The 137000-nt window shown below is 42.4% G+C and overlaps 5 protein-coding genes and 1 long non-coding RNA gene across 7 annotated transcripts; 3 read left to right on the top strand and 3 right to left on the bottom strand.

Annotated features, from left to right (window-relative positions):
* Positions 1 to 32467: 32467 nt before the first annotated feature.
* On the bottom strand, positions 32468 to 49703 carry stk35 (serine/threonine kinase 35). The gene is made up of 3 exons (XM_034591469.1): positions 48894 to 49703; positions 45986 to 46803; positions 32468 to 34570 (listed from the first exon to the last, which is right to left on the bottom strand). Exons 1-2 carry the CDS (start codon positions 49438 to 49440, stop codon positions 46055 to 46057), a joined length of 1296 nt encoding a protein of 431 aa, XP_034447360.1. The 5' UTR covers positions 49441 to 49703; the 3' UTR covers positions 32468 to 34570; positions 45986 to 46054.
* Positions 49704 to 87661: 37958 nt separating this feature from the next.
* pdyn (prodynorphin) lies at positions 87662 to 89740 on the top strand. The gene is made up of 3 exons (XM_034591512.1): positions 87662 to 87811; positions 88156 to 88321; positions 89022 to 89740. The coding sequence occupies exons 2-3, from the start codon at positions 88169 to 88171 to the stop codon at positions 89565 to 89567; spliced, it is 699 nt and encodes a 232-aa protein (XP_034447403.1). The 5' UTR covers positions 87662 to 87811; positions 88156 to 88168; the 3' UTR covers positions 89568 to 89740.
* A 1111-nt stretch (positions 89741 to 90851) lies between these two features.
* gmeb2 (glucocorticoid modulatory element binding protein 2) lies at positions 90852 to 98034 on the bottom strand. 2 transcript variants are annotated; one of them, XM_034591439.1, is made up of 10 exons: positions 97729 to 98034; positions 96460 to 96613; positions 96233 to 96318; positions 95265 to 95389; positions 95054 to 95157; positions 93870 to 94027; positions 93301 to 93369; positions 93068 to 93205; positions 91980 to 92102; positions 90852 to 91829 (listed from the first exon to the last, which is right to left on the bottom strand). In XM_034591439.1, the coding sequence occupies exons 2-10, from the start codon at positions 96597 to 96599 to the stop codon at positions 91204 to 91206; spliced, it is 1569 nt and encodes a 522-aa protein (XP_034447330.1). In that variant the 5' UTR covers positions 96600 to 96613; positions 97729 to 98034; the 3' UTR covers positions 90852 to 91203. The 2 variants fall into 2 exon arrangements, with proteins under 2 accessions (XP_034447330.1, XP_034447329.1); XM_034591438.1 differs by having other exon boundaries at positions 96460 to 96617; positions 97726 to 97998.
* Positions 98035 to 98809: 775 nt separating this feature from the next.
* Positions 98810 to 113756, top strand: tpk2 (thiamin pyrophosphokinase 2). The gene is made up of 8 exons (XM_034591498.1): positions 98810 to 98980; positions 99067 to 99308; positions 100253 to 100316; positions 100402 to 100532; positions 100797 to 100915; positions 101975 to 102107; positions 113310 to 113406; positions 113540 to 113756. Exons 1-8 carry the CDS (start codon positions 98911 to 98913, stop codon positions 113584 to 113586), a joined length of 903 nt encoding a protein of 300 aa, XP_034447389.1. The 5' UTR covers positions 98810 to 98910; the 3' UTR covers positions 113587 to 113756.
* A 5971-nt stretch (positions 113757 to 119727) lies between these two features.
* LOC117765171 (rho-related GTP-binding protein RhoA-C) lies at positions 119728 to 126134 on the bottom strand. The gene is made up of 5 exons (XM_034591517.1): positions 126039 to 126134; positions 123872 to 124027; positions 123200 to 123320; positions 122987 to 123117; positions 119728 to 121490 (listed from the first exon to the last, which is right to left on the bottom strand). Exons 2-5 carry the CDS (start codon positions 124025 to 124027, stop codon positions 121317 to 121319), a joined length of 582 nt encoding a protein of 193 aa, XP_034447408.1. The 5' UTR covers positions 126039 to 126134; the 3' UTR covers positions 119728 to 121316.
* On the top strand, positions 125813 to 135642 carry LOC117765198. Its single transcript, XR_004614527.1, has 3 exons — positions 125813 to 125824; positions 132402 to 132408; positions 135407 to 135642. It is a non-coding gene; the product is annotated as an uncharacterized LOC117765198 (long non-coding RNA).
* Positions 135643 to 137000: the final 1358 nt, after the last annotated feature.

Genomic DNA, 137000 nt, shown 5'->3' with positions numbered 1-137000 from the left:
CTGACAAACCAGCAAAAAACTGTAAATCAACAGAATATTAAAGAAAGAAACAAAATAAATGGCTCTGCTCCCTGATCCGTATCCACACCAAAATGTTATGGCTTCATAATCCCGCTAAATAACAGACAGTACAAGTTATGGCTATGACTATGGATTTATGTGACAGAATGATGACCATCACTACAGTCTTCACCTTGAATGATGCCCTTTGACCAAGTCATGTGACTGACCTGAGGAGGCTTGGCTCACCATCTGGGTGAACATGCCTCTTCCTCTTGCCTAGAATGCCTCAGCCCGTTCTGAGGGACAAGAGATGGTTATGGTCGTTGCTCGGTCTCATAGATCCATAGTTATAACCTTAACTCACGATCTGTTTCGACCTCACTCAGATCGTTACCACAGTCTTCACCTTGGATGATGTATACCATCAGGGTCACGAGGAACAGAGGGGGGGTCGCGAGATGCCGTCCAAAAAACAAATACAATTTTAAAATAATTGAAAATGGAATATTTAACCCGTTATTGTATAAATATATACATAAATATGAGTTGAAATGAGAATAAAACCATGCAATAACAACATTTCTATCAGTTCTTTCCTTTTTCTTTGTTGACCCATGAGGTTATTACGACACGGATTAGCGGAATGAGTGAGAGGTACAAGGCCAAAAGAAAGTCCTTACTAAACAAACAGACAATCCCAGCCAAGGGCATCATATGAGGTGGCATATTTAATTGCACAGGCAAAAAAGCCACACACAATCGGCGAAACATTAATTAAACCCGCTGCTGGAATGATCTGGAATCAGTGCCGCTGTCTAACGGGACTATTGCCCGGCGCATCACCGACATGGCCCAGGACATAAAGTGCCAGCTGCTGGATAGAGTTAAGAAAGGGAAATATGCTTTACAGTTAGATGAATCCAAAGATGTATTAAACTCTGCCCAGCTGCTTGTTTTCATCAGATACAGTTTTGACGGAAAACGTAATGCTGTTTTGCTCCGCGCTGGAGTGGACGTGCACAGGTGAGGACATTTTTACAAAACTAAAAGAAGAGGGACTATCTTCAGAAAGCTGTATTGGTGTGTGTCGGGACAGGGCCGGAGCGATGCTGGGGAAAGAAAGGACTGAAAGCGAGAGTCTTACAAGTGGCGCCGCACGTAAATTTCACACTCTGTATTATTCACAGAGAATCTCTTGCAAGCAAAACACTTGAACCAAAGCTTAAACATATTCTTGACATTGCGATAAAAATGGTCAACTACATAAAAACACGTCCACTCAATATCAGACTTGCTCTTGCGGGGAGATGTGCTGAGCCGCCTGTATGAGCTGCGGGACGAGGTGCGCATATTTCGCTGACCACCTCACTGACCCTGACTGGTTAACAAGGCTGGCGTACTTGTGCGAAAAGACTTTCTCAGCCCTAACATACATAAAGAATAAATACAGAGCGCAGCTAAACGTGGAGAATGATCTCAGAGTCGCCGTCTCCAAAATAAAGCCGAGAATGGACTTGCTCTGCTCCATGCATATTGCCCACCTATCTCATTAGTGAGTTTAAGAAATGAAAGTAATGTTTAGGCTAAAATAAATAACCCTAAAGTTTTTTGCACATGGCAGCAATAAGGTGTCTGCTGCTCGTTATGCATACAAACGCGCACAGACATCACCTGCGCACTTTTTTATACTTACAGCATGTGCTCACTCAGCCCTGCTGTTTATACAGGGCGTTTCCCTGTATTCTGGTTATATTCTATTTCTTAAATTGCTATAAAATAATATCATGGCTGTAAGGCTGCTGTTCTTTTGTGTTGTATTAATGCCCGTGTTTGCATAGGCCTAATAGTGCGTGTGCGTGGCTGTGCGCAACATTATATACCACATCCAGGGTAGGTGGGGGTCGCCAGTCTCTGGCACCGTTATTTTGGGGGTCGCGGACTGAAAAGTTTGGGAACCCCTGGCTTAGAGAACAGCGGAGCTCAGAGGTGCCGGCTATGCCATGTTGACCCTGTAGAACATGTGCATTGAGGACTCCACAAATCTCTGCAATACATATCCCTTTATAGCAGCCCAGGAGGTGGCCATACTTGTAGTATTTTGTATCGAAAGACCACCAGGGACAGGAAGGTTCTGCCAATCATAGGCATGGGAAATGGTGTCTTCCTCCCAGTGTGACACTGCTTTAGACACAACAAGGCCAGGCTTGTTAACACACAAACAACTGAGTTTGAGCTTCTCATGTGTCAAGTAAGCCCTTATCACCCTCACAGGTGTATGATGTCCACAACAGAGGCCGACCCTATTGAAATGAGCTGATTTCAATCACCTGTCTAAGGGTTTACTACCTCAGGAAGGAATTGAGGACTCGGCTACAGTAACCGTCACCTCAATCTTCCACCTCAAGCCCCTCAAGCACCATTCACTGACAGACAAAGCACTGACCATTTTGGCACAACACATTGCCAAGAGACATAATGTTTTATGGAAGAAACCTGAGGTCTGCCCGCTTAATAGGTTCATAAAGGGCTTGAGTCAGTGATCACAATAGCAAGGGTCCCCATGAAGGAGCTCTCAGTCTGCTCCCTAGGTGCAGTCGGTATGAGCCATTAAAGAAGTGTGATACCAAGGGTTGTCTCCCAACTGACACTCCTGCTGCCACCTCATAAAAGCAGGAGGGGGTCAACTGGTCTTAATAATGCTGGATGGTCTATCTGAGTCCAGGAGTGACAGGTGGAGGCGTGAAACCATGTTAATAGAACAAGTGGCTTGGTCTAGTTGCTGATTGCGACACTAGTCAGACAACACACTCCCTTGACGGTCGTAGGTAACTCTAGTGGAGGGAGCATTTGCACTATGCATGGTCTGCATTACAGCTTCTCCAACAGATGAGTGGGGGGCTGTGCTGTGGCCATGCCCACAGCCTGGCACGTGCACACGTAGACATCAAGGGCGGCTTGAGCCTTGGCCCTTTTTCTTCCTCTTTTTCTGAGGTGCTTTTTAAAAAAATGTATTAATATTATACTCCTGTTTGTGCACAGCTTCCCTGTCAAACAAATATATTGTTTGAATAAACAATCAAAATATCAGGTCGGGAGACCGCATAATCGAATCATGTTGTTCTTAGCGATGTCCAGTCGCTGAATAATTATAACACCGCTGCTTCAAGACAGACGCTCATTAAAGGTCCGGTCATCCTGTGTCAGAGTCTCTGTCGGAGCTTCCTCCTCACTCCACTGACCGATGCTCACTTTACAATTTAACAATAAACACCATCACTGATCACAAGTTATTAGGACACGTACCGGACTGACGTATACTTTGTGTTTTTTTGATACTCTAGAACAGAGGTTCCCAAACTTTTCCATGCAAAGGACCCCCATACAGCATAAGCCTCTGGCGGGGACCCCCAGTTGCAAACTTTTTTAAAATTACGTGTGCAATATGATGGCAAATATCCAAAATCAAACATACAGCTTCTTAATATATTTCCTTTATTTTTATTAATAACTAATAATCTGTCTTTTTTCTGTTACAAACATTCCTTGTCATTTCTGTACATGTGTATATTAACCGTTAACATATAAAGTATATATATATATATATATATTCTAGTTTTTCTATTTTGTTATTTATTCATTACATTCAGTGTCTCTCTTCCGTTATAAACAGTGCTTGTCATTTAAGTATGTTTATCTCTGTGTGTATACCTGGTCACTAGTGGGAGGGGTGGGCTAGGTGGCTCCTACACAGTTGATCTATCCAGGTTTTATGGCTGTCAGTGCCAGACGAATGTCATTCTCCACTTGCAGACATGCTCTGTGCTTTGTTTTCAATACCTTCAATGTAGAACAGCCAGACTCACAGAGGTCTGTGGTGGCAAATGGAAGAAGAGATTTCATACCTCCGAGTTTTAGATGCCAAGGTGGTATTAGGTGGTTGTGGCAGTTTTGCAGCTGAGTCATCTTCAGTCTGGTTGTCTGATGGTCTTTTATTTTTAAAAATGTGTAAATTTTTGCCTTTAGCAGGAGGTAGCTAGCTATTTTTCAGGCACACAGCAACTTTCTGATGCAGCGGCTGCTCGATTCTGATTGGCTTGAGCGGGTTGTGTTTTTTTTAATTAAAAGATTGGCATCCAAGGACACATATATTTCGATATGCAGTGATTAATAACATCTAAAAAACATATTTAATTTAATAATTAATAATTTTATTTTTATTGTCGCATTGTCCCCCCCTTTTCCCTTACAGTTTCCCCGCCCCCCTGGCGACCCCTGGCGACCCCTGGCGACCCCTGGCGACCCCCGGCGACCCCCCTGGGGGTCGGGACCCCCACTTTGGCGGCTGTGGCTGAGGGGTAGAGCGGTCGTCCTCCAACCTGAAGGTCGGCAGTTCGATCCCCAGTCTTCCCCATCTGCATGCCGAAGTGTCCTTGGGCAAGATGCTGAACCCCGAATTGCCCCTCATAGAACAACAAAGTGCTGCTAATAGATGCACTGTATGAATGTGTGTGTGAATGGGTGAATGTAAAACTGTACTGTAAAGAGCTTTGAGTGGTCATCAAGACTAGAAAAGCGCTATATAAATACAAAACCATTTACCATTTACCATTTACTTTGAAAAGCAGTGCTCTAGAGTTTATGAGACGCATGAGATGCTAGTGAAGATGCACTAGTGAGCACACAGTCATCACAGTCATGTCAGACAGGCAGCACCTCCCACCTCCTGTTCCAGTTGTCGTGGTTTTTCTTTGCTTGTGTGGAGCTGAGTGGTGATGAACAAGTTAAGCTACCAGTGCCTCCAGTTTACAGCTAATTAGCCTTAAGACAAAAACAAATATAGTTAACTTGTGTCTTGCTAGCAAACAGACAGAGGGTACAACAAACACCATCTAAATGTATATTTTGGGAAGTTTTCTTTCCATGACATTTTTTTGTATAAATAATTATGAAAAGAGCCCTTTTTCTCACTTGAGTCCCTGCCCCCCAAAATGTCTGTGCACGTCCCTGCCCACAGCTGTATAGTTGCTGGTTTGGGGTGCCAAATCTGACCTCCCACCTGGGAGAGGAGATCTGGGGCCACGGGTGGTTGTGGACTAGATAGAGGGGAACAGGAAACCAGTGCCTCCTCGGCCAGCTGAGAGTTATTAGCAGGCCCTTGTTATATGGCATTTCCGGGTAAAACAGGAAATGCAGAATAAACAAAGACAATCAACGTTACATCAACATGCTGATGTTTAGCAGGAGTTGTTTTCTATGCTATCTATAGACAGTACAGCTGAGGAGGATGGAAATGTCATTAGTTTTTTTGTTAGTTTTGCAGTTATTTAGTCCAAAGTATTTAATGAATATCACCCAAGTCCATCCTCTGAATATGTACTACATTTCACAGCAATCAATACAATTGTCAATGAGATATTTCAGTCTCGACCAAAGTGATGGAACCGTGCTGCCGTCCACCCTGCTAGCATGGCTAATCAGAAAAAAAAAGTATTTGTCTCATGCTGAAACATTGTAGTAACTGTTGTTGAGGCAAGACATATTTAAATTGATTGCAAGTCACAGTTTAATAGGCTGAATAAATTCCTATATGAGAATGAGGAAACAGATGTGGGAATAGGCATTTCTCTTTCACCCCTTTCAGACTTTATACAGATAATATGTTTATAATAAATCTTGGTGCCTGTCAGCTCATCATAAATTTAATTGATAGTCTCTAGTGCTGGTTCCTATCTGCAGAGCTGGGACAAGTACAATTCTCCACAGCTCAGTTTTTTTTTAAAACCCCATCTCTTTCTATCTTTTATTGATTCCAGGGAAATAATTTAGCTGCTCTTTGATATATAGCCACACAGCTTGATTGTTTTATTAGCTGGTGGTCATATGTGTTTGGATGGATTGCTGCTTTATGGATTTCAGCTTGTGGGAAGTCAGTGGGATTGTCCCCAGGTTAAAATAGGGTAAATTTCTAAATGCAGGTCAATAATATGTATATTGGGTAATCAAATCAATTTCACATTCAATGTTGTTGATTAAGTAATATGGGTAAAGTAATATGGGCTAATTGTTAAGATGTGCTGTAAATGTTCAAAAATAACTGATTCACAAACTATAGTAATTTCACCAAGTTTATATTGAAATAATATATAAATCAGTAAATTGATGATAGCATTTTCATTATTTATCAAAGGTTGACAACTTGTTTGGTTAAATGCAGATGTCGACCCCAAATGTCAGAGTCGGGACCAAAGGCACACAATGTGGTGACAGTGGATTTTAGTATTTGAGCACATGGCAGCAATAAGGTGTCTGCTGCTCGTTATGCATACAGACGCGCTCAGACAAACACAGACATCACCTGCGCACTTTTTTATACTTACAGTATATGCTTACACTTCTTCTGCTGTTACAGCCCCAACCTGCCTACTGCGCCTTCTGACATATTTTTATAGCACACAACAAATGCTGCACTTGCTGTGCCTGCATTTTGGAGACTCGCTTACTTTGGTTAATGCTAAAACTAGGAAATAAAAGAAGTTCAGATTCTCTTCTTCTTTTTCGTGTTTAATAGAAATCAATAGATTTGCTTGCACACAAACAATACATTCCACAGAAGCAGCTTTGTCACATGCTGCATTACTTTGATGTACTGTACTATGCAGCACCCAATATGAATTTATCTTCCATAATTTTCTGTCTATGATGAAAAGTTAACTAGTAAAAAAAACACAAATTGCATTAATATATCTTTATTTTTCTGTGCATTAAAGAATCAGCTTTCCCCATTGTTGCAGTTTTCAACATTTACTTTGTTTTCCCTTATTAAGTCCTGAGATTATAATTCACCAGTGTCTCATGGTGATACTACAAATGCAAACTAATTAGGGCTCCACATCCAGATCATTAAAATAAAAAAATCCCTGCCAACAACTGGAAAACATTCCCAGTGGTACTGCAGGAAAAACTATTTCCTTTTACACTAATGATCCTGATGATAATAATGTTTGCTGGAGGTAAAAACCTTGCATACTGGAGCTGCAGAGGATGAAGCACCAAAACTGCAGATTGTTGTCGAAGAGTTGGAAATGTGTGGTCATCTCCTAACTGTAATCTTGGGCGGGCAGGCAGGCAGACAGAGACAGATTACCTTATTGATCCCCAGAGGAAAGTTAAATAAATCATTAAATAAAATTAAAAAATCACCAACCATACATCTTAATGGTTGTCGTCCTCTTCTTCCTAAAGGTACCCTATAGCCTACTCTATACTGTATAAACGTTGTAACAGAAATGGTAAAAAGACTGACTGCAACCGTACAGATTGTTCTATAGGTCTCATTTACTCTGGGTACACTAGGGACATGACTCCTTTACATTTTGAAATGGACAAGTCTGTCAGCGTCACAAACTAAAAGCATTATTTGTTAAATGGAATGTAAAAAATCTTGACATAATGACACTAATGACACTAATGAAATCCTTGCTCCAGTTTGCTCATGTTGTTGTCTCTTAGGTGTGTAAAAGGGCGACTGCAGTGTGGCTGCTCGTCAAACTGAGTTAGTATGGTAAGGTGAGATTCTTTGTGTTACCCTGAAGTCTTAGATTACATATCCAACACCTCATTCCTTATGAATGATGATTCATTTGCTTCTCTCTGATGTTTTGATAAACAGGTAGTGGAGGTAGCAGTTCATCCTGCTGCCTCCACAGATCAGCCTCCTTTACAAACTGTGTAGTGTGACTCATTCACCCTCACTAATCCAAATTATAATTGGCATCTTCAATGAGAACATCAGTTGATAGATAAAAGCCTCAATCACTGGCTTCAATCACCTAAATAAGTCTGCTCTCAATCCCAATATGATCCATGAACCATCTTCTTTTGTTCTTGGAGCTGAGCTTCCATTTCACTTCCAGAATGCTTTGTACTGGTCTGTTCTCGTTAGGTCATTTAAATGTCCCGAGCTGATAAGACGAGGCTGTGCGCACAGCGAGGGGAGCGAATCAGCAGCTCAGTGCTCCCATGCACTGACAAGGACAGAGGACGCACACTTAAGTTAATTAGTAAAGGTGCCTTCATCTGTGAGATGTGACAAACTCATTACCAACAAAGACTTGGCTGCTCCGAAAATTGCACAGACACTCAAACACACAAACACACAAACACACAAACACACACACACACACACAGGAAATGTGGTATAGCCTTTGGTGTTGATCGTCATCCTTGCAAGTCCACGGTGTCAAGATCTGACACGCTGCAACAAACATGTCAGGAGGGCTGTTTCTCTGAAATGAATCTGAATAACACTGGCTGTTACTATGGTTGTTAGAGTTGAAAACACACTGGTAGCACAGCGACTGTGTTGGAGTTGGTCCTGTCATGGTTCTTCTGTTAAACCAGTTTAATGAGAGTTAGACTTGAGATTGTATACAGCTGCACAGAGTTAGACAACTTACCCAACCCTGCATGGCAAATGCTGGCTATCAACTGCTTCTATGTACTTTCAGTAAATTAAAAAGACATTGTGAAATAAATAAACATATGAATACTGTGTTGAATATATAAATGGCTTTCATTGAATATCACTTTTATTTATTTTTTCTTGCTTGCTTTCAAACTTACCGCTAGCATTTTAAGTCTCACTATCACCAACAGACAAACAGCTGTGAGAATAAATTCATATAATTTCCACCTAAAGTTCTGTCTCATCGTATGTTCTGTATTGTTACATCTCATATTGTAATTTAGGTTAGGTATAGGAAACCATACCTAACCATCAGTTTACTTACATATTTAAGAAGAGAAGAAAATTAGAGGGATGACTGTATAATAGTTTTATTATATTATAGAAATACACTAAATGTAAAAGTTTGCTTTTAATTTATAATGACTTTTTAAATTCATGTTACCACCTTTTATTTCATAATGACAGTTTTCATGACGGTGGTGCCAGCTGCAGCCTCATTATGATCATACCCTACTTCTTAAGTTACCAAGCTCCACGACTGCTACCTGATTTCAGCAGTTTGCCAGAGCAACAGCAATCATAAGGTAAATGCAGTGACTTTAACAGATAGGGGAGCTGTGATTTAGATGTTTACAACACAAGTGACAACAACACATATGAGCAGTATTGAGGTAAACGACTTACACAAGGCGAAAATAGGGAATAAAGGTAGTTTTGATAAGATGATGATATCAGGTGTTTAATTGAAAGCATCTCACATCATGATTGAAAGCACTTTGAGAACTTAAGATGAAATATTTTTCTTCCCAGTACAAGGCAGATGAAGCGTCATCACCAGATGCTGTTGTTGTCCCTGCTATCCCCACTCTCCTCAGGAGCATGGACTATTGAGTCTACATTTGTTATCAAGACTCAAGTTCTACTTCTTCTAGAATCCAGAGAAAATCAGTTCAACTTAAAATAATCAGGCATCACGCTCAAAACAAAATTGTTTCCAAGAATATGTTGTGAAACCAAGCTCCCAGTCTGGGCCTGTTGCTGGCTAACAACCTGCCTCTGACTTGCACCTCAGCAAAGCTGTGTGGTGTGTGGTGCATCGATCTGTTATGCCTTAATCCTGGAGCAGAAATGCTGCATCCTCCCATGATATCACACATTTTACTGGCTGACAAAGTTGTGTTGAGTGAATCATGTAACATCCCATGAGACAAGATCTGGTTGGATCCTGTTGTCACTGTCCATGAGCACAATGAGTCACAATATGAACACTGTAGAAGGAGATGGAATAACACATGATTACATCGCCTCAAGATGAGCTACAACCTACATTTTATATGAAATACCTGAGATTAAACCTTAACTTTATTGAACAGTAAAACAAATGACAGTTAATCCAATCAGAACAGTCTAATGTCATAAACATATGTCAGAGTAATTTCTCTTTATCCCTTGGCTCAAGGATGAAGCATATCCAGCAGTGGGAGCTGTCAGAGCCCTGCAGAGATTAGCCACATCCTAAATCAAACAGGCTCATCGTCTCTCCAGTTGAATCTAAAGCATTATTTTTATTTGCTGTGGAGATAAAGACCAATACATCAAGGATTAGAACAGGAAGACTCACCCTGTCCAATTTATGCAGGCCTATAAACTACACTTGACAATCCGACATCCTGCTCTGAACTACATTCATTTATCCATAAAGGTCTATTTGCACAATACTCTTATACAGAGCTCTTGTCCTGTTTGTTTTGTTCACCTGTGTGAGTCATAAACTATTACTAGTGACTCTGATGTTATTATGTATATGAACCATTATATAGATCAAATGGAAAAAAGGGATTTTATTGTTTTAGCTGTAAGAATATATAGATTATTAGTACTATATATAGATGTATAGAGGAGTTACCACTTAATAAGTCAGTACAGTGCACCACTGCACACACATGTGTTGTGTGTTGTTGCATTATGTTACCACTTAGTGGATGGAATCACAGCACCTGCTTCTGTTCTGCTGTTGATCTGATCATATAAAGCTAATATACAAATCAATGGATCATGTTTACTGTAGGAAGTGTTGCTTGAGGTGAAGTATTATCACTGACAGTAGTTACAGTGCTGATGAACATAATGAAGCTTTAAGCAGCTTTAGAAACGTGGTAGAAACCAGAACAGAGCTAAAAGAGGGTAAATACTAGACTTATAAAAATGAGCAGCAGTTTGCTAACATAAAGCACCCGGAACATTTTTAAAGGAACAAATAGGCTCCTATACGGTCGATAATTTATAAGTGATGTGGTGTTTGGTGAATTTTTATTGTTGCGTATTCTACAAATGGAGTTTTGACCTGCAGGGCCATCGTACTGCAGTCTTAAACCCAGAAAGATTAGACAAAACAGACTGCTGATGTCGGCTATGAACGACCGACAGTAAAGACATGCTGTTCCACTCCAGACCAGCAGGCAGTGGTAATGCCACAGCAAAGATGACGCCATAAAAAACGATGGTCGGGCAGCATTTGTGCGAACAGCGCAAAGACAGCAAATGTGGAAATCGTGCTGCAGTTGATTGTGATTTACAGCACTAAAATGGGATAATTGTATCAATTCTGTGTTGACACAGCTATCGTCAAGCATCTGAGGAATGTGAGTCAGTTCACTTCTGTTGAATTGTCGACCACTTGTCAAACGTGGCTTCCATATTTTTAGGAAGACATTTTTCTGTTTGCATGTTCATATTGAAGGCTCTGCATGTGAATCACATTGCCAAGCTCCCTCAGCCATTGATGCTCTGTGAATTGTATAAGACGGTGTGTAACGTTTATGGAGCTGTTGTATATCTTAATAAGAATTGCGTTGTGTCATCAGTGATTGCAGTGCCTCTCTTCTGCCCAAGCAGAATGAATAATAAAACATAAAATAAACATAACTTTAGGAGCCCGACGAGATGTGACAGAAGTTTCTTTCAAAGGTTCCTGTAGGGAAAGTTGAGACAAATGCAGTTTATTAGATTCTTATCATTGTTATTTTGACCTCTCGCTGCATCGGGCTACAAGTGGCTGAAACAAAAAATTTGCAAGTGTATGAAACAACTAAAACAACATGGCACTTTTTAAAAACTGTATTTGTATCCAGGACAGGGGGCTGGCTATAGGGTTGGGGTTAGCGTAAGCACTGCAGTCATGAGACTTGCTTCCCACACTCTGGGAAGTGTATGTTGATATTTTTACAAGTTAATGATATTTTAATGATATTATATTTTGATAGTATTTCTGTTATCAACTAATAATTTATGTGGTCTTAAATATCCTTCATTCGAAACTTATTTTTTCATCACAAAGCAATGCAAAGTGACTCAAACAGACCACAGTAAAAAAAAAAGGAATAAATTATATTTCATTAACATAAAAACACTTCAGTATTTTTGTCATGGAAATATTTAATAACCTGCCTGACTGACTCCTTCTTCGTCCATTTGTTGCTGGAGTTCATCTTAATCACATATTGATCCATGTTCCTGATGAGTGTACAGTAAGCAGTGTGATGATCATTGGCCACCAGGGGACAGTCTTTGACTGTGATGACAGAAGGTTTTGTTTCATTAAACTCGTGTGCATCTAACTGATGAAACATGAAACCCCTGAAAATGGATATAAATTAACAAAATAAATAAAATAAAAATGCTCTATACTTTACTACACTTTATATTCCTTACTATTAAAAGAAAACTTGCACAGTACTGCCCATGTATATACACTCTTAAAAAAGGTTCTAGGTAGAACCAAAAGTGGTTCTCCGCTGCGATGCCACAGGGGAACCTTGGAAAGGAGAAACAGTGGGGGAAGGGAAAACACAGAGCACAAAAAGAGGTGGAAAACCTGGTCCTAACACAAACACTAAATATAGTAAATAGTATCAGTGATACTATCAGTTATTGGGTTAAATGAATCATACACTTAGCCTTAAACATGGAGAAAGCAACTAATTCAGTATTCTTTATTATTTGTTGAATTGTGTGTCGGTTATGGCCTTCACTTTAACAGCCTCAAGAATGGTAGCTAGTGGGTAATGTTAGCTAACACAGCTAACACTAACGTAGCTAATGTTAACGCGGCTAACGCTAACTAGCAAGCTAATGCATAGTTCGCTCTTTAATCAAACGATGTGAGACAAAAAAACATTACTATCAGGTAAAACTGTGATTCTGTGTGAAATTTAATCACAGTTAACTAAGACACAGATATATGATTTCACCACATTGTTTGACTGAATTTACCATGACTGTAGATCTCCAGCTCCACACCAGAGGGCAGGAAACAGACAAAATGGCGACGTTACATTCTTCTTCTCTCCAAAAGAGTGATTTAACATGAAAAGTTTCTTCAAAGCACCAAAAGTGGAGTTAGGTGTGTTTTGAGTAACTCTTCTCTTGAATTCAGTTCCACAAAGAACCATAAACAGCAAGAAAAGGCTCTTTAGCGAGAAAAGGTTCCCCAGATCACTCAAAAGTTCTCCAGAGCACTTGTGAAGAACAAGTTTTTCTTAGAGTGCATATAGTATTTCATTTCTTGTATTAAAGACATACCGCAAATGTTTTTGCATGCAAAGTTAATGTGTGTGGGTACATTCATCAATGACATTTTAGTTCAAAATTCTCTGGACCAGACACCAAATATGTCCCCACAACATTCAAGTTGGAGGTTTTCTACACTTCACAATTACAATTCACCTGCGTTTCCTGAGGGGTTATTAAAGTAATTCAGTGTCCTTGCCCTAAATTACATGTGGGTGAAACAGTTTGTTCTCTCAGGACTCTTTGAACACAATAGTAGCAGCAGCAGAGTCGCTGTTACTCCCTAATGAACCACTTCCAAGGTTACTGATATATTACGTGTGAACCGAATTTCAGTGCAATCTATTCAATTAGAAAGATTTCAGCCTCGACTGAGGTGATGTAAGACCAACAGAGCAGCCTCAACAAGCTGCCAGCACGGCTAAAATGGACAAAGATGGAAAGGCTGAAAACATAAACGTAATTTAGTATCTGATGAGTAAGCACTATATGGAAGAGAACCCTGAAACACTCATATGTTTTCTGGTCTTGAGCAGGTGAATCTCTCTCACCTCTTTTCCACTCACCTCTCTCCCCCATTTTTCTCCGTTCACCCCAACCAGTCGAGGCAGATGGCCCTCTGACATTGAGTCTGGTTCTAGAGGTTTCTTCCAGTTGTCTGTGAAGATTCTCAGTCATCTAGGTCATGGTATCTTCAGAAGTTGGACAAGTGTACGAAGGCCACCAGACTTGCTTATGTTTCTTCAGGACGTTTCACCTCTCATCCAAGAGGATATGTTGTTGTTCCTTTACAACGCCCTCAGACCTTGTGGGTATGTTTTGAGCGTGGTGGTGTAAGGTTATGATCACCCCTTGTGTTCCAGTGGGTGATTAGGGTTTTCTCCTAGTTAATGATGGAATTTTCTTCTCTCCACAGAAAGAGTTTGCTCGTTGTGGAAACTTTCAGTTTCTCTATTATTTTTTAAGGTCTTGACCTTACTATGAGATACTGTATGTCATGATTTGCCGCTATAAAACAGATTCTTATTGAATTGAATATCAGGGAAATGGTGCAAATGACATTCACCTCTAAATGTGTCAAAATGAAGAAAAAAAAAGGCTTGAATATCAAACTTAAGTCTAAGAGACAAATGTTCTGCATATAATAATTTTATGCAATCGGTTCAGTAGATGAGGATTTTGCTCGGTTGTCATCACGTGACCAGAGTATATAAGTTTGGTTATGTTATAGCAGGAAGTTACTTGTGGGTTGAGATGAAAAACCTGTCACTGTTCAAAGATCTCTGATGTTCATCTGATGGTCACGTGAAAACCAGTCCCCAACCTTTCTCCTGCTTGACTGCAGAGGTCATGTGGTCTTGAAGGTCATGTGATGACACCTGGGTCAGCTCCATTTCAGCTAAAGGAGTCTGTCCTTGAACCTCTCCTGTTTACATTATATATGTTCCCCCTGGGGTGTGTCATCCACAAACAAAACCTCAACTTCCATTCATATACAGATGACACACAACTGTACTTCTCTTTTAACCCCCTAACTCTGATCAAATTAGTGTTCTCAATGACTGTATCCTGGATATAAATTATGGATGGCCCAAAACTTCTTGCAGCTTAAAGCGATAGTTCACTTAAAAAGGAAAATCCACTCATTATCTTCTCAACACTATGCCGATGGAGGGGTGGGTGAAGTGTTTGAGTCCACAAAACACTTTTTTAGTCTCAGGGGTAAACGGTGTTGCAGCCAAATCCAATACAATTGTAGTAAACAGGTGGCTCCTTCTTCAAACGTAAAGAAACAGAAAAATAACATAACATGCCTCCATACTGCCCCGACATTCAAATTTACGTCATGTTTTAAGTCTTAAGGTCCTCTACCGGAAGTAGCGGTGCTAACGCTTGTGCCCTTGGTATAGAACTCGTGTGCAGTGTTTCCAGTGTATCCGAACGAAGGGAATGGAGGACCCAAAAATGCACGGCTGACAAGGCAGAGTTCAGTAGATTGGGCAGTGGAAATCAGGCAAAAAGGGCAATGGCAGGAAAACAGGCAACGGTCATACACTGAGAAGCTCACAAGAAAACAATGCTGGAACAAGGCGATACTAGGAACACACAACGAACTGGCAACCTGAGGGGAGACAGATAGGGTACCCAGACAATCAGGGGATAATGAGACACAGATGAGTACAATCAGGGCGGTGAGCACACACAGGATCTATCTGCCACAGCGAGTCACGACACGGTGTGCACGTGCGAACGTGAGGATATCGGAGGACATTTAGGCTAAAACACGGTGAACGTCGGGGCTTCCGGACACTTGGATGACACCACTCAAGCAGTATGGAGGCTTGTTATGGGTTTTTTCTGTGTTTTGTTTTTTACATCATGAATAAGGAGTCACCAGTTACTTCAGTTGTATTGGATTTGCCCGCAACTCTGTTTACCCCTGAAACTGATTTGTGGACTCAAAAACTTCACCCACCCCTTGTGGTGAGTAGATAATGAGTGAATTTTCATTATTCGGTGAACTATCCCTTAAATATTGACAAGACCGAGGTAATGACTACTGGTGCTGACAATCAATACCTCCACTTTCAAGCACCTGGGGTCTCTGTCCCAAAACATGGGTGTAAATGTAAAAATCTTGGTGTCACCTTTTATAATGACCTCTCCCTAAATAATCATGTCAATGCAGTCCAGTCATTTTCTCTGCAGCTCAGGAAACTTTCAAAGATCAGCATGTTTTAATCCAGAAGAAACTGTTGATTGTCATTCACCCCTTCATTTCCTCTTGTTTGGATTATTGCAATTCTCTCTTCACCTGCCTGAGCCAACAGAGTTTACATAAAGGTCAGCACATTCTAAACACAGCACCCTGACTCCTCACCAAGTCTGCTACAACAGAGCATATGACTCCAATTTTAGCTTATCTTCGTTGGCTTCCAGGAAACTTTAGAACTTTTAAGGTCTGTTCTTGAATTGCACTTAAGTACATTTCAGATCTGTTGACACCAGATGTGGCCGGTCGTACCAGGTCCTCAGTGAGGGCCTTGCTCACATTCCTCAGTCCCAACTGAGGACCAGAGGTGTCCAGACCTTTTCATTGGAGCAGTCTCCCTGAGGACATCTGTCTGACAAACTCTGTATCCACTCTTCTTATCGACTGTTATATGTTATAATGTTTTATTTTATTCTGTTTGTCTTTAAAATGTTTTCCTATTGTTTATCTATAATTTTTTAATTTTAAACTTTAATGCCTACTTACCAGTACCCGATCAACTGATCACCCCAGTCCTCCTTGACCTTCACTGGCTCCCAGTAAAATACAGGATCAATTTCAAAATTCTACTCACTACCTAAGACCCTCCTCCCCAGAGCACACCCCCACCCGACAGCTGAGATCGGCTGATGCCAACCTCCTTCAGGTCCCCAGAACCAAGCGCCAAACCTGGGGTGACAGGGCGTTTTCAGTCGCCACCTCACTCTCTGGAACTCATTACCACCCAACATTAAAAACACCCCCACTGTTATCTTTCAAAAAGTCCCTCAAAACCCACCTCTTCAGACTTGCCTTCCCCAGCTAAACCCTCCCACCCCATGTTTTTATTCTGTTTGTTTTTTTATTTTTTCATATTTTTCTTAGTATACCTGACTTTTTAGCTTTTTCATCGATTTTAAAGTGTATTTTGATAGTTTCACTATTTTATTCCCCACTATGTAAAGCGTCTTTGAGAACTTTGAAAAGCACTATATAAATGCAATGTATTATTATTATTCTTATTAATGCACCTTGTAACTCTGTTTTGAAAGGTGCTGAAAATATAGTTTGTTATTATTTATAATTCACTGATATGAGATTTCATTGAAAACCCAATTAGGTAATCATTTCATATCCAACATATGGGAAGTACCTGACACTCTCTGAGAGGTCCATAGCTATAATTAATTAATAGTTATAGTTAACAACAGTGGTAAGATCTATTCAGCACTCCAACCCTGCGCTTTCCTGAACCTTTTATCCACCAACGGTAGGAGCAGCTTGGGAGAGAAGCTGTGGTCCTTCCTGTGCTGACAGAGGGCAGCACTGCTCCCTACATGCTGCCTGTGCTGCCATCAGGTTTCCAGGCTGAGGACACAGAGCTGTAATGTGGGACATCATGTACTGAACACTGTGTGCTGCCGCTCAAACACGCACACAGACAAAACAACTGTTGTGCTGTGAAAGACTTGTATGTCTGCACCTAAGGAATCCAGTCAAATATTGTCAGTAGGTGTAGTGGTACTATTCACATACTGAACAGTGGTCTGACGTTATTTAAAATTTCATGTCCTTAATTTCATTTGAAATATATATTTTTTTATTTTGCTGTTTATGTTTTGCTTGTTAATAGTTTTTAAATTGTGTTTTTTTTAGTTTTTCTAAGTGTAAACCAACGGCTGGAGTTTTCTTTAAAACATGTATTTTTCTGATGTTAAATGTTTGATGCTCATGTATAATGCACAGCATATTGTAATAATGTTACAGTATGTATAATATTACCTTGTTAATTCCTTGTAAAAATGGTTGATATAAATTACAAGTGCGAAACTCTCTTATCAAAGGCCATTGCAATTTTTATAACATCCTTTGAGGGCCATCCACAATTATTGAATACATATATTTTGTTATTGTTTTTGTGCTTTTTTTATCAATAGTACAGTTTTTATTATAATAATAAATTGTATTATACTGCACCTTTCATACATAAAATGCAGCTCGAAGTGCTTTATAATAAAATTTAGGACATGAAATAAGAATGATCAATAAGAACACGTTAGCAATAAAACAAAGATTTAGGATTTTAAAAAACAAACAAACTAGTAAAAGTTAAAAAAAAAAATTAAAAAAAATACTATGAGACAATGGTGTTGAAAAAGTTATTAAAGTTAGTAAATTAATTAAAACCAAGATCATAGAAATAGGTCGAGTTGTTTCTTAAAACTATCAACAGAAGAAGCTTGTCTGATGTGTTGAGGGAGTTTGTGCCAAACCTTTGGTGCAAAGCAACAGAAAGCTGCTTCCCCAAACTTTTTATAGTTTGTTTTGGGGATATTGAGCAAGCCTGTGGCAGACGACCTGAGGGAACGGTTTGGAACATACTCCGATAAACATTCAGAGATGTATGAAGGTGCTGTTACATTAAGAGACTTAAAAACAATTTTAAAATCAGTCCTCAGTGATACTGGAACTATTTCTCATTAAAACCCTGGCTGCTGAATTTTGAACAAGTTGTAGTCGATAAATGGATTTTTTTCAGTAATCCTGAATATAGTACATTACAGTAGTCCAGGTGAGAAAGTATTAAAGCATGAGTCACCTTTTTGGGAACTTTCAGAGTGAGGTACGGTTCTGAGTCAAGTGTAACACCCAGGTTCTTTACTTTTGATTTGTTTTGATGCGCCAGACTTCCAAGTTTGCAAATAATCTTTTGTACAAGAATTTCTGTTTTATCTTTGTTAAATTTGAGAAAATTGTTTCTCATCCATTGTTCCACCCTGAAGAGGCAATTTATAACTTGGTTTGGAGCATCAGAGTCATCTGGCGCTATGGATAGTATCATCAGCATAACAATGATAGTTCACACCATGATCACTAATAACTTTTCGCAGTGGTAACATATGTAAGCAAAATAGTAAAGTACCAATGGAACCCTGTGGAATGCCAAAAAGCTTATCATGCTTTCGTGAAACATGGTCACAGAGGCTAACACAATATGTTCTGCCAGTAAGGTATGTTTTGAACCAGTTTAGAGCTGTGTCTTTGATACCAATCCAACTTTCGAGTCTGTGTAAAATAATCTTGTGATCTACTGTGTCAATGCAGCAGATAAGTCGAGCAGCATCAGGATAGATGCATTGTTGTGCTCTCACCCAAAGGTCATTTATTATTCTCACCACTGCTTATTAATACGACACTAATTAATTACACTAATAATTTCTTCCTCAAATTGTTCTCAGCAATCCATCCAAATGTTTAATGGCAGTGTCCCTCAGTGTTATTCAGCGCTCTTCACTGTTTTTCAGTATCTGTTCCATATTATTAATCCTCTTTGTGACGGTTCCTGTAGACAAACTGACACTTTAGAACAATTTGACATCGTCTGGCTGCAGAAGCTCCACAGCAGCAACATGGCTCCTGCACTAATTCTCCTTCTGAATGGGCTTTCAGCTTCTTAGCTGTTTGTTCAATCACCACAAAACGTGTCTGTGAAACACTCTATGTCAGAATGTGTGTTGTTAAAGCTGCTTATTGGATGCCAAACTCTGCTGAAGAGCAAATACGAGAGCATTTGTCTTTGGAACACACACCAGTTTAAGGCTTCATGTTTCCAGTTGTAATGATGCTGAGGTTGGTGTTGGTGTCATTTTCTTTTACTGTAGAAAGGGTCTTTGCTGTTAGAGTATACAGTATTTGAAAAGTATAAGGTATGGGTATATATGCATATTAAAGTTAAGCCAAAAAATCAGAAGGAAGCAGACTGGAGTAAATGAGTCATTCGGATGCAGAAATTCCTCACACATATGATGAGCTCCTCCTATGACGATACCTCCAATGCCGCGTTTTCGCACCCCCTTCCTCCTTCATCTGACTCCAACCATGTAGCAGACTGACAAAGACAGTCCCTCCACTTACTGTCTCCTAATATCTCAAAAAATCTATCAATACCACAAAATGTTCCTAAATTATACATTTTTAATTATTAAAAAAATGTCAAGCGTGTACATGCTGACAGCCTTTTACAAACTGAAACAATTCACTCATCCTACGCAGTAGATATGACTTACACACGCACACACTTACACAAACATTTGATTTATAAATAGAACAATAATGAGCTGATGTCACCACCTCTAACAAGGTGAAAGTAAGTATATGTATATGAATTTGTATATGTGCAGATGTGGAGTTGGTGCATTGGTGGTGGCAATAGTGTGGACAACCATAGATTGTTTGCAGGACCTTGATGGACATGAACAAATTGGATAGATGAAGTGAAACTTACAATGGAATGCATAATTGTGTTGTGAAAAGTAACAGAAGGAAAACATCATGGAAAAGAAAGGACATCATGATGACAATACAAAGACAAAAAAGCATGCATCCTAGAAAAACACGTGAGCTTGGAGGGCTGTGTAATCCGACTCCTTTTCCTGCTGTGTCATCCTCAACGGAAAGATTATCGAGGAGCATCATCCTGGCCAGGTCGGGCCAGGCGGGGCTATGTTGAGGCTGACTGCGTCCACAGTTTGTTCTCACAGCAGATTAAAGGCCTGTGGATTAGGATTAGTCACATCTATGTATACCTGTGCACACTTCCAGCCTGAGTGTTGGTCGGACAGAGACAGGTCAGGAAGTGAAGAGTGGGTGAGAAATAATGCGGTGACCTGGATCATGAGCTGAACTGCTGGGGATGTATGGTGACACGTCAGTGACGTGTTGATCTTGTAGTTTCTAGCTCAGAGACGTTTTACACATACAGTTTAACGATACATCACTTTGAATAATACTTTGGGAAATATTTGGTCAAACTCAGAGTCACATCACATATTCAGATGAAAATGACTAAAACTGACTCTTTATTTTTCATACAAATTTATTTTGTGACCTTTTCTCTATACCTGGACATGTGAGTTGATATTATTGGGTATGACGTACCTGACATTATCAGTTCTTCAAAAGTTTATAGAATACTGTTGTCATAGCAACAAGTCCTTTAACACGGGGTCTTTTCCACCAGGCTTTTTTTTTATTTGATGAATGCAGAGATTCTCAAAGTAACTTCCCAGGTCGGCTCCAAATGCACACTCACACACTTCCAGCACAGACATCAGGTTTCAGTGCCTGAGGACACACACTCTGTGGCCTGGAGGAGCTGGTGATCAACCCTCTGGTTGGTGGGGGACCCACTCTACCCCATGAGGATCTCACATATAGAGTAGTCTAACTGTGTGAGAATGCATATAGAGAAAGCTTAGATATACATAGATTGTGATTTGTGAATATGGGCTATACAAATAAAATTTGATTGATTGATTGATTGATTGATATACAGTAGTTTAGAGGATCTTTACACATATTACACATATTAGTCATTAAATAATAAATCTGTTCAGTTTTGAGATCTTGGTCTATTTGCTTCTATATGATGTCTGTTTTAAAGCTAATGGGAAAAAACGTCCAAAATACACATCTATATATATAAATATATATATTTACAATTCACTTCGTCTATTTGTGTCTTTATTCAATTAATAATATTTATTCAAAGGCTGATTTCACAAAATTGTTTTTTTCCCATTCCCTGACCACAGTAGCTCATAAACCAATCTGTGACAGGAGCCTATTCTCTGATTTATGAAGTGTAAATATCCAAAATCCTCTCTCCAAAACCTACCTTCTCAAATATTCAGATTTCTGTTTTGGACAGGTTTCTAAATAGATACTGCCTATCTTTGTGCAGTTGTTTAGTGTGTGTCGAATCAAATTAAATAATCATACGTATCCATAAACTGAGTAAACTAAGGTGAGGTGAGGAACGTAGATGAGGCGAGGAGCTCACAGTCTCTGGTCCAATGCAAGTAAGACACCTGCTGAGCTCTGGCGACAAAAAGGAGGAAACCTCGGATGATAATTAATGGTGTGCTGATGATGTTGTGGAGAATGTGTTGAGCTGCAAGAGATTTTAGGGGGAAAAAATGAGAGCGTGGATTTCTCTGACCCGTCCAGGTTGAGACAACTTTGTCCAAAAGATGAATTTACATGTCTTTACACAAAGACTTGAAGCGGTCTTTTGGACTGATCTATTATTATTGTTATTATTATTATTATTCCTGGGTTAAGTGTGAACCAACAGGATATAAAATGTAAATAGGTCATTTTTCAGCTGTTAACTTGATATTTCATTGGTGCAACTTTACCTCATTTAGCAGTTTTTGTGATAAACCAGACACATCAATAAAAAACATTTTCTTACTGAATATGCAGTTTTCTGTTGCTTATACTGATCATTGATTTTTACTTTTTTACACATCAAACCCAAAACATCCCCAGTGCTTTGATCAATAAGAAGATAGCAGATATCCAGTGTTTCTATGAATGGCAGCTGCTGATCTGAGGACAGAACATCTGATTCCTCAGTCAGACACACTGTGAGGAACAGACGACAGATCTCAGCGTGTCAGCCACGTGTTGCCCTGGAGGAAGTGGGTCAGCCTGGTCTGAGACAGCAGCTCACTGCAGCTTGTTTGTTTGTTGTTGAGCCATGTGTTAAGCTCCTTTGCCAATTCATCTGGTATTTTCTGTCAATGTGTATCTTTCGCCATGCCCATAGAAAATTAAGCAGAGTTCTGAGTGCTTCAGTGTTTCTAAAATTGTTGATCTTTAAAGGAATAGTTTCACGTCTTGGTTAATCCATGCTAAATTACTTTCTTTCCAAAAAGATTGATTTGTTGATTTGTAATCACTCCTGTGGTCTGTAATGGCCATTAAAAGATCCCTTTCAAAAATATTTTAGAGTGATGGACAAAATTAAATCAAACCAATTAGATTCACGCACAACCTCTGTGAGCCAATCATCTCTCAGCTGTCAAACTCCGTGTTCAGACATGAACTCCAGAGGATGTCCAGTGATCTGGGTCCGGACTTTCTTTGGGTTTTCCTTTCACACATGAACCACACAGCAGGAGATTCTTCTTCCTTCCTGCGGAGGATCTCCTGCTGTGTTCTCACCCTCTCTTCACCACCACCACTGCACAGCTCATCACACATTTCTTCAACTTTCCCTCCTTTGCACACAAAGGTAAATCAATGAATCCAATTTCTCTTTAAAGTCCTTTGTCTTTAAGGCTCTGTGAAAACTGGAACTATCATTTAGGCCTGTCAGGATTTGGTCAGACCGGAAGCTGGTGTACAGCTCTGTTCAAAGGTGGAGCTGCCTACAGCTGACAGGACACCCAGACTGCTGGAGACACAAAACTCCTAAGTGTGTTTGGCCTGCTATGTTGTTAAAAGGTTTGTTTAAGGCAAGAGAGGTTGAACATGTGAGCAGACGAACAGGGACAACTGTATTTACTGAGGAGTGTGAATCCATTATTTCCTAGTTTTCATGGACAAAAACTTTCAATTACCAAACTAAAAATAACTCAAATTTCTCACTGCTACATTAATTTAGTAAATTAAAAAAATTAAGTGAGGCAGATTCTCAGATGATAGTCATATGTTTTCTCTCTCTCTCTGTGTGTGTGCGTGTCTCTCCCACTTTCTTTCTCTCTGATACTCTGAATAGTTATTGTTATTGTTATTATTTTGTATTATTATAACTGTTGCTGCTATCATTTATAACATTTTTATTAAATAAACCAGTCTGACAAAGCCAGGTCTCTCTCTCTTCTCTCCCCTCTTTTCCACTATACCTCCCCTCTCTCCACCATTTTTCACGGGTCAAGGCAGACGGCCGCCCACATTGAGCCTGGTTGTAGAGGTGTCTTCCACAGTAGTCAGTGCTCTATAATGTTTTATAGTCTTGACCTGACTATGTAAACCTTGAGCTAATGTTTTAATGGTTTGGTGCTATACAAATAAAATTGAACTGAGTTGAATACGTTTTGAAGACTTTCTAGTATTCAGTTTGGCCAATTTTAAATATTATGCATTGCTTTATATATGAAATATGTACTTAACCATGCTGTGTAATACTCATATAGTACAATGTGTGGACATGGGATTACTGGCCTGGGGTCATATCTGGTCTCCTGTCAGCACATTTGCACATTTTAAATGTAATAGTTTGCAGATTTTACAAAGCAGTCCAGACTTTGTATTGTGTATGTTTAGCAGTGTTTAATCAGGAATTTGATTTAGTGTTCCAGACCCCTGTACTGTCAGGTGTCCTGCAGGCAGAACCTTCAACGATTCTCTTGATTGTCTACAAGTTTTAAAGAATATTACCACTCTTGGTCTAATGAAGCACTTTGATAAATATAGAGAGAGCTGCACATGTACAAGGCTGTTTTTCAGTCTCATGTTTAAAGGTGACATTTTCAACAGAAGCAACCTGTAAACAGAGACCTCTAAACAACATGATTAATTTCCCCATCTCTTTTCACTGAATGACTCTAAAACCATACTCAAGACACTTTGATGTTGTCTTTAAAGTACAGGATGCTTGTTTGTGGAGATGAATCCTGAATAGAAGCAGAGAAGCCATTAGGCCCACTTAGTATCACCTAATCTATATCAAACAGCACATTAAGAACATTATTTTTGCTTTGTATAATGGTGAAGATACAAAATCTCTTACTCACCACATTAGAGAAAGCGTGGTTGAAGGTACAGAACCTAATGGAATAAGTGAAGATTAATAAATCATATGATGCAGTGACTATTTTCAGCGACAGTCTCTGAACAGCCTCACAACACAGATGACCCACCAAGGAAGATGTTTGTAACCTGACATTCATAATGGATGGAATGGAAGACTTACAATCGGCTGTACGTCCTTGATCTATAGTGAATTGATCATGATAAATGTATTAATAATTCCATTATCAGATTTAGTACGGTTTTAAGAAAGCATATTCTGATGGTGAGTTCACACCACAAACATTTTTTGCGTGATGAGATTAGCCTCTTTTCTGGAGGAGCGTATATCAGGGGCTGTGTTGTGCTCGCGCGAGTAGAGCAACACAAAAATGGTGTGACAGCGTAAGGCTTTACTGCGTGAACCTGAATTAGACTCCAATGCTGCCTCCTCCCACAGTGTTTTCTGTTATCTCATTTCTGTTTGGGAGGAAGATTGTTCTGCTCCAGTTGTGACTGACCATTTCTAATTAACACTGAAGAGGAACAATGTGTTTTTGAAGATATATGCTAATGTGAATAAACCAGATACCAAAAAACAGCCACAGCAGCAGGCCTGTTCCTATTGAGTTTTCAATGTGAGGGTACCTTCTTAATTCTGTACCTGGTCAGGTAGTTTCATTAATACCTGAGAATAACACTCACACACAGACAATGTGTGAATTTCTCTCTGGTAGACTCAGGGTCCCCCCTCAAGGTGGAAGGTGTACTTCATGTTGTTAGCAGTGTTGTACAAGTTGCAGTTTGAGCTTCTCCATGGACAGTGGTACACACAGTGGGTGATTTGCTGGGATGAAGGTGGATGGCAACCGCTTTAAAACTAAAAGTGTGATGACGTTTGTTATGTTAAGCAAGTGACAGCCGCTAAAATGATAAAAACTAAATGAAAAGAAATATCTCTGCATGAAAAAGAAGAGACATTGACACAGAAAACACAGACGAAAATGTCAGGGTTTTGGTGATAAAGGCCGAGGCCGGTGTCAATGTCCGGTTAAAAAAACATGTGATCTCCGCAGCCAAATGAATACGTTACATCCTGGCTCAGCCTACTGCACCAGCCCTCACCTGAACACTGCGGCATTTGTTGCTGTTCTGAGCGCGTCAGACCAAAGAATCTCTGCTGCATTGTTTATGTGCCAAAGGCAAATTTGACCAATTTGACCTGCATTATTATAGACATTACATGTTCAGGCTTTCGAATGACCTGCAAATATTTTCATTTAAATCTCGTATGGCTAAATGGTCACTTTGTTCTCACCCGTCTGTCTGACTGATCACGTTTCTGGAACTTTTGAACCGACGCGATTGTGCCACGTCTCCAGATGTCAGCCTTGGGGTGATCATCATTATAGCTGATAGATCTAATGGCCTTGAGCTACATAATAAAACGTATGTTTTTAAAATCCATACGTTTTTTTGAGAGATGTTATTTCTGTAAATTGACGATAATCTGCACAGCTGCATGATGCATCACTCATCCACACGTGTTGCTGTTTGCTGAGCTAACATCTAATCAGTTGGATTGTTTTCCCAGCCAAGGGGAAATGAGGCTAAAGGTAAAAGGTCTCACATGATGTTACTTCATGCCTTTGATCTCTCCGCACAGCTCCCTCTGGAGACCAGGGCTCTGGATGTGAAGACTTGAGGTGAGTGGGGTTGAGGAGGGTCACAGGGAGTCACCTACATGACAGCTCACAGTAAGAGAGGTGATCAGAGCTCCTGTTACACCAGGCTATGCATTGGCTGGCTGTTTGCGTCACAACTGATTATAGAATGCCTTCACTGGTGTAGAAAGCTCTTACAAGTTTTGGCTCTACCTGCTTAACAGATTTACTTGTACACTATACATGCGCCCTCCAGGACCCTCAGGTCTCTGGTTGTGGTCTTTTAATTAAACTCAATACGATGGTACACGTCTCTGAAACAGTTTCTGAAGACCTAAGGCAGCAAAGGATGCTGACACTTTAAAAACAAACACAAGACCCACCTTTGTCTGACTTTATTGTAGATTTCATTTTCGACTATTCTACCAGTATAACAGATTTCCACGAGAAAAAGTAGAAAGAAAGAAAACATTACATTTTGGCAAAGTTCCAGACAAAGGGTGAGATTTTTTATTACATTTCCACCACCTTCCCAGGGAATAATGCATTGATGTTAATTATATATAAACTGCTGAATATATATGAGTGTTGTAGTCACATTAACAGTAACAGATGTCAGGGGCAGCGTTTGCTGACACTAGAGAAGTGCCTGTGAGCTGAGCCCCTCCTTCCTGCTCTATACATTCAAGAATATGTTGTTCTTTGGCTGTCGGCCTGAAAACACACCAGCATATCCTCCGAGTGCAGCGCATGTGAACGTCCATGTCTCAAATTTGCCTGAGTGCTTTCATAAACCTACTGTGAACACTGAGACAACATATTTGATCTTTTTTGTTTTCATATATGATTTTCATTATCTTTATATTATATATATATATATTTGTTTATATTAAGATTATTATAATTATTATGATGTATAAATGAAAATCATATTTTATTTGGTTTGGAAAATAAAAAAGATAATATGTAAAATAATTTCATTTATTACCACACAACTAAATTCCAATTATAAGACCACATAAACCCACTTAAATATACACACAGGTACACAGATAATCTGCCTGTAAGAAAGTGAGCTCTCTTATTTCCTGACAGATCCAGCATTATAAACATCAGTCTTCCCGGGTGCAACCTGGCTTTGACGGAAATGGGAAAGGACCCTGTGATTGGTTTATTGTGTGTTATGCCCAGAACACAGCCATGATTAATTAAGAGACTTAAGAGTACAACCCTTTTAAAGCATGATCCAGACACAGAGTGGATCTGATGTGGACACACCCTGAATGCACTTCACCGTGTGCATTAGACCATGTCTTGTTCCAGTAGAGCCTCTGATTCTCCACTATTTTCTCTGGACATCGAGGGTTCGTGCTCTCCTATTGGCTGCTTAGCGTTCATGTCACAGCTGTTTCCAGCAGGTCCCCAATTACCCCGCCTTTTAGCTCCATTTCACCAACAATATCTGCCGCTCCCATCCCCCCCACCCCCCCCAGCTCCTGCTCACTTAGTACACTGTGTACCCATATGAACATAATGAGCACTGAGCGCTGGCGTATTGTTGTCTGCTGAGTGTGTGAGCTGCAGCATGTGCATATCTATATTGTAGGAAGTATCGTTGGAGCTTTCCCTGGCCCCCACCCATCATTAATCTCCACATTCTCATTAATGCAGCAGGCTAATCAGACTGTGCTGCTCAGCAGGGTTTTGTTTCTAACCAGGAGTCTTATGAATAATGCTGCATTCACAAAGCCGGGCCTGGAGAAGAAGGCATTCACCAAAACAAAGTTTACAAGACAATGTGCTCACCTACTGGAACTCAAGAACATTTTAGAGATGTAGGAAATTGGCTATGAAGATGGTGAGGTGGTGAACTGAAGCCAGATGACAGAAATTAAATATGAGAGGCATCATACATGTATAATAATACTAATGATGATAATAAACATTTTTATTTAGCACCTTTAAAAAGAGTTTGCAAAGTGCTTTGACAGCAAAGCAAAAAAAAAAGCAAATACAAGAGAAAAAACAATTGGCAGGATGCAATGTGACAATAAAAGCCAAATAAAATAAATACATATGAGACTATTACACATCACATAAAAGCAGTAAAAGGACAATAAGAATAAATAAATAAGTAAATTACATAAAAGGTGATAAGGAAACTATAAAAACACGATAAAGAGATGACACTGGACAAATAAGAAATGCCTGTCTCATGTTTAATTCATAATAATTATGACCAAAATTAACACAATTCATACCACATATAATTAGTATAAAAATTAATACCAAGAGGTGAGTCTCTGTGCCTCCGCTGGTGTAAAACATAGACTTCAAGGCTACCACCTCCATGTCTGAACATTCTGGTTTATCTCAGAATATGTCCTGTTTGCTGCATTATCAGCTGCTGCAGCCGTCAGCCCTCACACTTTGTCTGTAACACTGCCTCCATTCAGCACAGGAACAATATCTACATGAATATTCATGAGGGATTTACAGCACTAGGCTCTCCAGAGTGTGCGTGTAGGTTTTTTGCATACGCACATTGCACAAAGTACAGATCCTGTTTTATAAGTGATGCCCCAGGACTGTGACATAGCAGCACTAGTCTCCTGTGGAGCTGATTTCATACTCTATTATTATGGCAGGGGGTGTTCCAGTCACAGTACAGGATCCCTGTCAGCTGCTGCTCCTCCTTAAATCACAAGTATTTGTATTTATAAACCATACGTTTTAAAGAGCAGTTCCAGTGATTTGGTGCTGTACTTGTTGGTGAGTTGCACGAGACATAGTCTAAATAAGAATTGGTCGGCATTTAGGCACATTCACTTTCAGTCTCTTCTATGAGGTATAAACTGGATCGTAGACTTTCCATAATGGGTCATAAAGACCCTGAGCTAAGATACCGAACCCCCAAATTGCCACTGGCAGCTATGTCAGCAGTGTATGAATGATTTGTGATAGAGAAAGTGCTGCACATACAGTATATGTATGAATGTGTGTGTGAATGGGTAAATGGAAAAACTGTACTGTTAAGAGCTTTGAGTGGTCATCAAGATTAGAAAAGCGCTACAGACCATTTTCCATTCAATTCAACTTTATTTGTATAGAACCAAATCATAATATACATTATCTCAAGGCTCTTTACATAGAAGGTCGAGACCTTTAAATTATAGAGACACCCAGCAGTTCCCACTGTTCCCGATGAGACATGTAGTGAAATAAATGTGGGGCAGAGAGACAGAAAGAAGGGGGGAAGTGCTCAGTGCATGATGGGAGTTCCCATAGCAGCATAACTAAGGGATTGTTCAGGACTCACCTGAAAAAAGTATCCATAAGGCCCGACATTCAAATTCAACTTGAAACGAGGCCATTTAAGCCTAAATGCCCACTACCAGAAGTAGCGATGCTAGCGGAAGTAGCGATATCAAAGGACATTTAGGCTAAAAACATGGAGTAAATGATGTTGTTTCGAGATGAATTTGAATGTTGGGTCTTATAGACACTTGGATGACTCCACAGGAGCAGTATGGAGGCATGTTTATTTTTTGTGGGGTTTTTTTAAGTTTGAATACGTGGTCACCAGTTACTTCAATTGTATTGTATTTGGCTGCAACACTGTTAACTCCTGAGACTCCAGGAATTTATGAGTAGACTCATAAATTCATTTTTGGATGAACTATCCCTTCAATGCTTCAACTTTTGTACTTTTACTTAATTAAAAATTGGAATTTTTCAAGTTTCTTTGTTTTCCTCCACTGTAGCTGTGCATTCAGATCCCAATAAGAACCAGTCACTAATCTACTGACACCTTATTCATCAAGTGAAATTACAGTTTTCAGGCTGTATAAAAGTATTTTTATCAATTTTGGCAAAAACTTTACTCAACTTTCCTTTTTATTTTACTCTCTCAATAGTTTGATTAATAATAGTTTTTCTGGGTTTTTTTGCATTTTACAGTGTTTTATTTTATCGTTTTACACTTTTCTCATCTGTAACATATTTACTATTATTTATTTAAATTATTATTATGATATATTTTATTAATATCTGTGGGATCTTCTTGTTTGCTTTTTAACTGTTAATAGTATTATAGTTAGGTTCATATCAAAGGATCATCAACATAGAAAATATCAGCAGTCACTAAATGTGGAGGCTGTTGTTTGGGTGGTGATCAGAGGTTGGAGCCTGCCTGGCGTCTCTGCACTGATTCAACAGAGCCTGTGGACTGAGCCAGTGAGGATACAGAGGATTAGTGACAACTGTGGGAAACAGCTTCCTACAGTTGGTGCCTGCGCCTGAGTGAAAGGTGATGGGACAGAGATGCGGTAAAATAAATCAATGAGCTTACATGAGCAGCACTGTGGCCACAGAAATCCATAGTCACACTCCACTACTGCTGTGGAACATTGGGCTCATTGACTACTAAAGCAAAATAGAATTTAGATTATATCCACATAATGAATAGGTAGGTACAAAAGGGCTTGAACCTGAAATAATAACTTGCAGCTTATTAGAAAATGTTTCTGTCCAGCAAATATTCAAAAACAGTTTGTAAACTAGAAAGTCACTCAGTAGACTGCATACCTCCACCAAGGGTCAACAGTTCCCTTAAACTAGATTTAAATTCACTACATCTGAATTAAACACACTCATAAATATCAGTCCCCTAAACATGCTTGATTATTTTCATCAAGATCCATGAATTATCTCACAATATTAAAAGACAGTGAAACAAAACTTCCTGGATGTGCACTTCAATTTGATGAGTTCTTCCCTGACCCATACTGCATCCTTCCAGCAAGTTTCATGGTAATCTGTCCAGTTGCTTTTGTGTAATATTGCTACTATCAGTTACTATCAGACGAATAAACGAAAACCACGTCGGTGGTAATACGAAAACCAAGAAAACATCAGGGCAGGGTTCAGTTGGGGAATCCAGATTCAGGACCTCTGTGTGCACGCACAGACAAATACACAAATATAAAGAATATTCAATAATCCAGACAGTTTTAGTTTTGATCATTTATTCCAAGAAAAACTTGTTGAACATATTTACAAGTCAAAAATAATGATTGTATTATGCTTCCCCAAACATCTTATGGCTGCTGTCAGCTTCATTAACAAAAAGCAGTTCATGTTGTTCACAACATTTGAATGAAACATTTCTGTACACACTGGAAATATACACTGAGAAAAAACAGCTCAAGATATTACACGGCTGTTGCGGAGGGGCATGGCTCTTTACAGTGCTTACAGTGAGGCAGTGAAAGATTTGCATAGTGTGAAGTGTTTTCAAGTGGAGTATTACTAGTTAGGAGTTAAATGAACAGCACATACAAAAACACAGAGGACAACAAGGGTTAGTACTGATGATTAGGTTGTAAAGATCCTCAGTTACCTTATGCACTATCAACATAGCAATGCCATATACAGTTATATAACCATGTTAGCTTTAACGCTTCAAACATGTATGTTTTTACACTGCTGGGCTGGTCCGTGCAACAGCAGTCCTTCTGCACAAAGTGAAAAGTCTCATACCAAATGTTGAACAACTTTATGTGTTGGCAACAATTGTGTTAGCATACAAAAGCTACAGCTCCAGCTTAAATCCCAATTGCTCCTTTGAGCTGTGCTACACTTTAAGCACATGTGCCAGCATTTTAAATCAGATTTACATTGAAAAGAAGCACATTCTGCTAAATTTCTACTTTTGAGACTAGGTAGGCAGTGGGAAGAAGCCACAAGGAAACTATGGTGGCAGGTTTTCTTGCCCTGCTTCTCAAGGGGAACAGCTAGCAACACCTCAGACATGGTCAGAGTATCATAAGCTGCTTTCAGTCATGCACTGATCTCAGCAGATCCTCTGTATTTTATCCGGAGGAGGTGCATGTGTGAACGCAAATATCTGAGTGAGAGGCTCCGACTGGCCTCCTAGTATAAAGTCCGTAGAACTTCAGGAAAAGTCGATGTGTGAACACAGCAGGGGATATATTCGCTGGGTTAACTGCGAGCGAGTGGGGGGGTTGCTTAAGCTTCCAAAACACGACAGACACAAAAACGGGAAAAAAACAAGAGGAAAATAATATTTTTCGGGTGAAAAAGCTGTGTCATAGACGTAGAAGACACTGGCGAAGATGTCAAGAGCAGAGACAACGACGATGCTGTAAACATGATCACGTGAGCTCTGCATCCGAGTTAATACATCACTTCCTGTGTCTGTCTGCTGCACCCGACTGCACCACTACACCACTTCTCCAGATTTTACACGCAGGTCATGTCTGAACACGGCTATACTAATTTGTTTAAAATGCTCTGAGGCATAGATGCTAATATAACCTTATGGGAGCTGTAGCTATTGAACACAAACAGAATGATTGTGGTCTGGTCATGAGGAAGGACTACTTCTGTGCTGCAGATGAAGCCTTTATCAAGGGGAAAGCAAGATGTTCCTTGTAGCTAAGCATACACCATAGAGTAGTCAGTCAGAGGCTGATTCAGGATTGAAGAAGTTCTGTCCCATCAAAGTGCCCCTGGTTTCAGAAAGTAAGACGAGGTTATTAATGAGTCATATAGACAGGAAGTTTCAGAGTGCTGAGGATGAGGTAGGACCACACTACAAAACGCCTCAAAGTCTACTACAACTACTGCTGAGTCACTGAACTCGACCCAGGTGCTACACAGTGCTATGAAGCCGAGAGGAGGTTCGGACCATTTGTCTCATCTGTGCTGGAGAGAGGAAGATAGAAGTATTCTAGGTCTCGAACATGCAAACCCTTTTATGATCCTTTTCCAGGATCACCACTGTATGCTTTTTTCTATATGAATTATTCTGTGCATTTGAACTTTGTTGAGACGTGTGGCTCAATATTTGTGTTAAACCACAGGATGTACATGTAGTTGGATGATCAGAGCAAAACTGATATTCAACACAATGCAAAAATAGTAAGCTCCAACCAACCACTGCCTGGATGTGTTCTACAGAGCTGCATGTCACTGCAAAGAGTCTGAAATAATTCAATAAAGAGGGGAGGAGGGAAGGGACAGTAAGCATGGGTATCCCATGGATACTTTGAGATTATTTCCAGATGGCAAATTTCCTGTGAGAGTCCTCAACTCAGATACTCAAGAAAAATTTGACCAAAGATGGCTCAATACTGCTCAGGTGTTCCCATAGAATGACCCGTTAATCATATCACAACAATCAGAAAGCTTAAAACTCAAAAGGTAGCATATAGAACATCACTCCATATCTCTTAATGACACACAATTGCAAGTAACCCATTAACTTGATATCTCCAAGTTTACAGTGTTATTTCTGTTTGTGAGGAGTCATCAAATGCCACGTTAACCTCAATGTAAAAAAAGAAAAAAAAAACATTCAGTACAAAATGACCGTAATAGATGTTAGTCCACCAAATTATCCCAATTGTTTCTTGGTCATAAATTAATTTTGAAAACATGTTCATACTAAGTTTTGCAGTGATGATAAACACAATTGGATGTTCTTTGGATTCAACAGAAACAAATGCCCCAGAAAACCAGTCGGATTCTCTGCTGGACATTGTCTGACTAACAACTGCACAGTACTGATTGGAGTTGATACAGGCCTGCTACTTCTAATGTGTGAATTCTCTAGTACCCCTTCAAAACAACACAATAACCATATTAATATTCACAGTTAATTTGCCTCCAGAGTGTGGCACAGATTTGTGAAATCCTTGTAACCTTCTTTACATGAGCAAACATGTGACACTGAAACAACGATATCTTCATTTGAGTTAAAGCTGAACTCAGCTTCAGCATTATGGCTGCACTCGAGCTTTAGGGTAGAGCAAAGACACCAGATTATCACAGTCCAACTTCACATTATTGCTGCCCAGAATATTGTTGAATAGTATGACATCATTGAAAGCAAAAGAGTCAATTGGTTGATTGACAGAAACCTGCATATGACGAAAGGAATTCCTGACTCATAGAGTTTGTCTAGGTATGTGCACCTCCACTTAAACTCATTAAATTATTATATTTAAAATTCCAAATCGCACTTGGTGTGAATCATGTTTAAGGCACGAGGATGTACGGGGCAGTGTCGTGTCGTCTGCTGTCGATACCATCATATCTAGTAACATGTGGGCAAGCCCATGCTTTGATTTCAGAACACTCATACAATCCAATAAGGTAACCTGTGCCACAGCTCAATACATTACAAATGTTAGGGAAGAGCAGGCCTATACTGAGACTGTGGGGGACAAATAAACAAATATAAAACAACACATGGCTATCACATCTAATCCGCTCTTGGATACATTATCCTCCAGTGAAACATCCTCAGCGTCATGGTGACAGTGACTGGGAATGGCTGGTGATGGGAGTACACGGCTGTGGTCTGATTTACTTCATGTACCTGTCCCAGAGTTTCGGAATCATCAGCTCGTCCATCACTTCCAAGTCAAATTATGATCGTGGATTGTTCACAGTTCAGTGTGTCAGTCCCTTTTTCCATCAGAGTCCATGTCCGTGTGGTAAACAAAGCTGCAGGGACACAAAGAATGAACAGGTCAGCATGGAGAAACACAGAAACAATGTTTATACAAGACAACCACAACTTTAGGCATGAATATCATCATTAATCACTAGGAATAAGGACTTGCTTTTAGAGAAGCTTCAAAATGCATCTACATCTTTAAGTTGGGAAATGTTTAAAGGTGATAGGGTGCAAACAATAGTGTTCAAACATTTGTGTATGTGATGCAAATTTATGTCCGGAAGCCTTTTACATTCTATGCACCACCATTGAAAAATAATGGATAAATATATGGCTGTTTGCTGGATTAGCTTGTTGTTCAAGTGAGGCAGCAGAGACACTGAAAACAATCTGACCAAGTTAATCAAGCTGTTGTCCTCCTTTATAAATTCCCTTTGTAAATATAAGCATTTAGACTTGTAGTATATGCAGCCACCAGCAACAACATTATAACATGTAGCTGGTTTTAATATTGTTGCTGATCAGTGTCTTTCAACTTCTACAGGCCATGAAGCCATGTAAAACACCGGAAACTGCTGAATTAGTTTTAAATCAAATTACTGATGGTTCAGAATGAAGTATTTCTGAACAGGCCACACATATACACCGACCTGCCACAACTAGGGTTGTCAAAAAAACCGATACTCAGATATTAATCGATACATAACATTCGATACTCATTTGCAACAGTATCGATACCAGCAGTGCGTCTTTGCCTCTTTCAGTTGACACAAAACTTCACACAGCACCGCTGCAGACAGGCAGACACACAAACCCTCCCCTCACTAGCAGCTGAACACATGAACAAGTTGACGTTCACAAAACTGATCTTGTGTCGCCAGCATAAAACTAACTTAACATGGCAAGTGCTGCTGCTGAAGGGCCTTCGCAACCAGTTGAAGTTGAAAATGAAAAAAGGTGCCGGTTGGACGCATTTTAGATACAAGGCAAACGACCAGGGAACGTGGTGGCGACGAAGTCGAGTAGCACAACAAACTTGGCGAAGCATCTTAAAGACCAACACCCTGGTCTTTATGATGCATTTCAATAGGTCAGTAACGCTCCAGTTTCAACAATTAAAGTATTAGACAGTTATTATAAATGTAAACCTGGCCAGCGGCACACTACAACATTAGCCGTTAACTATTAGCAATTAGCCAATAGCCACATTAGCCGTCTGTTAAGTTATCAATAAGCTAGCGGCTATGGCTAATAATAAGACGACTAACGTTAATGTGGGAGCTAGACAGCAAAAGTTATCACTCCTGCCTGTAACGTTAGTAGAGTGTTCATTAAACAGGAAAACACAACTGTTTGTGTCTAAAAACTGTCTTTAAGTCCTAGATTGCAGCTGAGAAAAGTCAACCAGCAACTGGACATACAGTGATGTTGATGTTATTGTCTTTATTGTTCTGATCTTTGTTTTAAAAAATGTATGCCTCTTAATTTTTTTGTATCGAGTATTTTCCTGGGTATTGGTATCGAGTTGGAAATTCTAGTATCGTGACAACCCACAACAGGTAACTAGTTTTAATGTTGTGTCTGATCTGTGTATAATTCTGTACTTCTATATAATTCTGCTAAAAGCATCAGATAAATCTCTTATAAAATCAAACCATGATTAATGAAATACTATTTGATTTTGCTCAGGCACCTAGAAGGAACTTCCAACCCTAAAATGTCCCCACAGCTCAGCTTCACAATCAAAACAACGAATTTAAAGTCATAGGCTGCGTCACAGTATTAATATGCAGTATTTCCACAATTACCTGCACTTGACACCTGAGAGTATTACTGCAGATGTGGCCAGGTTTAGTTCAGTGCTGTGCTCTAATAATAGCCCAGCCTCTGACATGCCACAAGCTCAGGCAAGCAGCAGATTGTTCCTCTTTTTATGTGTTGCATAACCACACAGCACATGGTATGAACACAAATGGGTCAGCTTAGCGAGATGCACGCATGTTGGAGATCTTCGTAAATACACTGCAAGGATATGCATTGTTTTGATATGCTGAATGGAAAGTGCAGTTGTCACTGCTGAAGAAGAGCTCTTCTAATTCTACTCACACATACATAAATAAAGACTACGCTTCCCAACATGGTCAATAAGGGTTCCTGTGTACCTTATTGCCACAGCAGGGCTGTCTGGCAGTGCACCGTCCAGTTAAAAGCCAGGCACTATGGACCTGTTTTCTGGATGAGGGGTTGACAGAGGCTGCTGGTGGCTCGTTGAACCTCCTTTGTTCATCTCTAAGCTTTGGACAAGCAAAAGGAATTCCATTCATTTCTGACATGAACCCTGTTTTCCTGTCATTTATTGACATACTCATTGAGTCAACAGTACTGAGATGCCTGCTTGAACTCAGCAGCCTGACTAATTCTTCAGCATTCAGACTTTTTGTTTGTCACCTCTTGGTTTTACAGCAGCAGCTTTGAGCATCCTCTCGGAGAAACTGGTGTCCTTGTGTGTGAACACTCTGAACTGACTGACCTGAGGCACCCGTTTTACAAACATGCCTCTCATACCCGAGTATACACCCAACCAAGAATTGGTTACACAACTTTGAGCTGAGAGCAACACGTGATTTTTTTCCTTTCAAAATGAAGTGGATCCGAATGACAACTCTCATCAAGCGCTTACATGATCAGAAATAAAATTATAGTTTCCTTAAGATGTTCTACAAGGAGCAGCACACCTCGGTCAGAAATGCTTTGACAAAGAGGGAGCTCTCTTTCTTTCAAAGTGAAGCCGGTATGAAGAAGGTGAAAAGAAGATACTCTGATATGGGGACTCTCTCAATAGCTACTAATGGTCCTGTGGTTGAGAATGTATAGAAACAGTAAAACTAGTAGTAAAAGTATGAGGGATCTGTTGAGGCACAGAGAAACTGAGTACAGGCTCAGAATGCTTCAGACTTGCTCATACAAGTGCTCAGAAGTGTGGGAAGGATAAGGCGGTTTTCTGTCCAATGATCACCTGTCCTTGACCTGCTGAGAGCAAACTCCTGTCAGTTCCATTGGTGTTGTTCAGTACAGGACCCTGAGCTCTGACCTCTCTGCAGTGGCACGATTACAACCATTTTCTCTATTGCACTACACAAACCAAATTGACATCCCGCTGGACAGAAGCTAATAAAGCTGTCACATAAGAGTTAGGCCTAAATCAATTCATCAGCATAACAAGTAATTAAAAATGTTTGCTCATGTCCACACAGACATCCATGTGCAGCCCAAAAACTGATGAACATGGTTGCCAGGTTGCAGAAACTAAATGTGGCAGCAAGAGGAATTCAATCTCTGTTTTCAGGTTTTCAGGGTCTTTAATGAAAGATAAACAAGCAGGAATGTGCCTACTCCTCTTGTCGATTCATATTAATATTCTTTTTTAACAAAGACCGGTCAGTCACTTTGTGTTCTGTGGTCTAAATGCTACTGAATGCTGACCCCTGGTAAAACTGTCATGGTGCATCATGTAAACATTTGAAACCCCCTCTGGTCAGACCCATGGTGAAGTCAGTGTATCATTTTTCTGTGCACTGCTCTGTTGGAGGTATTACTGCTACATAAATAAACAAAACACAACGAAACAAAGCAGAGGTCAAAACCGAGCAAATATTGAACAAACTTGGACCTGCTGCCTCCTTAGCCATCCTGCCGACTATTTATTGTGGAATAACCCAAAACAGACACACTTATTAAAAACAGCAAAGACTTTAGGGAAGTGGTGGGGGCTGGTTCCTTGTTATCCTGGGACGCTGTGGTAGCTCGCCATGATTACGAGAGGGAAAACTGGCTTTTTACACGCTCACAGTGGTATTGTGGGTGTGCGGCATGCAAAGCAACACATTCCTCATGGCTGGCACTCACGAACACTATTCATCATGAAAGTTTAGGTGTGTGCCTTTCCCTTGATGCCAACCTGACAAAGCATTTCAAGAAGGTTGGACACCTTAGATAATGAGTGGGCAAATTCAACAATGTGACATTTCAAGGGCTCGTATGGCATTCAGTCAAATGGGTATGTTCTTTCAAATAACACAGAGCTGCAGATGAAAAGAGATGTGTCACTCTGTCGTGATAAACTCCACAATAACAGCAGTCTGGCTCTTTCAGAATTGATGGTTACTACTCATAAAATCCAGTAAATCAATGTCAACAGAACTTCATTGGGAAAACTGCCAAAGAAAGAGGGAGACAAAAAAACTACAGAAACGAGTGAAAATGAAAAATGAACAACAACCATCTCCCAGGATGCAAGGCAGACATCGGGAAAAATGCAATTATTATCTGAATGCCACAAAATGGGAGTAGGACCACCACTAATGTCAATTAATCTGTCAGTCTTTTGTTTACTCAATGAACTGCTTGGTCAATAATATGTCAGTGTCCTATGATCCCTGGTGATGTCATCAAATTCCGGGAATTACCTGGAAGAACGATATTATTATTTGTCCAAATTCTGGATACTTTCAATCAAGCCTAAAGATTAGAAACATTTACCAATTGGGAGGGAAGGCTGGTCCTGAAAAAGCTTGTCACAAACTTCCTCAAAGTTTGAGTAGAGTTAGAAAACAGCTGACATTGGTCAAAGGTTTGTTTGACTGTTTGTTTGACCATCTGCAGCTCTCAGGTAATCCTCCCATCTTGAACTTCTCAGACTCTCATTTTGTCAGAGGACAGAGCGTGCAGTCGACAACGGCAGTGACACAGCAAATCCAAATCTTTGCTTTCTGCAACAGATGCTGACCACACCTCTTTTCATCTATTATTTACAGGCCAAAAAGAGCCAGGACAGCTTTGTTAGAGCCATCAAACAACATGAACCGTCAGCAGTGAAAACACACAAGCACCAAAAAGAATCCAGCCAAAGTATTATCACGTACAGCACCTGCAGTGAGCTGTGAGGGTGTGATAGACGCTGCGCTGACTATGAGGAGATTAACACAGTGTAAAGAGCTTACAAACCATTAGATCCACCACAGCCACCATGAATGGGGACAGTGGACTGGAAAAAATGTGGATCAATGTTATTCCTGAACCCCGTGGGATCACAGGGTTTCCAGGACGCTGGAAGGTCCATCCTAAATTGTTTTTTTTTTAATGGGAAGGTTTTGTAAAAAATGAAATTAAAGTGGTTACACTATATTGAACTTGCTTTTTACTTTTCATCTTACTCTCTAACCCTCAGCCTTTGTATAATAATACAAACAAGAACACAAAGAGGTGCTTCACCAGAATCATTTGTGTAAGAACTTGTGTTTGCAGTTGTTGCTCTGAACCCTGAGGACATTTTAACAAGCTTTACAGCCAGTGAAACCAGACGTTTAAACCAGGTTGCATAAGAAAACCAATGCGCTCATCACACCCGCTCCCAAATCTCATAAAAGGTAGCCTTCCTTTGGCATTTCTCAGGCCTTCTATAATACCCCCCACTGACTGAGCCAACAGAGAACATACTGTACCCTGGCTTCAAACTGCTGTCCAAACAACCTAATTTCCTTTAGAGGAGCGGGATCAGCATTCTCTCTGACCGTACTGCCTTTGTTTGAAATGTACACTGCTTTGGAATACAGAGATAAGGATTGAAGACATGCAAAGAGAAAAACATCATACCAGCTTGAAGGCAACAGCATAGTCATTATGGTGCAGGAGGTATTCATAGGTGCAGCACAAGGACAACACCCTGAAAATGCCTCAACTTGTAAAAGCCTGATCAGGCTGTCAATGGAATCAACAAGGATTCCTAAAATACAGGGTGTACACATGGGGAGGGCTAGAGCTTACAGTGCTCTGTCCTGGTTTAAACTGAGGCGGCACACGGCTGGCAGGCTGCGAGAGGACAAAATGTTCCCGACACAAGCCTCCATAAGCCCTGAACTAGGAGCACTCTCATTGTCCAGCTCAGGACAGGGAGGCAGGGAGGAGGGAGGGATGATGGTGTGTGTGTACCAAACAGAGATACTCGTGGTAGTGTTAAGATGTTGACAAAATGTCTGATGTCATTTAATATTCACAGTCTCAGATGTTATTTTTCTTTTAAATTACCACCACTACAGGGCTTCTCTCATTTGAGAGCTTAATTTTAAGTGCATGGGAATTTTTTTGGGCAGTGCCTTGCAAATGTAGTTGTGGATAATCTCTGTTCATCACAAACACTTGACAGCTGTGTAGGCCGAGCACAGAGCAGTGAGGTCAACATAGAATTGACAAATGATTAGGCTGAAATGTAGCCAACACCATCACTGTAAGAAAGCTTTGATGAAATCAGGAAATTCCTACATACCCATGCTACATCAGTCAATATTATTGAGTTACTGGTCCATAGGTCAGCTGATAAGTAACATCAAACCGCAGGATAGAAATGTAAATAAAGTTTGAGCTAATGTAAGAACAGTAACTTTTAGAGCTGAAGCAATTGGTCTCTTATGATGAACAGTTTAAGTCACTTTTTAAGAAATGATGCCATCAAACTCTGTGTAGTTGCAGCTTCTTCAATTGGAGTGTTTGTTGCTTTTCTCTATTGTATTGTTTTTTATTGTTTGATTTTAAAGTGGAAAACGGTTTGGATTTTGTACAGTTTGCCAGAACAACCAGTTTTTGCATCTCAATCTGTGGAGTAAGGTATGGAACAGTTAGAATGCGGAGTTATAACAAAGTCCAAACATAACCCAGTTTAGAATAAAGTACAAAGATATATTGTTCACGAGGTACAGGGATGAAGAGGGGATTTGACATTAACCTGCAGGGGTACTGTTTCAATATTTGGTCACTTAATATTTATTGTTCCTTAGTTTATCTTCCTCTCCTTTTGCTATATATAACAATGCAAATTCGTTTTTGAGTATGTAGGTGTACGAGTTTGTATAAATATATATAGCCATATTTTTACTATTTATATTGTATTTATTATTGCATATATTTTGTACATTATATACAATATATGGCACAGATATCAGCTAAATGACATGAAATGTAAATCATTGAGAAGGGGTGAGATTAAATAAATTTGTACTTCTTCTGACTCCTTTTCAAATGTGTAGATTTAAAGTGTCTGAACAATACTTTTTTCCCACTTGTTTGTATAAATTTGCTTTTTTAATGTACATGTTCGAAATAAAATAAAAATTAATGAATGAATTAAGATTAAACAATATATCTGACTATGTCAAACTAACTTAATATTATCATGAGCATATGACGCTGAGTGTGTAAAGTGAAATACTGGGATGCTGGATGGCATCGGGGGAATATACAGGTATACTAAGCTCTGATGCTAATAATCATAAGTAAACATCATTAGCATAATCAATACAGTGTAATACATTTAGCTGCAGTGGTGTGTGTGTGTGTGTGTGTGTGTGTGTGTGTGTGTGTGTGTGTGTGTGTGTGTGTGTGTGTGTGTGTGTGTGTGTGTGTGTGTTCAGGTGGGTGGGGATGAGCATATCAGATGCATGGTGCCATAAGAAGGTCATGGGTTCTTTCTGTGTGGAGTTGTCATGTTCTCCTCATGTCTGTGTGGTTTTCTGCAGGTACCCCCACTTCCTCCCACAGTCCAAACACATGCAGGAGAATTGGAAACTCTCATTTGCCGGTATGTGTCAATCTAAGCGTCGATGGTGGTTTGACTTATTATGATGGACTGATGACCTTGGTGTCAGTCCCCCCAGACCCTCAAAGAATGAGTGGTATAAATTATTATTATTATTATTCTATTATTATTATTATCATCTCATAACTCAGGCAAATCAGATATTGATTAATATCAGCAGGCTATATATAGAAAATGTTGACAATTTAAAAATATATCTTAATAATTGTTATACGCCTCAATTCCAAATCTATTCTTTTAACATTAAAAGCATTATTAGAACAACTACAACGTCCCTCAGTAGAGTACATCTTCCACCAAGACCAAACACATCTGTCTAGCTCTTAAACATAGGACGAGAAATACCACTTTCGCCAACCAATCGGGAAATTTACAATGTGCCCTTCTGTTCCTGAGCTATGGTCAGAAAAATGTTTTCCAGAACATTAAGATGTTACTGTGAAATTGACTTCTGACCTTTTGGATAAAAATGTCATCACTTAATTTTAACCGACATTTGTGATTTTTTTTAACAAAGGCTACGTAGAGCTCAACCCAATAAATATAATAAAGATATATGATATCATATCATCCAGATCAAGACTTTATTTCCTGAGAAATTGATTGAAATGTGATAATCTCTTGCAATGTTGAGGAAAGGAAACAACCAACCAACAAACAAAGTGGTGAAAATACAGAATTGTCAGGTTGTTTAAACATCTGGTGTTGAGGAATGGTAACTTCTCTGTTTCTCGTTTCAACAGAAATTAAATAATAGCTTTGGGTCACACTGAACAAACTAATTAAACACTTCATCTTTATAGATTTAAAAGTGATCAATAAGTTGTGACTGGAGCACATCACTGAGAAATAACATCAGTCAAATATATGTCCCATCAGACTATAGATAGTTTCTGTTCCATTGGTGCTAAATCTCATCAGTGATTTGAGTATCGTCATGCTGACGTTGTCAGCACCCCCCCCCCTCCCTCCCCTGTTTGCAGCACTAATCCCTCTCTCTCTTTTAGATGACAGCTTTTCTCATTGAACCAGAGCAGGGATCTGGGCCTGTTGCGTAACTCGCCATCCTATCATGCCACAAGAGAACAAGGCCAATCTGCTGCGATGGACTAACACGCAATGGCATCTTCAGAGCCATCGTCGACCGAGAGGTGTTACGTCACAAAGAGTGTGTGTGTGTGTGTGTGTGTGTGTGTGTGTGTGTGTGTGTGTGTGTGTGTGTGTGTGTGTGTGTGTGTGTGTGTGTGTGTGTGTGTCATCTCTGGGCATGAGTTTACAATGAGGGGTTAACAGAGAGTGGGTACAGGATTGGATGGCTAATTGTCAAACAAATGCTGGGATTAGTCTTTGTGAATGCAGGGTTCAGGTTCAAACAAACAGACGGACAGTTCAGGTCACTGAGCATCCACTCAGCAGCTGATTGATGTGCTACAAGGAGTTTCTGCTCTAAATAGCAAACTCAGACAATTACCATTTTAAGGGACACTTTTCCTACACTGCAGTAGTTACTTGCACACTACCTACTGAGTGTGCATGTTTGTTTTGGGGGAGGGGTGGGAGATGGCATTTCTCTAAGTCATACAAAAGTAGTAAAATCCGTGAGGTTGTCAGGATTAAGATTAAGTTTTGATCATTTTCCCCCCCACATACCATGTTAGCTGACTTTCTGAATGAATATTCTCAAAAACTATTATAAAAGGTATAAGAAAAAATATAGTATATTTTTATATCTCCATGCACAAAAGGCGATGAGTATAGTGGAATAATTAGAGGTGTTCCAATACAAAAAATGCCAGGTCGGGCATTGGTGAGTATGATAATCTATGTACCACCCTGATACCACATCTTTAAAGTATATTAGTTTCATCCAGATAAAACTACCATTTTCATTATATCACTTCTTCTTAACAGCTCCAAGACAGCAGCTGTACTACCCCTGGCAAGTACTTATTTTAGAGCAGCAAAGAAGTAGAGATTTCCGGTAGTGAAGTAAAACGGCGATGTGTACCATATATAGGACCTCAGTTTCAAGGGGGTCATTAGTGTCACCAATTACAAGACAAGTAATAACAATTGTTATTCATTCCCTAAATGTTTTTACTTTTGTAGGTGCTGTTGCACTGTTTTGTACTTTTCTTGTACTGTTTAAAACTCTTCTATTTTAATAACTGTGGGTAGACTTTGGCAGCTATTTAAAGGAAGTATTTGTTGTGCATTCCCAGATTTACTCTTGTTTGTGTTTTTTTTCCCTTTATAACAGTCAAACTCGATAATAAAAGATGTTCTATGTTCTTTATTATTTGACTGCATTTGTTTTTCTCAACGGGTTTAACCTCAGCCAGACCATACAACAATGATAGCAATCATCAATTGCAGACATGGTTACTAACATAGCTGTTAGAACACGTTATACAAGTTATTTTCTAAAATGCACTAGTATCAGATCAGTATCAGCCAATATGCAAAATCAAGGTTTCGGAATCGGTATCAGGGAGGGACAATTGTATTGGAAGATCTGTAGTATCAAAACTTCCACAACTCATTGTTTGCACCCATACATCAATTTCCCATAGTTGTGCTTTGAGGCTTGCATGTTTAAATACACACCAATAATCCAATCGTAATGCGATTAATAAAGTTAATGTGAACACCATACTGTGATTATGTAAAGTGATTATGTTCATAGAGTGAGCATAAGCAGTAAGTATATGTGTATGCTGAGTATTCCTGTTTTAGCCTCATTATTATAAGACAAATGAACAACACTGCTTCATCGTTAATGTTTTGGAAAGTGGTCTGAGTCTGAGGTTTCAGCTAAATTAAATTCTGGAAATAAATATCATGCTAACTCAGATGTGTTACAGGCATCCCAGTTCCCTACAGCAACAAGTCATCTCTCACAATCCACAGTGGTAGGAATAAAGAGGCTTCAGGTAACTGGGTACATGGGCAGTTCCATCAAGGAAACATGCAAATCACTGAGTAAGGAGCTACAGGTAGTGATGCAGTTGTCAGGATATTCTCATCAGCCAGTAACAGTAAGTAATTCGATGAAAACAGAAGTCAGAATAAGGTGATGTCTGGTGGGATGTGATCCACTGTCAGGTTTGAATATGAATCAGATGAAGCATAAGTCCTGTGAACAGGACATGTACACAGGTTAATACCAAACGAAAACTTTCACTGTTAGAGCATCTCTGCAAATAACTCATTGCTTTCTGCCTCACTCTCTCATACACACACCCTGACTGTGTGTATTTAGTCAAACCCAGGCTGTTTGCCCTGAGGCCCAGGGTGTTCCAATCTCTTACACCAACCTCGCCACCTACTAACAGGCCATCAGCACACCTCTTGTTACCTCATCTCAGCTTTAACTGCACTGGCGTATTTGTTCAATCATTCAAGGAAGATTCCTGAACAACTTGTCCACAGTCAGTTAGTTAACATCAGTCATCTTGAGGCTCAGGTATGTGTCTTGACGTCAGTGCTCTGCAGTAGATACTTTCACTCTTGTTAATCCTGTGACAGTCATGTAGGAAGCCAACATGTGTCAAAGGATCCACACTTGTGGCTCAATAATGGTAAACGGACTGTTAAGCATATTTCTAGTCTTATCAACCACTCAAAGCTCTGTAGTTATGTCAGCCTGGTTACTGACAGTGATAAAATAGCTTCTTGTTTCATTGTAAGGCAGAGCAGTGAAGAGGTCTTATTGAAATACGCACTAAAATAAGTAAACCACAACACCCAGTGCTTTCAAAAAGTGATTGGATTAACAGTTACACTAATAACTTATGAAGGAGGTTGAGCTTACCTGGGAAGGAGAGGTTCCTTCGTTGACTGGTTAGGGTAAAAAAGGAGAGGTTCGGAAAGGTGGGGGCTGTCATGCAGCACATGTGACTTGGTCCATCCGCACCTCCAGCTGGAAGGCGTCTGGTCTGTCCTGAGGGTTGACTGCGAGCATGTCTTGAAGGAGTTTTTTCACGCCTTCAGACATGGAGCTCCTGGCCCTCTGAGGGATATGGAGAACCATCTTGGGATTCTCCAACAGGGCCTCCCCAACAGGTACAATCTCTGTGCCCTGCCGTATGTAGGTGCCTAACAGTTCACGCTTGGACTCTGCATCAATGAAAGTGATCCGCTCAACCATGGCCCAGATGATGATGCCCAGGGCGAAGATATCAGCCTTGGCAGTGTAGTGGCCCTCCCACACCTCCGGGGCCATGTAGAAGTCTGAGCCACAAGCTGATGACAACCAGAACTTGTTAATGTTGATGATGTTATTCTGGTTACTGCCTCTGCCACTTGCTGCTGTGGCTGATGAAGGGTGTTCTTCACTGTTCTTGGAGTTTAGGCCAGCACAAACTTTACTGAGGCCAAAGTCTGCGACTTTGAGAACAGGGGAACCAGATTTCTGTGAGATGAGAATGTTATCTGGTTTCAGATCACGATGGACAATGTTGTTCTTGTGTAAGAAAGCTACTGCACTCGTCAACTGCCGCATAAAGCTCCTGTTGGTGTGGGGGTCGGGCCGACGGGACAAGATGTACTGGTTGAGGTCTCCACCCTCACAAAACTCCATGACGAACCAGAGATAGCACGGCTCCTCTGGGTAACCCAGGATGCGTTCCCCTGCAGCAAGCAGATTGGAAAGGGACAGATAACGTGATCAGTGAGATAACAGCATTCAAACTGTGACACAACACTCATTCTATACTTAAACACCACACCAATCAATAATACACAAGTAAAGTCCCACATGACTACAGCGCCACTTTCACTACCATTTCTTTGGTATTTGACATTGTCCTTGCGGTTCAACTGCAGGGACAATGGTTCCTGTATTTAGACAAGGGTCTCACTAGAGTTGCAGGGTAATCTTTTTACCCCGCAATACATCAGCAAGCTAATTTGCCTAATCACCCCTGGATTTTAGACCACACTGGAAACACAGACAAACGACGGTCTGCAGGAACCTTTGAGTTCCTGGACAAAAGTTCTGCATACTTTTGGTCGAAACATGGATTGATATTTGTTTTGTTAAATAAAAACACATTTCCCCATTTATTTGTTATTAAAATAATTGTGACCAAGATATTTCTTCAGCTGTACACTTTCTAGAGTGTAAGGTTCTCATGGGTCACAAACAAACTGATAAAATGTTTTAAAATAACTTCAAACAAGTCTAAGAAGATATATTAGTTATTTATCAGTCAATATATTGCATCGTAATAAGAACCTTCTGATATATCTGTCTCTAATAGACAATAGTGATATGTTTACATATCACTTCTTTAGTCCACTACCTAATCAGATTTATCCAATAAACCATCATCCCAAAGTCTTGGACTAAAAACATTGGCACTTCTTGATTTGACTTTCTCTTCCTCCAGTTTTCAAAAGTGTGAAGAAGCAGTGAAACAGGTTTACACAACATCCAAACAGCACTGCTCCCCCACACGACCTCCCCTAATGATCACTGTGGGCTGTTGTGCCATAGCTGCTGACCACTTGGCTTTACACCTTTAAAAACTAGGTTAAGTGGACTGAGACAAAACATAAGTGGGTATACAAGTCATTTAAGCCATGTATTCAAATCCTAAAAACATTAGGACTAGATGACAAGATGTCAGCTCAAGATGAATATTTTATTTCAAAAGCCTGAATGGTAGCACTTACATAACAGCCTGGCTATTATAAGAAAAGAAGCAAACACTATACCCCTTTTCAGTTGTGAACAAGATTATTTGAAAACAGATCAGGCTGTTGGTATTTCAATGCAAAAATGTATTCATATAAAAAAGATACATTGAACAGTTTGGATCAATTTCTCCTAGGGCATGCTGAGCAATAACAAAGGAAATGGAAAGTAGGTCAAACTGCTAATAGCATAATATAGACATACCATATAAATGTAGCTGTCAGATGATAAAGCTGCAGTATTTCATTCTAATATACCACATTTAATTGTGACATCATTGTTTAGTGTCTGAAATCCCAGTCATCATGCAATGGGTTAACATGTTGCCAAGTAGTACACTGTGTTCTCTTATGAGCCGAGGGCTACACAGTGTACTCTATGTGCCTGCTATAGGAAACCTATAGAGTAGTCACTGACAGATAGAAGGAGACAAATGCCTGTGAACGATTTTTTGTAATCCTTTAACAGACTGAGCCTTACATTACCATACACTTTAGAGTTTATGGCCCATGCTGTATTTTCCACATTATTTAGCTTAAGTACTGATATATATATATATATTTCTGGATTACTTTTCACAGCAGGACATTAATGTAAATACTCTGAGTAGTACACAGGTCAAAAATTTGCGAAAAGCAAAAGTTTAATTTTTTAATTGATTTAATTGGAAACCCAGGGCAACGGTGTTGATGAAGCTTGCTGCCAAAATAGACTTTTGTACAAGTTTACACAAGTTAAAAAACACAACAATTTTGTTAATTATCTTTCTAATAAAATACTTAACTTTTATTAAAATATGAGACTAGTGCACCTTTAATAGAGGTGATCCTGAAGTTTGGATTGAGAGCTTCAGATAATTATCCCCTTGTTAACAACTAAGTAAGACTAGCATGAATGTGTGCTTTTAGAGTGAGGACCCACTTCACCTCTTAGCGCCCTGTTACTGACTGGATGGATTCTTTCCTTACGAGGGCTGCTGGTGCTAATAACACGTGAGTAGTAAACATGGCAGCAGCTTTACCTTTGAGGGACGTCTCCACCAGGCGCAGGTACTGTCTGGACCTCTTGTTTCCGTGGCTCATCTTTTGGGCCAGGCCGTTCTTCTGCAGGACGCACTCGTCCAGCTGGACCACATTCTGGTGCCGGTTCTCCAGGCTGGTCAGGGCCCAGAACTCGGCCAGAGCAAGCTCCACGTTTTCTGGGGCGTCGCAGTGGAGCCTCTTCACCGCCACCCGGGCCCCTGTTTTCCGGGATAAAGCCTCATAAACCACCCCGTAGCTGCCCCGGCCGACCTCCCGCAGGAGATTGTACCGGGGAGACACCACCGTGCCGGGATGCGGCCGCTCGCTCCGCAGGAAGCCGATTGAGAAGCAGTCGTCGTCCTCTTCCTCCACCATTGGCTCCGTGTGGTTGTTGTTCTCCACCGTGAGGGAGCGAAGGACCATGCCGGCCTCCCTCTTCATCTTGGCGGCCACACTCCGCCTGCAGCCCCGCACAACGCCGCTTACCTTTCTCCTCTTCTTCCCGTCGCAAATATCCATAGCTTCTTTTTTGTTGAAAGTAAGCATGAAGGGAGGACGTGTTTATCTTTCATTACTTTAAATCTAAACTAATAGTTGGACGTCCTGACGCCTGCCTGCTCGTTGTTCGCAGAGGTTCAGCGCCAGCCTGCCGACAGTCTGGTGTGTTTCAGCCGTGAACAAGAGCCTAAAGAGGAAGAGCCGCTGATCTTCATAAACACACAGTTCCAGCTGCTGTGAGGGAGAGGAAGAGCCGTGATGAAGAGGAGCAGCTGGAACAAGGAGCTGAGCTTCATAAACAAAATGTTCCAGAGGACCGGGAACAGAACAGAGGGCGTGGCCTCCGCTGCAGCTCCCACACGCTGATTGGTGGAGAGAGAGAAGGAGCTCCTGTAGAAGAGGTGGGGGATACAGTGAGCACGCGACGTTTGTTTTCGTTTTGAAACATAAACCAACCGTGGGGAGGATCCATGATTATTTTTATTATTATTATTCATTGTCTTTAGCATTTTAAATGTTCTGTGGCGCTATATACAGACACATCCGGGTCCTCAGGAGAGAGGCCGCGGCACTTGTACACAGGCATGTCCACAGCCTCACACTGACTGTACAGAAACCACATGAGCCCTCATTTATACACACTCATATTTACTTATTCTGTGAAACAGATTGACTGCAGCTTCATCTTTAATACTTTGTAAGGTTCTGTTCTTTTGTCCTGTGTTGATCAATCAATCAATCAATCAATCAATCAATCAAATTTTATTTGTATAGCCCATATTCACAAATCACAATTTGTCTCAGAGGGCTTTAACAAGGTGTGACATCCTCTGCCCTTAACCCTCAGCAAGAGTAAGGAAAAACTACTTAAAAACCCTTTTAACAGGGTAAAAAGAAGGTAGAAACCTCAGAGAGAGCCACATGTGAGGGATCCCTCTCCCAGGACGGACAGAAGTGCAATAGATGTCCAGTGTAAAGGAGAACATCATCAAGATAAAGGTATTAGCAGCATTGATAAGGGTAAACATTTTGAAGCATAACTGAAGGTCAATGAATTGATGGATTATTGTCAGTAATGGCCGAGTATCTGAGGAGACATATTATATATCAAGCAGTCTTGTTGTAATAATAGTCTATGGTCAGCAGTCACCACGATCAGGATCCACCATCAAGATTGGATGCCACTGTAACGGTGTAAATAATTCACTAGTGGTTATGTTAAATTCTGTTCAACTTGGGACTGCATCACAGTTTTATTGTATTGGTTTTATTTTGAAAACCCACAGCGGAAGTTTGTGATGTATTAAGTGTGGCGCACTTCGTTTATGTCACAGAAAACAAACGCTCCCGCTGTAGGTAGGTTGTCGCTCTGTTCGAGTAGTGTTTAGCTAGTTGCTAATGGTTGAATGTAGTGTATGTAACACTTATGTATTAATATGAAACTCTCTTTTTTTAGTTCGAGCGGAGATTAATACCTGTTGTTGTGTGCTCTGCAATATTTGCAGGTATGTTATTCAGTTGTCATTGATTTACCACTATACGATCACGTCAGACAGAAAACAAACGCTCCCGCTGTAGTTCGAGCGGAGATTAATACCTGTTGTTGTGTGCTCTGCAATATTTGCAGTTTTGCAGAATAAAGTCCAACTGCTCCATATAAACCTGACTCGAGTGAAGTTCATGCTAAAAGCAGCGGACCAAGATAGAGAACGTCACATTGGTGCCGTGACCCGTCGATTCTCTTGCTGGATGGTGGTTTCTTCAGCGCCGATCCGGGGATTGTTTCTGCTGCTGCTGATCTTCAGTGTGTAAACAGGTGGACAAGTAACTTGGACTGTGTTGAGCTGAATGCACATAGATTAAGTTTCTTTCGTTACTCGTCTGTACTTAACTTTTTTTTTTTGCATTTTGAGTGTTTTATTTTTATTACTGATATTGTATATATATATTTTTCATGATGAATATTGGTCGGGAGGATATTAGCACACCCCGTAGCTTTGGCAGGGGTAGGGGAAGGGGATTGTTGAGTTCTCCGATGTTCTTGCAGTTTGAAACTCCTGTTCGGGGGCATGGTAATGTTGCGGGGGATAGTCGGGGTACACCAGAGTTCCCTTCCATCAATAGGGATGTAGCGTTTCCCCTTAGTCGCCCTGTAGGCATTACACATGAGTCTCAAAACGCCAGCTCTACTATTCCTAGCCCTGATGCCCTTGCTACTGAGATTGTCAGTCAGATGGGAGATGTGATCCAGCAGGTTAGCCAGAAGGTATTACAGAACATTATGACCCAACTTAGCCCATCTGTTAGTACCCCTTTAACCAATGCTCCCACCCCACCATCCAAAAATGACATGTCAACTTCAAACATGCTTGATGCCTCTCATGTGCAGCTTGTGTCCCACAGAAAGCTGAAAGATCCCCCATGCTTCAGAGGGGACAGCTCTGACCCTATTTCCGTGAGAGAGTGGGAGGACCTCATGAGGGCTTTTATTAAGAGAGGTAACCTGAGATCTGAGGAACAAGCCGAGGAGATCCTTATTCATCTTAGAGGCAAAGCCAGAGATGTTGTCAAGTTTGGTACCAGGAACAGTGACATAGACCTCACCCGTGACCCTGAGGCTATCTATGGTCTCCTTCGAAGGCACTTTGACTCTGCCCCATGCTCACCACTCCCATTAGCGGACTTTTATACCACTCTGCCTGAGATAGGTGAGGGTGCATTTGACTACTGGCTCAGGCTGCACCGTGCCGTTGACCTTGCCATTGAACGTCTGAAAGAGCAGGGCAAATCGCTTGACTGTCCTGGTACTGAGGTGACACGCATGTTCATAAGGAACTGTCCCTCTCCTGAACTTTCTATGACCTTTCGTTCGAAGACAATGGACAAGTGGACTGCTAATGAAGTTCAGGACATTTTGTATGAGTATCATTCAGGTATGACCTCCACAGTGAACAAGGCAACTAAGGAGAGGGTTACAATGAACACACAGCACACAGCCGCTCCGGCAGCTACTGGAGGGCAGGGCTCACCACAGTCGCAGGCCACAGACTCTGCTACCCTGGAACGCCTTATTAGCATGCTGGAGAAGGTGTTTCTGCAGAGACCTGTTCACTCGGGTCCAGCCAGACAGTCTGGCCCACGGCGGCCTAGAATTGAAGGGTTACATGAAATGCCTTGTTCTGTTTGTCATGATGCTGCTCACTCCACCTTCACCCACTGTCGCGACCATAAGCTCTGTTTCCAGTGCCACTCACCGAACCACTCTAGGCTTGCTTGTCCTGGCCGGACGTCGTCAACCACTCATCAGCAGCCGGAAAACTAATGGATCTGCACTTTGGGGAGGATAGTGTGGATTATGATAGTGACCCTCCCAGCTGTAACAGTGATGACTTGGAATCTTTGTATGAATCTCTTTCTTCCTTTGCACCGTCTGGAAAGACTGTTATTTTTCAATTGACACACAGACTTCAGAAATCTGACAGCTTGTTCTACACCGATGTTCATGCCGCAGGTGGTGTTCAACTGAAAGCCATGATTGATAGTGGCTCTATGTCATGCTCTCTAAGTGAAGCTGCTGCGTCACGCCTCTTGCTACAATGCCCTGATTTGAAGAGTAGTCCTGCTGATGACATTGTTGTTGTTGGTGCTGGAGGACACCATGTCTACCCTACAGCCGTCTATGATTTGGAGGTGGTTATCTATGGTTTCAAGTTGCTTATCCCAACACTGGTCATACCTGGACAAGCGGATGACATGATTGTTGGTAGCAATGCTATCAAGCTGCTCATACACTTGATGAAAACGTCTGAGGACTATTGGAGACTTCTGGCTGCACCAGTTGACATTGCAGATGATGAATGTGGCCAGTTCTTGTCCCTGCTCTCCAACACTGAGAAATGGCGGGGAGGGCCCATGCCTGACAAGATCGGCACCGTAAAGTTGAGGCAGAGTGTTACACTTGAACCCCTTCGTGAACACCTTGTCTGGGGCAAGCTGCCCGCATCTGCACCTTTATCAGTAGGGAGCACAGTGATTGTTGAACCGACTCAATCAAGATCCAGGCCCAGAAATGTGATGGTTGGCCGTGTTGTCACACCTCTGTGGGGTGACAGGTGGGTTCCTCTTAAACTCATCAACCCTAGCAGCAGGGCAGTGACTCTAAGGAGAAACTGCAAGATTGCAGATGTCTTCCCGTGTGTCGCAGTAGAGGAGCTGTCTTCACCTGAGAAAGTTTCTGTCAATAACCATGGGGTCACACAGGGCTCTGCGACAACAAAGTCCCCTGAGCAGAGAAAGGATTCTTTAAACAAGTTGGGACTACAGGACCTAGACTTGGATGGCTGTGAGGTGTCTGACCAGTGGAAAGATAGACTTTTGCAGCTTGTTGAGAAGTACGAGTCAGTTTTTTCAAGGGACAAAATGGACTGTGGGGAGGCTACGGACTTTGTCCACAAAATACACCTCGTGGACGAGAGACCATTTCGCCTACCTTACCGCCGAGTACCACCAGGCCAGTATGAGAAGCTGAGAACAGCACTCAACGAAATGGAGGAAAAGGGCATAATCCGGAAGTCGCACAGCGAGTATGCATCCCCACTGGTCTTGGTGTGGAAGAAAGATGGCAGTCTGCGCATCTGTACTGACTTCAGATGGCTCAATGCAAAGACTGTGAAAGATGCACACCCACTGCCTCACCAAGCAGATGCCCTTGCTGCACTTGGAGGGAATGTTTTCTTTTCCACCATGGACTTGACTTCTGGATTTTACAATGTACCACTTCATGAGGCACACAAGAAGTACACAGCGTTTTCTTCACCCTTTGGCCTCCATGAGTATAATAGGATGCCCCAAGGTCTGTGTAACAGTCCCGCAACCTTCATGCGGATGATGTTATCAATCTTCGGAGACGAAAACTTCAGCAGCTTACTCTGTTACCTGGACGACTTGTTGGTCTTCGCCCCCAACGAGCAGCTTGCTCTTGAGCGTCTGGAGATGGTGTTTTCACGTCTGAAAAATCACAATCTTAAGCTGGCCCCAAAGAAATGTCATCTTCTGAAGAGCTCAGTTAAGTTTCTGGGACATGTCATCTGTGCAGATGGGGTTAGGACGGACTCTGACAAGGTGAAAGTCATTGCTGATGTAGGAGAAACAGAGTTGATGGAGAGTGATGGTGTCACACCATCCTGGAAAAAGATCAGGTCTTTTCTGGGCATGGTCTTTTACTATCAGCATTTCATCGCTGACTGCTCTGCAAAAGCCAAACCTCTGTTCAGGCTCATTTCTGGGCGGCAAGTTCAATCACAGGCCAAGAAAGGCAGGAAGGCCAAGAAGAAATTCTCTGCTCCACTAGCCCTTACACCAAGTGACTGGACAGCTGCATGTCAGGAATCCTTCCAAACCCTGAAAAATGAACTTACTCATGGCGTCACATTGGCTCACCCTAACTTTGACGAGCCTTTCATCCTTGCTGTTGATGCTTCTTTTGATGGCATTGGAGCTGTCTTGTCACAAGTGTCACCTGGTGAGACAGTTGCGCGGCCTGTCGCCTTTGCCAGCAAGACGCTGACCCGGTCTCAAATGAACTATCCAGCACACAGGCTGGAATTTTTGGCGCTGAAATGGGCCGTATGTGACAAGTTTGGTCATTGGTTGAAGGGGAAACACTTCACCGCCTGGACAGATAACAATCCCTTGTCCTACATTCTAACAAAACCACGCTTGGATGCATGTGAACAAAGATGGGTGGCCAAGCTGGCAGCGTACAACTTTGATCTTAAGTATGTTCCAGGAGTTAAAAATATTGTGGCAGATGCTCTGAGCCGTGAACCATTTGTCCAGTCATGTGTTGGTTACCGCTTGCTGAAAGAGCCCTATATCGCACTATTGGATGAGGTAAATGGCGTTGTCAGGGGTACAGTGCAAGATGCTTTTCGGCTGACAAACAACTGTCAGATTGTCCAAGGCACAAGGTCAAAGACACAGGACCCTGGTGCTGATCCTGATCTTCATCCTATGGGAAGTTCCATCAGCTCAGATGAGGTGTCAGCTGCACTGAGCGCTCATGCTGGTTGTGGTCTGCTCGGTGCTAATCTACCACTACCACAGCTGCCTGAGGAAGATCCTTCCACTGCTATTCCCCAGAGCCAGCTTTTGAGTCTCCAGGAGCAAGACCGAACAATAAGCAGGGTCCTCTTCTATGTGCAACGGAAAAGGAAAGCTACCAGACGCGAGGCCGCATCTGAACCGGATAGTGTCAGTAAGCTCCTCAGACACTGGAAAAAGCTAAAAATACAGAATGGGATTCTGTACAGGTTAAAAAAAGACCACCGGCTGAACAAGAAGCTTTTCCAGTTCATTGTGCCAGATGGCCTTAAGTCTCAGATTCTCCTTGGCCTCCACGACAATGCTGGTCATCAGGGCCGTGCACGAACCCTTTCTCTCGCCAGGGAGAGGTTTTTCTGGATTGGCATGGAAAGAGACATAATTAACCATGTACGTCGATGTGAGAGATGTGTTGTTGGTAAGACCCTCGAACCTGAAGGCCGTGCACCCCTTGAAAGCATTCAGACATCTGAACCAATGGAACTGGTGTGCATTGACTTTTGGACCGCTGAACTGAGTGACAAGAAAACAGTTGATGTCTTGGTCATCACCGACCATTTCTCTAAAATGGCACATGCCTTCCCCTGTCGAAGTCAATCTGCGAAACATGTTGCCCGCCGATTGTGGGATGACTTCTTCTGTGTTTATGGCTTTCCCAAGAGGATCCACTCGGATCAAGGGGCCAACTTTGAGAGCAAGCTCCTGAAGGAACTTTTGGAGATGGCAGGGGTGCGGAAGTCTCACACCACACCTTACCACCCAATGGGTAATGGTGTCACAGAACGCTTTAACAGGACGCTGGGGAACATGTTAAGAACCCTTCCCCCAGTAGCAAAAGCCAGGTGGCCCCAGGTGTTGCGGACTCTCACCTTTTGCTACAATTGTACGATACATGAGACAACCGGCTTTGCCCCGTTTTACCTCACATTCGGACGGGTTCCACGTCTTCCTATCGATATCATGTTCCAGCATGTGCTGCAGGATGACAAAGTGATCTGCCAAAATGAGTTTGTCTCTCGGTTGAAGCAGGACTTGTCTGAAGCCTCGCGGATAGCTCGGAAACACAGCCTTGATGAGCAAGCACGTCATGCCAGGCTCTATAACCGCAAAGTCAAGGGCTCTCCACTGGCTGTGGGTGATCGAGTTTTGCTGGCCAACCGTGGTGAGAGAGGCAAAAGGAAGCTCGCTGACAAATGGGACTCTACACCATATGATGTTGTGTCGGTGAGGTCTGGGATCAACGTGTACAGGATAAGGGACGTCCTAACTGACAGAGAGAGAGTTGTGCACCGGAACCTTCTTCTCCCAGTTGACTTTCTTACCTTGGATGTGGATAAAACTCCTGCTTCCCTTATCGACTCAGATGATAGGGATGTGGCATGTGGAAGTGGTCAAGACTCTGAGGAGAGGGACAATGTGGATGGCTACAATCGGACTATGGACTGGCTCATGCAGATACCAGATCCAGACCCTGACAGTGTAGCTCACTTACCAGATCCAGACCCTGTCAGTGTAGCTCAGATACCAGATCCAGACCCTGTCAGTGTAGCTCAGATACCAGATCCAGACCCTGATAGTGTAGCTCAGATACCAGATCCAGACCCCGACAGTGTAGCTCACTTACCTGATCCGGATCCCGTCAGTGTAGCTCACTTACCTGATCCAAACTCAGTTAGCATGTCTCATTTAACTCCTACAGATGATGTTGATGAGTACCCTGCTATTTGCACACAACCTCATAGTGTTCATACAGGCCATGATGGTTCAGTCACTAGTAGATATGGGAGACACATCAGACCTCCTAAAAAGCTGATCCATGAGATGTCACACAAGGTTGAGAATACCTTCCCTGTTTCAAATCCTGTTTTTGCATTCTTCCATAGAATATTTGAGGTCTAGACCAACTAGGATTTTTTTTGTGGATTTGGAGTATGCATTGTGTATTGCCTTGAGTGTGATGTTCAGGAGATGTAAATGGCATCTTCTACTAGTCTGTTAAAGGTATTGGGCTTGGTACCTCCCTATCCTTTTGCACTCCTTCTGGGAGGATTTGTATCGACTGTATTTGACATCAGTGATTTGGTTTCACTTTGAGCAGCTCCTAATTTATTTTTTTTTCCTTTTTCTTTTCTATTGTTGTTTTGATAATGCTTGGGATTTGCCTGGTGTTTAACAGAATTTAAGGGGGGTGTATGTAACGGTGTAAATAATTCACTAGTGGTTATGTTAAATTCTGTTCAACTTGGGACTGCATCACAGTTTTATTGTATTGGTTTTATTTTGAAAACCCACAGCGGAAGTTTGTGATGTATTAAGTGTGGCGCACTTCGTTTATGTCACAGAAAACAAACGCTCCCGCTGTAGGTAGGTTGTCGCTCTGTTCGAGTAGTGTTTAGCTAGTTGCTAATGGTTGAATGTAGTGTATGTAACACTTATGTATTAATATGAAACTCTCTTTTTTTAGTTCGAGCGGAGATTAATACCTGTTGTTGTGTGCTCTGCAATATTTGCAGGTATGTTATTCAGTTGTCATTGATTTACCACTATACGATCACGTCAGACAGAAAACAAACGCTCCCGCTGTAGTTCGAGCGGAGATTAATACCTGTTGTTGTGTGCTCTGCAATATTTGCAGTTTTGCAGAATAAAGTCCAACTGCTCCATATAAACCTGACTCGAGTGAAGTTCATGCTAAAAGCAGCGGACCAAGATAGAGAACGTCACACCACCATAGTCCACAGTCATTGTTCACTGCCGCCATCAGTATCCACCATCAGCTGCCACTTCAATCGTGGTCCACCACCATTATCAGATGCCAACACGATACAGGATCCACCATTATTATCACGATCAGCCAGCGCGATACAGAATCCGCCATACTGGATCCACCATTACGATCACGATCTCTGATTCACTATCCACCATCATAATCCACGATGTGGCCTGGATCTGTGGACGATAATGCAAAGGGACTCCGGGGAAGAAGTCAAGTCAGTAACATGTATTGATGAGATATTAATTTCTTTGATGTGATAAGGAGGGAGAAGAGGAAGGAGAAGCTGGGAAGAGAAGCTCCGTGTGTCATGTGTCCCACGATATTCTAGACCTATAGCAGCATAACTAAGAGCAGGTCTAAGACAAGCCTGGACCGGCTACAACTATAAGCTTTATCGTAAAGGAAGGTTTTAATCCTACTCTTAAACGTACAGATGGTGACGCGAAAAAGCCAGACCGAGAAGCGGATGGACAAGGAGATGGAGAAGCAGACAGAAAAGCAGACCGAGAAGAAGACAGAGAGGACGGCGACGAAGACGACGGTGACGAAGACGACGACGACGGCGGCGACGAAGACTACGACCCAGTGGGTGATGCTTCTGCAGATTCGTCATCCTTGGAAGAAGAAAAAGAAGAAGAAGAAGAAGAAGGACAAGACCACGGTGACACCACCACCACCACCACCGGACTCGTGGAAAGAGAGACCTTCCCGTCAAGAAACGGGGAAATAACATGGTCCTCGAGGGCGTACGGCCGAGAGGAGGGCCGCTCCTCCTCCTCCTCCTCTGCTGCGGCTCAAAGCGGGGTCCTCCGGGGCCCCACGATCCACGCGACGTCCCGCACCGGTGACCTAGCCTCGACGTTCCGCCTGTTCATCACGCCGATGGTAGAGAACATCATCCTGGAGATGACGAATCGGGAGGGTCATCGAAAATACGGCGACGAATGGAAAGGGATGGACGAGACCGACCTGCGGGCCTACATAGGGCTGCTGATCTTAGCGGGCATGTACAGGTCCCGGGGCGAGGCCGCCGCCAGCCTGTGGGACGCCGAGAGCGGCCGGGCGATATTTCGTGCCACGATGCCCCTAAAACTCTTCCACACGTACTCCAGACTGCTGCGCTTCGACGACCGCGAGACGAGACGCACGAGACGAGCCACGGACAAATTGGCGGCCGTGCGAGAGGTCTGGGACGCGTGGGTGGCGCGCCTCTACAACCCGGGGCCCGAAGTGACCGTGGACGAGCAATTGGTTCCGTTCAGAGGTTAGTCTTTTTTTTTTTTTTTTTTTTTTTAATATTATGTTATGTTATGTTATGTTATGTTATTATGTTATGTAGATAGCGGCTGCTAGTCCTCGTCCTCATCTCATCTCCTCTCATCTCTTCTCCTCCTGTTTTTCTCCCTAGGCCGGTGTCCATTCCGTCAGTACATGCCCAGCAAGCCGGCGAAATACGGGAGCAAGTCGTGGGTGGCCTGCGATGCGAAATCCAGCTACGCTTGGACGATGCAAGTGTACACCGGAAAGTCGAGCGGCGGACGCCCAGAACGGAACCAGGGGTTGCGGGTAGTGCTCGATGTAACGGAGGGACTGCACGGTCGTAACGTCACGTGCGACAATTACTTCACCTCCTACGAACTCGCGCGGCAGCTCCTGGAGAGGAAGATCACCATGGTCGGCACGGTTCGGAAAAACAAGCGCGAGCTCCCGACCGGGCTGCTCGCGGTCAAGGGAAGAGAGGTGTTCTCATCCAAGTTCGCATTCACGCCCACCGCCACTCTGGTGTCCTACATCCCAAAGAAAAACAGGAACGTGGTGCTCCTGAGCACACGGCACCCCGAGGCCGACGTCAGCGACCGCAACAAAGGAGGCGTGGACAACCTAGACAAGGTGATCGGAACGTACAGCTGCAGGAGGATGACCGCGCGCTGGCCCCTGGTCGTCTTTCACAACATTCTCGACGTCTCTTCCTACAACGCCTTCGTGATATGGAGAGAGATCAACCCAGACTGGATGCCGGGCAAGCGGAACAAGCGGAGGGTGTTCCTAGAGTAGCTGGGAAAGGCTCACGTGACTCCGCTCATCGCACGAAGGGAGCGCATCCCCCGCACGGAAGCGTCCACCGCGGTTGTGAAGGCTGTAAAAGCCGCCGCCGCCGCACAGAGAGCTCTTGACCATGACGACTACGACGCTCGACTAGAGCGTCCGGCCTCCTCCATAGCCCTAGCAGCAGCCCCACTCGGGGCGAGTAAGAGGAAGAGGTGTCAGATATGCCCCAGGAAAAAGGACTGTAAAACTCACACCGTGTGCCGTGGGTGTAACAAATACATCTGCAAGGGCTGCTCACTTGTCTATTGCCTTATGTGTGCGTCCTAATATGGGGTGGGCTATGTGAGGGGGCCAACAGCCGGGGGAAGCAGGGACAACACAAGGGTTATGTGAGAATTAAAGGACAAATTGGAGCAGCTATATCATTAGATAATGTATCTCTAAGGTGTTTAGGGCCAATTATTAGAACCTCTGTTTTATCTGAGTTCAATAATTGATTACACTGTTCAGGTTTTATTGACAAGTATAACTGGGTGTCATCCGCATAGCAGTGGAAATTTACTGAGTGTGTCCTGATAATGTTTCCTAGTGAAAGCATATATAATGAGAAAAAATTGGGCCGAGCACAGAGCCCTGTGGAACACCGTGGTTAACTTTGGTGCGCACAGATGACTCATCATTAATTTGCACAAATTGGAATCGATCTGAAAAATATGATTTAAACCAGTTTAGGGCGGTTCCTTTAATGATAATTAACTTTTCTAGTCTCTGTAATAAAATGTTATGATCAATTGTGTTGAATGCTGCACTAAGATCTAACAGAACGAGGACAAACACAAATCCCTGATCTGCTATTAGAAGGTCATTAGTGACTTTTGCCAAGGCTGTCTCCGTGCTGTGATTGGCTCTAAACCCCGACTGAAAGTCTTCATATACATTACTTTCCTGGAGAAACTCACACAGCTGATTGGCTACAACCTTTTCAAGGATTTTAGACAGGAAGGGGAGGTTGGACATCGTTGTTGTTGATTTCTCTGCAGCTACTCCAGAATTATTCCCTTCATTAGTGAGTCCTCTTCAAACAGTTCTACAATATATTGTTACGTCTGCAGAAACTCCGGAGGAGCCGATGTGAGAACACAGCAGGAGATCCCACAAGTGAGTGGGGAGGTTGATGGCGCTTCTAACACGCAACAGGCCCAAAAATGTAAAAGAAATTCGCTAACAAATATCTGCAGATGAAGAAGTGGTGCCATACATGTAGAAGACACCTATGAACATTTCATGTCACCTTCTCTTATTCTACCCCCAGAGAATTTTGGTTTGCATGACACCCCGGTAGTCAGGGTTAATATGCTAAATTGCTGGTTTTCTGCAGAGTTGACATACATAAATAAAAAAACTTTGACCCGACCATGAGAGTCCTGACAGACCTAGCAGAGCACTGTCAGATACAAACAAGTCCTGCTTTTGTATTATGCCATCCCATTGTAGCATTCATTACCCTGCATACCAGACTGGCTGAACTTAGAGAGTAGACCATCTATTGTCACAGCTCAGTGGCCAGCAAAGCTTTATTTGTGGCTCTAATCAAAAGGGGAATTTACTGAGGCTTAGGCCCCTGCACTGCAATCAGCTGGAATCTGAGGACACATCACTGCATGTTTCAATGACACAGATGATGAAATCAAAGAAGAAAGACTCGGATACTATTCAAGGTCCATCTATGAGACATAAAGAAGTCCCCTGTCATTTACATTTATATCATTATTTTTGCACAAGGTATTACACATATAAAGTTAATTGGAATACGACAAACACCACTCAACAAACATGGTTCTGTTGGGTTCCCCTGAGGTTTCGTGGCACAACAGGACAGTTGTTGACTTCACCTGGTTAGTAATCCAGCATATTCAAAGGGCAGACTGCCAACAAACCTGCTGCACATTCATGCTTTTGAGAAGCTGCTTTCAGATATGCACTGAACTCCAGAGATCCTCCGGAGTTTTGTGGACTCCCCCATCTGGCCCCCTTGTAAAAAGTCTGGAGAATGTCAAAGCTGATATGAGAACACAGCAGATCCTCGGCAGGATTCAACACTACATTTTGTAACACTCGCAGATGCAAAAATGAAAAAACAAACAAAGACAATACAAATGTCTCAGAATTAAAAAGTGGAGACATACATGAAGTACACACCCAAAAAATATCAAGAATGTCAAATGTCAGAGGTTTTGGTGATAAGGCCTGTACCAATATGCTATAAACAAAAACACGTGATGTCCACAGTGGAATCAATATAGCTGCTTCGAGACATGCACCGGACTCTGCAGTTCCTCCATATCTTCTCCAGAGGAGGTGCATGTGTAAACCGTAAATGGCTTTGTATTTATATAGCGCTTTTCTAGTCTTGATGACCACTCAAAGCTCTTTACAGCACAGTTTTACATTCACCCATTCATACAGTGCATCTATTAGCAGCACTCTATGAGGGGCAATTCGGGGTTCAGCATCTTGCCCAAGGACACTTCGGCATGCAGATTGGGAAGACTGGGGATCGAACTGTCGACTTTCAGGTTGGAGGACGACCACTCTACCCCTCAGCCACAGCCGCCCCGAACACAAATGTCCAAGTGAGACACTCCACAGTTTCTACAGACTTTATCTGCCTGACCTCCTGTTATGAGAAACATGGAAATCCAGGAGAAGTCAAAGTGTGAACACAGCAGGGGATGCCCCGCTGGATTCACCGTGAGTGAGTGTGTGGTTGATGACGCTTCTAACACGTGACAGATGCAAAAATGTAATAGCAAAAAGAAAACAAATATCTCCCGGTTAAAAAAGCAGAGCCTCACTCGTAGAAGACACCGACGAAGATGTCAAGAGAGTTTGTTGTGATAAAAGCTGTGTCGGGGTGTTGTAAACAAAATCACGTGATCTCCACAGCAGAGTTAATACGTCACATCCTGTCTCTGTCTGCTGCACCTGGCTGCTCCACCTCTCGCCTGAATAATGCTGAGGATTTGATTCTGTTGTGAACACGTCTGTGCAGAGAACCTCCCGCTGTGTTGTGCATGTGTGAAAGGCTCCGGTTTTTACCCGGAGGTCACGTCTGAAAACGGCTTATGTCACGTCCTGCCTCTGCCTGCTGAACCACTCATCTAAATCATCCAGAGGACTTGTTGCTGTTTTGAATGTGTCTGAGTGGAGAACCTCCCGCTTTGTCGTTCATGTGTGAAAGGAAACCCCTGGAGAAAGTCCAGACTCAATTCTCCAGAGTTCCTCTGGAGGTCATGTGTGAACAAGACTAGTTGTTTAGTGTATTGACCCAGTAGTTTTTTCTACCAGTGGTGGAAGGGTCAGTGTTTAGCTTCGAACCAAAACCGGGAAACTAGCCCACTAAACCTTTAGACGTTTGGAAAACATGTTTTCCGTTTTGATGAAAAATTGAAAAGAAAATCTAATAAATGCTAATAAATGGAAATCAGGAATCAAAACACATGTGTGGTAATCCTTCCCTCACTTTTTTCGTGTGACCCAGAGGTTGTGACCCAGAGGTTGCTCTTTGTGGAAGTTGAGCTTCGCAGTATCTGTGATGTCGGCAGAGGGTGCGCTGCCATCTGTTATTCTGTGTCACGTGTTTTTAAGATGTCCCCCACGCAAAATAGTTTCGGCACACATCCCACATGGAATAATGGCACTTGGGCGGTCCACTCCTGTTTACCAGATCTTGGCCACAAGTGTTATGTCCTGATTTTGTTTGGACCCCAAAGCAGAGACTGATACAGGTGAGTAGATAAATAAAGAGTTTATTGCTCAACAAAAAGCAACGAAGAGCAGGCAGTGGAGGCAGAGAGCAGGCTGGCTGCTAGAATCCCAGGGACGGCACGCGTGCTGAACACATGGAAGAAACTCTGTACCTGAGTAAAGCAAAGAAAAAACACTGGTGAGTTTCTTCCAAAAACAAGAACCCTGAAGATTCACAAAGAACAAACACACAGAGCAACTACTGAACGAGACGGAATGATCTGGCAGAGCAGTGGAGTGAAGACCAGCAGTGGAGTGAAGACCAGGCTTTATGGACTGGTTGATGAGTAGAAGCAGGTGTGCCTTGTCTGCTGCAGGAGAAGCCAGCCACGCTCACTGCCACACCCATGCCCTGCAGAGGAGAGAGAGAGAGAGAGAGAGAGAGAGAGAGAGAGAGAGAGAGAGAGAGAGAGAGAGAGAGAGAGAGAGAGAGAGCACAAAAGCCATAGCAATACTGCTTCTCAAATTATAACTCACAGTTTTTAGGATATTTGTTGTGGTGTTGACAGTTCACAGCACTTAGGATAACCTGATGACGTGTTTTTACAATAAGTACAATAAGTTAATGCTAATGTCAATTAAAAGTAACTTTGTTATATCTAAGTGTGTTAAACTGTGTATTTTAATGTTTTCAATTTCAAATTTCTTTTAATTTTTATGATATTTTGGTATTCTAGCCAATTAAACTGGTCGGGGACAATGTGTATATTACAGATGATGCAAAAACTGTAATATATCCAGAGCTAACAAAGAAGTTTTCAGTCTCTTACAATGTGGTCATTATATGTATCTACTGCAAGTATTAATTTTGTCCTAATGCATCAACCCTCACCTTCGGCTTCTGCTTCCACTAAAACACCAAGCAAAAGATCCCTGTTAGATCATGCCAATGTTAACTTGTTAAAAATGCAACTGATCTCTGCAACTAAAATTACATCCAATTATATATCAATATAATTGTAGGCTCGATAAGTGTGATTAGGATCAATCAGATTTATCTCCCCATACAACTCACAACGTAAGAGTAAGATTGATTCTATTTTGCACAGTCTCTAAAATCTCTAAAGCAGTGGTTCTCATTAAGGTCCCTTACTGTCCTCCATTTGAGCTGATGTCAGGGACCCTGCCTTACTCCAATATCAACAACATAGAAATAAAAATACATTAAATCAAATGTTGGCTAATTGTCTTTACTGAATATTACTGTTGATTATGATCTGGTTTATAATCATCATTATTATTATTATTATTATTATTTATATGATAGCTATTCATAATTCACACTTAATTTATAATTTTGATAATTTTCTGTTATATCTTTAAAAAGGCATGTCATCAAATAATAGATTCAAACTCGCAAACTGCCACTTTGTGCTAAAATGTGTCAATATGATTTGCTCAACAATATTGGACAATGCAGTGCTGTTGTGTTTTTTATTTTTTTTTTCTTGGATTTCATTTATATTGATTGTTGTGACTTCATTTAGTGTTGATTTAATTAAATCAAAGGGTGGGAATAGTCAGAGATTGAACCTACATCTGTAACACAAAATCTGGATTAAAATGTAAATTAACAATAATTTCATTGATTTATACACACACACACACACACACGAACACACCCACACACACACACACACACACACACACACACACACACGAACACACACACACACACGAACACACACACACACACACACACACACACACACACACACACTCACACGCGCTCACACACACACAGACGGTTGAGTGAGCTCAAATCAAACCAGAAACAAACACCCATCAGCCACAACATTAAAACCAGTTACATGTTTAATGTTGTGGCTGATCAGTGTGTACCAACTTTAAATTAAATGATCAGCTGTACACACTTTAAGTATATATTATTAATACCCAATGCAAAACACATTTCCTTATTTATAATTTTATTTACTGATATATATAATATGTCCTTTAAGTAACATACGAGCTATAGCAAAATTGTATAATCTCTTATACTGTTGGGTTGTTTAATCAATAACATCCCCTAAAAGTAATAATCTTACTTTGTCAACTAATGAGTTACTATAGGTGTGAAATAAATGTTAAGAAAAAGGTACAATATTTCCCTTAAAAATACAAAACAAGTACAAAGCACCAGTGATTACAGCTACAATAAAATACTGATGATACAAAGATACACTGCGTGAGTGACAGAGACCATCAGCACTGGAAAAGCATACACTACTGACCTCTAGTGGCTGATCTGGAATCACATGATGTAGATTTCACTGGTAATGTTTCTCCTGCTGGTGCGTCAGTAAACTGAGACAAAAGAGACAAAGCACCAATAGTATCATGATGTCCAGTAACAACACACATGCTGATTATTTGGTGGACATACTGAAATACTTTAAACATCACCAATGTCCATCTGTGTGTGTGTGTGTGTGTGTGTGTGTGTGTGTGTGTGTGTGTGTGTGTGTGTGTGTGTGTGTGTGTGTGTGTGTGTGTGTGTGTATGTGTGTGTGTGTTCAGAGAAAGACATCAAATTGAGGAGGTGGGCATGTATGCTCCATTCACACTTGAGGTACAGCTGTGTGTGTGTGTGTGTGTGTGTGTGTGTGTGTGTGTGTGTGTGTGTGTGTGTGTGTGTGTGTGTGTGTGGCTCTGACCTTGCTGCGTCTCTCTTTCTCTGTTTGCCTACAGAGGTTTTGTGTTTGAGCCGTGTTCTGACTGTATTATTTTGCCTGTTCTGCTCCCTGATGAATATCTTTCACAAGTTTCAGGGACACTCACTTTAGCTTCTGACTCAGACACGCTCACAACCACATCTCAATGCCCGGTGTTACCAAGGCAACCTGAAGGCCAATACTGCTGCGGTAGAACTGCATGGACGGCGATATGTTTATTGCTTTCTTTTTTCTTAAGTTCTTCTGAAACCAATGATTTAAAACATGATACAGGTCTCTGAATGCAGCCCAGAGAACACATGAGGTCAGTTTGAGATGAGATACTCTTCATCCAGTGAGAAATTTCTGATGGTTGACTATATTTAGTTTTTTTTAAATATTTTCATGGTTTCATATGGTAAAGTTTTCTTAACCCTGGTGATGGAAATAGTAAAGTGATACAAAAGATATGACCATCCATCCACCACAGCTGTGGGAGGCTGTGGCTCTGGAGAAGAGGGGCTCACGTTGAAGCGTCGTAAGGCAAGAACAAGACAATTATCCCTGTCTGTAAATGATGTGATAGAAAAGTGCTGTATATAGAAGCTCTGTATAAATATGTGTGAATGGGTGAATGTCACTCGTCATGTTAAGACATCATGGTTGTCATGGTCGTTAAGACTAAAAAAGCTCAGTAAAGGTTTATTCCCTTCAAGGTGTCAAAAATATATAATAAAATAAAACACATATAGAGATATACGCCTTCTGAAATATTTAAGTTGCTACTAGCAAAAGTGAACAATAGAAAAAAGATGTAACTCGTAGTGACCGCTCATTATTTAGGTTTTACATCTAACACCTTTAGCCTTTACTGTTTAGTTTCACTCTCACTCCTCTCATCGGTCTTATTTCCAACAGCATCAGCTGTTTCCAGAGAAAACTCCTCTGTCTACTGCACCTGCTCAGCAGCAAACAGCACATGGACACAGACCATAGAGCAGCTACAGAGCCTGATGGTCAGGGAACACTGACCTAAAATGAGAGGGAATATTTAACTTTCTATTAACAGTTCTAAATGTTGTAATCTACTGCTGCCTGCCTTTCCTTGTGTGCTCCTCCTGTTCCTCCCCTGAACAGTATAAGGTGTCTCAATTCAGGGGCCGCATCCTTCAGAGGACGATCTGGTTTTCTTATTGCGTCACCAGCTTGTCCCACCCTTGTAGCCATCGCCTAGCAACAGAGCTAAGAATGAGAAAGTTCTTCTGCTAATTAAAAAATGTTAAATGTTAAAAGATGTTTTTTTAAAGTAGTTCTTCGGTTGAGTTGAAGACGATACTTACATTTTAAATGAATTCTTACCTTACCAACCTTTTTTTTTATTCACAAATCACAATTTGACTCACAGGGCTTAACTAAGTGTGACATCCTCTGCCCTTAACCCTCAACAAGAGTAAGGAAAAACTACCAAAACAACAACTAACAGGGTAAAAAAACCATAGAAACCTCAGAGAGCCGCAGGATGGACAGAAGTACAATAGATGCTGTGTGTAGCTGAACACATAAAAAAAATAAGAGTATTTAAAACATTGATGAGAAGAAACAGTTTTTAACATAATGGAAAGGTGTGACAATGTTTAATGTATTTATACATGAGAAAATGTCTGATAAAGATGAAGGGAGCAGCAATGACAATTGAAGTTAATTGCCAGTAATGGTAGAATATGTGAGTGGGCATATTGTATATCAAGCAGTCTTGTAACCATAGCCCATGATCAGCTGCCACCACGATCATGATGCACCACCACTATCCATGATCAGGATCCACCATCCACCATTATGATCCACGATCAGCTGCAACCATGATCATGATCCACCATCACGATCTCTGATTCATCATCCACCGTCACGATCTATGGTCCATGATCACAATTTACGATCCGGCATCACGATCCTCGATGTGGTCGCAGCAGTGATCTTGGAAACGATAGCTGAAGCACAATAAACCCTGGGATAGGTTGAGCAGGGAAGGATCTATCCCTTGGAGCCTTTGTTTTTCAGGGATTGAGGGACACATTTGTCAGCTGTATTTGAGGGAGCCTTCGAAATGGGACAGCCTTGTCATGCTGCTGCACTTTCTGCTGGCGTCCAGCTTTTCAGCTCAGTCTTTCGAGCGCGTCTCTCCTTCCCTCTGTGAGCTTCCAGCCACCTCCACATCAAGTTTAGCGAGACTAAAGCAAAACAATTGCTCTGCCACTTGAGCTGCTTTTAGACATGAACTGAAATTCACAGACCCTCCATATTTTCGCCGGAGGAGGTGCATGTGTGAACGCAAATGTCAGATTGAGGCGCTCTGCAATTTTTGCAGAATTTCTCTGCCTGGCTTCCTAGTATAAAGCCCGTAGAAATCCAGGAAAAGTTGACGTGTGAACACAGCAGGGGATCCCCCGATGGATTCACCACACATGAGTGGGGGGGTTGATGATGCTTCTATCTTCTTTCTGTGAGGTGGTACTGCACATCTTCAATCTGAGTCTCAGGCTGGAGTGAGTCCCAACCATGTGGAAAACCTCCTGTGTGGTCCCGGTACCAAAGACTCCGCACCCCAAGGAGCTAAACCACTTCAGGCCGGTAGCCTTGACATCTCAACGTCTCAACAGATGTTGACCATGGAAAGGATTATACTCAAGCACCTACACACACTGGTGAGCACTGAGCTGGACCTCCTCCAGTTTGTGTATCGACCAGGCATTGGTATGGATGACGCGGTCATCTAACTCTTGCACAGATTCCTTGAGCACCTGGAGAACACCGGGAGCACTATGAGAGTCATGTTCTTTGACTTCTCCAGTGCTTTCAACACAATCCAGCCATCACTGCTCAGGGAAAACCTGGAAGGTGCCGGAGTCATCTCCATCTGCTGAGGAGCCTGAGGTCCTTCGGAGTGTGCACGACACTATTAATGTAACACTATATCATTGGCGATATGGCCCATAATATTAACACAATAAAAAAAGGTCATGTCAGTCAATTTGCATCATTGTCACTTTGAATGTTAGATCTTTGCTTCTTTCAGGTTTAAAAACTGATTTTTGCAAAAGTGTGAAAGTTGAAGAATGAGTCAGAAAGAACATTCAACACAAGTATATCTGTAATACCTCCTCACTGTGCTTGGGCAATGCATAGGAAATATTTCATTGAGTTTGTGGCATTTTGTGTTGAATAACCGCACCCTGCCTCTGGCTTCAGAGATTTATATCCAGCATTTTCCTTACAAGCACGTTTCCCAAAATGATGAGCTACTCTTTCAAATAATGAGTTTTATTTCTTACAACTTGTGACTTGTTGTTGTTTGTGTACAATCTACGTGGAGTCTAACTGAAACAAGAACTTGCAAAATGCTGAAAAGAAACTGGAGAACTTATCTAAAGGGAAAATTAAGAGTGTAATAAGTCAAAGATGGCTTGTTCCTGAGAATGTTAGGGGAACGCTCAGTGTGGAGGATAATACCAGTAACACCCACAGCAACAACAGTTTCTTTCACTTTAACACGGTACAACTTGTTTTACATTGACCTTTGTTGTGTGGGGTCACACTCTGAAATAGCCATCAACAAAGGTGAAGTCCCACTGTTTGGCAACCGGGAGGGATTTCTGTGTGATCTTGTCAGGATTGAATGTGCAGGGAAACTAGTCCATGTAGCAGAAGAGGAAATGGAAAAATGCTTTTAGGTGCCTTGCAGGAAGTCTGAACTACATGCTGCGCCAAAGCCACACAAAGGAAACGTGGGAAGTCAAGCAGGTGACTGTCTGATGCATCATTTATTAGTGGGACTCACAACAATGGAAAGTCACTGTTATCTCCTTCAAACATACAGCAGGATAAACAGGGGTGACAGATGCTAAGAAGGGATTTCCATCACGTGTCAGCTATTGCACAGGAGGAGAAGTAGGAAGCGAACAGTCTTCAGTATTACATCTGCACTCTAAACTTATTAAGCATTTTATATTCTGTACATGTAATTGTTTTGTCATGGGCAAAGATCTCTAAATAATTTACTACATTTTGGGGTTTTATTCTATCGGTCTGTCCCTTGATTTTCTTGACAACCACTCATCCGATTCACTTCAAACTTCTGTGGCCCACATCCCACATCTGGCCCACGTACAGCGTGGAATTATGGCACTTGGGCAGTCCACTCGTATTTGCCCGATCTAGGCCACAAGTAAGCCATAGTAATACCGTCTGTCAATCTAAGGAGCCAAATGTGGCCGATTTAGTTTTGTGCTATTTTGGTCATATACCATTTACCACATGGGCCACTTTAGGTTAACAAGCTAGATTACACCTTGCAGCGAATGTTTGCCAAAAGGGTCGTCATTTGTATTGGGATATTTTACAAGTGGGTAACTTTAGGCACACATCCATTTTGTTGAGGCCAGAAGAAGGCCAGAAGTGCCACATCATTGCCTGAAGTGGTCCACATCCCCATATCTTTCTTGTTAATCTGTATGGTTAAACTAAACTAGGTTAACAACCAGCAGTTGCATTTATCACTTTTGGAATTTGCTTGGGCATGGCTGTGTCCCATTGACAGTGGCTGGGGCTTGTTTCTCCTTCCTTGTGTTTGTGTTCTTTTGGTTCCAAAACCACACTATACAATCTGATCAGGTTAGTCTTTTTTTTAAATATTATTATGTTATGTTATGTTATGTTATGTTATGTTATGTTATGTAGATAGCGGCTGCTAGTCCTCGTCCTCATCTCATATCCTCTCATCTCTTCTCCTGTTTTTCTCCCTAGGCCGGTGTCCGTTCCGTCAGTACATGCCCAGCAAGCCAGCGAAATACGGGATCAAGTCGTGGGTGGCCTGCGATGCGAAATCAAGCTACGCTTGGAAGATGCAAGCGTACACCGGAAAGCCGAGCGGCGGACGCCCAGAACGGAACCAGGGGTTGCGGGTAGTGCTCGATGTAACGGAGGGACTGCACGGTCGTAACGTCACATGCGACAATTACTTCACCTCCTACGAACTCGCGCGGAAGCTCCTGGAGAGGAAGCTCACCGTGGTCGGCACTGTTCGGAAGAACAAGCCCGAGCTCCCGACCGGGCTGCTCGCGGTCAAGGGAAGAGAGGTGTTCTCATCCAAGTTCGCATTCACGCCCACTGCCACTCTTGTGTCCTACATCCCAAAGAAAAACAGGAACGTGGTGCTCCTGAGCACACGGCACCCTGAGGCCGACATCAGCGACCGCGAGGACGGGAAACCGGTCATCGTCCTGGACTACAACCGCAACAAAGGAGGCGTGGACAACCTAGACAAGGTGATCGGAACGTACAGCTGCAGGAGGATGACCGCGCGTTGGCCCCTGGTCATCTTTCACAACATTCTCGACGTCTCTTCCTACAACGCCTTCGTGATATGGAGAGAGATCAACCCAGACTGGATGCCGGGCAAGCGGAACAAGCGGAGGGTGTTCCTAGAGCAGCTGGGAAAGGCTCTTGTGACTCTGCTCATCGCACGAAGGGAGAGCATCCCCCGCACGGACGCGTCCGCCGCGGTTGTGAAGGCTGTAAAAGCCGCCGCCGCCGCCGCACAGAGAGCTGTTGACTACGACGCTCAACCCGAGTGTCCGGCCTCCTCCATATGATTCCTCAAGGGGTTGTCACGTGAAACGTCCCTGGAGGTCAGGACAAGCCGGTCACATTGAACAACCTGGTCTCCTAGACATAACATTTGGGGGGGGCGGCTGTGGCTCAGCAGGTAGAGCAGGTCCTGCACGAACCAGAAGGTTTGATCCTTATCTTTCACATTCTGCATGCGAAAGTGTCTTAAAGGGATAGTTCACTGAAAAATGAAATGCACTCATTATCTACTCACCATTATGCAGATGGAGGGGTGGGTGAAGTGTTTGAGCCCACAAAACACTTTCAGGGGTAAACTGGTTGCAGCCAAATCACATACAATTGAAGTAATTAGTGACTCCTTCTTCAAACGTAAAAAAAACAACAGAAAAAACCATAACATGCCTCCATACTGCTCCTGTGGTGTCATCCAAGGCCCAATCCCATTTCACCCCTTGGCCCTACCCCTTCCCAATACCTGATGGGATGGAGGGGTAGGGCTAAGTGGTGGGGCTTTATACCCCTCCAAACGGAGATTTTTCCGACCCTCACTTTGAACGTAGGGGTACCCAGAATGCCTTGCGAATCACCGGCAAGCTGTGAGAGAGACCCACACATGTTTTCTCCATTAATAAGGATAAAAAAATTACGATAATGATTGTAAAATCTTAGTTTAATATCATTTCAATGTATTATGGTCTTTTTTCACAACAACCTTAAAACATGATAGATTTTTTGCATGATAGTCCTGTATTTTCACATGATTTCATGTCGCATCCCCCTCCCCTCTTTGAAGACACACAATGCACTTGATTGAACCCACGTATAGCAAGGATGTTACTGAACTTAACTGCTCCTCTAGTAATAATTTTCAATGGGCAAGATAAGCCTCCAAAACAGGGTAGGGGTAGGGCCAAGGGGTGAAATGGGATTGGGCCCAAGTGTCTGGAAGCCCCGACATTTAAATTTGACTATAAACTGCGACATTTACACAGTGTTTTACATCTGAAACACCGCACACAAGCTCTCGCACCCAAGGGCGCGTGTGGGGTGTGCGCTACTTTCACTTGTGGACATTTAGGCTAAAAAAATGGTTTAAATGACACCGTTTCCAGTCGAATTTGAATGTCGGGGCTTCCGGACTCTTGTTGTATTTTTACATTTGAACAAATCTATTGTATTGGATTTGGCTGCAACACTGTTTACTCCAGAAACTCCATAAAGTTTTTTGTGGATTCAAACACCACCCCTTCATCGGCATAGTGGTGAGTAGATAATGAGTGAATTTTGGCCTCCTACTATAAAGTCCATAGAAATTTGTGGTGTGAACAGAGCAGGGGATCCCCCGCTGGATTCACTGCGAGCGATCAGGGGTTGATGACGCTTCTAACAAGCGACAGTAGCAAAAATAAAAAATAAAGAAAATGAACATCTCCCAGTTAAAAAGCGGTGACACACATGTAGAAGACACTGACGAAGATGTCAAGAGAGTTTGTGGTTATGAGAGCTGACGATGGTGTCAGCGTGCTGTAAACATGATCTTGTGATCTCCACAGTAGAGTTAATACAGTATACAGTAGAGGATTTTTTGCTGTTGTGAATGCATCTGTGCAGAAAACCTCCCGCTGTGTTGTGCATGTGTGAAAGAAAGACTCTGGGTAAACTCCGTAGCCAATTCTCTGGACTTTACCCACAGGTCATGACTGATAACGACTTAACTGAACACCCTCCCCTCCCAAACATGTAGAAGAAGCTACAGTGGCCTTCAGGGAACATAAAAGAGTTAAAAGCTTTGGTTTGTCCCTTCTGGGCTACTTTAGAAACATAGTGGTTCAACATAAAGGGTTCATTCTAAGCTAATATAAAAACATCAATTATTCTTCAACAAATCAATCAATCAATCCAATTGTATTTGTATAGCCCATATTCACAAATCACAATTTGTCTCATAGGGCTTTAACATGGTGTGACATCCTCTGCCCTTAACCCTCAACAAGAGTAAGGAAAAACTACTAAAAAACCCTTTTAACAGGGTAAAAAGAACGTAGAAACCTCAGAGAGAGCCCACCATCAGCTTCCACCTTGATCATGGTCCACCACCACTATCCACAATCAGATGCATACACGATACAGGATCTGCCATTACTATCGAGATCTCTTATTCACGATCCAAGCCTGAATTCTGGGAGCGCAGTGCTCTAGTGGGTTGATAAGGTACTATCAGCTCTTTGAGGTATAATGGTGCCATATTATTAAGGGCCTTGAAGGTGAGGAGGAGAATTTTAAATTCTATTCTAGATTTAACCAGAAGCCAGTGTAGTGAAGCTAATACAGGAGAAATGTGGTCTCTTTTCCTGGTTCTTGTCAGGACACGTGCTGCAGCATTTTGGACAAGCTGCAGAGTCTTTAACGACTTACTGCTGGAGCCTGATAATAAGGAATTACAATAATCAAGTCTGGATGGAACAAAGGCGTGGATTAGTTTTTCTGCATCTTTTTGAGAAAGGACATGTCAGATTTTTGAGATATTACGCAAGTGGAAGAAGGCGGTCCTAGAAATTAGTTTTAAGTGAGAATTAAAGGATAAATCAGGATCGAAGATGACTCCCAAGTTCCTGACTGTTTCATTGGAAGCAAGGGCAATGTCATCTAGTGCAGCTATATCATTAGATAATGTATCTCTAAGGTGTTTAGGGCCAAGTATTAGAACCTCTGTTTTCTCTGAGTTTAATAAGAAATTCAAACAATTCTTAGTTTAACTTGACTTAGTTTAAGTCAAGAAAACCTATCCAAATTATAATCCAGTGGAGGAAATAGTCCAGGAAGCAAGGCTTGAGTCTGCAGGAAAACTGTAAACCTTCAGTACCATCATTATCATCATTTCCTGTCACAAGATGACATTTTGCATTTTTCAGAATGATATTGTTTGGAAACATGGATCACAGAAGACAGGTTGGTGGGGAAAGGAAAGTGGCAGGGTTAGATAGAAAATATTCTTTTATTCTTGTTACACATACTTAAGTACAGTCAGTAAACATGTGTTATTCTTATTATATAACAAAACATTGATTGATGTGAGAAATCATTCAAATGTCTAAGAGGCTCCCTGTTATTAATGTGATGTGAGTGAGACTGGTTGCCATTGTTTTGGATAAATTAGCTAATTTGAGACATGAATGAAGTGTTTTGGTGATTTGAGTTTTGTGGGTTAGATAAATTGTTCGGTGGAGATGGAGGTAATGCAGACTGTATGAAGAGTTTTGAAAAAGTGGCCTCAGTATTGACCGATGCTAGTGATCCATAATGTTTCCTTTTACTGGTGTTTTTTAGGTCAGTTTGTTTGAATTGATTACATTTTTAAAACAGTATTTTGGTACAAACGTTGGTACAAAGGTGTTTTGGTGGCCTGAGTGCATGTTGGATGTGATATGAGCTACATGTCGATAAGGTAACTGTGTGAATTCTTGTCTTGTTTGTTAGCAAACATATCCACTCAAGTCAAGGCTGCCTGAGGTTCAATTTCTTTGCATGACATTTGATTCAAACATGTGTAAGCCTGTTTTTTACCTCTGCACCACTTAAATCCTGCCACATGCATACTCCCTGACTTTACGGTATCAAGTCTGACAACTCTAAAAATTCATAATTTGTGATTCTCTCCATATAAATGGAGAATGACGTCAAGGAGAAAGCTACACACTCTTTTATTAAAACATGAAGAGATTCCCCAAGGCGAACAGCATTTCTACCACCTTGTGATTCACGTTGTCTCTCTATTGAAAGAGGTGAAAATGTATAAAGTGATCAAGAAGGTTTATTTATGGTAGTTATGGCAGCGTTTCTTTACGGCTGCTATGGTTACCTTCACACCAGATACGCTGTATAGCTCAGGTTGGCGGTGTTGTTGTCGCTTGTACACTCAGCTCACTTTTGTCTCATAACAGATCTTTTTCATTGGTGGAGGTGTGACGCGTCATCAAGAAGTCAGCGGGTGAAGGTACGGAGAGGAGCTGTGTTACTGTGTGTGATGATGGTGATGACGATGATGATGATGATGATCTTGATGATGATGATGATGCATGGAAAATGCATGGATGATGCCTGGGAAGAGGTTTCAGTTTACCTGTTAAGCCCCACGAGCAAGGAGCATGTTTCTGAATGAGCAAGGAAATGGACAAACAATAAGGACATTTATTATTTCATGCTCACTGAATTCAAGACAAACAATACAAGGATACTACCTGTGTAATTGTGCTGTAAATCATGACACATAAGATAACACCAGGCTTCTGCGTGTGTTTGTGTGTGCGTTCTATGTGTGTGTGCGTGCATGTGTGTCTGTCTGTCTAACAGCATGTGGGAGTAGTAAGCTAGTGTTCTGTGGGAGATGCAGGTGTCTCCAGGTTACTGGGGAATGTAAATGCAAACAAGGCTGCTCAAACAGAGGAAGGGAGAGTGTTTATAAAAACCTGGGGCCACACACATCATTGAGTGTGTGAGTGTGCGGGGGTGTGTGTGAGAGTTAGAACGATATCTTATTGGTCGATATATGGCCAATGTTGGAATGTTTTTGAAGTACTGTACATTGTTATAGGAGTTAGATTTGTTGAACTGTAATTATCGATAACATTAATACCATGATTTGAGATGTATTCACGGTAAGACCATTTGGTTTTTATATAAGAACTATACCTGATCTCTTTGGCTCAGTTTAAACAAACTGAACTAAAACTAAAGAGATTTACTCAACGCACACACTGTGCTTCACTAAATCAATAACATTTGATTGACTTGAACTCAGCGTGGTTTTGCATCAAAGCAAAAAATAAAAACCAAGGAATTTGTTCAAGCCTCACATTTATTTAATATTAATTATTTTGGCCCACATCCCACATCTGGGATGATGGCACTTGATGGGTCTGCTCCTGTTTGCCAAAGATGAGCCACAAATGTGCCATAGCAATACCGCCATTTGCAATACTGCAAAGGTGGCCTGAAATAGTTTTTTTTTTATTTGTGTCCTATTCACCATCTACCACAAGGGCCACTTTAGGTTCACATCCAGATTACACCTGGCCTAGAGCACCACATATTTGCCAAAAAAGACCCACATTTGTTTAGGGACATTTTTTTATTTACTTGTCTGAGGCACCCAATTACTGATTGAATGGGCAACCCATTTACGGAGCATTGAGACCTCCTGCAAAGGTCGCAGGTTTGATTCCGACTGATCCTCTTCTGCATGTCTACCGAGCTCTCTGTCCCGCTTTCACACTTAAACCCTGTCCTATCGTTAAAGGCTTAAAGCTTAAAGGTCAGATGTGTCAAAGTGCAGCCTCATAAAGCTACTAGTATGGCTGTAGGGTTTGTTACTAAGAGTGAACCACTTTGTGATTCTTTTTTAATCAAATGCCAGTCCAATGAATTTCCTGATGTGGCAGGGCTGTGCCCAAGATTTAACATGAGCTTAAACAGTTGCCATACTAGCTTATTAGTAGTTAGCCTGCCAAACTGCCTTTGCTATCGGGAGCAATTAGACCCCATGGAGAGATTACACCGAAGAAAAAGATAGGATTTGCTATTTAAAAGAAAATTGATGGTAAGCGATGAGATGTTCATTACTCACCATGGATGTGTTGTCAAAAACTTCAAGAGCTTCACAAAACAGTGATATGAGTGAGTGGCTGAAAACCACTTTCAGGTTAAAGGGATAGTTCAACCAAAATTTTAATTCAATCATTATCAGCAAGGAGGGCAGTCTCAGTTGAGTGGCCTGCCTCGAAACCAGACTGGTGAGGATCAAGAAGGTTGTTCTGGTGAAGATAGGAGGAGAGTTGATTAAAGATAGCTCGCTCAAGAGCTTAGGAAAGAAAGAGAAGAAGAGAGACAGGTCTGTAGTTGTTTACTTCAGACGGGTTGAGGGTGGGTTTCTTGAGGAGAGGGTTAACTCTTGCCTCCTTAAGAGATTAAAGGAAACAGCCAGTTGACAGGGAAGTGTTAATGAAATGGATGAGAAAAGGAAGAAGGTCTGGAGCAATAGACTGGAGAATGTGAGAGGGGATTGGGTCAAGGGGGCAGGTGGTTGTTACCAGGGTTAGAACTTAATTGGGAGACAGGGGGTGAAAGAGGAAAGAGAAGGGGATGAAGATAATGGAAATGTAATTACAGAAGGTGGGTTTGAGAATGTCATCTATCTTTTTAATAAAGTAGTTGACAAAGTGGCTTGGTAGAAGGGTGGAAGGAAGAGGGGGACTGGGGGGTCAAGGAGGTTGGAAAAAATGGACAAGAGTTTTTTGGGGTTGGATAATGAGGATTGTATTTAAGTTTGGTAAAAAGAGATTTGGCTGCAGAGATAGAGGCAGAGAAGGAAGAGAGAAGAGAGTGATAAGTGAGCAGCTCATCAGGGTGTTTCGATTTTTTGCCATTTCCTTTCTGATGCTCGCAAAGTGGCTCTGTCGGCGCGCGCACCGAGTCGACAACCACGGAGCTGGGGAGGACTTGTGCACCTGTCGTGAAGTAAGATGACGGAGAGAATCAAGAGAGGAGGACAGAGTAGAGAGGAGAGTATCTGTGTCAGAGTTAGGATGCATGAGTGAGAAAGAGTCAGATGAAGGGAAGCTGATGAGGCCATCTCCTCAATATCTCCTGACTTCTCTCATTTGGATGACAGTGGCTGGACAATGAGAGAACAACATAAAGATATATAGTAAGCTGATTTACTATGTATGTCACACATATTGCATGAAATATAGCAACTTCTATAATAAATTTCTGTTCGATCACACTCTAACTCCATCTAAGTGTCCATCTGTAAAAACATTAAATGGACCCTGCTTTACTATAAGTCATTCAAAGTCATCTCATATGGTCTGTGTTGCTTTTTGTTACTGTACTACATATAAAACTCCTCCGTTTAAACCTTATGTGAGGGATACACTGTAGAGTCAATAAAAGAAATATCGGCATATCGGTCAAACCCCTGTGTGTGTGTGTGTGTGTGTGTGTGTGTGTGTGTGTGTGTGTGTGTGTGTGTGTGTGTGTGTGTGTGTGTGTGTGCGCGTGTGTGTGTGTGTGCGTGTGTGTGTGTGTGTGTGTGTGTGTGTGTGTGGTGTGTGCATGTATGTGAGTGTATGTGAAAAGCCTTAGGAGTGGATTAATCATTTATTGAAAAAAACAGCAGAAACAAATGCAGCCTTGTCCTTCAGAGGGTGAGCAGCAGACACATCGGTGTCTTATTTGGTTGGTTGGAACGGAAGCTCCTGTTTCGGGTGGCTGGTGCTCAGAGGTCCTCCTCTTCACTGTGTCATCTAACTGAAGGAAAACAGCAAACATTCAGTGCTGTTTTGGTCTGCACATGGGATTTGTTGATCATGAGAAAAATGTAGAATATCAGCAGATGAATATTGATATATAAACACCCCTATAAACCTCAAATTGTGTACATTTTCTTTGTGTATGAACTAAACAAATAAGGGTAAACACAAATGAGAAATAACATATGTATTAGAAAGCTTTAGGTGTATTTCTGAACAGTGGACTGAACCATCTTGTCTTTAAGATAAGCTTGGCTAACCATGTCGTGTACATTTTTTATGTTACTATTGTGTAAAACAAAAAAACATCTGTGTCCTGACAAGAGTTTTGGCTTCTTGTCCGAAATAATCTCTGTCATTCTCACTCAGTTGAAAATCATATATCACGTGATCATACACTGGTCATTTGCTCTAAGTGTTAACAGGAGGCAGATTGTCTATTCTGCCCCATGCCAGAAGACAAAGGACAACATATTATCTTTAGACAACAATTTATGTTAAAAGCTGGTAATTACTGGGAGAAACTTGGTGTAGGAGGTTGTATGGAAGAAGCAATGTCTAAAACTCAAATGGTTCAAAGTATTATTTTAATAGTCATTGGAACAGATTAACAGTAAAGGACAGGGAGCCATAACAAAGCAGGAAGAAAGACTTGACTCCAGAAAATGAGTTTGAACTGGTGGGAACAGAAGTAAGTAAGTGGGTGGGGACCAGGTAAGGATGATCAAGGTGGAGGGGCACAACAACAGAGAAGGTGAGAACAGACAAGTTCTTATAGAAATGAAGGATATTATCCTTCATTTCTATTATATGGATAATATCCCAACATTTTGCATGCATTCACAAGCACTTGGTGGATAAGCAACCATCAAGAATAATCACGTGTGTGTGGAGGGAAAAGTGATGCAGAACAACAACTGACAATGAAGGATTTAGAGAGCAGAACATGGCTGGAGTTGACGAAGCAGACGAATTAAAGGTTCAGTGTGGGGAATTTAGTGACATCTAGTGGTGAAGTTGCATGTTGCAGCTGAATACCCCTCACCTCATCCTGTCCTTACGGTGGCCCTGAGAGCTCAACGCACTGCAACTTAAGAAAACACATGCAAGTGGACAAAACACAAGCAAAGTAAGAAAACATCTTCATCAATTTCACAACACAACACAACACATTACAGAAATGCACTGCAACTACAGAAATGCGCTGCAAATACAGAAACGTGCTGCAAATCCAAAAACGCGCAGCAAATACAGAAAACGACAACGGAAGTGTTTCCAGAGGACACCTAAAAGTGATGGACACGTCCGCTTGTTGTTGCTGCCGCAGTTTGGAGTTGTTAAGTCGGTGTCCGTCAGTGATCTTGGAAAATTTGCTAAACTGTAAACGTTTTTGGTTTATTTTAATAAATAATAAACTTTATTACTGCAGATGTATCCTGTTAACCCTCTGAGACCCACTGGGCCGTATACGATCTCAAATATCATAATATCCTCATATCATATCTTTAGAGCATCAGGACTCCTCAACGGTCTGAGCTAGAGACATGCCATTTTTTCCTGTTAAACTGAATAAACAGCGCTAACAAGCAAGCCCCTGTTCGTGAGGCAATGTATTGTCCATATTGGGCAGGGGTAGGCAACCTTTACTATCAAAAGAGCAATTTTTCCCCCTCTTCCGAGCTCTGATCTCACTGTGCGTCTCTCCGAGTGAGTGAGCGGGGGCGGAGCCCCGGGGCCACACACTGGCCCGTTTCTGGTATTTCATGATGGCCTGATACGATGATGATTTTAAAAATGAACGTGACGTTCACTCAAGTTCATCGTTACGTTCACGTTAATCATATGAAAACTGATTCGTTAAGTTCACCGTTCGCAAACATTTTTTGTGTCTCCTGTGGCAGCAGTGTCCGTCACTTTTAGCTGTCCTCTTCCGTTGTCGTTTTCTGTATTTGCTGCGCGTTTCTGTATTTGCTGCGCGTTTCTGTATTTGCTGCGCATTTCTTTATTTGCAGCGCGTTTCTGTAATGTGTTGTGTTGTGTTGTGAAATTGATGAAGATGTTTTCTTACTTTGCTTGTGTTTTGTCCACTTGCATGTGTTTTCTTCAATCGCAGTGCGTTGAGCTCTCAGGGCCACCGTATGTCCTTCCAAACATGAAGGAGAACTTGTAGTAGCCTTCAGTTGTCATAAAAACTCATAAGGTGTTTAGTTTGTCCAGTCTGGGCTACTGTAAAAAACATGGCCTCCGTAGAGAGGACCAGCTCGAGATGTAAATATAAAGAATTCAAATATAAAAGGCCCATTCTTGGGTTAAGAAAACAACAATTCATACAATTTAGATGAAACACACTAGTGAAAACAACACTAGGATTATTTTATATTCAATTTCTGCCAATAGATCCCTTTCATCTAAATCTTACACACTGGACCTTTAACTGAAATTACATTTTTAAGATGTTTTTAATAAAACACTAGCATTTACCTCGCCTTGCCAGGATTTTTGTAAACTCTCAAGATCTACTGGGGGATTTTAAATCTCACAACTACATTTTGGAGGGCCATCTCCAAAACTTGGTTGTAGCCCTAACTGATATCTGGAGTGGACACCTTACCGTTATCCGCCCACAAATGAGAGGAGGGCCCCTGGTTTAATATGACGTCTTATGGGAGAACATGACTTCTGCCATCTCCTTATGAGGGAGTTGGGCAGGGGAACAGGACCATCTTGGAGTTAAAGTCAATGAAAATTTGAGAATAGGGTTATCTTAGTATGACAACAGAATGGATGAAACCAGAGGGAGTTAGGGATGAAGCTCCGTTATCTTCTTCCAGAGAATGCCACCATGAATGCAATTTGAGGAGATTGAGCAGGGACAAATGCTCGCAACCCACTGCAAATCCTGCCACTGGAAAAAAAATGGATTCACTGGAGAACCTGTTGGACACACTGCACATGGTTCATCCAGGTAGACAAAACCAAAAGCATACAACATGTCACACAACATGCTTCCCTATACCAAAAGATTATCTAGTGGCCACATGAACGCCATTTTCCTTTATCACCCTCCCTGAGGTGAACAAAATGGTGAGAATATTGTGAGAGGAGAGCATCAGTTCAAAGGTAGTAGATATGAGTGGAAGGGTGTACTCTACATCATTGAGGTCAAGATTGACTATGCAGGGAGTTCTGGATGTACTGAATCATTTATTGCTTCAGAAAGGGAGTAGGGATGGACTTTGATAGGTGAAGCAGGAACCTGGGATCCAACCAATGGCACAATAATATGGTTGATGTAGAGGCAGTGATATAGCACAAGTCTTGTTAATCACTTCTTGATCCAGATACACAGGGGGAACACCAGAAAGGTCAGGGAAGTCTGAGGGAGAATCGGAGCACTAGGGAAGACAATGATAGGTGAATTCAACATGTGGGATCTTCTTCAATACCAGGGTATGATGTGAAAATGATGGCATAGTGCGTTGAGGCTGACAATCACTTTCTGGGTCTGGGAAGTGATCGTAGGGGGGGCTATTTAGTCATGTTATTCTGGAAAGTGTCCTGTACAACATGAAGCTCCTAGAAACCACAAACCAGTATCATTAATAACAACTGCTTGTGGTAATATAGTGGCTTTCCCTCACGACTGAGGAGCTGACTGGAGATCTGATCAAACAGTCCCATGGTCAGTCAGTCAGGACCAGGTTGGACTGTAACAACAAAACAAGATAAAGCCCAGAAACTCACAGGTGGTGTAAAATTCAAATATTCCAATGTTATAACTCAAAAATGTCCAGGTCCTACAGGAGTAATCATTCTAAAAAAGCACAGTAGCAAACTCTGAGGGGAAAAACAAGGAAAAGACCGGAAAGCAATGCTACGCAATGAGATACAAGCAAAGGACGAGCAGGTTAGCCAGCTGTCTAACACTGGCACATTATAGAAATGTTGATCTCCTTATAAATATATAAATGAATGAAATGAAACAGGCTGGACAGGTGGGAGCAGCAGGGACAGGTAGGTAGGTGGGGACAACACACAAGGGCAGGAACTGAAAGAGTGAACAGAGAAAGTGAAAACACAAAATAAAACAGGAAACCAGATAATGAAACAATACAACAAGATCTTACAATCTGGGAGTCAGTGATCCCTTTGTGCACAATCACAATCTGGCAATTTACACTACCATTAGCCACATAATAATATGTCTCAGAGGAGGAGAGAGTTTGCATGCTATGTGATTTAAATGAGATGAATACAAATACAGTTATTCACCAGTTAGTGCTAGTACATAGACATAGGTAGGGATATAGATAGGTATAGACAAAAACTAATTAAAAGAAGTAAAAATAAGTGTAATCTGTTTTGGATTGTATATGGTCATGGGGCTTTACAGGATGGGTGTGGTATTTTGTTCTGTTCATTCATGTATATATTCACATTTCCACTTGCATACATGTGTCTGTTCCGTTCTTTTTTCCATTTTCCTTCTCTGCTTTCCTTTTATTTCTCTTTGTTTTTTTCTTGTTTGTTTTTTGTTTGTTTGTCTTTATTATATTATTTTCTTAGATACTTGATAATTAGCCTATAATTAGTGATTGTCATCATTAAGCTAGTTACTTGGCGGAAAATAATTAATTATATGATTTTACCCTGACTGAACATTAAGTCGTCCCAGTCAACCAATCTCTATAGGATGACATCAACATTAAAAACAGATCATCATCCTTCATTCCATTCGAGGTGATGGGAAACCTTAGTGTCAGGTTCCCGGTACTTCCTCTGTAACCTGGTTGTCGCTTTGCATAACACAACATGGGAAAAATATGGCGTTCCCTGAGAGAACCCCAATGACCCAGTGGTAGACACCTGAGCTGTTTTAAGACATGAAGAACTCCGGAGAATTGGGTCTGGACATTCTCCTGAGGTTTCCGTTTACACATGCACAACGCAGCAGGAAATTCATTGCTCAGACGCATTCACAGGAAGATGCAGGATGTAATGAATAAATTCTGCTGTGAAGGTCACGTGTTTTTGTTACCAGCACAGCAGGCGTCTGACCGTCTCACTAAAGCTCTCTTGACATCTTTGTCAGTATCTTCTGTGTATGGCAGTGCATTTTCAGCGTGAGAACCATTCACTCGTGGTGAATCTTGCAGAGGATCTCTCACATCAACTCCTTCAGAGTTTCTGCTGACTTTATACATGGGGGCCAGGCGGGAAATTCCGCAGAAACTCCAGAGGCTCTTACTTGGACATTTGTGCATTCTCACACATACCTCCTCTGAACTGCTGAGGATCTCCGGAGCAGCTCACGAGCCAGCCCTACCTATAAGCTTTAAGTGTCAATTTTCCTTGACACTTAAAGTGGGAAAGTGGCTCTGCCTCTGTAAAACACATGTATACCCAACTCACTCTCATTTATTTCTGTGTTGATAGTCTGCCATTGCATTTTGTAATTTTCGAAAAAATTGTTTAAAAAGGCCCACTGTGGGTACTGATATATTTTGTATCCTTTTTTCCCCCCTATTTTTGTTTTCTTTTTTCAAATGCGCTTGATAATAATAACTTGATAACAAAAAGCGGTCCTTTGTCTGAGAACTGTGACATGAGCTGTGTGATAATTTTAGAAGGTGTCAGCACCCTGGGTGTTGCAGAGCAGCACCTTCTACGGAGCATAGGAATATACTGTGACACTGTGACAGTGCAGTAAGTGATGAAACACTGTTGTCATGGTAGTTACAGAGATTTGTTTTTATCTTTAAGTGATTCATTTAAAAAACATGTATCTAAAATAAAATGTGCAAATAGAATCAAATATCATCAGCTTCCACCGAGTGTAGTGGCACATCTGCAAATCAACAACTAATTCAAATGATTTTGGAATAAGATGTCCGCAGACTGCATGTGAGGACAGTACGAGTGTGTTACAAACGCCTCAAACAGACTCAAAGTATAGCATTGGTCTGCAGATGTGCTTAAAAGGCTTCAACCTTGAAATGGGATGAGGCTGAATTGTAATGTGCCGATCATTTCATTGGGTCCTACTCTGCAACACAGAGCACTGGCTTTGCTGTTTATCTCATACATGTTGCAACCTCAAGGTATTCACCGACCACACGAACCTCATTAATGTAACGACGACACAGAGTGGGTGTCTGTTGATTTGCTAAGAGGTGGGGGAGGTGTGGACATATTCCACCCATATGTAACATATATATAAAGAAACTGTCAGTGTCTGTAGGCTATTTTTTTGTTTCTAACGATTGAACTGTTGATCCACTACCTGCTCAGATTTTGTAACCACATCTCCCCATCAGCTGATTCTAGGGTTGGGCAGTAGGTTTTGATACCGCAGTTTACGGTTTTACTGGCTGATTAAAATATCACATTATGGGAGCCACCAATCACTGCTATGCTTTTTCTGTCTCAAGGCTTTAGTGCACTTCAACTGTGAGTTCCATCTTGTAATGATTTCAAATATTTGTTGTCTATTTTTATGTGAAGCACTTAATGTGTGCAAAAGATGTAGTATAAAAGGGGCTATACAAATAAAGTTTATTATCATTATTATTACACAATGACAGATATGTGATGCACGTTCCAGTTTCACTCTCTGAACAGAAACAGAATAACAAACATAAAAAACATTAACGACCTCTATTTACAACAAATACAAAATGTAGTGGTGCAGAGCAAGTACCAACCAGACATCTGTACTGTGGAAATCTCTGATAACAGGGGGTCCTGTTACAAGTTATTTATTTCACAAATAACTTGGCTGTAGTACAGGATGGGTCATCCACTAATTAGAGGGTTGGCGATTCCATCCCTTCATTTCCCTTGCCTACGTGCCCTTGTGCAAGACACTGAACTTGATGTGTAGATAGGATGTGTGAGTGATACACTGTCACTGGGTGAATATGACTCATAGTAAGCTATATATTATTTTTCAAACATTTTCAAATACCCCTGATACTGTACTTTATTTGTACTATCAACCCTAACTGATTCAATACAAATGGAGTTATTAATAAACTACACATGAAGTAAACAAAGTATTAACAGCTCTCCTTGATGAAGAGTCTATGTGACAAGGGTCCAGCAGGCCTTTCATTGGGTTTTCCGAGCCCCTTTCTTTGAATAAAAGTATGTTGCTACTTCCAATACAGTGTAGATTGTAGCACCAAGAGCAAACTGTCATGACTGGTTTTCCCAACACTACAGAGTTGGCACCATCACCACTTCCGTATGTTCCGTGGAGCCTTTTGGCTTCTTTCGACTCGTTACTGTTTTGGTTCAGTCTGGTCCACTTGTTTTCAGACAGAAGCTCTGACGGACACAGTTAATGAGTAGCAGGTGAACAAACGGAGCATCTTAAGACTTAGATACTGTACAGAGCTAAAAGAGAGACTGGGTTTTACCATCATCCAGTGAACACCACTCCTTAAAGCTGCTCTGTAACTACTGGACATGGAAATCAAAAGTTGTTTTCTAACATGTAAGCCACTTATCAAATGTTAATATTGGGTAAGATCATGGTCTAGATTCACCTGCTGTTTGGACTTTGGTTAATTTTTGGATCCCTCCTACTGTGTCAGGTTTCTGCTTTGGTTTGGCTGCTAGAGTCAGTCACTGTTTTTATTTTTACCCAGACTAATTAGACTTACAGTAAGTATTTGTGGATCAGTGTTTTCCATTCATCTCTACATCAAATCATTTTAGTCATGGTTTGTTTCAGTCCTACTGTTGTGTGATTTACAGAGATGGAATTACAAAGGTGATGATGATGATGATGATGATGATGATGATGATGATGATGATGATGATGATGATGCTATGTCTCCTGTCTCTGTGTGGGCGTTGTTAAAAACTCCAGGAGCGGGGAGGCGGTGGGATTATTTACGCACTTTATTCCCCTCCCATTGGTCCGTTAATAGAAGCTGCTCTGATGCGCGGCGGTGACACAGCCAAGTCTCCGGCGATAAAAAGAAGGCGCCGCGCAGCAGAGCGCAGGAGAGCGGACAGCGAGCTTGCACTTGAAGGTAGATGCGCCTCTGCGAGTCTTAACGCGCCTGGAAGTATCTCCAACTCCTGAGGTACTGACTGTGACTTGTCTTTGTGAAACTGTCATTTAGACCACGTGTATTGCATCTGTGCTTCAACAAGAGGTTATGATGGAAAGACTTGGCACCAGTGCGCCATTACGCACAGTGCACAAGTCGACGTGGTCAATACAAGTAAAGTGTTCTCATGATGTATTTTTAAAGCGCTCTAAATGAATAATATTTGATTGTAATTGACATTGAGTGAAGTTGTTTATCAATATTTGGAGATATATATCACCCAAAAAAACAAACCTGATTCTGAGCCTAATGTACTCCTGTCTCTCTCTCTCTCTCTGTGTGTGTGTGTGTGTGTGTGTGTGTGTGTGTGTGTCAGGGACCTGCTGAAGAATGGAGTGGTATGTCCTGGTGCTGATCCTGAGCTTGCCGCCCTCCATTCATTCAGACTGCTCTTCACTGTGTCAGAAATGTGTTCAGCAAGTCCTCAGCCCCGACGCAGCTTTCAGCAGCAGCAGCAGCAGCAGCAGCAGCAGCAGCGGCCTGGTAAGACCTACGCCTCAGGCCATTACTGCGCCTTTTTTACTTTTCTATACAAGCCTCCTCTACAGATGGGATGACCTCCAATTTTAGTGATCATGAAAATTCTAAATTAGGAAATTCACAACATCCAAAAGTGATGATTACTACATTTTTCTATAACATTACATTACATTTCATTTAGCTCACGCTTTTATCCAGCGACTTACAATAAGTGCGTTCAACCATGAGGGTACAAACCCAGAACAACAAGAATCAAGCAAGTACAATTTTCTTCAAGAAAGCCAAACTAAAAAGTGCTATATGTAAGTGTCATATAAGAACTTTACTTTTACTTTATTTTATTATCGTGCTTTTGATTATTCCGAATGAATAATGAGAAAATAAATATCCTAAGTGAGACACAATATCACAGGAGTAACAAAAGGTTTGAGTCATATGAACAAAGATGGAAGATGGCGCCTCAAAGATAGAAAATTGTTTTAAACTGTGCTTTCTGATTTTAAATTGTTTTGTTTTAATGTTATTGTTTTTTGTATCCCTGTACAGCTACCTATAAGATGCGTTATAAATTAAACTGCCTTGTCTTGCCTATAACGTGCGAGGTGGAGCTGTGGTCTTATATTTTAAAGAGTAAATCTGACCTGAGCATGATCTCACGTCTCACACTCTTCTGTGTGTGTGTGTGTGTGTGTGTGTCGTGCAGTCGTGCAGTGCGGAGTGTGAGGCGCAGGGCTGCGTCCAGGTGCCGGGGCTGGCGGACTTCCTCCAGGATGAGGGCGCGGAGGAGGAGGAGAGGCAGCAGGCGGAGCTGGTCAAACGCTACGGCGGCTTCATCAAGAGAATCGACAAGAACAAGAACAAAATCTTCAGCTCGCCGGTGCGCGACAACTACATCATGAAGGCCGCCGCGCTGCCCCAGAAATACGAGGACCTGTTGAAGAGGCTGGAGGAGCGAGACGCGCACGACGCACCGGAGGACCCGACGCTGCTGCGCACTTACAGTAAACGCTACGGCGGCTTTTTACGCAAATTCGGCCCCAAATCAAGGAGGAGTAGCTCGGCGGAGCAGGAGAGCCAGGAGCCCGAGGAGCTGCAGAAGCGCTACGGAGGCTTCATGAGGAGGATCCGACCAAAGTTAAACAACCTGAAGTGGGACAAGCGCTACGGAGGCTTTCTGCGGCGCCACTTCAAAATCTCTGTGCGCTCAGTGGAGGAGCCCTATTCCTCCTACGATGATCTGAGCCTATAAAAAAATCTAACTAACACTGGAAGGAACTCGTGCAGGTTCACCTGAAGCGCCACCATCTCTCCACGAGTATCATATGCCTGCCTACCATGCTTGTAGCCTACTCTGCTGCCTCCTGTGTATACTCTGTGTTGTCGGCAGTATAGTCTCTTTCAATAAAAGATGCTTGTTTATTAAAACCATGAAATGTTCCACTGATTTCAGCCTCAGCGCCAGCCTGCCTTCAGAGTTCACCACATTATTGTACCTTGTTCACCAGCTCAGAACCTGGACACTACCAGATGAGATGTATTTTATAAGATCCCCTAAACACGCTCTGTAATTCACAAAGGCTACATCATGTGCACTGGAAATACATATACACGTTTATTGTGCATTTGGCTCATTATTACAGCTAACGGTATGGTTGTATTCACCGACTTCAGCTATAAAGCAATAAAAACTACAAAGAAAGAAAATAAGGGGATGCCAGATTCACACAGATTTTATAATTTGACATAAATATTTCTTATAACCGAACATTTTGAGTTAGAAGTTTAAAAAAGTCCAACTAAATGAGTTAAAAAAGGTTTCATTGGCCCACGGAATCATATACAACCAACCAGTCACCGTTCGAATTATTTAAACTAATATGTTTTGTCTTATTTACATTTTTCTTGGTGACGAAGCATCAATCCTGTTACTTCACTCAGTTCTCCACGAGGACATTTCCTGCAAAACCAACATTAGAATTTGCTGCTTTCTCTATCCATCTAAATTGTGATGAAGAGATGATGAGCGACAGATTCCTTCTTTCACCTTGATTCAAAAGCAGAGCAGTTACATGAGGGAGGTCCACGGAACACATCTGCAGACAACCAGCTCAAATCTGACTATTCTGCTCACTCAACATTAATAGTGTGGCGCCACCTTGTGGCCAAATCAAATCTCGTTCGCCCTCAATTTGATCTCAAACGCTCCGTTCATGTAAAAGAAAATAAGATTACTTTGTCTGACTGACCCAAAGTCCACAGGTTCACTGTGCAAGCAGTGAGTAAGACAGGGTGAGCGGATGAAACCTGAGTCATTTGTTTACAGCAAACACACTTTCATTACAACTGAGCAACAGCTAGTGATCAGGATATTAAGATACAACTGAAGGTCCAGAAAAAAAGCTGATGACTGGACCTGAAGATTTTCTGAGAGACACAATGTCGTGTAGTGATACAAGTCCCTGTCTCGGTTTATCCCTGTTTACACCTCCACTACAAACTCATGAAAACATTTACGATATGTAATAATGGACACTTTTTCCTCAGAAATTGAGCATTTATTAAACTGACGAATGCTCCTTTTACAGCCTACATGAAACAAATTCATACAACTGTATCAAATATATTAGGTACAAAAACTTATTTACAGTAAAATCACAATCAACATACACCCACCTCACTACCAGATGCCAAACAGAAATGTGAGTATCTTGAAATGTGAAGGGCATCTTAAAGGAAGGCTTATGAGTTGTGTGAAATGACAAATGAACACACAAGGATCTGTAAAAGATAAACTGGGTCCTCAAACAGGAAATGCACATTCAATCCAAATGATGAAATAAGGGGGGGGGGTTTGGAGACACGGGAGAGAACAGCTGTCCTTTGTCTCACTGCTGTTCCACCACTTGCTCCACATTTTCTTCTTTAACCTGCTCTGGCTGACCTTCGTCATCACCCTCAGCCTGGGCTTCCTCTTGTGAATCGTCAATGGTTGCCGTGGCGTCCAACACACTGATGCTGCTGACCTGCTGTTGGATGGCCATGCTCTGTGAGGGGGTCAGGCTCTGCAGTGTGGCTGGCAGCGTCACCAGCTGAAACTGAGGGCCAACCATCTTAACGAAGGCCGTGGAGGCCGCGGAGCCGCAGGCGCTGCCCTCCTGACCCGCCGTCGTGGACAGCACAGTCAAGTTAGAGGAGTCGTTCATCAGCTCTGACCCAGAAAGCGTGGAGGTCAGCAGAGTGTAGCCACCCAGGTTGGTGCCGGCTTGGGCTCCTGCCATGGTCAGAACCTTGCCCAGTGGCAGGCCGGCAAGCTGGTTGAAAGGCAGAGTGATCTGGGTAGGAGTAGCGCTGACCTTGGCTGGGCCGGAGACGGTGCGGGTCAGCCGGGGACGCTTGGGTGGGGGGGTTAAAGGGACTGGGGTGAGGGTCATCAGGACGTTGTTGAGGTGCTGGGATTTACTCTTCAGCTCCTTGGCTCGCTTCCTGTGCTCATCACACTGCTGCTCCAGAGCTGCAGAAGAAGAAAGCGCACACACACACATACCATGATTTCTATTACCCTTTCATACAGGCTAGAGGGCAGAGCTGAATAAATGAGTCAAGCCTGTAAAAATATGACTATTTTGAGAGTGGGGACTCCACTGAGGATTCTCCTACTGACCAGCAAGGCTGCGAGTGTACTGCTCTCTATAACGGTCCATCTGGCTCTTATGACTGGCCAGAACCTTCTTCACCAGGTCCAACATCCCAAAGTTCTGCACGATATTGTTGAGCAAAACTGCATCTGAAAAAACAAACAACAATTCAGGTTCAATGGCATACAGCCATGTTAGATATTATAGGGCAAATCTACTGATTTCATCACAAAATACAAAATGTCTCTTGTGATAAAGGCCTGTAGGCAAAACATATTACATTACTGTGTGGTAGAACTCACTTAATTGTATAAGTGACATTGTTAAACAGGCTTTTGTAAAAACTCCCAGGTGTCACTGTAGCACCAGAATATCCAGTCATGAAAAATTACAACCTAACTAATCTGGTTAGTTTGGCGCGCGCGCGTGCGTGTGTGTGTGTGTGTGTGTGTCGTGTGTCGTGTGTCGTGTGTGTAAGAGAAGGAGGAGAGCAAGCAGAGTCTTGGGGGTGAATAACAGAATAAATTTGCAGCTATGAAGAAAGAATTTCTTATTTAAGAAAAGTATCTGTCATTATGTGATGATCAGTGTTGATGTTGTGGCGGACGTTACAAACATATCCAGCACATATCTTTTCATACAGCATGTGATAGGACAGGACGTTTCTCTGTGGGATGTTGAAAAATAGACTTTTCACAGCAGACATTTGGACTCTTTTAATCTCAATATCTGACTTTGGACTTTAAAATGTCGTTTACTTATTATGTTTATTTGCAATTAAATACAAACAGTGAACCTGACAACTTTTTGGGATTTATTTTCTGGAAGCCAGGCTGCGAGTCTGACAGACTGCCCTGCACCTCACATTGTGGTGACACAATATAACATTGGGCTAAAGGGGTACAGAACAAACCCATACTCACAATGTTTGCCACTACACAAGCTGAACTGGGCTGTTTGACATGTTCAGGGCGAGGAGTTGTGTGTGGAGTTTGTAAAATGTTGATTTCAAAAGGCAGGTCTTTGTCTTTCTCCACAAAAAAATCAAAGACAGGGATCACTTGAGCGTCATGTTTCATAAACCCAACCTAACTTGTGTGTGGGTATCCCTAACCTTTGACTTGTAGTGGTGGGTCACACACTCTCTCCTGAAGCCCCTTCAGCACCTCCTGCAGCTCCTTCTGAAAGTCCTCCACCACCTCCTCCAGCAGTCCTGCCTCCTTCACAGCACGCCAGAACACCACAGAGTCCTCTGAACGCACACACACCCCCAAATGTATTACATCATAACAAGTAAAAACACTTCCCTCATTCAGTTCATTCCTCATGGTCGTGAAGGTTGCTCACCTCCAATGGCTGTGACCCACTCTGACGTTTCCTCTGTCGCCTCAGGAAACGAGGCTAGTGTTCCATTCACTACAACACAGACAGGAAACGCTCACTGTGCCACATCACTACAATCACACCACTGTGTTTTTATTCTGGACTACAGTGTGGACAGTTGTAGTGCTTCCGAAGCTTTTCACCCTTTGTGTGAGTGTGTGCGTGACTGTGTGTGTGTGAGAGAGAGACAGTGTGTGCGTGACTGTGTGTGTGTGTGTGTGTGTGTGTGTGTGTGTGTGTGAGAGAGACAGTGTGTGCGTGACTGTGCGTCGCTCGGTGTGTTTGTGTGCGACTGTGTTGCTCCTGTTCTTCAAACATAGCCTAAATAATCCAGGCTAACATGTTGCTATCAGGCTAAATGAGTAGTGTTGAGGTGGTGATCAGAATTCAGAGGACTATAAATTTAGATGTAGGTCTATTGGAAAGCCTCCCAGCATGCACCGGGGCAACATATATACTATCTATACATACTATATGCACTAAGATCAGAATGACTCCTGGGGTAGTATGAAGTGTGGAGCTGTAGAACTTACAGTCAGCTGATGAGGGGGTGGCAGAGACCAGGTCAGCTGATTGATCGCTGCTGAGGGACACTTTTGTTCCCACCAGGTCTATCTTAGTGCTGCGGCAGGTGTTGGAACAGACCTTTGTATGCTGGTAGAAGTCCAGTTCACCTGAGTCCATGATCTTCCTGTGATATGAAATATGATTGATTGATTATACAAAACAACTGGCTGCACTGCTGGAGTTGTGATGGAACAGTGCCATCCTGAGGCATATTTGTTAACTGCACATCAACCACTGACAAGAGGGACGGCCTGGAGTTAGCTCTGTCATGTCATCAGATTTCCATTATACAATTATTGTGTCAACAGAATTTAAATGAGCAATAAAAAAAATATTTTTGTTGAATTAATATGTGTTTTGTTCCATTTTCAGCAAATTCATTACAACTCAAAATACTATGAAATACTAAAATACTATGACCTTCAATATTAGAGTGTGAAACTGCATCCCAGCAGAAAGAAAGCAGTTATTTCAAAAGGTACTTGATTATTCAGACAGTATTGTCATATGTGTATTACTAACATGATATCCATATTTCTATTTTAAATATGATGGTTATTGTCAGTACTGGTATATCACAACACTCCTAACTGGAATCACACTTTGGAGGCAGATCTATTGACATACAAAATAAGTCATCTACATAACCCTGTTTATTTTTCTTTGCCCTGAAATCTAAAACCACTATCCTCCTTGATGAGCCTCCTGTAACACCACCCATCTTGGTCCAATGCAGACATACTTCCTTTTATCAAGGTCCATGAATAATTTCAGAGAAATCAAGGAAAATGTCGGATTTCCGTTAAAAAAAGGTAATTGACTTTTGGCGACGTTAATATTTACAGACCTGTGATGATAAATGTTCATTTTAAGCCACAGCAGTTCCCTGGAGCAAAATTCCTGCAATAATTCTGCGAAATGATCAAGTCAGAAGAAGACATTTAAATATTACTAATCCTCGAAACACTTTAAAAAGTGTCCAAGTGAGAAGTCCTGGATTTAAACTGATGATTAACCTCTCTTTGAACCAGACTTTAAACAAGACTTAAATTTTGTGGAATAAATGCTGCATCTGTAAAGGAGGCAGGGGGAGGCTGTATCCAATAATATCAAGTCAAATTCATGGTGAGCTTATCGTGTTGATCCAGACCTGAGCATGGTGCTGTTGAGGCGGATGGCTCTCTTCCAATCCTTCAGAGTGGATTTCCCTGCTAAACACACAAACTCCTTTGGGCTGATGAGCTGCTCGTTGAACTGATAAAAAAGGGAAAAGAAACCGTTTGTGCTGCGTTTGTGAAACAGTTGTGAATCTATACCTTTAATGTGCTGAGGAATGTGATTTTAAACAGGCTCTGTTCTACCTGGACACATTTCACATTGATCCCTGGGCAGACAAACTTCTTCCAAACCAGCGTGGCTTTGGCATCTCCGCAGGTGATTGGGTAGAAGATATCAGCCTCCACATCCACCTCTTCAGTTAACTTCACTGCAGAGCCAGAGACAGAAACAACCTCTTACAAACATTCAGTCAATTCTTTCAGCTGCTCATACAAAACTATTTACAACATTTAAAATATCATGTGATTTAAATCATGAGACCAGAAGAGACTGCCTGAAACATACGGCGTTGTCATTAATGTCTGAGAGTTTTTTTATATAGAAAGCATTTTACAATGGGCCTTTCATTAATCCATTTACACAACAATGGTAGAAAGAATCCATGTAAAGTAGTAGTCTGACCAGTCTATCACAAGCCGCTTGGTTCAGCTTCTAGATATGTGGACATGAGGAACCGGAGATCAGGCCACCATCCTGGGCCGAAGCCACAGATCCCTGTAGTAATTTGTTTATTTCATTTACTGCACAAAAACTCTAGAATAGCAGAACATCACTGATAACCACCACAGTGCAGTGAATTACAAGACTCAAAGATGAGTGAGTTTCAGTAGCTATAATCTAATCTACTGCAAGGCCTCATGTCTGCTACATTTTACATGAGCTGCTTTGAGATATACACTGACTAAACTCTGACTTTCTGGATGCTTTATACTAGGGGGCTGGCAGGAGAAAGTCCTGTCCGCAGAAAGGCGGAGACTCTCACTTTGACATTTGCCTTCACACAAACAGCCCATCTGGAGAATGTCCAGAGGATCTCTAGAGGATCTCCAGAGTTCTGTGCATGTCGGAAAGCAGCTTTACTGGACAGTCTCCTGCTGCGTTCCTCATATGTGAAAGACTAACTCCAGATTAAGTCCAGACCCCCTTGTGCGGACATTTTCCAGAGTTCATGTCTAAAAAAGGTGTAACAAAGTCCTGCAGGTCGCATTACCAATGACTGCCTCCTCCTTTGACAGTGCATCTGATGTGCTGGCCTCAGCTTCTTCCTCCACTGGTGCTACTGTGAGGACCTCCTCCCTGGAATGACAATTCAGACAGTCTTTACGTTTCTGTTTAGCAAAGTGAACCACAGTGATTCTCCTCATTAATTCAGCATACTGTGTCCAGTGTATCTTTGCTGACGGCCAAAGTGCCGTGTGTGCGCTGTGTGCACCTTACCCTGGCTGAGGGCTCAGCTGTGCAGTCACCAGCACTGCTTTATCCTCCTCCATCACAGAGGGGAGGTCCTCGATCACACTTTCTGGTATGGTGACAATCACCACCTCACTCATCTCCTGCATGCTGACCTCTGAAGCCATGACAGACAGTGGACCTTCACAACCAACAGGATATGAAAGCAGAGCATTTGAAGTTATCAATTTGTTATTAACAATCTGCATCTATTTAACATATAAAAAGTTGAGGTAGTCAAAATAAAGGGTTTCCCCAGTAGCAGTATGTTTACATCAGAGCCTGAACCATGTCAAATAAAAAGAGGAAAATTAAAAACACATGGGAAAAAACGTGGGATTCTATTGTGACTCCAATACCTGCTGAAAAGGTGGGGTGGTGTTAGATCTTAAAGCTATGCTAGTTCTACAGTCCAACATCAGGGACAGACACCAGTGTAGATACTGGTCTGAGCACAGCAGGCTGAAGCAACATGTTGAGGAGAGAGATCAGAGCTAGTGAAGAGCCATTATTTATTGAAACATACACAAAACACATTTGTTTAGACAAACAATATAAAAGTGCTCAAACATATAAATGGGGGATATTTAGACAAATGTGAGACTTAGTATGAAAATCAAACAGACACACAAATTTGAGGAGCAACTATTTAACACACTGGATCTCCTAAAGGGGGGACATGAATCAAAAGAACAAGAATCTACATATTTCCTAATAAAACGTTTTGCTTTACCACACTGCATTGTTTCAAGTGATAAACAAAATAATGTAACATCTTTTGGGGCTGGGAATCTCTCCATTTACTACAAAGAATATGATATTTACCCATGAGGATTATCATGTTACCCATACCAGAAGTAGATGAATATAGATATCAAAATAAAACAGAAAATGGGAAATGTTTAAGGTCAGAATGTCATTTACTTCAAGTGATAATCGATTTCTACTATCCAGCCATCATTTGTTAGAAACAGAGCATGGACAAAACCACGTGTTCTAATGTTTCGTCTGTCTCATTCCAAGGGTCCACCTCTAAGTGAGACCTTGGTCAGTAAAAACTGGGTAAACTTGTGAAGGATTTAAAGTGGGACTAGTGGAGACACTACTACAGTGTAGCCTACTGATGAATGTCTATCAAATCTGTTCATGTGTGCGTCAGGAGCAGTGTGAACCTGGTTTGTCATCATTTAGATTAGAGCGAGCAGGACGTGGAGGTGCTGCAGGCACTACACATTTCAGATACTGAATACATCTTACCTTCTGACTTCTTCTTAATTGAACCAGTCGCTCCTCGGTCGCTGATCAAATCAAAGGGTAAAGCTAAGTGACAGGATGTTAGCTAGCTAGCTTTGTTCGGACCTACCCAGTGAGCTAGCTAACAGCAGAATGCTGCGGTACATTAGTGCAGGTGTTTTATTTCTCTTTCAAACACGATGGGTTTCTTATCCAACTCTGTTCGTAGAAAACACTTCATCTCTTCTTCGGTCTCTTCTTCTGGTGGTGCTCCTTCTTCTTCTGATATTTAATCGCGGTTGGCAAACTAGTTGTCGATGCATTAGCGCCACCGTCTGGAAAGGAGTGAATCTATTAATGGCTCACAGTTCACTGCATACACTGCCATGTTATCACTATCCCTACTTTGGTGTCCTGTGATGCATCAGTGTAAATTTGAATGTATTCTGGGTAACTTTGTTCTAAGTATCTACCAATTTAATATTGGCTTATTCCTTCCCCTTTATCCTTCTAGGTTAATTGGTGTAAGTCAATCTCTCCTCCTTACAAACTCCAAGGTGGGACAGCAGAAAGTGGCCCAGTGGGACTATCTTATAATATCTAATATTATATCTCTTAGGCTTAGGGTTTTTCATATAGAATATTTCTATTCATGTTATATTACTCAGGGTTAGGGTTAGTGTTAGGTATCATGTTCAATTCACATGCAATATTCCATGTTACTTACTCCTATTATCATTCCCTGCCACTTAGTATCATTTTATTTGTTTTAATTTATATTATTTCTATTAGGCACCGGTTCTGCATTTACTCCGTATCCACTGTATATTATTATTATTTTACCTTTAATAGCCTTTTGTTTTTAAATGTACTTTTAGACTTATACTGTAAGGTTTTATTTTCTCTAGGCCTACTCTGGGATGTGTTGTGTTACTGTCATCTTGGAGCAAGCTGGCATTAATGAAAACTTGTCTTGGTTTAAACAACATCCACACAAACCTAAAGTAAAATGATGTTATTATTTACTAGACACACGTGGACAACCCCGTTTCGACAGTAGTTCCGTTTTTTGGCGCTGTCGGGCTAAATGTTGGTGAGGAGCACTTTGTGTGTCCACGAAGAAGAGGAGGAGGAGGAAGCGGATACTCGCTGCATAGTTCAGGGTGTCCAGTCCAACTGGGACATTACAGTGTAGCAGTGTCTAACATGACTAGCGCTGCCTGGTCAGAGAAGATGGTCAAACTCCTCAGTCGAATGAATAACTTTTACTCAGCAGGTAGACCAGTGGTCCTGTGTGCAGATGTAACAACATGGGGGCGGTGGGAGGGTTTGACAGTGACCCCCTCCTCTCTGTGTCCACAGGCTCCTCTCGTGTCAGCTGCTGCAGGTTTGAGATCGACACAGCGCAGGTCGGTTGGATTCCTCCTCACGTGGCTGCGCTGTTGACACGGTATCCAGATGTGTTCAATCCGCCACACGGTGGCGCAGTGACGCTCTGTCACAGTCTGGACTCATACGGGAGGAGATCAGAGGCTGTGGACGCTGTCCTGCAGTCCCTCAGACATGAGGCGTCCCTGAGCTGCCTCAGAGGATGGAGGGACGAGGTCTCTCACACAGACACACACACACACAAAAGTTGCTGATGACTCCTATAACAATAACTTTATATATAGAGCACTTTTCAACACAAAGTGGTTAACAAATAGTTAAAATAACGTTTTTAGAGACAGACTGGAAAATGCTCTTAGGTCTAGTAAATAGCTGCTTGAATCTACTCACCACTATGCACAGAATTCCTGATCTGGATCTGCACCAAAATTGAATGGCTACTTCCATGGATCATCACTCCTCACAAAATTTCATGGAAATCATTTGGGTAGTTTTTGTGTAATCTTGCTAACAACCAAACAAACCCATGTGAAAACATAACTTCTTTGGGAGAGTTCATAAGGTTTTGAAACTAGATTTTGACAGAGCTACAAGGTTAAGTAATAATGCAGGTGAAAGGAGCACCATCCTCAGGTGGTAGTCTACATCTTTCTGGTCCAGTCCATTCTGATTTAGAGCAAGACATTTGGAAAATGAATGACTAGTTTTTCATTCAGTTCAGCAGATATTCATGGTAAATGAGTCCTAATGTGTATTTTAATGATCTTGCAGGCCTACACTTTCATTGTGTGCAAGAAATACTCCCAAATTTGATGGGTAGTTTGCCATAATGTTCTTAGAACATTCATGGTCCTCAGAGGATGATCCCATTCAATTTCTGACTTTTTTTTAACAGCATCCTCACGTCAAATCATAATATCTATACTTATGATTTTGTCAACCAATGGCTGAGTTTCCATTTGATTTGTTGTGAACATTCATGATCCCAAGAAAATCAATGCTAATTCTGACTGACTGACCTGAAAAGCATAATGACAGTTATGGTAGTTTCTTCCATCTCATATATTCTACCTTGGACTATAAAAATCAGAAAACCACAGTTTGCACACTGTACATTTATAATTTATCAGAGTAAAAATGAGACATTCTCATCTTTCAGAAGTATAGTGTGATGCCAACATTTTCAGACCCTCCTCTGATGTGGATGGAAAGAGCAGCTACAAGTAAGTTTAGTCACGCTGTGGCAACACCATGTTATGTTTGTTCAGTGATAGTGTTGCATGAGCTGACTGTGATACTGTACTCCAGGTCTTTTTGGGGTGAAACGGTATGGAGTCCATATCAATGGTTACACCATCAGTGACAGTGGGGAAGTCAGTATGTGGCTGGCTCGACGCTCCAAAACTAAGCAGACATTCCCTGGACTTCTGGACAATCTGGTGAGTACAAATTAGACCTGATTCCATAGCAGGTACAGAATACAGTTATACAATGATAATGTAAATTAAAGCCCTCAAAAAGCCAATTCATTTGCCTGAAAAAAAATAAAAATAATAATCCTTACAATTTCAATAGGGCCTCCCACTGTTCGGTGCTCGGGCCCTAATTAAAGGAATGGTTATTATTGGTATAACATTTCAAAGGGCTTTAAATTCAGAGTTCCAGAAATGAATCAAGGAGACTGATGTGTTGTGTCTTTGAAGGCAGCAGGTGGTCTGTCTGCTGGTGTTGGCGTTAAATATACTCTGGTGAAAGAATGTCAGGAGGAAGCATGTATCCCAGCAGCCATTGCTGATAAGGCACGTCCTGTAACCACAGTAAGGTGAGATTTTTTCCTAATTGTCACAAAACCAAGTATGTAGTGTAACCAGCCCACATTCTCAACGTTTACTCAAACCAGCTCTGTGATGGCACTGGTGTGGATCCTGACAAGAGGGGCCCTGATGCCTGCTGTCGGGGTTTTCACAGGCAACGCCTCTCAAACTGTTCACACTAAAGATTCCCAGGAACACTCATGGCCAGTCGAATCTCTCCCTTGTCATCTGCAACATCCTGTCAAATCTTAAGTGCCCTGAGTCCTCATGATGGGCAGTTTTGAGTGCTGTGATTAAGATTAAGATTCATTTATTGGTCCCACACACATGCAAACACACTACATGCAAATGGGGGAAATTTGTCTTCTGCTTTTGACCCATCCGTGTGAACACAGCAGGACACAACACACACAGTGAACACACAGAGCAGTGGGCAGCCATGGACGGCGCCCGGAGAGCAGATGTTGGGGGAGTAAGGTGCCTTGCTCAGGGGCACTTACACAGTGGGGTAGGGAGAGTCCTCTTGGACTTGTACAGATCCAGGTCTGGTCCATATCCAGGTATGTTTTTGTCAGTCCGTGGCCTCGAACCAGTCACCTTCCAGTCTGATGTCCGTCTTTTCTAACACTATACCACTCCCCTTTGACAGTATCCACTCCTGTTTGAATTTTAATATACAAGATCCTCAAGGAATCAGGTCATGAGACTCTACATGACTCATGAGGCTTTACATCAAGTAAGAGCTTTACAGTACAGTTTGTCATTCACCCATTCACATGATAGGCCATACGGGGTTCAGTATCTTGACCAAGGACACTTCGGCATACATACGGGGAAGACTGGGATCGAACTGCCGACTTTCTGGTTGGAGGACGACCGCTCTATCCCTCAGCTACAGCTGCACACACACTTTGGTTCCTGAGGTCAAACGGGGGGTTTGCCCTTCAGGCCTTATGTAGAACATGAACCTTGTCATTATGACAGTAAACGATTTTGATACTACTTTAGGCATGTAAAAAGCAAGCCTCTCTAGTTTCCATTAACAACTATTCCAATATACCTTCTAGCTACACCTATGAGGATGAAGAGGGGGTGTTTGCAGAGAGTCAGCTTGTCTATGATCTGGTGCTTCCTCGCGAGTTCAAGCCCAGAGTGGGGGATGGAGAGGTGCAGGATTTCTACCTCCTGCCCATTGATAAGGTCAGTATGAGGTTCTACACAGCAACATCCATAACAGTCTGGGACAGTAGTTCTGACAATCAACCCCATAATAGACTCCAGCAGATTCAGAGTCAGTCTCATTTCATATAAAGACCTATATCTACATATCTTTGTTATCATCTATAGACCTACACACACGATGAGTCTGGGTTTTGTTTTTAGCACTCGACTGTATTTTTGTGTCTGTCAATTAAATTTGAATTGTATAGCAGCAAATGACAACATGCATTCTCAAGGCATTTCACATAGTAAGGTGGAGACCTTCAATATTATTGCGTGCGTGATGGGAGAACTCCCAACTCCCATCAACTCCCAGCAGTCTATAGCAGCCTTACTAAGGGATGGTTCAGGACTCACCTGATCCAAAACCCACTATAGGCTTTATCAAAAAGGAAGGTTTTAAATCTAACCTTAAATGTAGAGATGGTGTCTGCCTCCTGAACCCTGAGTGGGAGCTGGTTCCACAGGAGAGGAGCCTGGTAGCTGAAGGCTCTACCTCCCATTCTACTCTTACAGACTCTAGGAACCACAAGAGAGCCTGTGTTTTGGGAGCAAAGTGATCTATTTGGATAATATGGTGTTATGAGGTCTTTGACATATGTGGGGGTTTGATTGTTAAGGGTTTTATAACGAAGGAGCAGGATCTTGAATTTCATTCTGAATTTTACAAGGAGCCAAAGCAGAGAAGCTAAGACAGGAGTAATATGATCTCTCCTTCTAGTTCCTGTCAGCACTCTTGCTGCAGCTTTTTGTACCAACTGGAGGCTTTTCACAGACTTACTGGGACATCCTGATAATAAAGAATTACAGTAATCCAGTCTGGAGGTAACTGACAGGTGTTACTATCACATTTATAAAGGCTCTATGAATGTGATAGTAACAACTTTGTTTACCTACTATTTCATGTCAAAATGGCTGCAGTGGAAAAGTGTCTGTCGTTTTCTGTGTGAGTCAAATGACATGTTGATAAACTGGCAACCAACAGACTAAAGGAAGTTGAAAAACAGAACATAAGTCCAGCAACTCTAAAAGACACTGGGAACAAAGGGCTAGGACAAGAGACTCAAATACTACAGTGAACTGTCAAACAGAAGAGGGACAACAGACTAAATCCACTAGAGAGAGAAACTAGGGAAGGTGGAAATAATCAGGGTGATCCACAGGTGGAGGAACACAGGGCAGGAAGTGAAGTTCTCTCAGAAGACACAAGAGGTGAGCGGCTGTTGCTGAGGCGGTGAAGCGGTCGTCCTCAAACCAGAAGGCCGACATTATGCTGAAATTAAAGCCTGCATGGGAAACGACTTTCTCCAGCTAAACCTCTTTGGTCCCATCTCCATCAAGAATGATATCACAGCTAACCTCAGTGAGCTGACACCATTTACCAAGTCCTCAGCTAGAAATCTAGGTGTGGTTTTGATCAGCTTTGAACCCCACATTGAGAAGGTTGTGCAATTGTTTTTTTTAAATAATTTAAAAAACATAGCCAAGGTTAAATCTTTTATTTCTCACACAGACCTGGAAAAACTCATTCACGCCCTTATTTCCTCTCACATCAACTACTGCTACTCCCTTTATAATGGTCCTACTCAGAAATCTCTCCGTCAGCTACAGTTAGTCCAGAATGCTGCAGCTCGGCTTCTAACACAATCCAACAAATGTAACCACATCACCCTGTTTAAGCATCCTTGTACTGGCTGCTTGTTTATTTTAAAGGGGACATAGCATGCCCATTTTACCACAAGTTGATATGGTTCCTTGGGGTCTTAATGAAATGTCTGTGACATACTTTGGTCAAAATACCACAAGGATCATTTCAAACAGCACCCTTTTTACCCTGTCTAAAACAGCCCTCCACAGAGTGACCTGTTTTGAGTGCCTGTTCCTTTAAATGCTAATGAGCCAGCTCCCCTCTCCCCCCATGATTTTAAACAATATAAATTACATATTTTATATGATATAAATTATCAAATATGCATCCCGTAACGAGTGGGGGGGCTCTGTGTGTTTGTGACAGTGTTACAGTAGTGCTGAACACTGCGGAAGTCTTCCACACTGCTGGCTGTGTGGCGTTGACACAAATTCCAGCTCACGCATGGGAGAGCGAGCGGTCACGCCCGAGCAACTGCTGCAGCCTCCCAGTCCCAACGATCCAGACAAATACCACATGTGAGTGAATCGCGGGCTGACCAGCGGAGAAATGCGAGTCCCGTGTGAACAGCCAGGCGGCTGCGCGCTTGGGAACGGCGCTGCGCTGCCTCGCAGCCTCGCTGCCTCCGGTGTAAACCCGGCGTAACAAGTGTGGGGGGACTGGGGGGGGGGATGAGGTGGGGGGGTGGGCCAAGGCCATGTAGGGAGACTTCCAGTACCTTGTTACGACAGGAAACCCAGGAAGCTCAATCGAGTCGCTCAAGCATGACGTTTCTGACTTAGAGGAACTATAACAAAACGCGCGAGTGTTTTTTTCCCAGAGTTTTTGGGTTGGTAGACATGCCAGATACCCACATTAACCTGTAGAAGCACTAACAAAGTGGAATTTGCATGCTATGTCCCCTTTAAGATTGATTTAAAATTGATTTGAATTACTTTTAAAGCAGACATGGGCTTCCCCTCCCTATATTTTAGACCTTTTATTTCCCTATGAGCCAGGACGCAGTCTGAAGTCCTCTGGTAAAGCGTTACATACATGATGGCATATTTTGCTTGATAGTGACCATCGGTTGTACACTACTTTTCTCAGTGCATTGTGGGAAACAATAAGTCTACTATACAGTATAGGGCAGAGGTCACTAACAGGCGGACCGCGGTCCGGGTCCGGACCCAGAAGCCGTCCCGTACGGACCCGGACCTACAGCCAAATCAGAAGGTTATGATTTAAAATCTGACAGGGCGCTTCTATTTGTAATCAGCGCAGCTTTTGTAGTCTTTACGGTAGTGGTTTAGCAGATGAGGAAACGCACAGACCAATTGCATGCGAGTTAAGCCATCCCACGTGATACTACTCAGCCAATCAAGTCTGTGCATTCCAGGTGGTAAACATTGCGACTCTACAGTGCAGACAGATGAGAGAGTTAGAGACAAGTTACACATGAAAAGATGGTAGAAAGAAAAAGAAAGATAGAGATACAGGTAGAGAAAACAAAGGGAGAGAAACAGAGGAGTGAGACAGAGAAAGGGAGAGAAACAGAGGAGTGAGACGGAGAAAGGGAGAGAAACAGAGGAGTGAGACGGAGAAAGTTGAGAAACAGAGGAGTGAGACGGAGAAAGGGAGAGAAACAGAGGAGTGAGACGGAGAAAGTTGAGAAACAGAGGAGTGAGACGGAGAAAGGGAGAGAAACAGAGGAGTGAGACGGAGAAAGGGAGAGAAACAGAGGAGTGAGACGGAGAAAGGGAGAGAAACAGAGGAGTGAGCTGGAGAAAGGGAGAGAAACAGAGGAGTGAGCTGGAGAAAGGGAGAGAAACAGGAGTGAGACGGAGAAAGGGAGAGAAACAGAGGAGTGAGCCGGAGAAAGGGAGAGAAACAGAGGAGTGAGACGGAGAAAGGGAGAGAAACAGAGGAGTGAGCCGGAGAAAGGGAGAGAAACAGAGGAGTGAGACTGAGAAAGGGAGAGAAACAGAGGAGTGAGACGGAGAAAGGGAGAGAAACAGGAGTGAGACGGAGAAAGTTGAGAAACAGAGGAGTGAGACGGAGAAAGGGAGAGAAACAGGAGTGAGACGGAGAAAGTTGAGAAACAGAGGAGTGAGCCGGAGAAAGGGAGAGAAACAGAGGAGTGAGCTGGAGAAAGGGAGAGAAACAGAGGAGTGAGCCGGAGAAAGGGAGAGAAACAGAGGAGTGAGCCGGAGAAAGGGAGAGAAACAGAGGAGTGAGACGGAGAAAGGGAGAGAAACAGGAGTGAGACGGAAAAAGTGGAGAAACAGGAGTGATATGGAGAAAGTGGAGAAACAGGAGTCAGACGGAGAAAGTTGAGAAACAGGAGTGAGACGGAGAAAGTTGAGAAACAGGAGTGAGACGGAGAAAGGGAGAGAAACAGACGAACAAAGTGGGGGAGTGGGATATAAGAGGGGAAGAAAGTGATTCTAAAACTGTTCAATTGTTAAGATGTGTTGAGATTTATTATCTGTAAAATTGGTTGAGACTTTTGAGTCAAGATGTGAAACAGAAAAATTCAAGCTTTTGCTCCCTTTATTTTTCTGAAGTTAAGCCCTTCTCTTATTTTGAAATGCAGCCCTACTTTTATTTAGTTAATGAGAGAACATTATACATATCTGCAATCATACATACATGTTCAATTCTATGTTACGTGACAAATATTGTCATCATTTTTTTTTTTAAATCGTACTGAATTCATTTGATTTGACAGTCAGGTATTTAGTACATGCAGATGTTGATAGAACTACTAGGCTACTTAAATATATATCACACTAAATAGTTAGACATTATGATCTTCCGGACCTTTGCTTCAAGAAATTTTCTCTAACTGGACCTCTTTAAATTTTAGTTGAATACCCCTGGTATAGGGTATACAAATTTTCACATTCGGACAGCACTACAAAAATCACGAACTCACTATATGGTGGACTATATAGTGATCAGTGATTGATTTCAGCCCATGTGTCTGGGATGTTACCCATGTCCTGGTCTCACCTTGTCAAGTTCCTAGGTTTTTTTCCTTCAACTCCTGCCCAACTTGCAATGGCCTGGTACATTACCCCCAAAGGACGCACGGGACAACTCTTTTCAACACAGCTCAATGTTTATTTTGCCTTATTTGTTCATTGTTTGCTGGTTGGTTCATCAGGTTGAAAACCTTCAAAACACAAAAAGAGCAAGAAGTTATACAAATATTTTTCAAACAACTTCAATCCAATAAATAAAGTAAATATGTTTTTACAGTGTACGTAAATGAATGAATGTAAACAGTATTCAAACACCTATATAAATTGAACAAATAACTAAGTACACTTAAACAAAAAGCCAAACTTATATGCATGAAGCCTGTATGCTGTGCCTGTATGCTGTGCCTGTGTGCTGTTGGTTCTTATTTCACAATTCGTCAAACAAGACATCCTAACATTCATGACGATAGCAGCGCTTCCAATATTAAATCATCAAAATAAAAGTCTTGTCACAGTACCAGTGGCTTCTTTGGTGTACCATAAGCTGAATCCTCTCTCCTGCCTCTCTCTCTCTCTGCTGAGACGTTTGCTGAGAGTCCTCATCCACAGGTGTCCCAACTCAAGTCATAATGAGCAGCCTGCACTGGCCTGCTGGTGGTGCATTATGGGACTTGAAGTTTTTCTTAGGCAAAGTTCATCATTTTGCCTCGACACTTGAGCTCCTGGTTTTTTAAACCCAGGGAGGTCACACCAGTCCTTCAAGCTTCTGGTTGTTCTTCTATTGGTAGTAGGATGACTAGGCGTCTGACATCCCTATGCAGAATTGTTGCAGGGATTTTTGTTAAGAGCCTCTTGGTTGCTTCCTTGTTTGTTTTTGTGATCTCTCCTCTGGTTGGCTTCGTGACTGGGACGGGGAAGCTGGGAAAGGTTCTCACATGTACATCCCTTACGATGCCTTTCCTATCAGCGTTGACACTTACCACTCTAGCCAACTTGTATTGACCTCTCAGGGCATTTTGGTCAGCCAGCCATACCAAATCTCCTACTGCAACATTTCGCTCCTTGGTGTGCCACTTTGACTGACCTCTGGGCTGGCCCTTCTTCTCCAGCCACTTATGTGCAGCTCGCCACACCCAGCCGATGACCTTGACCAGTTTGGACAAGCTACTGAACTTCCTCACTTCCACAAGATTTTTGATTACCCAGCCAGCAGGTTTCCTTCTTGGAAGAAGAAGAGTTGGGTTTGATGCAGTTTTTTCCTCTTGCATTTCACTTTTTTGGCTCTCCTGCGGGCCTGCAGGTTTTCCTTTTTCTGGCCTATTTCCTCCATTGGCCACTTCAGGAAGTCCGGTCCATTCTGCCATGTGGAATTCTCCTTTAGATCTTCAGGAGTGCCGCCTCTGGTAATGATGTCAGCAATGTTCAGATCTCCCGGTATCCACCACCAGTCTTGCACCAGTCCAGCCTTCTGGATCTCGCCCACTCTATTTGCGAAGAAGGTCTGGTAACCATAGCTTTCTCTTTGAATGGCCCCCAGAACTGTTTGACTGTCAACTAGATGAAACCATCTCTCGATCTCCATTCTTCCATGCTTTTCAAAATATTTCCTTATCCTGGCCGCGAAGACAGCTCCACAGATCTGGGCTTTGACTGCTTCTCCCTTTTGATCCAGCGGTGTAAGCTTGGCTTTTGATTCAACAAATCAGACTTCAGTTCCTTGACTTGTCTCCCACCTCACATACATCACAGCTCCATAGGTTTTGTCACTTCCGTCTGAGAATGTGATCCCCCATGGTTTACCTTCCCAGTCAGCTGGTGTGAGGCTTCTTTGGAATCTATTCTGTCCAAGCTGCACATACTTTTCAAAAAGCTGAATGGCTTCTTCTCTGAGGCCTTCTGAGAGAGGTTTATCCCAGGTTTCGTGGGTCAGTTTACCACCTCCACCTTCCTGGAACGCTTTCCTAACAAGGATCGCCCCTTTCTGTTTGGCAGGTGTAACTAAGCCAACTGGGTCGTACAGTCCAGCTACTTGGCTTAGGAGTTCCCTCCTAGTCAGCGGGTTAGGTGTCTCAGGTCTCACCTCCTGTTTGAGAAGATCCTTGCCACCTCTCATCTTCTTTTTCCTTTTGGAAAAGTTAATTGATGTCATCATGTAGAGTTTGTCTTCCTCCACTTGGTACCCAATGCCCAGGGCTTTGTTGTCTTCATCTCTCATTTGATTTGGAAGAATAAAGGTTTTACTTTGTTTCACTTCCTTTTCCAGTACTTCTGCTTCAGTGCCTTGCCTCCCACTTTGCCCTGACCGGACCCAAGGTTTGAGAAAGAATCCTCCAGCTCTCAAAATCTCCTCAACTCCTGCTGTGATTTTTTCCAGCTTCTGCAGGTCATTGTGGGAGGTTAAGAGGTCATCCACATAACTGTCCTCTTCAAGGACTCGCCGTTCGTCCTCGAAGTGAGCAAACATGGGCAGGCTTACTGTCAACCGCATAGCTACCTGTGCAATGCAGCCGGCTGGCTTGTCCCCAATGTTGACTCTTGTGATGGCATATTCAATTATCAATTCATCTGGACTGTCCCTCCAAAGAAATCTGTGCAGATGCATCTCACGCTCCTCTAACCATACTGAGTTGTACATTTTCCTGATGTCCCCTAAAGCTGCATGCACACCCACTCTGAACCTCAGCAGAACAGCTCTGATAGGGTTGAGAACATCTGGTCCCTTTAGAAGAAGATCATTCATTCTTACACCTTTGAATTTCTGGCTGCTATTCCATACAATTCTCACTGGAGTTGTCACTGAATGAGGGTTTGGCGCCACCAGATGGCTTACGTACCACACTGGTCCTTTCCACTTGTTCATGATGTCTTCAGTGAGTTTTATGGCTGCCCCTCGTTCAACCATCTCATGGACTTGGGTTGCATATGCAACTTGCCACTCTGGCTCCCTCTTCAGTTGCCTCTCGGTCCTCAAGAACGTGGCCTGCACTGCAGCTTTGTTGTTGGGGGGAGAGGTGGGATCTACAGTCCATGGATATTTTGCATCCCAGTGTGGAGATGTTGTGTGAGCATCCTCTCCGATGTAGGTGAGGCCTCCTTTTATGATCTCAAGCTCCCTCTCCTCTGCCAAGGTCATTTCTTTTCCTCCTGGTTGGCAGTTTCCACATCGACATCCTCCACATCTTGGTTCACATGCAGCTCCGATGCTTTCCCACCACCACCACTCCAGGAAGTCACGGTTTCCAGCAGCTGTAAACTTGGCCTGAGCCTGTTGTAACTGGGCTGCCTCAGTTGTTGAACTCCTGAGGATTTCCTCATACTTGGCAGCAGCTGTCCTCATGGAGCGAGCAAAGTGTGTTTTGGACTCGTGTGCGGTCAGTTCTACTTCCTCAAACAAGTTGGGGTGTGCTCCGCCCACTGTCTTCCCCAATGGACTTTCCCACAAGACAAGATCTCCTACAACTCTCACCCTCTGCGGAGCGAGCCTTCCCTCTCGGTGGCTAATGAGGAGTTCAACTTCTTCTGGCCTTCTCAATTCCTCAAGCTCGACCTCTGGGAAGAATTTCTGCAACTTATCAGGTTCAATTACGTTGTGCACTTTGGCAATTTCATCCAAGCCGTAGCAGACAAGTTCATGTGCTCTCTCTGTTCCTTGAGTTGACTCTGAGGACATATCTTTCAGTGTTCACCTTCATGGTCATTCCACCAACCCCGTGCACAACTAAGGTTATCTTCTCACTTCGTAACTTCAGCCTGTCAGCAGCCTTATGGGTAATGTAGTTTGTGTCAGATGCAAGGTCAACCAGAGTCCCAATCTTCTGCCCTGCATTTGCGGTGACCTCCATCAGCATCATGATGACAGGAAGTTCAGAGAGCCCCCTTTTCTCCAAAAGCTCTGACTGGTCTTTAGCGTTGTTTGTAACTGCGGTTTTGTTGGTGAAAGCTTTTTTGCACCGTTCTGCTAGTTCTGGGGAGAGTTCAGACAAGAACTCCTCTTGTCCCTCTGTTAGCTTGCTTTTACCTCTGCTGCCTTTTCCACTCTTTTCTTCCTCACCCCTTTTCAGTTCTCCTTTTGGGCAGAGAAAGTAATGGCGGTCTCCTCCCTTTTTACAGTCTTTATTCCTGCATAAGAAGGTGTCTCTGCAATATCCGTCATCATCGTGGCATCCAAGACATTTTCTGCACGCTACCAGCTTTTTTAAGGCAGATTTCTTTTCCGGTAGCTTCAGCCCTTTGAACTTCCTACAGAAGAAAATTTTGTTATTGTGTCCACTATCACCACACACATCTTCCAGCTCTCCTTTCTTTGTGGTTCTTGTTGAAGCATATTTCCTCTCATATTTCTTTTCTGGACGGTCTGATTTCTCCATCTTCTCCACAATCCTTAGCTGTTCAAGCCTCTCAAGGATTTCCTCCTGGTTTTTTAGGAATTTTAAGAGCATGTCAAAGTGGTTGTCTGAAGTGACATAATTTGCAGGGTTGACCATAAACTTTATCCAGTCTCTTTTAATAAAGTCAGGTAACTTGCTCGCAATAGATTTAATTACCAGTGGGTTCTTTATGGCTCCAGAGTTTCCCAGCTCTGTGAGATCTGCTAGGGCCTTCTCCACAGACTGTATGAGGTCAATGACTCTCCTTGGCTGGTTCCCCCTCCCATGTGGTATCTTCTCCAGCTCCTCAAGGATTTCTATGGCGATAGTTGACTTGTTGCCATACCTGTTCTCCATGACTCTGAATATATCTTCAGCAGTGTTGTATGTTGAAAGTCTGAGGTCCTTTGAAATCTTGTCCTCCACACTGTCCAGGAGCTGAAGTTTCTTGACTTCAGCTGATCCAGTTGGCTCTCCTTGCCGTTGTAGGCTCTCCCAGTCTTTCCTCCATCTGTGATATTCCCTTTTGCAGCCATTGAAGATGGGCAGAGTGGTTGGCTTGATCTTCACGATTGGTGTTGCTGGTGTGCGCAGTGCCCTCCCCCTCCAACCTCCTGAAACGTCTGTGGCTCGCATTTGTTCCGCAATCCTCCGTGCAGTGACGAATTCAGCTCTTTTATGTTCAAGCCTGTTGCTAGCTGTTCTCAGATCCTTGACTCTGTTATCTAGCTCATCCTTTAATAACGCAGGGATCCATCGCTCCCAAGCTGACATCACTGTGGTGAGCTCCTTTATCCGCTTCTCCAAGAGGGTCAGGTGCACTTCATAGCACTCCAAATTAGTACTTTCAATAACTACATTATTTGCTCGATCACAGGCATTTTCAGCTTCTATGATCGCAGTTTTGAGTTAATCTTTGCCGTATCTTGACCACAGGTTCGCCCGGACAATATCTTTTACTTCTTCAAACTTTGTTTCAGCTTCATTTTCTGTCCTCTCAATGTCGCCCTCTTGCTGCTTTTCAAGCACTGCTTCTTCTTCCTCCTCCTTTGGCTTTTTAATCTCAGCCAGCAGTCCCATCCTGTAGTCATCATTGGCATCAAGCAGTTGTCTCAAACAGTCTGAGAGTTTAGTGAACTCCCCCTTAAAATCTGCTTCAAGCATGCTGCTTACCCCTCTGGTAATGAAGTTGGCCTGTCTGGTGAAGCTGCTTTTTGCAGTGGTCCTCTCTCTTTTGAGCTACTTGACCGTCTTCCTCTGCCATTTTGATTCCCTCTGCGTCAACAGCTTGTCTCTGGATGTCTGAAGCCGTTTATCCTCAGGTCCAGGCTGCTTCACGTGGTTTTCAACTGTCAAGTTCCTAGGTTTTTTTCCTTTCTCCTGGCCAACTTGCAATGGCCTGGTACATTACCCCCAAAGGACGCACGGGACAACTCTTTTCAACACAGCTCAATGTTTATTTTGCCTTATTTGTTCATTGTTTACTGGTTGGTTCATCAGGTTGAAAACCTTCAAAACACAAAAATAACAAGAAGTTATACAAATATTTTTCAAACAACTTCAATCCAATAAATAAAGTAAATATGTTTTTACAGTGTACGTAAATGAATGAATGTAAACAGTATTCAAACACCTATATAAATTGAACAAATAACTAAGTACACTTAAACAAAAAGCCAAACTTATATGCATGAAGCCTGTATGCTGTGCCTGTGTGCTGTGTGCTGCTGGTTCTTATTTCACAATTCGTCAAACAAGACATCCTAACATTCATGACGATAGCAGCGCTTCCAATATTAAATCATCAAAATAAAAGTCTTGCTACAGTACCAGTGGCTTCTTTGGTGTACCATAAGCTGAATCCTCTCTCCTGCCTCTCTCTCTCTGCTGAGACGTTTGCTGAGAGTCCTCATCCGCATGTGTCCCAACTCAAGTCATAATGAGCAGCCTGCACTGGCCTGCTGGTGGTGCATTATGGGACTTGAAGTTTTTCTTAGGCAAAGTTCATCATTTTGCCTCGACACACCTCATGACTCATGATTGTGGTGTCGGTTGTAAAGGAGGTTAGTGGGGATTTGATCTAATCTGTGGACAACTTACAGCAAATTACAGTTATCCGGTCCCTGTCAGACTTTTCATAAATATACTGAATAGAAGCACAAAGACTGACTGCATTCTGACCACCCTGTCATGGTTCCAGGTCAAAGAACTGCTGGCCACTGATGACTTCAAACCCAACTCAGCCATGGTGATCTTGGACTTCCTCATTAGACATTCATTTATTGAGCCTGACACAGGTTTGTGACTCTTAAGACAACTTTCATTGTGGGAGTAAATTGTAAAATCTGTTGACAACTTTAGATGTTTTTTTGTTTTGTTTTAAGGAAGTCTTCCACTGATTGTATTGTATTGTATTTCATCTCCTTTCAGAGCCATACTATCAGGAATTTGTGGCAGGACTCCATCGGACACTATAGAGTGAAGCTGAGGACTGATGCTAGATATAGATGCTTTCAGACATGCACTGAACTCTGGAGATCCTCCAGAGGGGCTGTATGTGTGAATGCAAATGAATGCAAATGTCCAAGTGAGAGGCTCCAGAGCTTCTTTGGCCGGCCCCCTAGTATTAAGTCTGCAGAAAGTCCAGAGGAGCTGATGTGAGAACACAGCAGGAGATCCTCCGTAGTATTCATCGCATGTGAGTGGGGGTGTTGATGTTTCTAACACAGGACAGAAGCAAAGAAAGAAAAAAGAAAAAGAAAACAAATTCAGATGAAAAAGTGTTGTCACACATAGAAGACACCGACAGAGACGTCAAGAGAGCTTTTGGTGATAATGGCCGACCCCAGTGTCGATGTGGTGTAAACAAAAACGTGATCTCTTTAGTGGAATTTAAACGTTATATCCTGCGTCTGCCTGCTGCTCCACCCCTCACCTGAATCCTCCGTAAGATTTCTGTGTTGTTGTGAACACGTCTGAGTGAAGAATCTGCTGCGTGTGAAAAGGCAAAACTCTGCAGAAAGTCTGACCCAATTCTGTGGACGTCCTCCAGGGGTCATATCTTAGAATGATTATATTTATATGTATCTCAGCACATCGCCTCCCAGAAGCCAAGTTGTGTCCTGTTGCTGTGAGACAAAATCCATCTAGAAGTGACTGAGCCTCAGCAGGGAGGTGAGGGGTGGGCTTCATCTGATGAATCTGGGGATTTAGGACTAGATGACCCCGTCATCTGCTAATTGTATTCAAGGCAGGCAAATACAGACATCAATCTGTCTAAACCATAACAAGAAGTGTAAATAAATAAGTAGTTCCTCACAATAATATGCTATTTCAACATTCTCGAGTATTTACAAATGTGAATTTAATTAACATTGTTCTAATTAGTGACAAGACTCAGTCAACTCACCTCCACAGACACAAGAACACTGCAAGCACATGACAGTAACTTGTGAAGTGAGGGTACATAGATGGTGTGGTATTGGTGCTGCACTGATCTCACTGAAACTGGTTGGAAAGGTTCATGGGTGGAAATGTCCCTAATTACGAGAATGACCTTTGATCTTTCAGTCAGAACAGGGGAATCTGAGCCCACAGAATTCCCACGACACATCTAATAGATTTTAAAAAGATTTTGATGCTGCTTGTAAAACTGAGAATGTTAACCCATTCCCACCAACTTCTGCATATGAAATGAAAAATAAATTTTCTCTGTTTTAATTCTGTGTCCATGTGTTAATTATTTATCTCCTGTCGTTAGAGAGTTTTTACATCCAAGTCCCTGTCTTTTCTACAGAGCCCCAGGGAAGTCAGACAGAACAGTAGATATATAAAGGCCATGTTGTAGTGAGTGGGGGACTTACATAATTCAACCTCCGCGCTCAGTATGTGTTCGCACCATTGTTTACGTAATGCGTTCGGCGTCAGGCTCCTGCGTGGGTGATGACGTCGACCCCAGTGCATGCTGGGTGGCGTGATGACGTCAGGGGCCCGGCGCGACGGGAACGTAATGACGTCCGGGACCCCGGGGCATGCTGGGGTATTTAACGCCATCTTGTTTGTTTTGATTTGGATGCTAACTGATGCTAAATAAACGGAGCCCCACTCGTGTTCCAGACTGGATGGAAGTTGTGATGTGCTTTATCTCAATTTCCACACTGGTGACCCTGACGTTCGTTTGATTGACGTTTTTCACAAACGGGACCTGACCATGGCTGTGCACGCTGTGGCCCTCAAACTCCCCGAATTCTGGGAGGCATCAGCATCCCGGGTGTGAGTCTGCTGAACACCCTCCCAGCATACGGACAAGTATGAGGCACTCAAAGCTCACTGTTAAAGACTTTGAACTGTCAGACGCTGAGAGAGGCCAGCAAGGCTTTTCTCCCTCCAAGGACTGGGTGATAGCAAACCATCTGAGCTCATGGACCATATGCTGGATCTCCTGGGGGAGCACAGCCCCCATTTTCTTTTCACCCAGCTTTTCCTGCGTCAGCTGCCTTCCCAAGTCAGAGCTGCGTTGGCCAACACCACAATCACCGACTGTAGACAACTGGCTGAAGAGGCTGATAAATTTTTTGTGGCGAGTCAAGAGCGCTATGTAATGGCCGCGTTTCTGGCACCGCACGGCGATCCAGTGACCATGGAGGATTCCACACTCATCGCAGCAACCTCTTCTCGTCGGCAGCAGTCTTTAGGTCGGCAGCTACCTTCAGGCCCCCAGCAGTCTTCAGGTCGGCAGCTACCTTCAGCCCCCCAGCAGTCTTCAGGTCGGCAGCAACCTTCAGGCCCCCAACAGTCTTCTTCAGGCTTGTGCTTCTACCACGAGAAGTTTGGACCGAAGGCTTATAGATGTCGGCCGCCCTGCAGGTTCGGCGGGTCGGGAAACGCCAGGGCCGGCGCTCAGTAGTGGCCATGAGTGTCGGCCACGTCGGCAGGCTGCTGTTTATCCGGGACAACATCTCCGGACGACGTTTCCTGTGCGATACGGGAGCACAGAGGAGCGTCCTGCCTGCATCCCGTTTGGATATGGTGACTTGATTTGTGTGCCCATGGACTGTTGGTGGATGTAAAGAACCGCCGTTTGATCGACGCCGTCACGTTCTGTTCTTATACGTGCACACTCGGCGGGGCTGGCTCCATGGGACTGTCTAGCATGCTGTCCACACCGGATGACTTCCACCGGTTACTGGCTAGCTTTCCATCACTCACTCAGCCCACTTTCTCCGCGTCTGCCGTGAAGCATGGTGTGGAGCACCACATCGCCACTACTGGTCCACCCGTCTACGCCCGTGCTCGCCGCCTCGACCCGACCAAGCTTGCCGTGGCTAAGGCCGAGTTTTCCAACATGGAACGCCTGGGAATAGTCCGCCGATCCGACAGCCCGTGGGCGTCACCTCTTCACATCGTCCCCAAGCCTGGTGGTGGCTGGCGCCCATGTGGCGACTACAGGCGGGCTTAATGAGGCAACAACACCTGAACCGATACCCAGTCCCGCACATACAGGATTTTTCAGCACACCTGGCCGGGATGGTGATTTTTTTCTAAGGTAGACCTCGTCCGGGGCTATCATCAGGTTGCCTATGCACTCACTGGACATTCCAAAAACAGCGGTGGATTACGCCGTTCGGGCTTTTTGAGTTCCTAAGGATGCCGTTCGGACTTAAAAACGCAGCCCAAGCTTTTCAACGCCTCATGGACTCTGTTTTACGTGACCTGCCTTTTCTTTTTGTGTATTTGGACGACATTCTGGTTGCAAGCACGTCCGAATCTCAGCACCGGTCGCACCTCCGAGTGCTTTTTGAGCGGCTCAACCAACATGGCCTGATTGTTAACCCTGCTAAGTGCCAGTTTGGTCGCTCCACCATTGATTTCCTGGGACACAGAGTCACTAAGGATGGCGCAGTCCCTCTCCCATCAAAGGTGGAGGCGGTCACACGTTTTCCCACGCCCGCTCACCGTGAAAGCCCTGCAGGAATTCCTCGGCATGGTGAACTTTATCATCGGTTCATCCCTCGAGCCGCTCAGCTCATGCAGCCCCTGCACGAGGCCTTGAAAGGCAAGCCCATGCACGCCGTGGACTGGACTGAGGGCAGGGATAAGGCTTTTGCTGACACTAAGGCAGCCCTTGCGCACGCCGCTATGCTGGCACATCCTTCTGCCACAGCCTCCATCGCCATCACCTCAGACGCCTCGGATTACGCTGTCGGGGCTGTCTACGAGCAGTGGGTAGGCGGGGCCTGGCAGCCGCTTGCTTTCTTCAGTCGACAACTGCGCACCAACGAGCGGAAATACAGCACGTTCGAATCGGGAAGCTGTTGGGTCTCTACCTCGCCATCAGACACTTCCGTTTCCATGCTGGAAGGTCGACACTTCACCGCTTTCGTCGACCACAAAACCGCTGGTTTTCCGCCATGGCCAAGGTGGCTGAGCCGTGGTCCGCCCGCCAGCAACGTCATCTGTCCTACATCTCCGAGTTCACCACGGATTTACAGCACGTGGCCGGTAAGGACAACCAGGTGGCGGACTGCCTGTCACGGGCTGTGGCAGGAGCAGTCCATCTTGGCCTGGATTACGGCCGCATGGCAGCGGACCAGACCACAGATCCAGACTTACACACCCTGAGGGACCTCGACTACAGGTTTGAAGATAGAGGGACGTCGTGTTTGGGGAGGCTGACACCACGCTCCTGTGTGACGTCTCCACAGGCAGGCCTCGGCCGATCGTGCCCACGGGATGGAGACGCCGCGTTTTTGATGCCATCCATGGCCTCTCCCATCCTGGGTCAAAAGCGTCGCAGAGACTGGTGGCGGCGAAGTTTGTTTGGCACGGCCTCAAAAAGGACGTTAGAGACTGGGCTGCCACTTGTCTGGAGTGCCAACGGGCCAAAGTGCACCGACACACTAAAGCCCCGTTAGAGGTTGTTTCCCGGTGCCAGAGAGGCGGTTTTGATCAATGTCAACGTGGATCTGGTCGGCCCTCTACCCTCCTCTCATGGTTTCACCTACCTGTTCACCATGGTTGACAGGACCACACCCGTTGGCCTGAGGCTGTGCCACTGACATCGCTGACATCCGTGGAGATGACAGGGGCATTTATCGGCACCTGGGTTGCCCGCTTTGGCACCCCTTCGGACATATCCTCTGACCGGGGTGCGCAGTTCACGTCTGAGCTGTGGAACACGGTGGCCCAGAGCCTCGGAGTGAAACTCCACCGCACGACTGCATATCACCCGCAGGCTAACGTCTCTGTGAGCGGTTCCATAGGTCGATGAAGGCTTCACTTCGGGCTGGCCTCAAAGACTGCAACTGGGTCGACAAGCTCCCGTGGGTGATGCTGGGCATCAGAACTGCACCAAAGGAAGACCTGCAATCCTCATCCGCGGAGCTTGTCTATGGCCAGCCTCTGCGGGTCCCAGGGGATTTTGTTCCTACCTCCAACGTCCCTTGGTCTGCGGCTCCCCAGCGGGCCACGCTACTGGACAACGCAAGGCTTTTCGCACCTGTCCCTACTTCCCGGCACGGCCTCCCTCAGTCGCACATCCCCGCTGGGCTTCAGAAGGCGGAGTACGTTTTTGTTCGCCACGACGCTCACAGGGGACCACTACGGCCGCCCTACGAGGGCCCATTTCGCGTGTTGGAGAAGGGGGACAAATATTTTGTGGTGGACATGGGAGGCAAACCGGAGCGACTCTCCATTGACCGCCTCAAACCAGCTCATCTGGACGTGGCTAAGCCCGTTGAAGTAGCCCAGCCCCCACGACGCGGGCGGCCTCCAGTTATGCATCCACCCCGTTCCCCTTCTTATCAAACCTCCCACACTCCATGCCCCACACTCCTGTCAAGGCGGGATACCTGCCACAGTAGTGTCTCCTCCACCCCCTCCAAAACGCAGTCGTTTTGGCCGGTTAATACAACCACCTGTTTGGTGATATTTTTTGTCTGCTATGGTGAATTCTGGGGGGACGTGTGTAGTGAGTGGGGGACTTACATAATTCAACCTCCGCGCTCAGTATGTGTTCGCACCATTGTTTACGTAATGCGTTCGGCGTCAGGCTCCTGCGTGGGTGATGACGTCGACCCCAGTGCATGCTGGGTGGCGTGATGACGTCAGGGGCCCGGCGCGACGGGAACGTAATGACGTCCGGGACCCCGGGGCATGCTGGGGTATTTAACGCCATCTTGTTTGTTTTGATTTGGATGCTAACTGATGCTAAATAAACGGAGCCCCACTCGTGTTCCAGACTGGATGGAAGTTGTGATGTGCTTTATCTCAATTTCCACAATGTTTTACTTAATTGAGTGCTGGTACTACTGATGCATTTGTTACCACATGTTGATTAATTTGTTCATGTGATATGTGTATAAACAAAGTATAACTGCAAAGACAAGTTACAGTATGAAGGTCAAAACAATTAAACAATCAACTGGCAGAACAGAAGCTCTTCACAGCCATAAGCTATATATGGCTGCACCAAACAATCAAATGGAAATGTGTATGATTTGATATTCAGCCTGACACATGGGGAACCTTGAAAACGCTGGGATCTCGATGGACAATAACATGATTCGTCATAACTGATATGGTGTTAAGAGAGAAAGCACAAGACGCCAGAGGCACAATTTGGTCATTCTCGGTTACAATTTATTTCCTTTAGAATACGTTACAAAAGACGACTGGAGAAATGTCAGGATACATTTGTATACAAAAGAATATTACAAATGACCGATCCTTAAGGAGTTGCTTGCATTTTGTATTTTATAATCTGACATCATATATTTTCCAAGTGTTTACCACACCGACCTCTTGATTTTAGCTGTGTGCAAATAATACAACAAAAACCAGTAGAATATCACAAAGTGAACATAACATAACATACAACTGAGCAGAAAAATAACAGCTGTAAACATGAGTGAACTGGCAGAGTGGGGGGGGGGAAACCCTGTCAATGTCTAACATCCAGAGAACAAAAGAAGGGTTAAAACACTGAGGTGTGGAATTACTGTGTGTTGCAGATGAACATTCACTATAGCTGACAGTCCCATGGCACTGATTCCATCAACTATCCTCTGAGCGTCACTTCTTCAACACAAACACTGTTTTCACTCACTTCCACAAGTGACTCAAGTCCTGTGCAAATGTTTCACGTTAAAAGCAAACTGGCAGCAAGCAATTCATCCTATTACCCTACTGATGTCAAATATTGGTAAAGTAATTTTACAAAAACTAACTGAAAACAGTATTTATTTTGAAGGAAGAAACTACACTACACAACTGTGTAGTAAAGGATACTGTGCTATAGAAATGTACATTATACTGAATTTGTCAGGTAGACAGTGTTCAGTTTGCATTAACAGCAAATTAAAAGTGATCACATGATAAAATTGGGAGGATTTTTACTAAATTATGAAATAATCTCAGAAAACTGGGGAAATCAAGGAATCAAGTCTTTTCAGCTTGTTTAAAAAAAGGCTCTGCCCCCCTGTAGCAGTTATAAATTAAGGGCTGTTACTATTTCAGAATTTACAGTAACTGTCCAAAGGGCAATAACATTTTATTAACCCTTTAATACCCACCCGTATACAGCGTGTTTGACAGTACACTCTGATTTATTTCAATCACAGTTTGTCACTTTAAGGCCAAGTTAACTCAATCAACTTGTGTTAATTAAAAAGCAGGTATAAAACACTCATAAGTTGGTCTCATTATGTATTTATACTTAACTGCAAATAATCAAACTCTGCATTTGAATGGGAAATTGTATGAAGTATTACAGGTTCATAGAAAAGAAAAGCGGGTTTAAATAAAGTTCTAACTTTGGAAATTAAGGAGAGTGAAAAACATACAGAATGAAAGACAAGCACAGTCACACTGCCAGCCATGGAAGTCTTCCAACAGTTCGGTAGGCAGGTATAAGTCCGATTACTGTACTGGAGTATGAGTAGGAGAGATGTTCCCTTCTCGTCATGTTCTCTTAATTTCAGGTTTATGGAATCCTAAACTCGAGATTACAATATTTCTTATTTGAAAGCTAAAAGCTATAATGTCGAACTTAAATGTATATACATGTATTCGCCTTTTCCATAGCATTTGACCTTCCTTTTTCATCCCTACAACTCCCCAGTCAACTGTGCCCACCTTGGTGAAAACAGGCACAGGGATGTTTTTCTTGGATGTTTATTTCCCTCCTGATCCTGCGTTACCTGACACTCTATAAAAGGCAGCAGCCGCTTTTCTTGCCTCGTCTCTTGGCCTGCAGTGCTGCCCTGGTGGCCATTTCAAACACCTCCCTAACACCATCCTTCGTCTTGGCCGAGCACTCCAAGTAACCAAAGGCATTGATCCGGTTAGCCATGTCCCTCGCCTCATCCGACTTCACTGGTTCCTGTGTGGCCGAATCAAAAAAGAAAAAGAAAATCAGCTCAACTCATCGATATCCTTTTAAAAAGTGTCAGAACATGGGATGACTTTATTGTTTGATCTCGTTACATCTTTGTATCTTCTTAGCAGCTGATACATACAGTGGATACAAAAAGTCTACACACCCTTGTTAAAATGACAGGTTGTTATGATCTAAAAAAATTAGACCAAGATAAATCATGTCAGAACTTTATGGTTGCACGTGTTCCTTTTGAAGCTTGATCAAATTTCAGAATGCATCATTCTAAAGCTTTTTCAGTTTTACATGATTTGACTGCACCACAGATGTGCTGTGTAAAGTGGAGTGAAGTAAGCCCTAGAAAAGTGCTATTTCCACATCATCTGCACAGAAACTGTGCAGTAGGGTATACAGCACTGATGCTGCACATTGTCATCATCACATAAATCATTCATAATGATGTGACCTAGATATTTGACTTTGTTCTTCTCTTTCGGACTTGGCCTCTGGTTCCAACAATCATGACAAACACTCTTTTTAGACGTAAGCTGAATGTCATAGTGCACGTCATAACTTGTACAGTTGCTGTAAACCAGCACTGTGAGGAGAAAAGACAACTAAGTCATCAGCATACTTCAGGTGGTTAACCGTTAGGGCTGCCTTAAAAACAAATTCCTTTCAGCACCTTCGTGGCCAAAAATCTCACGCTGTAAAACTTTCATTTTGAGGGTTAACACAGCCTGGCATATGTCATTGGTGTAGTGTCACATTTCAAAAACACTCTCGGCACCTTCGTGTACAACAATGTCCACTCCCTAAATCTTCTGTAATATTTAACAACATCAGTCCTGATCATGATGATCACAAATATTCTTTAATTTTCATTATTTTAACCCTTTAAAAATACTGGTTTGTTTGAATGACACCAGTTTTTATATTAAAAAACACGAAAAATGTTATAGTTTTATGGTACTGAGATTAATTTTTGAGGGTTGACAGAGCCTGGTATATGACACTGATGAGCAACATCATTAATGCAATTACACATACACAGTGAAAGCTTAGCATGCTGTAACTCATACAGATATTCACAGCAAAATGTAGGTTTCAGTTGTTACATTGTTTTGAGTGTACATGTAGACGTGCACGTCATGTTTGTGTGTGTGCGAGTACTGATGAGGTGTGCATGTGTGTGAGAGACACAAAGAGGTAGAGAGATAGGGAGTGAGGAATTATAACATTGCACAATATTATCTCTCTGTGTGTGCAGATATACATTTACACCATCTATCTTGCATAGCTTTGATGCCAGAACAAAAGTGCAGAATATGGGAGACTCCTCGCTCTTACAGTTTCACAAACTGTTTTTCCAAGATTAATTCGGTGCATTTTGACATCAGTAACCTTTGGGATTATCATGAAATTCAGTATGAACATAACCACATAGGTTTAAACGTGTATAAGCTGCAGAATGAGCACAGTTAAGTACAGGCCCCACTCACCTGTTTCATTTTAGCTAACTCTCGACGTGTGTGTTCATCATTCCGCAGGTCTTTCTTGTTTCCCACCAGAATTATAGGCACATTGGGACAGAAGTGTTTGACCTCAGGAGTCCACTTCTCTGGAATGTTCTCTGCATCGGGCACAAAGTGTTCATGTTGAATGTGGAGCAAATGGTACATTTGTCAGAAACAATGGCAGGAAAGAAATCTCACCGAGGCTGTCAGGGCTGTCGATGGAGAAACACATGAGAATGACATCTGTGTCTGGATAGGAGAGAGGCCTCAGTCGGTCGTAGTCCTCCTGTCCCGCTGTGTCCCAGAGAGCCAGCTCCACCTACAGGGGTCAAGGACATTAATACTTACATACTTCACAAACCCCTAATTAGCATTAAAAGACACTGCTCTACCAATAGTAATATATACAAACATATATTACAAACCAGACATTACAAAATATTTGGTTATGGAATGAGAAGTTCAAGTTTGTAAATTATTAGAAAATATGTGTAGTTGTAGAAATAAATTGACTGAAACTCTCAAATTTAAGCATAAATGTTGTATCAGTGTATGTTTAGACATGAAATGACAGAATTTCTAAAACAAGTTTATCATTTAAAAATAGTGTCTCTTTGTTCATGTTTCATTGACACAAAGGAAAAAGCATTAGTTTAAAACACATTACTAACATTAGATATATTGTTATCTTTTTTTTAACTGTCCAATATAAATATCAGTATCACCCTTAACAACCAAGTGCTGCTCAGGTTCTATTGGGAAACAAACCTTCAGGGTCAGGGGCTCAGTCTACACACCCCGTGTTGTGTTAATTGACTCCTGACAAAAAGAACGGAACATCAAAATGTGACATTATAATAAACAGCTTACCTGTTTACCATCCACCTCAATATCTGCCACATAGTTTTCAAACACAGTGGGCACATAGACCTCAGGGAACTGATCTTTGCTGAACACTATGAGGAGACAGGTTTTGCCGCAGGCTCCATCACCAACTATCACTAGTTTCTTTCTGATTGCAGCCATCTGAAAGAATGAAGAAAGACATGTACTCTGTTATTGATTCGGTGCATTCAGAGCAAAAACAACCCTGCAAGGTGAGGAGCTTGATTGGTGTACAAGCACAATGATGAAATAGGATAGGATGAGAGTTTGAAGATGGTGTGAGGTATGGATCCAGGAAAGAATTAACAAAACTCTGGAAACCTTTAGCTTAATGACGCCAAATTGCTTTGCAGGCAAAACTAAGAAAATGTAACTTTTTCTTTTTGCTGGAGAGGGAGTGAGAGAGGCTGCGTTTTTCATGCACCACTGTTGCCAATCTGAACACAGCATCAATCTCAAAGTGAACCTTTAAGTTTGGAGGCAATTAAATTAGTATTTCTATTGTATTTGTATAGGGCCAATTCACAATATACATTATGTCAAGGCACTTTACAGAGTAAGGGTGAGACCTTACAAAATTATAGAGAAACTCAACTGTTCCCACAAAGAGAAAGTCACAGGAAGATACAAGGTAGAGGGGGCATCTGCCTTGACAGGTTGTGTTGAGAGGAGAGGTGGGGGAAAGGGGGAGAGAGAACAGAGAGGGGGGAGAGCAAGATTCGGACACAGGCACACATTACTGTGTACATCCATTGTTTTCAATGTAAGCCCACACACTGACATCACTTGTAATGCGTCATTGGGAGTTCTTGACATTACTCCACTGTCCCAATCATCCAGTGCTGACGTGCAGCCAAGTAGCAATTTAATCACATTCACACCTCAGATCAACAAATCCCAGACAGTGAACTTTGACTATTTCATCTGTCTAATGTATCTGCATGTGTGTGTGTGAGCCACTGGCGTCAGGTTTGTATCAAATGATAATCCCCAATATGAGTCTCTGTCTGTTGCACGTTAGACAAGAGGTACGAGACATCTAGTTGTGGCATCATGGGCATGTGAAAAACTGGCCCACAGTATTTCAGGGTACTCCACCAGATATTTACAGTGTTTCACTTAGGGCCAAAGCAGTTTACTGACCAACTATGATTTTCAAATTAGACTCTGGCCTAAAACAGATAAAACACTACATAACATAACAGAGTTGTGTAAATACCATCTGTCACGCCTCTTGTGTGGCAGCCAACAACTAAAACTGGGCACATCACTACCAGCGATGTGGCTGTGAATGCAAACATGTGGGATGAGGCATCATTTCTGATTAGAGCAGGTTGTTGCCAAAAGTCAATAACACCTGTCAATAAGTGTTATTGGATAAAGTCGATAAACGCAATAATATATCAAACCATCTAATTCCACACTGAGACCTTGGATTGCATTCTGGATTTGGTGTTTGAATGCTTGTTAAAAAAGGATCAACCAATTTAATAGTCTGATGTTATTAGGTTCCGCCAATTTCCATCCAGAGCAGGAAATGGTAATCTCAGAATATATTCTCTGACAGGAGTTTTCAAACTGTGCCTGAATAAAATCCCGTCAAACCAGATGTAGAAGTTTAGGGGGTGGCTTTCTCTCACATGACACCATACACACCCTTTAGGTCTCTAACCATCCAGCTTCATCCGTATTTACACACTGTTGTCAGTGTTAGCTCCTCAGCTAGCTGGTGTTTCAGGAGTATTTGCCAGTTTACCGTTGCATCAGAGCTTCACTTCCTCACTGCTGTTTACCTCTCATATAAAGGCCCATCACATGTGTCAACCTAACCTCTGGTGAACCACTTCAGATTTAACATATTTACAACCTTATCTACCTTATTTTTTAACCTCAAAACACCTTTTGGCCTGTGTGAAGCACTGAAGTAGCAGCTAACTTGTAGCAGCTTCTGTAAGGACGCTGAAGTGTTAGCTAGCAAACTTGGCTGAGTTGATCGGGACCGTTAGCCTGTCGTCAACACAGAACATTGTCACACCGCGATATGTCGCCTGAACCCGGCAGCTCGCTCCAGCTCCACACGGAGCTCCGAGGCAGACAGCGCCTCTGAGGAGCCACTTCGGAGCCATTCTACTGTTTTATCAGAGATACTCGCCTTTCTGTCGGTTTCCTGTCGGAGTCACAGTCCCGCCCCCCACAGCGTCAGGAAGACTGCGCCCCGCCCACATTGAACTCCACTGTATTTGTATAAATCCAATCCTAATATACATTATCTCAAGACACTTGACATAGAGGGTCTTTAAAGGACCTTCAAATGAGAGAGAAACACAGCAGTTCCCACAATGAGCAAACCCTTTAGTGACTGGAGAGAGGAAACTCCATCATTAACTCCAACCCCAAATCAGAAGAAGTTGGGACGGTGGTAACAGTCTGGATGGTCCTTTTCATCTTTGGTCTGGAGTACACAGCGTCCATTTCTTCCAAAAAAGACCTGAAATACTGACTCGTCTGACCACAGTACACGTTTCCACTGTCCTATGGTCCATCCCAGATGCCTTCCAGTCCAGAGAAGTCAACAGCGCTTCTGGATAGGTAAACATAAGGCTTTCTTTTGACACAGTAAAGTTTTAACTGGCATTTGTGGATGTAACTACGTATTGTAGTGCTTGACTAAGGTTTGCCAAAGTAATCCTGAGCCCATGTGGTTCTATTGCTTCTAGATAAATGACGGTTCTTGATGCAGTGTCGTCTGAGGGATCAGAGAGCACGGTTAGTCAGCTTAGGCTTGCGCCCTTGTCCTTTACGCACTGAAATTCCTCCAGATTCCTTGAATCTTTTAATTATGTTATGCACCGTAGAGGATGAAATATCCAAATCCAGTCCTATCCTTCTTTGAGGAACACTATATTTAAACATTTCAGTAATTTTCTCAGTTGACAAACTGGCGATCCTCGGCCCATCTTTGCTCCTAAAGGACTGGGCCTTTCCTGGATGCTGCTTTTGTACCAAGTCATGATTACAATCACCTGTTGACATCACCTATTTCAAATCACATCATTTTTTAATCATTCTCCCTGATAACAAGCCCTAAATTGCCCCGTCCCAATGTTTTTTGGAATGTGTTGCAGGCCTGAATGGCAGGAATGGATGTATATTTAACCCTTTAACCATTTAATATCTAACCCTAACCCAAATGAAATTAAGTTGACCAGACAAAACAAAAATATCTTGTGTTCATACTGTCTGCAATGAAATACAAGTCAAAGTAAATTTAGAAATCATTGCTGTCTTTTTTTATTTGAATTTTCCATACCGTCCTAACTTTTTCTGAGTTGGGTTAGAAGAACCGTGTAGAACCAGACTCAATGTGGACAAACATCTGCCTCGACCGGTTGGACTGAGAGGAGAGAGATGGGGGGGACCCGGCACAGTTGTGTAACCATTATTTTTCAACTCTGTCAGATTAGTTGTTATAACGAAAACAATAAGAGTAATAATTACAGATGTAAATATGTTTCTAATGATAGCAACAACATAATAAATAATAATAATTATAAATTGTTGTTGTTGTTGTTGTTGTTGTTGTTGTTGTTGTCTGAATCCTGCAGCTGTAGAGTAGGAGTTACCTGCAGAGAGAGGAAGAGACTATGTGAAGGAGAAAAAACACAAGTTAGTGACATATAGTTAAATAAATAAATGTGGGAGACAGAAAGAAGGGGAGAAGTGCTCAGTGCATGATGGGAGTTCCCCCAGCAGTCTAGACCAGAGGTCTTCAACAGGGGGTCCGCGACAATCTTTTTTTTTTTTTTTTTCTCCAACCAATTTTTTTCCCACAAATTTAAATGTCTTTAAATACACATTAACATGCATCCAACATATTGTAGCGAACGGATAAATGGAGGAAGTGGAAGACGTTATCTTTCAGTCAGCAATGCACACACTGCAGCTCCTATACCTTGCACATGTTTAAAATAAAAACATGAATATATGAACCTGTGTATTATTTGAATAGCTTAGTATTAAATTCACAATAACAGGGTAGCTATGTTTATACATGGCACTAGGCCCATTTTAATATAAAACACAATTTTATACAATATATATAGTAGGGGGTCCCTGCTCCATCTCTCCACCAGTTTGGGGGTCCTTGGCCTGAAAAACGTTGAAGACCCCTGTTCTAGATTTAACCGGAAGCCAGTGTAGTGAAGCTAATACTGGAGAAATGTGGTCTCTTTTCCTGGTTCTTGTCAGGACACGTGCTGCAGCATTTTGGACAAGCTGCAGAGTCTTTAACGACTTACTGCTGGAGCCTGATAATAAGGAATTACAATAATCAAGTCTGGATGTAACAAAGGCCTGGACTAGTTTTTCTGCATCTTTTTGAGAAAGGACATGTCTGATTTTTGAGATGTTATGCAAGTGAAAGAAGGCGGTCCTAGAAATTAGTTTTAAGTGAAGCAAGCTACATCACATAATTACTGATCCCTTATGTGCCTGCAGGCAGCCTTAGATCCTCAGGTGGAGCCCTGCCGGCTGTTCCAAAGTCAAGGTTGAAAAACGAAAGGTGACCATCAGGGCCCCTCGGCTTTGGAACGGATTACCTGACGAGATAAGGGTCGCAGAGTCAGTGACTTCTTTTAAATCACTTCTTAAAACCTACTTTTATAGACTTGCTTTCATGTGATACTGTGATTTTATCGTTTTCTTTTCACCTTTTATTTTACTTGTTCACTTGTTAGGGCCCGAGCACCTCCGGTGGGAGGCCCTATTGTATTTCGAAGGATTTGTATTTCCCTTTTGGGGCTTTTTCAGGGCCTAGACATGCTCAAATTGTTACCAAAGTTTGCAGGGAATTCAAAACCCCAAAAAGTAATTGTATTCAGGAGTAATTTGAAATGGGCGTGGAAAAATGGCTCAACAGCGCCATCTAAGGAAAAGCCCCTCAGTTAGCTTTCACCGATCTTCACAAAAATCGTAGCCCAGGTGTATCATGACCAGACAAACAAAAAAGGTCAGAGGTGCAATTGGAAAAAAGCAACAGGAAGCCCGCCATTTTGACTTCAGTGGCCATATTCCACATTTTTACTTTGACGAACTTGTCCCAGGGCTTTCATCAGATCAACTTCAAATTGAGATGAGTGTCATCACAACAAGATGGAGATAAAAACTAACTCAAAGATCGATTTTTCATCACACGGTGTGACCGTGGCGTGGCGTCAAAGTTTGATTACACGCCATCAAAACACGAGGTTCTGTATCTCGGACGTACAAGGTCCAATCGACTCCAAACTAGACATGTAAAACAAAAGTCCCGGCCTGATGACATCTACACAGAAATCTTGACTTAAAATCACAGCGCCCCCTGGTGGAAACAAGAAATGTCTTGTTTTTGGAACGTCTTACACTTGGAGGTATTCCTCCTCACCCACTGCTCGCAGCCATGTCAAACTGTATGAAATGGGTCTCAAGACATTGATAATGAAGGCATAACATTACTGTGACTTTTCGTCAAACACCATAATAGTGGCGTGGCATCAAAGTTCATCAACTCGCCGTGACACACGAAATTACTATAACTTCGGTGTTGGAGGTTCAACCTCCCTCAAACTACATTTGTGTAACAACAGCCCCCCCCCTGCAGACATTCAGATGGTTTTAAGGAATGGGCGTGGCAAAATAACTGACTAGCGCCCCCTCGGTGCTTGCGAGGTTGCATTTAGGCCATGAATTGTCCTTTTTCCATTTTGCCGTGGAATATGGGCTGCCACATATGGAGTGGTGTATGCTAGAAGCCTGTCCACATCCTCCGCTGCAACAAGGTCGGAGTCTGGATAGAGGTTAGGGACGGCTGGAGCTGCTGCCTGCGCCCTCTGCAGCGGTAGCAGCTGAGTGTCCGACTGGTCATCAGGCTGCACCACTGCTGGCTGTGGTTGTTCTCTTGGTGGAGCTGAGTCCAGATCAGGGTGTAGTCGGAGACACTGAGACTTGGAGATTAGTTCAGTCCCTGATATTCACTTCAGTTAAACAACATTCATACGCTCCCCAATCCAGCACATTGCAGTTTAGTTTTGAGTTGCTATAACTGATTTAAACTCAGACTTCCCATGCTCGGAAAAACCACAGTCATCCTCTCTATTCTTAAACCTATTTTCTCAAATAGGTTGTCTCCGCAGTTGTGAACCCGACTCTTATTTTTTATCAATTTAAACTCTGGTAATGTAATTATTTTTCCATCTTTAAATCTAAATGTGGATGCTTAGGATACTGAATACCTGGCCAATAGAATGTAGAAACCTTAAAGGTTTAGTGTGTAGAATGTACAGGCAGCATAATGTTCCCCATGTGTTCAGTGTGAACCTGCTCTTCAGCTTTTAGTTAGTTACTGGTTGGTACATATGCCACTACTGATATTTCTGTGAAGAGCTCGTATTGTTCAGGTTTTAACTTCTTGGCTTGTGCGATGCTGCGCTAAATCAACTTGCAACACAATCAGAATCAGATTTAGTGTCACTTCTATAATATTCACTCAGCATAAACAGGAATGATGACGAAGAAAATGCCTTTCTCCACAGATCAGTCATACATAGTAAAAAATGACATTTTGAAAAAAGCAATAGAAAACAGGACTCAGAAGTCATTTGTATTTGGAGTTGACAAAGTGCTTTGTTAAATATATGCTTAATACAAACCATAAAACAAAATCGCAGATCTCAACTTTGGTGCTGACACAGATCAGACAGTGACAGTCATCACTTCTCCAAAGGAAAAATATGTGAATTTTATTCACAATTTATCTTAAGTCATTTGTTTTTCAACTGCAGAACAAATCCCTGACAATGCACAAAGTATTATACAATGGACATGAAGGGTAACGTATTGCATAAGGAACTAAGTGAAGCAGTTTATTAGGTACACCAAGCTAAAACTAATACAATCCAACACCAACAGCCCTAACACATGTCCTACCTTCATGAAATGTACAATATTTATATAATATATGGCATTTTGTATGGGACTGCATTAGTTCCACTCAGTGTACCTAGGCATTGGTTATTAAATTAGGCATTGCTGTATTTCAAATAAACACATTTTCAAGGTACAACTGGAATTGAAGATCTCTCACCTAAGATGGAGCACAAAAATAAGGGAGCATCAAAATTCTATGATTATATTTATATACATTTCCAAAGTTGGAGGGCCTTAAAATATGTTGGGAAAGGGACTTTGATCATGTGATCCCAGAAGATCACTGTAAAAAAACTTCTTTGTGTCATGGTATTGTCATAGATTAAACAGAGTATTTTGGACTGATTACCGCCATCTACTGAGTTGGTGCACCGTTCCTAGAGGTACTGCAATACAAGGTCGATCCAAGTGGAATCAAGATTCAAGAGTTTAATGTCAAATGCACAACAATTACATTAAGCAGTCGCTGGCAAGGAAATGCTTGGGTCACAGGCTCTCTTATAGCAATGCTCCGAATATTACAAGCAAAAAAAATTGAATAAAATAATATAAAATAGAATATCAAAAATTTAAAATAGAAAATAAAATATATATATCTAAATATATATATACACCTAAAGAAAAAAAACAATAGTGCAATTATGTGCAATAGTGCAAATATGCTAAGGTGCTGGTTTAGTGGAGTTATTGCAGATTGGAGGAGTTTAAAAGTCTTATGGCTTGGGGGATGAAACTGTCTCTGAGCCTGGTGGTGCGGGCCCGGATGCTGCGGTACCGTCGGCCAGACGGCAGCAGGCAAAACAGTTTATGGTTTCCTTTGATCTATTAGTCACATCATAGTCCTTTAACCCCCTTTGTTTGAATTTCTTAAACCTCCTTTGCTTCAATTCCTTTAACCCCCTTTGCTTCAATTCCTTTAAACTCCTTTGCTTCAATTCCCTTTCTATTCTTTAAAGATGCTCTTTATCTCAGAAAAATAAGAAGTGAAGAATCAGTCTGCACTAACCAGCGAATTGGTAGAACAAAGAAGATAAGAGATTTTTCATGAGAATTTGGAAAACACATCTTGAACAGCGAAAATAACAATTCGTAACACACATTGAAACAAACAACAGTCACAATGGAGATCACTCGGAGAGTGAAACAAATGGATATAAAGGTAGAGACTGTCCGCCCGTACTTCGAGTCCTTTTTTACGAAGATCACTGCAGAGCAGTGGGAGCTGTTGAAGTCATGCAAACCGGATGAAGCTACAACATTTATGTTGGCAGATCTTCTGCTGAAGTTAATGACGACCGTTTCAAATGCCATTGCAAAGCGATGTCCCGATGCACCCTTGTCTGAGGAAGAAGTTCGGTCCATTCTGGGCGACACTCTCAACGACAGTCTTTCACCAGGCACAACAAAGTCTAAGAGTTTGGATAAGCTCACAGACTTGGTTGTAGAGGAGGTGACGAAGACTGTCAACTCCACCTTGTCTGCAAGCTCCACCTGTGTGAGCTCTGAGAAGCCTATACCAACCCGCCTCATTAACCCTGCTAAAGTCCAGAAGATGATCTGTTATGCCTGCGAGACGTTAAAGGCAGATGCAAAAATCGAACTCTTGCTCGAGTGTCAATCGCGCAGGCGAAGTCGGGCCATTTCCTCAGAGGAACAGGAAGCTTCAGATGATCCCATTCGGATGTGTAGGACCTCTTCAAGCTCCCACTCTTCAGGAGTCAGCTCCAAGTCAGGTAGTTCCTCAGAGGGAGGTTCAACAACAAGCAGTATGGACAGTGGGAAGATGCTTGTCCAGGAAACAATCAACAATAGTTTGACTGACATCACAGACTTCTTTAATGAGTTCAATGACAGCCTCTTTCTCAATTCATCGTTTTCTCCAGAGATTGATATGGCTTTAGATGAAATTATTGAGTCAATCAATAAGGAAAGCAAAAATGGAAAGGAATCTCCACAGCCAAACCTCTCAATCAGTAAAGGAATGAGGACGATCAATAGTCTTTTCATAAAGACTTTTGCCACAGCAGGGACGCTTCAAATACTGACAGGGGTCGCGAAAAAATTCAAGGAGGAGACCAAAGTCAATAGGAGGCTGACGATACAGTCATTGATGGCTAGTATTGACGCTGTGCTTCTGGAGAAGGAGAAGCCGGGAGGTGGAAATGAAAGTTCTGCATTCCAAACATTGAAAAAGCCTCCATCTGAAAAGGTTCTTGTATTCACAGAACAGCTTTCAGATCTCATCTATGCGCACATCGCACCTGGAAGGAATTCAGACATTAGTTCAGGTCCAGTGAAAAAGGTGGCTGTTCCTGATGCACACAGGGGCATATATGCAGACATTCAGACCAGGGTGTTTTGTTTTCTGTCGTTGATAAGCTGGTGGCTGAACAACCAAGTTAACTGCCACACAAAAAGGGTGTCAGAGGCTTTTATGGCCATCGACTCACTGGAAACAAACAAGCAGTCATCATCATCAGAGGTCAGCAGCATTGAGGAGAAAACATCGAAGCAGTCAACATCATCAGAGGTCAGCAGCGGAGGGAATGAAAGACCGAAGAAGTCAACACCAGCAGTGTCCAACGGAATTGAGGAGAAAGGATCGAAGCAGACTTCATCATCAGAGGTCAGCAGCGGAGGGAAGAAAAGACCGAAGCAGTCAACATCATCAGAGTTCAACAGCATTGAGGAGAAAACATCGAAGCAGTCAACATCATCAGTGGTCAGCAGCGGAGGGAAGAAAAGACCGAAGCAGTCAACATCATCAGAGTTCAACAGCATTGAGGAGAAAACATCGAAGCAGTCAACATCATCAGTGGTCAGCAGCGGAGGGAAGAAAAGACCGAAGCAGTCAACATCATCAGTGGTCAGCAGCATTGAGGAGAAAAGATCGAAGCAGACAACATCATCAGAGGTCAGCAAAGAAAAGGAGAACTCAGCATCATCAGACAGGAACTCCAGGGAGAAGATTGCAAAGATGCTGGCAGCAGACAGATATAAAATGTATGTCAGTGTTCTCTTGGACCAGCTCATCACACAAAGCTATAATAAGGCAAAGGTGACCCGGACTGATGTCGACATAACAGACACAAGTCATCATCTGCTGGAGAGAATATGGGCCGAGGTCAAAGACATTGACTCAACTTTCATCCCCAACACAATCCTTGACGAGGTCATTTTCAAGGAGTTGTGTAAGAAGTGGCCTTGTCCAGAGATGCTATTGGTTTCCTTTCTTTTAAGAGATCCAGAACTTGAGATATCAATTAGCTCCTCTTTGAAAAGACGCCTGTGCAAAAAGCCTGGCGTCTTCTCCTCTTTCAGAGCAGGCTTCTCTTCCTTCTTCCGGAGATAAAAGGTGGATGATGTTATTCCGATAGCTTCACTTTCAAATTTAAATATTTTTTCTCCATGTGCTCCTGTTATCCCCACATTTATAAAAATGAATAAAATGTATAAAATGGAATTATTTGCTCTCAGTATTTATTCCACTCAGACTTAAGTCTTGTTGTGGCTTTTCTCCAGGTGCTCGGGTTCCCTCCCATATTTCAAACAATTATTAAAAGATTCAAAATGGAATAATTTGTTCTCAGGATTTATTCCACTGAGACTAAAGTTTTGCTGTTTTACAAGCTGAAAATTCACTGTTTCACAGGTGCAAGTTTAGTTTCTTCCTTTAATTCATCAGCCATCAGCACCTTCACCTGAACTTAGCTCCAACAAGCTGTATAAGGCAGAGTAGAGTGACCTCATTATGGCTGGTGATCAAATAGCGATAGTAAGCATCTAACTGTCAGATATTTTCAGAATAAGACACAGTTGCTGCTGACTATCACCGTAAATCGATACAGTGTTACTTGATTGTGTTTGTCTTAATTTTGAAGGAAATTTGAGATCTCAACTAATTCAATTTTGGAGTTAAATTTCTCCAGGAAGATGGAAATATTACAACTGCAACATATTTTTTATATCTCACTTATGTAAAAAGCAACAAGAGTTTATATGATTTAATATATAGGATAAGATGTAGAATATCCCTTGTACGTCTGAAGGTCTTCTGCACAAATTACCACAAAAAAAACATTAGATGTTAGCAGGTGTTAGGGGCCACCAGCGGATGTTAGGGACATAACTTCAGTTGTGCACCTTAGCGTCATCAAGTGTTTTGACCTTCTGATCAATGATACAGGCCGAACTTGAGGGTACACTGAGGATAAAGGTAAATCTGACTGGCTGCTGGGTATTATGGCAGTACTATGAAAGCCATGTGGCTGCTCAGTAGATCAGACATCATTACCTCTTTAGCCTTTTTAAACTAAACTCTGTACCATTTTAGAACATAGGACAAGATGGAGAATATTCCTTGTACGTTCGACCGCAGCAATTAATGCCTATTGCCAGTTGATGTAAGCAGATGTTAGTGACCACCAGCGGATGTTAGGGACATATCTTCAGTTGTGTACCTTAGCGTCATCAGGTGTTTAGGCCTTTTAATCACAAGACATCCTCTTTTAAGGCAGGCCCACCACAGGTTGATCAGACCTGGGTGCATGTCCCTAGCATTTTACAACCGTAGACCATACAACAATTGACAGTCTGAAATAAAAGATATCAAACTGAACAAATTTAACTTTTAACATTCTTTAGTTTCCAACATGATTCTAAGCTGACTTCATGTTATCATTTGATGCAGTGTTAACCTTTAAACTCTGATGTTGGACAACATACTGCAAATGTGAAGAGGAAAAATCGGACATTAGCTTTAGAGAACAAACAAATTCAGATTAAATCCTGTAATTCCACAGGCAGACGCTGGTTATTTCGTTGATTTACATTCACGAAAAGAGCCAATGAAATACATCGTTTATTTACATGGAAACATAACATTTTATAATTTTTAGATCTTTTTCAGAAAGGCACTTGATCAAATTCTTGTTGCAATTTATCAACAAGATTAAGGACAATTCTATTTGGTAAAAGGCACATAAAAAAAAAAAACACACCAGGAAAAGACATGGAGGGTGTAAACAAACACGAACAGACCATTTTCAAACTTTGAATCACAGACAAAATGGCAATCACGACTCTATCCCAACAGTGATGAAAAGTTGTATTTGTGATGATGGTTTAAGAACTTCAATGTAAAGTTAAAGGTGCGAGGAGTATTAAAGGGCCCTCGCTCCTTGGATAGATCAGCACATGTAGGTGAAACAATGGATTCTACTTCTAATCTACAAAACCTCTGCTTTGTAAATGCATTTTTACTTTGACGAACTTGTCCCAGGGCTTTCATCTGATCAACTTCAAATTGAGATGAGTGTCATCACAACAAGATGGAGATAAAAACTAACTCAAAGATCGATTTTTCATCACACGGTGTGACCGTGGCGTGGCATCAAAGTTTGATTACACACCATCAAAACATGAGGTTCTGTACTTCGGAGTTACAAGGTCCAATCGAGTCCAAACTACACATCTAAGACAAGAATCCCGGCCTGATGACATCTACACAGAAATCATTTCTTAAAATCACAGCGCCACCTGCTGGCTACAGGAAGTGACATGTTTTATACTTTGATGAACTGCTCCTGGCTGCTTAACAATATACAGCTCAAATGAGCTGAGACAAGTCATTGGATCATGGTCAGAATTGTAACATTTCCTCAAACCGTGTAAACATTGCGGTGCGGCAAAGGATCATCCTTCGCCAAAGGAGACGATGTTGTCATAACTCCAGTGTGCATAGTCCTATCACTACCAAACTTCTGTCACATGATTAGAGTCCAAGCCTGAACTGCTCTGTGTCAATATTTCCTCAGTGTCATAGCGCCACCTACTGGCAACAGGAAGTAAGCTTTGTTTTACAACTATCATTCAATTTACATAAAATTTTCACAGTGCAATTGATAGCGTGGACCGTAATGAGCAATTAGCAGGAAAGGATCTACATCGCTCGACGGACGCAGGAAGTGAAGCGTTTGTTCTTGCCGCAGTGCGCAGAACGCATGCAATGCGGAGACGTGCGCTTGGTCATTGATCGCTCTCTCCACTAACCGCAACAGGCTTCAAAATGCCTGTGCTCAGGCCCGTTAGTGCTACAACGTAGCCCTAGTTATTATTGTCATTTTACCGCTTTTTCATTTCAAGTTTTAAT

Source organism: Hippoglossus hippoglossus, chromosome 7 (assembly GCF_009819705.1).
Source record: "Hippoglossus hippoglossus isolate fHipHip1 chromosome 7, fHipHip1.pri, whole genome shotgun sequence".
Taxonomy (NCBI): domain Eukaryota; kingdom Metazoa; phylum Chordata; class Actinopteri; order Pleuronectiformes; family Pleuronectidae; genus Hippoglossus; species Hippoglossus hippoglossus.
The sequence above is the reverse complement of the archived record's forward strand: the minus strand, read 5'-3'. Positions and strand labels throughout refer to the sequence as shown.

What these genes read in the sequence shown, in the direction of transcription:
- tpk2 (XM_034591498.1), top strand. Translation starts at nt 98,911, where the DNA reads ATGACTAGCGCTGCCTGGTCAGAGAAGATGGTCAAACTCCTCAGTCGA. An exon ending in GAATAACTTTTACTCAGCAG is followed by an intron (nt 98,981 to 99,066) that starts GTAGACCAGTGG and finishes CTGTGTCCACAG; the next exon opens with GCTCCTCTCGTGTCAGCTGC. An exon ending in GATGGAAAGAGCAGCTACAA is followed by an intron (nt 100,317 to 100,401) that starts GTAAGTTTAGTC and finishes ACTGTACTCCAG; the next exon opens with GTCTTTTTGGGGTGAAACGG.
- gmeb2 (XM_034591439.1), bottom strand. Translation starts at nt 96,599, where the DNA reads ATGGCTTCAGAGGTCAGCATGCAGGAGATGAGTGAGGTGGTGATTGTC. An exon ending in TCAATGTGAAATGTGTCCAG is followed by an intron (nt 95,158 to 95,264) that starts GTAGAACAGAGC and finishes CTTTTTTATCAG; the next exon opens with TTCAACGAGCAGCTCATCAG. An exon ending in GTACACTCGCAGCCTTGCTG is followed by an intron (nt 91,830 to 91,979) that starts GTCAGTAGGAGA and finishes CTTCTTCTGCAG; the next exon opens with CTCTGGAGCAGCAGTGTGAT.
- stk35 (XM_034591469.1), bottom strand. Translation starts at nt 49,440, where the DNA reads ATGCTTACTTTCAACAAAAAAGAAGCTATGGATATTTGCGACGGGAAG. An exon ending in GGTGGAGACGTCCCTCAAAG is followed by an intron (nt 46,804 to 48,893) that starts GTAAAGCTGCTG and finishes TGCTTGCTGCAG; the next exon opens with GGGAACGCATCCTGGGTTAC.
- LOC117765171 (XM_034591517.1), bottom strand. Translation starts at nt 124,027, where the DNA reads ATGGCTGCAATCAGAAAGAAACTAGTGATAGTTGGTGATGGAGCCTGC. An exon ending in TTGAGGTGGATGGTAAACAG is followed by an intron (nt 123,321 to 123,871) that starts GTAAGCTGTTTA and finishes TGACCCCTGTAG; the next exon opens with GTGGAGCTGGCTCTCTGGGA. An exon ending in AGTTAGCTAAAATGAAACAG is followed by an intron (nt 121,491 to 122,986) that starts GTGAGTGGGGCC and finishes TCGGCCACACAG; the next exon opens with GAACCAGTGAAGTCGGATGA.
- pdyn (XM_034591512.1), top strand. Translation starts at nt 88,169, where the DNA reads ATGGAGTGGTATGTCCTGGTGCTGATCCTGAGCTTGCCGCCCTCCATT. An exon ending in GCAGCAGCAGCAGCGGCCTG is followed by an intron (nt 88,322 to 89,021) that starts GTAAGACCTACG and finishes TGTGTCGTGCAG; the next exon opens with TCGTGCAGTGCGGAGTGTGA.